Here is a 101,913-nt window from a genome sequence, read left to right on the forward strand (position 1 = left end):
CCCCCCAACTGCCCCGACCCCCGCCGCTCTGTGCCGTCTCCCCTCACCCCCCAGGTGCCCCGACCCCCGCCGCTCTGTGCCGTCTCCCCTCACCCCCCAGCTCCCCCTCCCCTCACCCCCCAGGTGCCCCGACCCCCGCTGCTCTGTGCCGTCTCCCCTCACCCCCCAGCTCCCCCTCCCCTCACCCCCCAGGTGCCCCGACCGCCGCTGCTCTGTGCCGTCTCCCCTCACCCCACAGCTCCCCCGACCCCCCGCTGCTCGGTGCTGTCAACCCTCACTCCACAGCTTCCCCAACCCCCAGCTCCGCGCCGTCAGCCCTCACCCCACAGCTCTCCTGAGCCCCCTGCCTTCAGCTCCATACCTGTCACCGTGAACCCTCAGCTCCATGCCTCTCACCCCCTTACCACAGCTCCCCAGCACCCTCTGGCCCCTCACTGTAGTTCCTTGGACCCCAAAACATACTTGCACACTCTCCACAGCCCAATGCCTACCAGCCCCCTTGCCACATCCTCCTGGTACTCAGCATCCATCAGCCCCCTCGCTGCATCCTCTGGTGCCCAGCACCCAGCACCCACCACCACCCCACCACATCCCTGTGGTGCCCAATGCTCACCAGCGCTTTCACCGCATCCCACGGGCACCCAATGTCCACCAGCCCATTCACGGCATCCAATGGGTGCCCAATGCTGACCAGCCCCTTCATTGCAACCCGCTGGTGCCCAACACCCAGCAGCCTCTGCTGCATTCCCTTGGTGACCAACGCCCAACAGCCCCTTCACCACATCTCCCTGGTGACCAACACCCACGAGCCCCTTCACCTCATCCCATGGGTGCCCAACACTCACTAGCCCAGCGCTGCGTCCCCCTGGTGCTCAGCACCAGCAACCCCCTTGCCAAATCCCTGGGGAGTTCAGAGCCCACCTCCTCATTTATATCAGCTCCTTGAAGCCAACTAGCTACCTTGCTGCAGCTCCTGGAGCCCCTCATTCCCAAGTGTAATCATTATGCAGTGGAAGTGCCTCTCTCCATGGCCCCTACAGCCCTTGCCAGCCAGTTCCCTTGCTGCAGCCCATGGGGCTCAACACTCACCAGCGCCCTCCCTGCAGTCTACAAACCAAGGACTGTTTGCACAATGATTTTGAATAGTGAATAAAATTTGAACAATGTGGTGAATTCTCCATCACTTGAAGTTTTTATAGCAAGACTGGCTACATTTCTAATAGAGATGCTATAGCTCTGACAGAAGTTATGGCTTGATGCAGAAATTATTGGGTGAGGTTCTTTGTGTAATGCAGGTCAGATTAGATAATGATATCTTTTGACTTTAAAAATCTATGAATATCTTAATCTTAACTATAGCAGAGCTGGTATTCTACTATAATGGGAAATGACTGCCTAGGGAGGAGTACTGCAGAAAGGGATCTGGGTGTCATAGTGGATCACAAGCTAAATATGACAGGTTTCAGGGTAGTCTGTATCCGCAAAAAGAAAAGGAGCACTTGTGGCACCTTAGAGACTAACAAATTTATTTGAGCATAAGCTTTCGTGAGCTACAGCTCACTTCATCGGATGCATGCAGTAGAAAATACAGTGGGGAGATTTATATATACAGAGAACATGAAACAATGGGTGTTACCATACACACTGTAACAAGAGTGATCAGGTAAGGTGAGCTATTACCAGCAGGAGAGGGGGGGTGGCGGGAACCTTTTGTAGTGATAATCAAGATGGGCCATTTGAGTCAACAGTAAGCAAGACATGGGAAGTTTCAGAGTAGCAGCCATGTTAGTCTGTATTTGCAAAAAGAAAAGGAGTACTTGTGGCACCTTAGAGACTAACAAAGTAATTCTTCTGCTCTACTCCATGCTGATTAGGCCTCAACTGGAGTTCTGTGTCAAGTTCTGGGTACCCCATTTCAGGGAAGAGGTGGAAAAATTGGAGAAAGCCCAAAGGAGAGCAACAAAAATGATTGGAAGGGAAGTTGACAAAATTGGGTTTGTTTAGTCTGGAGAAGAGAAGACTGAGGGGGGACATGATAACAAAAGTTTTCAAGTACATAAAAGGTTGTTATAAGGAGGATGGAGAAAAATTGTTCTCTTTAACCTCTGAGGATAGGACAAGAAGCAATGGGCTTAAATTGCAGCAAGGGAGGTTTAGGTTGGACATTAGGAAAAACTTCCTAACTGTCAGGGTGGTTAAGCACTGGAATAAATTGCCTAGGGAGATTGTGCGATCTCCATCATAGAGATTTTAAAGAGCAGGTTAGACAAACACCTGTCAGGGATGGTCTGCCACAGACCCTGCCCCCACTCCACTCCTTCCTGCTCCCTCCTCTGAGCCTGCCATGCCCTCACCCCTCCCGGTCAGAGCCTCCTGCACACCACGAAACAGCTGATGGGGAAGGAAAGAGAGGTGCTGATTGGCGGGGCTGCTGGTGGGTGGGAGGTGCTTTGAGCAGGCAGGTTGGGGGAAGCTGATGGAGGGTTTCTGACATATTACTGTGGCTCTTTGGCAATGTATATTGGTAAATTCTGGCTCCTTCTCAGGCTCAGGTTGGCCACCCCTGCTCTAGATAATACTTAGTCCTGCCAGGAGTACAGGGGACTGAATTAAAAGACCTCTTGAGATCCCTCCACTACAGTCCTATGATTCTATGATTATATAAATATGGAGCAAGGAGCAATCTTTGTTACTGCTGTATGCTGTAAACAGGAACCTGGTATTATTCATTTCTTGGGGTTAACTTTGTAATGGAAGAATCAGAGCCAATCAAGGATTAAAGGAAGGGAGAAGAGAGAGTAAATATGTCTCTTCTGACTCCCTCTTAGGGTGACCAGAAGAAATGGACAAAATATCGGGACACATGGGGGAAGCAAAAAAAAAGCGTCCAGAGCCGAGTTGCCAAAGCAAAACAAAAAACAAAAAAACGCCGGAGTGGCCAAAGCTGCAACATCGGGACAAATGGCATCCCAACCATGCATCAGTCAGGACACGGGACAAAAAACTAAAAATCGGAACAGTCTCGATTTTATTAGGACATCTGGTCACCCTACTCCCTCTTCTGCTAATAACAGAGGGGAGCTCCCACTTCTCCTGGGCTGACATGGTGAGCCCTGCCCTTCCTCTTGCAATTAGCTTTAGCCTCTGGAGATAGTGTTCATGAACTACACCAGTCACACTGGTTCTCTTGTGCGAATAATTGAGCATCTTCCCCAGTGGCAGCTTGGAGCACATTCACCCCAGTGGCCAGCCTGTACTCCGCTCTGATTTCATGGCCTGCTGGAGAGTTGGTGGCTCCTCCATAGGGACATGAGCCCAAGTATGTACCTGGTGCAGTTCACAAACTCCCCTGACACCTGTCCTTTGTGCAGCAAGAGGGAGACCTTAGTGCACATTTATGTATGGCACATCAGATTGCAGCCCTTCTTCCAGCTTCTCCAGAACCTCTTACTGAGATTCTAGCTCCACTTTTCCCTACACCTTCTCATTTATGCACATCCCATCCATGGGCCCACAAAGTTGTGAGACCTCCTCCTTGTCACCTTTATCCTGGCGCTGGCCAAGATGGCCATCCATCACACCAAAAGGAGGAAGCTGGATGGTGGGGTGCTGTGCAACTGTGAGGCTTATTTCTGATCCCTTGTTATGTTACGCCTGCGAGCAGAGGTCTTCTGGGTAGCATCCATTGACTCCTTAGATACCTTTAAGGAGCAGTGGGTGCTTTTGGGAGTTCTCTGCTCAGACTGCCCTTCCAGTTCCCTGATTTTTAACCTTTAACCGTAACTCCTGTCCCCCTTTTTTCATTTGTTGTCCCCACAATTTACTTGGGTTCAATGGCCCTTCTCCACTGGTTAAGGGCCATTAACTTTGGGCAAGCTAAGGTCCTCTGTCGCCCAATAACCATAATAGGTTGGTGCACATTCAGGAGAAGGTTGACTGGATGGGAAAGCAGAGGGATAGGAAACAGGGCTGCTGGGCTCTACTTCCAGCTCCCAGAGCAGAGCCTGAAGGGATGGGGGTGGTTCCTAGGGCAGAGACAAAAGGGCTTCAGCGTCCATACTCCCGAGTTCTGGGCCTCAAAGTGACTGCCTCATGCAATCAGGATGATACTCATCCGATTGGATATTTAAATATATGTAAACTGGTATGCAAAATAGGTGGAGGCGCTGGGGCTGCTGGGAAATTGTTGCTCCAGCCCTTAATGCACGGCCCTGTTCCGGTGGCTGACTCTGAGGCAGCCCGCAGCGATGAACAAGAGAACTGCCCGCACCGCCTCTTGAGTGGGGAGGGGCGGAGCCAGTGGAGGGACCACGCCCCTGCGGCCGCGGGAGGCGGGAGGGGCAGCGGTTTCTATAAGACCATGTGACGATAACCCCGCCCCTTGTTTCCGGTGTGTGGAGAGGAGGCGGAAGTGAAGCGGAAGTGTCTTTGGAAAAGCGCCGGGAGAGAGCGGCTGGAGTCATGGAAGAATGAGCGCGCCCCCTGCCCTGCTGCTCTAGGGCGCCATGGAGACCGTGCAGCTGCGCAATCCGCGCCGGTGAGGGGCTTGGGCTGTGGGTGTCGGGACTAGGGGTTGGGTCATGGGAGGTTGGGGGATGAGGGGAGGTGTGGGTCGGTCTGTGGAGGGATGAGGGGAGGTGTGGGTCGGTCTGTGTGAGGTTGAGGGTTGCCGGGGGGGGGTCGGTCTGTGGGAGGCGGGGGGGATGAGGGGAGGTGGGGGTCGGTCTGTGGGAGGTGGGGGAGGGAGATGAGGTGGGTGGCGCTGTGGGAAATGTAAATAAAAAACCTGCCCACTGAAAGGTTAAATCCTCTAAAATCAGCTCAGGTTCATAAGTGACTCATCCCTTAGATATACCAGGTTTTCCCAGAGAGAGCAGGGAGCCGTGGGATGGGTGACATAGCAACCAGCGTCACAGGACTCTTGTCCGCAGGCTAAAAATTCCCTCAGGCAGCATGTATCACTACAGCTTCACTAATATTGGTGCATGGACCCTATTGCAGTGGGAGTGTTAGATTTATCCAGGTAATTGTTATACTTGGGCTCCGTACATATTACATTTATTTTCCTTCAGTTGTTTATCATCCCTTGATGAATTTCTAACACTCCCACAAGTCATAGAAAGCTAAGAATAGGATTCAGAGTAGCAGCTGTGTTAGTCTGTGTTAGTAAAAAGAAAAGGAGTACTTGTGGCACCTTAGAGACTAACAAATTTATTAGAGCATGAGCTTTCGTGAGCTACAGCTCACTTCATTGGATTCATACAGTGGAAAATATAGTGGGGAGATTTTATATACACAGAGAACATGAAACAATGGGTGTTACCATACAGACTGTAACAAGAGTGATCAGGAAAGGTGAACTATTACCAGCAAGAGGGGGGGGGGAACAGGACTTTTGTAGTGATAATCAAGGTGGGCCATTTCCAGCACTTTACAAGAACAGTAGGAGGGGAAATAAATAAGGGGAAATAGTTTTACTTCGTGTAATAACACATTCACTCCCAGTCTTTATTCAAGCCTAAGTTAATTGTAAGAGACTTCAAGACTTTTCCGTAGGTTAAATATTACACAAGAAAGATGTAACCTGGAGTAATTGCAAACTACTTAATGTAAATGTGGTAAGCAGAACATAAAAATAGCCATTCTGGATCCATCTAGCCCAGTATCCTGTCTTCCGACAGTGGCCAATGCCAGGTGCTTCAGAGGGAATGAACAGAACAGGTAATCATCAAGTGATCCATCTCCTGTTGCCCATTCCCAGCTTCTGTCAAATAGGGGTTAGGGACACCAAACCTTGAAAACAAAAGCCACATATCTTTCAGCAAAGATACCTCTATATAAGGCATCTGTCTTATGACCATCAAACAGGTATGTTAAAATTGTGACACTGTTCAGGATGGTAGAAGATTCAGAAGATAGTCGTCTTTCCCTGAGGCATTTACAGTCTAAACAGACAACCAAACACACAGTGGGAGACCCAAAGAAATGTTTTATAACCCTCTTTTAAGAATATTTTTTTTTGCAGTTTTAAGGAAACAAAAAAAAAATCAAAATATCTCTGATATACAAGGTACCAAGAAAAATAATTTTTTTAAAAAAAGCTGGCTACAATTATAGAAAGAAGCAAAGAAAAACTGGTCTCATCTTATCGTACCTCTTTACTGTAATCCAGTAGGGAAGACTACACTGGCTGGGATACTGATGTATCTACAATTTTTCTTTTGTATGAAACATCAGTTAATTAGGAGAGTATGGTGCTTGGAGTTGTTGCTAAATTATTTTGTTGAGGGAAACAAACCTGTGGACTTTCCTGTTGGTGGTAAATTCTGTGCTACGCAATGAAATAACTGGCTATGTCTGTTTAATTGATTAGTCACAAATAAATTTCAGTCTACATTTCTGTGCATCCAGAAACTGAATATTTCTGGACCTTGATATACTAAGTCTGTCAAGTGGTGATGATGATTTAGAGACTCTCTTCTCCTTAAGGGAGTACCTAAGGGTTTTATTTTATTGTTATACACGTGCACACACATGAACTCCATCATACCTTTCATAATTGCCATGTCTTATCTGACATTTGGGAAAATTGGCTTCCCAACAAATGAGCACTTAGAGATCAAGGAGGTATGCACTTTAAAAATACCTTAGAAACAATTCTGCCACACTTGTGGTGGCCGTTGCAGGTGATTGTGGTAATTTTCTGTTTCCATTAATGTACATCTCTTGTGACATTACACACAGTGTTATCTTTTAGGTTAGATCTGCTTGGTCCACATGTTCTTAGAATTTTTCAGTTTTCTTATGTCCATTTGTAAGATTGAGGAACTTGAACAAAAGAGGGGGAGAGATGGAGACTAGCTGTAGAACACCATAACCAATGGCAACACTTTGAATGAATGAGGGGCATCAAATTGCTTTAAAGAGAACCCCAGGGGGGTAGAAGCCTGGAATATTAAAACATTAATTGGTTTTTGTTTTTTTGCCACTAGATTAGTTTAATAGTGGGATCAGGCTTGCAGAGATGGGAATTTGTGAAAACAATGTTAGCATAATTGGGCCTCCACCCTTTGAGGAAACCCTGTCAAGTTGTGGAAAAACAAATGACTCAAACCTTTTCTATTGAAAAATGGAAGCATAAGTCTTGCATTCAAAAAACAAAAACCCCTCACCTTTTGTATTAAGAGATGTCAAGTCTGCTGTCAGGTTCTTTTTGAATTGGTTTTGGGGGGGGGAATCAGGCATAATTAGTCAATAATGAATTAGATGTTTAATTGCAGATGTCTCTCCTTAATAATAAGTTATACATCAGTAAAGGTCACTATTGCATGTATATTTGGCAAAAAGTGAAATTATGTTAGTTCTTTGCACTCTTGGCTATTCCATTAAATGGTCAAAATGTTTAGTTGTAGTGCAAACTAATTAGCATGATGACAAGATGTTTGTTCTTTACAGTTATGCACAGAACCTTGTATACTGTTACTTATGTCCCTCAGTGTTCTTTATCTTATTTGTGTCAGCTACAGCAGTATCTGTTGGATGTGAAGACCAGTTATATCTTGGGATTTCAGTGAAACCTTTGAATAAAGCTGTTACCTTCCTATCATTTCACTGCAGGCTGTACTTGAGCAACCCGAGATAGGGGATATTTTAGAGGCATCTCAGCAATTGAATGAAGTTTCAGTTTGTCAAAATACTATCTGTAGCTTGCAGCTGCTTCTAACGGTATATTTGAATGATGAAGTGAAGAGGCAGCTTCCTTTGTTCTGTGGTGTAGATAGCAGTTGTTTTCTTTAAATGATGGAGTAACATTTCTACTAGTAGAAATGTGCATTTATTATATAACTGTTTATGCAAACATTTAACTATACTTGACCCAGATGGAGTGGGTGTCCATACAGTGTTGGAGTGTTCGTGTCCATACAGTAATGCTGGTTTTATAGTTTCAACCCTCTCTAAAAATGTACACTGTAAAATATAGGATATTCTAAATGAATTGGCTCACTCATCATTGATTCAGAACTTTTTAGTAATGATGAAATAAAACTTGAATTTCTGAGTTCAGAATCTGAGTATTCTGGTGGTGTCTGTAGAAACAGAAGTTAAGATGCATCCTATGAAGTGAGCTGTAGATCATGAAAGCTTATGCTCAGATAAATTTGGTTAGTCTCTAAGGTGCCACAAGTACTCCTTTTCTTTTTGCGAATACAGACTAACACAGCTGCCACTCTGAAACCAGAAGTTAAGTTGGCTTCTAATGAACTTATGTAGTGCCTGGATTTTCTAAAATTCTAGCTTGATACTTAATGGTTGGGTCTCATTCTAGATGCTTTTTTTAGTATAGTATCTGTCCTTTAGATTTCCACATTTCACACTGCTTGGAAATGGTGACTTATATGGTGACTATTTACTGATTTTTTTTCTTTCAAACAAGTAACGTACTGTTGGTTTAATGCCTATCTTTGCAGAGAAGCTAGTGACTACTTTCAGTATTTCGCCATTTCCTGAGTCTGCTTGTTTGTAATATTTTCTTCGTTTCAGGAAGCCATTGTATATAACGCATGGGTGTACTGCTTCTGCTATATTGCTTTTGTATATAAACATAATAGAAAATGAGCACAGCATGGCTTCTATTCCTGGTTTTCAAAAACTTCATCAAAGCTTTTTACATTTTGTACTAGCGTCTGATGAGCCACCTTAGTATCACAAATACAAAAACTGTATTTGCTGTCTTGATGTGTAGTAACTCCAGCTCATAGAAGCCATCAGATGTTTATTTGTAAGTTATAGGCTTACACACATACTTCATCCTAAACATGGTTTAAGTGTGGGAATCAAAATTGGCTGATAACGGGGTTGTGCTTGACTTTTGGATCCACAACTGGGCTGTTTTGGGTTTAAATGGAGACAATGTATCTTTTCCTGTGGCTATTATATGTCACTTAGTGGATTCTAAAGGATTGGTTTTAAGAACTTATGGCCTTATGGAATATTCGGAACCTTGTAGTGATTGTATGTAGCGTATGTTAAAAGTAACCTGCAAAGACCAGCTTTGTGCTTTTCTTGCTGTTTTGTGATGATTGAGAAGGTTTATTTTAAAAATGAAAGAGCATAGGAATCTTTAACTCAGGCATCTTTGCTCCTAAGTGTTTCAACTATAGGAAACTTAAGCAGTTTGACTAAAAATCACTTTCTATCTCAGTTAATGAGATTTCCGTTTCATTAATTTTTTTTTTTTTTTGGTCATTATCCTACCAGTTCTCCAGTCATTCATAGTCTTCCAAGATGTACAAAATCTGAATTTAAAATGTGAAAAATAAGCAAGGAAAAGACCTCCCCCAACAAACCTTTTCTTTGTGCATCACAAAGCACCCCCCCCCCAAAGGCATGAAAATAAATTTAATGTTTGTGTGGGCTCTTGGTACAAGCTTTGTGTAGACATCATGATGTTCAAATGGTGTGGAAATGATCCTGAATATATTCTGATACTACATAGAATATCAGAGTTGGAAGGGACCTCAGGAGGTCATCTAGTCCAACCCCCTGCTCAGAGCAGGACCAGTCCCCAATGTTTGCCCCAGATCTCTTAATGGCCCCCTCAAGGATTGAACTCACAACCCTGGGTTTAGCAGGCCAGTGCTCAAACCCCTGAGCTATCCCTCCCCCCATTGAACTACTTACTGTTTCCTGCCACTGAGAGGAAATGTAGATCTTTGTGCTTGATAAAACGCTGCCCCCCTGTACTACCTTTTGTAGTAATAAGAAATAGCACTACCTGGTGTTCTGATTGTGCTAAATGCGGTTTACTTCACACTACATCTAACCACTGTATTTTATTCCTCAAGCAGACTAAATTTTATATTGTAAGATAAAATGTATTTTTGTCAAATTATCAGAGTTGCATGGTTTAAAATGAGTTTTACTTAAAGTTCTGTTCTCAGAAATAACCAAATTACAGAATCTTAAACTCTTTGATTTCTACATCTTTATATGTATACAGGCAGCTGAAGAAATTAGATGAAGATAGTTTGACAAAGCAACCAGAAGAAGTATTTGATGTACTGGAGAAGCTGGGAGAAGGGTGAGTGTCTGAGACAATGTGGAGAATGTAAACCTGTCCAAGAACATATACACGTAATGGCCAACTATTTGTGAAGACCTGTTGTGTTTTTTTTGTTTTTAACAGAGAAATTTTTTTTGAGGCCGGTGGCATTTTGAATATATTTCTTGCAATTGAAGCACCTACATCTAAGCTCTGAGTTGTGTAAACACCAATTTTAAACTGGGGAACTGTTAAAAATGCTTGAAGGGACACTCAGGAAATAAAATCTATATTTTTTTTGATAGAGCCCTAATATAAACAAACTTTTTACTAGATAAAACAATAAAGACAGTATCAAAACTCTTTTATAGACATATGTACTGCTAGTTCAGTATTTCAAGTCAGTGAATGGGAGTGTTGGCTTTGGAGCTGCATTTTTAATGATACCTTTTAGCAGTGACCTCAATTTGAATCAAAGTAGACAAAGAATCAGCATTCCTAGTGGAAAGTATTGGGAATCAGAAAACATAAGTAGTTGTAAATTGTCTAACATTTTTTGTTATCAACTCTTAATTCAAATATTAAAATGTAGAACATAAATTAAGTAAAAAGAAAAGGAGTACTTGTGGCACCTTAGAGACTAACCAATTTATTTGAGCATGAGCTTTCGTGAGCTACAGCTCACTTCATCGGATGCATACTGTGGAAACTGCAGCAGACTTTATTTATACACAGAGAATATGAAAAAATACCTCCTCCCACCCCACTGTCCTGCCGGTAATAGCTTATCTAAAGTGATCATCAGGTGGGCCATTTCCAGCACAAATCCAGGTTTTCTCACCCTCCACCCCCCCACACAAATTCACTCTCCTGCTGGTGATAGCCCATCCAAAGTGACAACTCTTTACACAATGTGCATGATAATTAAGTTGGGCCATTTCCTGCACAAATCCAGGTTCTCTCACCCCCTCACCCCCCTCCCAAAAACCACACACACAAACTCACTATCCTGCTGGTAATAGCTCATCCAAAGTGACCATTCTCCCTACAATGTGCATAATTAAGGTGGGCCATTTCCAGCACAAATCCAGGTTTTCTCACATCCCCCCCACCCCCATACACACACAAACTCACTCTCCTGCTGGTAATAGCTCATCCAAACTGACCACTCTCCAAGTTTAAATCCAAGTTAAACCAGAACATCTGGGGGGAGGGGGGGTAGGAAAAAACAAGAGGAAATAAGCTACCTTGCATAATGACTTAGCCACTCCCAGTCTCTATTTCAGCCTAAATTAATAGTATCCAATTTGCAAATGAATTCCAATTCAGCAGTTTCTCGCTGGAGTCTGGATTTGAAGTTTTTTGTTTTAAGATAGCGACCTTCATGTCTGTGATTGCATGACCAGAGAGATTGAAGTGTTCTCCGACTGGTTTATGAATGTTATAATTCTTGACATCTGATTTGTGTCCATTTATTCTTTTACGTAGAGACTGTCCAGTTTGACCAATGTACATGGCAGAGGGGCATTGCTGGCACATGATGGCATATATCACATTGGTGGATGTGCAGGTATACGAGCCTCTGATAGTGTGGCTGATGTTATTAGGCCCTGTGATGGTGTCCCCTGAATAGATATGTGGGCACAATTGGCAACGGGCTTTGTTGCAAGGATAACCTGGTGGCTGAACTTTGTGACTTTGTGCTTACCCATAACTATTTCACATTTGGGGACAATGTATACCTTCAGATCAGCGGCACTGCTATGGGTACCCGTATGGCCCCACAGTATGCCAACATTTTTATGGCTGATTTAGAACAACGCTTCCTCAGCTCTCGTCCCCTAAAGCCCCTACTCTACTTGCGCTATATTGATGACATCTTCATCATCTGGACCCATGGAAAAGAAGCCCTTGAGGAATTCCACCATGATTTCAACAATTTCCATCCCACCACCAACCTCAGCCTGGTCCAGTCCCCACAAGAGATCCACTTCCTGGACACTACAGTGCTAATAAACAATGGTCACATAAACACCACCCTATACCGGAAACCTACTGACCGCTATTCCTACCTGCATGCCTCCAGCTTTCACCCTGACCACACCACACGATCCATCGTCTACAGCCAAGCTCTGCGATACACCGCATTTGCTCCAACCCCTCAGACAGAGACAAACACCTACAAGATCTCTGTCAAGCTTTCTTACAACTACAATACCCACCTGCTGAAGTAAAGAAACAGATTGATAGAGCCAGAAGAGTTCCCAGAAGTTACCTACTACAGGACAGCCTAACAAAGAAAATAACAGAACGCCACTAGCCGTCACCTTCAGCCCCCAACTAAAACCCCTCCAACGCATTATTAAGGATCTACAACCTATCCTAAAGGATGACCCAACACTCTCACAAATCTTGGGAGACAGGCCAGTCCTTGCCTACAGACAGCCCCGCAACCTGAAGCAAATACTCACCAACAACCACATACCACACAACAGAACCACTAACCCAGGAACTTATCCTTGCAACAAAGCCCGTTGCCAATTGTGCCCACATATCTATTCAGGGGACACCATCACAGGGCCTAATAACATCAGCCACACTATCAGAGGCTCGTATACCTGCACATCCACCAATGTGATATATGCCATCATGTGCCAGCAATGCCCCTCTGCCATGTACATTGGTCAAACTGGACAGTCTCTACGTAAAAGAATAAATGGACACAAATCAGATGTCAAGAATTATAACATTCATAAACCAGTCGGAGAACACTTCAATCTCTCTGGTCACGCAATCACAGACATGAAGGTCGCTATCTTAAAACAAAAAAACTTCAAATCCAGACTCCAGCGAGAAACTGCTGAATTGGAATTCATTTGCAAATTGGATACTATTAATTTAGGCTGAAATAGAGACTGGGAGTGGCTAAGTCATTATGCAAGGTAGCCTATTTCCTCTTGTTTTTTCCTACCCCCCCTCCCCCCAGATGTTCTGGTTTAACTTGGATTTAAACTTGGAGAGTGGTCAGTTTGGATGAGCTATTACCAGCAGGAGAGTGAGTTTGTGTGTGTATGGGGGTGGGGGGGATGTGAGAGAACCTGGATTTGTGCTGGAAATGGCCCACCTTAATTATGCACATTGTAGGGAGAATGGTCACTTTGGATGAGCTATTACCAGCAGGATAGTGAGTTTGTGTGTGTGGTTTTTGGGAGGGGGGTGAGGGGGTGAGAGAACCTGGATTTGTGCAGGAAATGGCCCAACTTAATTATCATGCACATTGTGTAAAGAGTTGTCACTTTGGATGGGCTATCACCAGCAGGAGAGTGAATTTGTGTGGGGGGGTGGAGGGTGAGAAAACCTGGATTTGTGCTGGAAATGGCCCACCTGATGATCACTTTAGATAAGCTATTACCGGCAGGACAGTGGGGTGGGAGGAGGTATTTTTTCATATTCTCTGTGTATAAATAAAGTCTGCTGCAGTTTCCACGGCATGCATCCGATGAAGTGAGCTGTAGCTCACGAAAGCTCATGCTCAAATAAATTGGTTAGTCTCTAAGGTGCCACAAGTACTCCTTTTCTTTTTGCGAATACAGACTAACACGGCTGTTACTCTGAAACCCATAAATTAAGTAAGAGAAGAATTAAATTGTTGAGAATAAAAATGACCATTTCAATTGTTGGGCGTTACACACAGTAGCCCTTTTGTTTTTCTGGTTTTTAATGTACAGGTTATAGCTAGAAAACATCACCTCGTTACTGAAGTATAAAAACCAGAAATTAATTGTAAACCAAGACACAGAGGCAAGCAAAAAATACATAACACTAGAATAGCAAGAGTGGGAGGCATATTTCCCCACAAAGTGTAGGAGGGGAAAAAAAATACTTCCCTACTCCTAAGTGGAGAACCTGAAGAGTTGTATTAATGCTGAACATTGAAAACTGAAACTTAAAACGTTTTCCTTTTCATCTTAAAACCCCTTGTTGGAAGTTCAGTGGAGTCTAGGGGGAAGATGCTAACTAGAAGAAACATAAAAGTTAAGGTTAGCTTGCATTCTGATGCTCCGGCTCTTCTTTTTAATCCTATACTGTGACTGAATAAGATATGTTGAACAAATCATGAGAGACAACTTCTGTAAACTTAGTAGTCTATTTCAAGATGAACCCATGAAACTGACACTACACTAGTGCCCTGTAATAATATCTAGTTCTGGCAAAATGGGTGGACTGTAAATTCTTACTAACTGGCATCCAGTTAAACAGTTAAGTGCTGTGTGAAATTCTAAAACCGCAATAACTGAATACAGTGTTGAAGTCTAAACCTCTCTCAGTGTACAAACTAATGCTGGAAAAGTTTTTCTTCATCAAGATAGCTGGAACATATTTGGTCTATTTGAATTACAGTATATCAGTGGAGACAGACAACTGTGTTTGAGACAAGATTTAGGAATAGTTATAGTAGAGACTAATGTTGGAGGAGAGGTTGGTAATAAAAAACGGAGAGCCTCAGAAAAGTAAATTCTTATGTTAATTCTTTTGTATTTATTTATAGTTTTATAAGAAATTATAACTTATTTATTCCAAGCCCTGCTGTCTCAAAGGAAATTTCTTATTCAGATCCTCTTGTTCATTGAAGCAATAACTTGATTTAATTTTTGGGGTGAGAGGGTTATCCAAATACCTTGATTTTGTAGAAAAACGTAATATTGGAGTGTAGGGGCAAACCCATCTTATTTCTTTGTCTTTCTAATTTGCTTATCTCGGAACATCTTATACAATGTTTACTGTGTGGTGCTGTGAAATAGAGACTTTCTTGGCTACGTCTCCATCAAGCCCTGAAGATTTCTCTATATTGTGGTCAGAGCCGTGTCTTGTGAGAATCCATGCTGCATTAATTCATCTAGGAACAAAGTCCCTGTGTTATCCTATTTTTTCCTGCATCTTTGAAACTATTGCAGTGCTTTACTTCCGTCTGAGATAATCTGGACACCATCCCTGTACCTCATGAATTAGATGGATATAAGTGACAGTTGGGTTTACTTCCCTGTTGCCTGCAAATTTATTGCCATGACATCCACTCATTTCTCAAGAGTTGTTCTGTATGCATTATAGGAAATTGTTGCTGTACCTTATTTGGAAATGGATGAAAACATAATTTTAAACATGCAAAATATGAAACTCCTATACCATGTGCCTATATATAAAAGTATGTAGCATTCCTCAAGATGGCCTAAAGCTCTGGGATGAGGACTGTGATTGACAGCTTCACTCCTCTGGCACAATGGAACTCAATAATAAGAATAAAGTTTGTTATGTGGGAGACGGAACTTTCTCGGGGCTGGTCCAAGACACTGGAATGAACTTGATCAGACACTAAGGACCATCGTAAACCTCACCACCTTCCGTTCCAAGTTCAAAGCTCACTTTTTTCACTTTGCCTTCTCTAATATAAACATATATCAACAGATATATCTTGTATTCAAACAGACAGAAAAAGCTACCAGAAGAAGACACTCCAGTGCACATGTTTCTCCCTCTGGGGAGAGGATGAGAGAACCAACAAGTGACAGATGTATAGTCATGTTGTTCAGTTACTATGGTGATGAGCATGATATAAAAACCTGTATAGACCAGTTTTTTACTGCACCTCAGTTAAATCTATATTGAAAATAGTTTAGACAAATGAGTTTGCTGGAGTTTGGGTAAAAAGGTGTATTTAAGGTTATTGGGAATGGTGATTAGCATCTTTCCTAGGTATTTCTCATTGTTACTATAGCACCAGGAGCTTGTAGATTAACTGAAGTTTTGCAAATACTCCTGTTTTATTATGTCCAAGTTGGATGCGGTGTTCAAAAAATCAATTATTAAGATATTCTTAGTAGGAGAGGTCATTAAACAATGTTCCCTTTTTTCCAGATTATGATGCACCTCTAAGTGTAAACCAGAAAGTGTGCCAGTTTTTAACCTGTTGTATTGCTTGTATTTAGTATTTCACATTTTGATTGTTACAGATCCTATGGGAGTGTATTCAAAGCTATTCATAAAGAAACAGGTCAAGTTGTTGCAATTAAACAGGTTCCTGTTGAGTCTGACCTGCAGGAGATCATAAAAGAAATATCCATAATGCAGCAATGTGACAGGTAAGTGCATGCAATTAATCCCATCTGCAACCCCTTAAGAAAAGTATTGCATGTGATCTGCTTAGCAGTTGAATCTAGGAAACACTGTGTTGTATTAAACACTTCTCAGAAGTGAGACCAGCTGTTGGACTGAGGTGGACTAGTCAACATTTATCAGAGACATGATTTACATTACGTTTTTTTAAAAATATTCTTATGCTGGCTTCTCCTCAGTCTAGTTTAATAGACTATCTACATTTGTTTACAATAAGTGCCATTTGGAAAACTGAAAGAGCAGGCGATGTATGCATGTTTTTTTTTGTTTGTTTTTTTCTTTCTCTTTCTCCCCCTCCCTTCCCCCCACCACCTCAGTATGCCTCCACCTGAGTTCCACTTATGTGTTTCACTTTACATATGTACAGGCTAGTGTGCTGTCTGCAAAGGTGACAGAATTCTCATTTGCAGAGCCATCACTAGCGTGTGCAGATTTTTGTGCATTAAAATATGTGACTAAGTTGGAGGACACTCAAAATTCCTCTTGCACAAGTAGGGTGGTTGTATTATGAAAGACCAGGCCCTGTGTATCTCCCACTGATTTCACTCATTTCCTTTGAAAAAACTGTCTGAGCAGAAAAGCTTATGAAGAGATCATATACACAACTGCCCTCCTGCTACAAAAGTGTTTCCCTTGGTTAAATATTTAAAAGCCACATACCATTTCTAAGTCCTTACTTAGTCTAGTGTTAAGCCTCCAGTCTGAGGAACTTTATTTTTTAAACTGCAAGCAAGCAACAAAGCTTAATATGAATAAGATTTGCAGTACTAAAACATGGACACAATGATTTATAATTCTGCTGAGTACACTTCTACAGCTGTTCCCTCTTCCTTCTGGTAATCGTTGTCTGACTCAATAAAATGTAACTTTTTTAGAACCAGTTCATAAAGTATTCTGTGAATTAATTTACAAAATTCATTAGGCTTCTTTGAGTGTTTTCTTTTTAAAAGAGAGAGTAGAAGGCCTAAAATGGGACCTTTCATTTTGCCCAACTGCTCGACACTTGTGAGCAGTAGGGATAGTGAATCATGGAATAGCTCTGTTCTCTGCACAAACATTCTGGGGAGACTCCTACATGGTGACTAACTCTTCTGATATCAACATTTAAATTCTTATATGAGAGAGTGTCATTCATAGAGCAGAGTAAGTTTATTTTTGGTCCATTTATAACTGTTCCATTTTTGACAGCTTTTGGCTTCTTTCTAAAGGACAGAGGGTCATTCTCATGATTTGATATGTTAATATAGAGTAGCTTATTGCTTCTTGGGCAGCCAGGTAGTAGCTGTAGATAAGATAAACTGATCTAGTGTACTGTAAAGACCTAACTCTTATTAGATTAGTAAAATGCATCATGTCTCGGAACTAAATTGCAGAACTGGGAGGAATGGTTGTTATGGTATTTAAGAGGAAATCCCCAAATGCAGGATATGAGCATTTCCTGCACTCTTATATCAGCCTGAAGTCTGGGATCCCAAGTCTGACCCTGAACTCTTAGCGTCTTTTTTTGGCTGTGCTTTATATTGTGCTCCTATTTATAAAATTGCTTTAATCAATAATATCTGACTCTCTCTCTAATTTTTCATAGTCCCCACGTAGTCAAGTATTATGGCAGCTATTTTAAGAACACGGACCTGTGGATAGTCATGGAGTATTGTGGAGCTGGATCTGTGTCTGATATAATTCGATTACGAAATAAAACAGTATGTCCTTTCCCCTTACAATCCATATTTATACAATGCCGTGTTTTAAGTATCCATTCTAAATATTACATATTATAGTAAGTAGCTTTGTAGTAGTCTATGTGTAGTTCTTTGGCCTGATTTTTCCCGAGCATCCTGAGCTCTCATTAGCTGTCCTGTGAACTGCAAGTGCCCAGCACTCCTAAAAACCAGGATGTTTAGCTAGGTAGCTAACTTCATCCTTCAAGTTTAATGTAATGTTTTCTGATTAAAATGATCTGTATGTCTGAAAAAATAGAATACTGATTTTTTTCAGTGCTGGGATTTTTATAGCTGACCTTGTCTAGTCACATTGGTCATGTAATAGCAAGTTACCTGTGAAAGGGCCATGCACACGAAATACATGAAGGGAGACCAAGTAAACCAGTTGTACTGTGTATAGATAATACTATATCTTGGTAACTGGAACTGCCTAGAATTTTCTGCTAGTTGGTATGGGAATCTAGTATTTGTATTTCAAGGAAATGTCTGTCTTCAGCATGAGATACCAATCTAACTGCTTTTTTTTTTTCCCTTTAGTTGACAGAAGAGGAAATAGCTACAATAGTACAAGCAACCCTCAAAGGACTAGAATATCTGCATTTTATGAGGAAAATACACAGAGATATCAAAGCTGGAAATATATTATTAAATACAGAAGGACATGCTAAACTTGCAGATTTTGGGGTAGCAGGCCAACTTACAGTGAGTAAAATTGTTACTTGGGTTGTGTATGTAGAAATGTCTCATTCAGCCTACAGGTACAAGTGAAACACTTACTGGAGAGATTATGCTAAATTCAATTGTTTAGCACTACATGAATGCATTGCACATGCACTGCAGTGGGGCCCAGAGGAGGGACAGGCGGGCTGACACTCTGGCTTTCTTGTTCAGAGAACTAAAGCACCAAAACAGTTGTGTGTAGTAGCACATACTGTAGTAACATCTACTGTTTTCTACTGAGTCCCCACACAGCTCTGCCAGTGCATCTAAATCCTGATGTGCAAAATTCCTTATTTCAGTCTTAACTGAATCATTTTTGTGTATAATCTTTAGGGAGAGTGTTATTAATGAATAGCTAGCAAAGTTGTTCCTTCTGCTTGCCAAATTGTCTGTTCTTCTGCTCTCTTCTCCCCCCCCCCCTTCCATTTTAGGATACCATGGCAAAACGGAACACAGTTATAGGAACCCCATTTTGGATGGCTCCAGAAGTGATCCAAGAAATAGGGTATAACTGTGTAGCAGATATCTGGTCACTGGGAATCACTTCAATAGAAATGGCTGAAGGAAAACCACCATATGCAGATATTCATCCAATGAGGGTAAGGACTGAGGCCTCTTCAAATATAGCTCTCTTGCAGAATGCAGGTAGCCTCTGTTGGCAGTTAGCTGAATAAACATTTTATAAGATGCTATCTAGCTTTTAACCTAGAGAAAATGAGCAAGCTCTTTTTTTAACCTGTGCTTTTTAATATTTAGTAAAATAGGGAAAAAAAATATTCAAAGGAGAATCTGTCAACTCGATTCTTTTGTGTCAAGGCATGCGAAATTACCAGATTTGTTCAGAATATGCATGCGTGGAAATGGGTAGTCTTGAGTTTGATCCAAAGTGAATCTTTTCGTCACAACCACCAGTAAACACAATTTTTCAGGTCATCATCATAGCTTATTGGTCCAAAATCTCAGCCAAGATCTGGTGTTATCACTTATCTCGAATAGTTCCTTGGGAGTACAGCATGTTGCTAGAGGACAATGTGTCAGTCAGTGCTCCAGTCTTTGCTTAGGGTCTCCACATTTGCCTGTGGGGTCCATTCCTCCGCTTCCACTTGGTCATATTGTTTCCAATCTTTGCCATCCTAATTCTCACTAGATTTAGTGTACACCAGTGTTTTTGTTCGAGGTCAGTTCCTGTAAGGAGATGTTCTGAAGGAACAAGATCATTGGTAATTCCCACCATTTTGTTACTCCATTGCTTTCCACCGTGGTATTTTTGGGTAAGGGACTTTTCAGAGGCAAACCTCTTTTGGGAGTTCCATCCCTTGAGTGGTGGAATGTGTCCATGCAGTGGGTATCCTGTATTACGCACCTGTTTTTCTCTTTCATTTTTAGTAAAGGACTTTTAGTGGTTTAAAATAGCAGATGTCACCCTCTATGCAAAATAGTGGCTTTGCCATAGGAGGAAACGTGCGGAGTACAAATCCCTTGCTCTCTTCGGAGGGGAATATACATAGCATTGGCATAAAGACTTGAGAAGCCACAGAGGGTTTTGGTACATGAATAACTTTGCAAGGGTCTGTCTCTATGCTCTGATCTATGTCTGTTCTGTGTTTTTTATCTTAAAGATTTCCAAAATCAGTTAACTCTAGAACAATACTTATTTTATTTTTATTATCAGGCAATTTTTATGATTCCTACAAATCCTCCTCCAACATTCCGGAAGCCAGAACTCTGGTCAGACAACTTTACGGACTTTGTAAAACAGTGTCTTGTGAAAAGTCCTGAACAAAGAGCAACTGCTACACAGCTTCTCCAGGTTTGCTGTTTGTTACCTGGGGTGCTTTCAGAGGGTATCGGAGGGAGTTCTTAACTAAACAAACCGCAGTGCAGGCAATGAGTATTTGTGCAATTTGAGATGTTGGTTTCCCTTCGTGCTTCCCCTGTACAACTTGTACAGTGTAAGATCAAGTTGCGTGAGGTTTTTAAACCTTTAGTTTCTTCCCTAGAAATTAGACCGTCTCCTACTTTCTGTTCCCATACTCGTACACACATCTTTGTGCCCCCAGGCTTTTGTCAGTGTTTCAAGATTTTGAGAAAGAGAAATCCTGGCACTTACTATTAAGCCATACAGTTTATCCCTTAACTGACCCTATGCTTAGAAAAGAGCCATATCTGATTATGTTATGTCAAAGTCCTCCATTTCCTAGCTATCCCAATTTGCCTCTAGTTGTTCTGTGACCTCAGAGCAGGGGTGGGCAAACTTTTTGGCCGCCACATCAGGGTTCCAAAACTGTATGGAGGACTGGGTAGGGAAGGCTGTGCTTCACCAAACAGCCTGGCTCCCATCCCCTATCCGTCCCCTGACCCATCCAAGCCCCCCTGCTCCTTGTCCCCTGACCGCCTGAGGCCCTGCCCCCATCCACACCCCTGCCCCCGACAGGCCGCCTTCTTATCCCACGCTTATCCAACCGCCCCCCATGTTCCCCGTCCTCTGATCCCACCCCCCGTGAACCTCTGCCCCATCCAACCCCCTAGCCCCCTTACCATGCAGCTCAGAGCAGCATGTCTGGCAGCCGCACTGCCCGGCTGGAGCTAGACACACTGCTGAGCTGCCCTCCATGAGCATGCAGCTCCGCTGTCCAGAGCACTGTCTGCGCGGGGGCGTGGCTGCAGGGGAGAGGAGACAGCGGGGGAGGGGCTGGGGCCTAGCCTTCCCGGCCAGGAACTCAGGGGCTGAGCAGGATGGTCCCGCAGGCCGTAGTTTGCCCACCTCTGCCTCAGAGGCTACTACATACAGAGATCCAAGCAAAGCTAATCAATTTCTAAAGCACTCTCTGCGTTTTAATAACTAACCTTCCTTTTGCTGTCTTTGAGCTGATGGAGGTTACCTGCCCTCTGCACCATGTTAGAGGAGCCCCAGTTTTTTCCTCTAAAGTACCTCTTCCTTTCCATGACAGAGGTGCATCTTGGTTCCTGAAGCATTATCAAGGGATTATCTCTATGGCTTTTCAGTTGATCCTTAGAATGTCAGAAGCAGAAGGCAAATAACGAAGGCAGACTGTTGGCCTCTTATTGGAAAGCGATAGCCATAGTGTTATCTTGGGTGTCATGAATTTATCTCATTTCTAGATATGACAGTTCAGAAATAAAGTATGAATGCAGGGTCATACAGGAATGCCCTTTTAGCGTGACTCAGTATGGGTCTCTCATTCTCTATCACTAAAAGGGTAAATTATGAAATAAAAGTTTATTATAGAGTTTTTACTTGGTTGTGTACACCAACTGTAATTCAGCAGGGATAGGCATAGCTCTGGGTAACAGCGTTTTACTGCTTTGTCTTCATATTTGCTGCTTATAAAATATATCTACTTTTTTAGCATCCATTTGTTAAAAGCGCAAAAGGAGCGTCAATCCTGCGGGACTTGATTAATGAGGCAATGGACGTTAAACTGAAACGTCAGGAAGCACAACAGCGTGAATTGGATCAAGATGATGAAGAAAACTCAGTGAGTGTTTAATGGACACAATAACTTTAAAATATTGATGCTGATATATGTGCGAGTAGGTGCCTTTCCCAAACTGCTCTAAAGTAGTCCACATATGTGGTAGAGTCTAAAATTCCAGCTGATGTCATTGTTTGTATTATCATAACACCTAGGAGCCCTAGTCTTGGATTAGGACCCCACTGGCTGCTTTAACACAGAAATTAATAATAATACTACATAGTGTTCAGCTCAGTCACTGATTCCAGCGTTGATTTTTTCCTGGGTTTTTTAGCTTAGGACTGCTCAACTCATGTCCTGTAGCTGCTCTCTATTAGCCCACTCCCACCTCCTTTATATTCAACCGTATTGAGCTACTTGCCTTAGTGAGTCAGCAGAACGTAGACACAACACCTACCACAGGACAGTTACTAGCCCAAGAAAATACTTTTAAAGATATGTAATAAATTTGTAGAAGACTTCAAATATATTTTCCCGTCTGGATTGAGTTTTTCCTATAGTAGAGAGGCCTTTTGTTTGTAGTCTTTGATGTGTTCTATTTTGCCATATAACACAAGTATGTTGTTTTCTTCATACCATCTTCCTGATTTAGAAACCCCTTTATAGAAACTTCATACTTACAATAAGAAACAGACACAAATTTAAGGAGAGGGGATGTGTGCTTAGACTTCTTTTGATGGTGCAGTGCTGTGAGCTTGAGTTCTGTGCTTTTTTTCAGTCCAGAGTTGCAGACTAAGTAATTGCTTGTTCAGATGCTACGTTTTGACTTTTGAATAAGTGTTGTAGTGTGAGTGGTGGTTTTTCAAAAGCCAACTTGAAGCATGCTCCGTCAGTTTCAACCTGACTGAATAAAATGGACAACAGACGGTTATTCTATAGAGCAAGCCTCTTCTGAAACTAGATTTGAATAGCATGCTTTGCAATGAAATATAGGTTTGTTAAATGCAGTGTTTCCTCACTGTGAAGTTAGGGCTGCATTGTGCTTTGGGATGGAAGTAATCTTTACTCACAGTGTCAACATGATATTGACTTTAAGGTTATGTGCAGCTGCTTATGTGTCTGAATTGTGATTGCATCACTGACAGCTGATGCCAGATAGTTGGAGGTGGAAGGATTCCTCTAGTGTAAATGTTTTCCTGTGGCCTCTCTGCCCTGCCACATTACCGCTGCTAGAAGGGAAGAGTTACCAAGAGCTTCCGTGGCACTGTAGGTTTTCTGCTGCAGCGTCTCACAATGCTGGAGGGGGAGTTTATTGCCCACCTGCAGTAAAACTTCATCCCCTCCCCCCCCCATTAACTTTTGAAGTTCATCCTTTTCCCAGTCTTCTCGGTTTGGTGTTCAAGAGGTTCGGCTGTGAACTACCAGCACCCTTAGTGGGACAGAGGCCTCAGACATGGAGGCACTGGAGGAGGGCAGGGTGGGACACCATGTTGACAGTGGTGAGACCTTGTATTGTAGCTCTGTGAGACGTGTGCGCGTTAGCCCTGTGACACTAGCTTGGATCACAAAGGCCACAATCACATATACACAGCAACTGGGGGCTTACCACTTATAACAAGTGGCCTTGTGAACATCATGGATGATTTTTTTTATGAAATTCACGGCAGTGTCAAGTATTGATATCCCTCCCCCCAACCCCGAATATGCATGGCCGCTGAGTCCTACCCTCCCCCACCAAACTGCTGCGATTTTTTCAACAGCAGGGAGGTAGAAGTGGGCATCTGTGTGCACTTGTCTCTTGCTTAGTGCAGCTCATAGCACCCGGCAGGCCTTGTGTTGGAGCTATAGTTTGGGGGCGGACTGGATTTGGTGACCAGTTTTATGCAAGGCACAGTAGTCAGCACCACAACTGCTTGGAACATGTGCTACGAACCACACCGAGCACAAGATCGTACATGCTCACTTCTGCTTCCTTGCTGTTGGGAAAACTGAAGCAATTTGTCCTTGTCCTGCTCCCTTCTGACCTTTAAAGCTGTACAGCTCCTGGGCTTTTACTGTGCTATACCCAGCAAGCCAGCCTGCCTAAAGGCCAGTGCCTGAGTGTTGCTTTCTCTCTAAAGACTGTGAACAGCATATTGCCAGCAGTTACAAATTACCACACTGCTCTTTCTAAGCAACCACCTTTATTCTTAAGGTAAACGCATTACAGAGAAAACAGAAGTTTCTATATGCATGCTTAAAGCTTACCAGAGGTCACCCCTCAGTCTTTCTATCTTAGCAGGGCCCCAGGTCTTTGCAGACTTTCCACAAGGGTTGGGATCCCCTTTGCTCAGAAGGTCCTGTCCATTTGCTGGATCAGAGAGAAGGGTCAAGAGTCAGTTTAAATGCAGCGTTTTTATACCAAAAGCTCTTTCTTTGTCTGTTAGCCTCTGGAATACCAACTTTGAACTAGTATGTGCAAGCCTCCCTGGGGTTGGTACCTCTTTAGTTTTTACAATCTGAGTGTTTCACCTTAATCACTGCGCACTATTTTTAGTTCGTGGTGAAGCTGTGCAACCCTCCTCCCTCTGGAGTTTTGTGCAGTCCCTGGCCCACAATGTTACACAACCCAATCATAACTATCATACAGTATGTTCTCCCGAAGATGCTGCGTGGGATTGCAATATCTGTCACAATGTTAATGTGTGGTAACAAATGGAAAAAAATATTCTCTGAAAAAAATGACTGGGTTTGATTTTAATGTACAGTTCTTTTTCTTTTCTTTTTTTAAAGGCTTGCAAATTCAGTTTATTTCAATTCCTTAAGAGTTTATTACTAGTGATGAACTATTTTAAATCTCAGCTTCTAAAGTTTGGCATTATCTCTTCAGCATGCACACACACACTATAGACTAGACTGAATACTGCTGCCATCTAATAACTGTTCAGTGATCTCTAGATCATTTCAGAATGGAATTTTAGGTCAACTGTATCTGGCAATCTTTGGGCTTGTCTACACATCTATGCTGCAGGGATCGATCCACCGGGGGTCGATTTAGTGGGTCTAGTGAAGACCTGCTAAGGCGACCGCTGATTGCTCCCCCATCAACTCCGGTACTCCACCGGAATGAGAAGTATAAAGTAAGTCGCCGGGAGAGTTTCTCCCATCGACCCAGCATGGTGTAGACACCACAATAAGTCAACCTAAGTTCACGTAGCTGGAGTTGCGTAACTTAAGTCGACTTAACCCCATAGTGTAGACCTGCCCTTAGAGACAGTAAGGGCTGAATGAGTATTGCGACTTAATTACTCCTAGTGATAGGCCATTGGGTCAGGGCTCAGATGCCAGCTGGCTGTGTTGGGACGCTTGTACTGCTAATATTGCTCTTATGTAGTTAAGTGGAAGACTTCAGTCTGCAAAGTGGTCATCCCAGCATATTTCTAACAATAGATAAAGCTAGAGGAAAAGGAATGGAGAAGATCTTTCATTACCCATTTGGGAATAGGAAGGAGAGAACAAAAGGCATAATTCGTTACATCTTGCTGACCTTACAAAAATTTTGTAAAACTCTGATACCAAAGAAATATTGGAAGTTGGTACCAGTTCCCTTTGAATGTTGCCAGTCTTTTTTATTTAATAAAAAAAAAAAAAAGAAGATAACTCTGATCAGTAAATGCATGTCTTGCATCCTCCTACAGGAAGAAGATGAAACAGATTCGGGTACCATGGTGCGGACAAGTGGAGATGAGACTGGTACTATAAGAGCTGCCAGTACAATGAGTGATGGAGCCAATACCATGATAGAACATGATGGAACCCTGGAATCCCAGCTGGGTACAATGGTAATAAACACGGAAGAAGAGGAAGAAGAGGGGACCATGAAGAGTAAGAACTCCTTATTTTTAATGATTATATAGTCCCTAATTCACACACAGATGAAAATGCAAAGGTTGAAGTGGGGAAAAACACATGAATGTCTGTGGTCAAAAAGTACAGTGAGGCCATAGTAGGATAAAATGTCAGCAGAAGGGAGAAAGCTAAATGTAACGGAAAGTTAAGATTATTACAATAAATGTCTTCTGTATGGCAGCTAAGGATGTTTTAATTACAGTGAGTAATAGCTTTCAGCAAGCTGCTCTGCCAATGGGACATATTAGTTTTATGGTAATTTTATGTACTTTCACTATGCTATTTATTGTAGATACTCTTAATGTTGCTCTAACTTCCCTTGACAAAAAATACTAAATAATTATAAATTACTAGTTAAACTCCATCCTGGGTTTTCTAACTTTGAATTCAGTTAATGGTTTTTCTATTATGGCATGTCAGCCTCACTTCCTGTTTCTAAGGAGATGTGCTGTCTGAAGTTACTAGGTGCTCTCTGTTGTCCTGGTTCCACTCAGTAGATGCAAGCATTTTATTAGAGAGATTTTACTTCTAAAAAGTCAAGTAGTATTGGTTATTTGTATTGTGAGTGTGCCTTGGGTTCCCAGTCATGAATCAGGGCCCATTGTGCCAACACTTAACAAAAAAGATGATGCCTGCCCTGAAGAGCTTGCAATCTGAATATAAAATGAGACAACCGGTGAATATAACATACAGGGAGAACGCAAGGTGGTAACAAAACAAAAGTGGACAATGTGACAAGTAGCAGTCACAGCACACCAGCTGTCTAGCACTATCTGGGAGGGTATGGGTGTGGGGGTGAGATGGTGTTTTTTGTAGGCATCGTGGCAGAGGAGAGCTTTAAGGAGGACAATGCAATGGCTTTGCAGATGTTTACAGGGAGTTCCTCCCAGGCATTGAGGTGACATGGGAGAAAGTGCAACAGTACTACTTTTTTAAAATATAAAAAAGAAGCACTGGTGATCTGAGTTTAAGTTCTCAGTTACTGAACTCCCATGGAAACAATCAATACAAAGATTTGTGACTTTAGTAGGGGGTGCATTGGCCCCTTCCGGGAGCGGCATGGGGCCGGGGCAGGCAGGGAGCCTGCCTTAGCCTCGCTGCGACGCTGCCTGAGGTAAGTACTGGCAGGAGGCTGCACGCTAGCCTTGAACCTCCTCCTGCACCCAAGCCCCATCCCAGAGCCAGCACCCCAAACCCCCTCCTGCACCCCAACCCCCTGCCCCAGGCTCAGCCCGGAGCCTGCTCCCACACTGTGAACCCCTCGGTCCCAGCCCAGAGCCTGCACCTACTCCCAAACCCCTGCCCCAGCCTGGTGAAAGTGAGTGAGGGTGGGGGAGAAAGGGGGGGATGGAGTGAGCAGGGTGGGGCTTTGGGGAAGGGGCGGGGTAGATACTGGATTGCCCTTAAATTCAAAAAGTGATTTTGGGAGTAAAAAGGTTGGAGACCACTGGATTAGACCAGCTAAGAATAATTGGGTATAAACATTATACAAATCACTAAAGAAGAAGAAGTACTTTTCCCAGGAATTCCTTAGTTTTCTGTCAAATGGAAACTCTTTTCCACTTGTTGGCTCTTTAGACTCACCATCTTCTCTCGGTGAAGACAGTTTTTTCTAACAGAAGAGGGAGCACATAGTAATATGCTTACAAATCGATACAGAGCTCTGCAAACTCTGGCTTTTCTGCTGAAATTTCAAACTTTGGCAAATATTGATTAGCCATAAGTAACAGGGGAAGTCTGCTTTTATAACAATGGGAAGAAAGGAAACGGAGTTATCAAAGCTGACTTGCATTTCAGTGTTAGCATGACTGAAACGGGATAATAGTCTGTGACAAGGAGAGAGATGGAAAATCAGGCATCTATGTACAGTAGTTTACTGTAATTTAAATGATTGCCCAAGAAGATGTGGCAAGGGCTGTTTAAGGTGAGAATACCAGTTGTTCAGAAACAGAAAACATACTGAGTTTTTTCCTTTTAAAGAATCTGAGTAATATGGCTTTTCAAGTTTTCAAGGGAGCAGAAATCTAAAGGGTGTTTTGTTTTCTGTTCTAAGAAAAAAGCCTATGATCAGTCTTCCACTTTTGAGTATTTCCCCACACCTCTGCTATCACTTGTTAACTATTCACTAACTTCACACTAAGGGAAGAATGCTACCAAAATTCTGTTTAAACTTGGATGGAAGAGGGAATTGCTCTTTGATGTGAATTAATGTATCAATTACAAAGTTGAACAATGCTAAACCCCTTCATTTTTGGCCTATTTCAGTTCACTTACCATCACTTACATTCACCTTCACCTCAAAAGTTTGTGGTCCTTACAAACTGAAAATAAATAGTTCTGTCCTCCAATTACTCTCTCTATAGAGGATGTATGTGGTTATTTTACTTTCACAGATGAAACACCCAACTTTAAAACCAGCATTTATTTTGTGGTTAGGGACATCCTACAATGGCTACTGCAGTTGTTGGATATGTCTTAGCATCTAACCAGAAGAGGGAGCTCCAGAACAGGCTGCTGGCAGCTGCTGCTTGAATTGGAAGATGAGCTTCTAAACATTTGGAAGTGTCAGAGGACTTCCTCAGTCTGAGGAATGAATGTGAGGTTCCTGGTGCAAGCGGCAACGTCACTTTTGTGCACACTACTTTCATGTACATGTACATTTAATGCCATAATTTCAAGAGGATCCAGAGCAGCTTGGTTTCATTCAGCATTTTTGCTCTTGCTGTCAAAGGAGTACCTACATTTAAAAAAATATATATATATCTTCAATGCAGTTGGTTTGTTGATTTCATCATTTGGAAAATTACCATATCAGGTTAAAATTTAGCTTACACTCCTTTTTTTTTCTTTCCACCCCCTCCAATAGAATAATATTGAATTTCTAAGTGCAGCCCAGTGCACTGTCCATATTAATATTCCTTTGAATAACTGTTTCTTGGGGAGATGGCTAGGCAATAATCTCTTAGGAGTTTGCAAATGCTTTTCCTGTGAATTGCCTCGAATGCTCCATTTTTTCAACTTATTTCCATGTTAATGTTCTCCTGAAGTTCAGTTAAATTGATTGAGCTATAAAAAGTCATCAAACCAGCAGCAGAACTCTTTTGAGGAAGGATTTTTCAAAATCTTAAGTGGGTGAAATAATGGTAATTTTAATGCATTGGAATTGGAGAATTTTCATTAATTCATGTATTAAGTGATCTGTCTTTCAAATAACTGGTCTAGCAAATCATGGTAAAGAGTGTTCAGGTGAATACAGTATAAAGATCTAAATTCTTTTACATAGCAGCAGTGGTAGAGTAGAATCTTTCCAGGAGCCTGAAACTCCTGCGTGCCTAAAACTGGTTCTCGTACCATTTAAAAGAAACAAAACAAAAAACCTGCCTTTTAAATGAAAAAGGGTCTGAGAGACATTGAAATGTCATATTTAATACTAGGCTTTCTATGGAAGTTCTGGGAAACCGTTTCCTCTAGCAACTCATACTATGTGTGATGAAACTTTGAGAGTCATACCTTCTGTTCTTAGATGAAATTTTTTTAAAGGATTTGATCATGTAAATATACTAGATTTTAAATGTACTTGTTGTGTATAGGGTTGAATACAGAAGTACCAAAATCCATCATGTACTAATTTTGGCTTGTTAAATATTTTACAATTGTTTGGTTGTTTTTCCAAAGAGATACTCAAAACAAAATATTCAAACGTTTGCAAAAAAACAACCCCCTTCCCCCCCAGAAGCCCCCCAAAACAAGAATATCACTAGATATTCTTGTCTTTTCTGCACTAACCCTTGTCTTTGATTTTTCTGAGAACTGCAACTATTTAAACTGCACTGCTACACATCTTCTTTTTGTTGTTGTAAATCCATTGTTAAGAGCTTACTTGATATGAGTTTAACTGCTTTGGAGCAACCTTTAATTTTAACATTTAAAAGCTAGCCTTCTGAAGCACTAAGGAAGGGCACTCATTTGTAATATAAGGAACTCTTGTTCTGCTCAGAGACCAGAATAATTATTTCAATATAGCCACAACAGATCTTTTTATTGTCTTTTCTTATTAAAACATCTACTAAACTACACTTCAGCCAGCCATGAGCTCAAATTGCTAGTGGGGGAAAAAAGTTGTCATTTCCTCTTTAATGATAAATTTCACTAATATTCATGCAATTGTTAAGTGTATTTAATTTATTAAAATTTCTTCTCTTATCTCCCAGGCTATTTATGTGTGTATGTTTGTCAGTAGACACATTTCCTGCCATTTGCTAGTATTCATAGTGCTGGTAGACACTACTGAAAATCTTGTCTCATCCACATCTTGCTTGCATTACTTGCCCATAAAATGGGTAGGACTTGAGATGAGGAAAACTGGTACCTTGGAGCTTTTTAGGTCTAAAGAGTAGAAGCATACCTGATGTGGAAGGTAAGATAACTATACTGCCTTCTTGGGCTGTAATCATAAGTGATCTCAAGTGAGGCTCTTTATTGTAGCATACAAATGCAGCAGTGTGGCATTAGCAGCTCTAATAGCGCTATGCCCTTTGTCATTTGGATATGATGTAAAATATGTCTCCGTTTGTGATTGTTAAAGATCCTCTAGCACTCCTCACTGCGAAGGTGTATTAGCCTCAGTGTTTTAGCTAGATTCCAAATCCAATGATTACATGAATTCACCTGGAATTTCCAATTACACTTGAAATCTCTTCCTGTGTCCTAAGCTGGCAAATGATTGTGCTCTGTTACGAAGCCACCCTCTATTCTAGAGATGGCAGCATTTCATTAATGAGTGAAAGTGGTGTGTGTGTGCGTGCGCTCTGCAATTTTTTTAGGTGAGAAGAGCCATCTGAACTTGTTATAGTCTTGGTAGTCTTGTGTTAAATGTACAAGATATTGATATTTTAACTTAGCTAAAGTGAAATATTTAAGTGCCAACATTCAATAGGCCTTTCACTAGTTAGAAGTCTAATTTTTCATGTAAAGCAATTAATTTTCTATGTAAAAACTGTAATTTAAAATGCACAGCATAATTAAATGTGGGTGGCTTAGAAGGCATCCACTAGGTGTTACACTCAGTTATTGTTGCAAATGAATAAAGCGTTATTTATCTATACTTATGAGGCAGCTCTAGGTGGTTTAATGACAGTCAGTGTCTGAAATTGTTTAGTTGCCTGGTATTGAAATGGATGATGTGGTTATTGCAGAAGTATGTCATTGGCATTTTTCTGCTATTCTTCAGAAGATGATTTTCCATAACACTACTTCCGGTTCATGTATTAGGTTGAGTTTTCAGTGGTATAGCTTTATATCTAAAATGAATTGGACCATTTAAAAGTAATTGGGACATAAAGCATTATTAGCAATATGTCCTCAGATATTGCGATGAGCATTGTATAAATACCTAAATTGACTAAACACTTCCTTCCCCCCTGCTATACTGTTGCTGCATGGTGAATATAAATGTCCAAAAATGAGAACTTTCTTTCAGTACTGGGCATATTTCCCTGTGGTAGTTATAGTCTGTATTGCTTTTCACCTTCACACACCAGAAGTACTTCTGGTGAAGATGACTGCTCTTTGTTTGTTTTACTTCCCATCTGTGCAACAGGAATATCATGTCATGTAGCTGTGAGTGCAGTCATGTAGACTAGCAGTGGGAGTACATATACAGCCATTATGGTGTTGTCAAGAAAGTGGTGTGTTTTTTAACAGTAGAGTAATGTCTTCTAAAACACATTGAGAATCTGAAGGCATTACCCAACAGATTGTGTTTTAAAATGGGTTACAATTGGAGTCTGAGCTACACACTTGTCCACTTTCAGTTCTTTGCATGCTGAATATTGTACATGGCCTCACCATTAATAAAGCTCATAATATATGAACATAAATTCCATCCAGCATTCTGAAATTGGAAACAGACATATAAGTGTTTAATGTAGCAATCTTGGAAGTATACAGCTGAGTGCCTTTATTGCTTTTACAGTACTGTGTATCTATGAATGCCAGTGATAGAAACTAGAAGAAGTTTTTCGGACACGGGCAATGACTTGATCAAGATGGAGATCATGAGTAATGGAGTACTGAGTAGTATACAGTGGGCCATATACCACAACAGTATCTTGAAAGATGTAGAGGAAAGAGGTGAATTATTTATGATTAAATTTACTATTTTGGGATAAAGTTGTGTCTAATCTGCAGGCTAGCTCTGACCTACCTGTCTCCTCTAAGAATAATTAGGAGTTTATTTCCTGTGAGGACCAGAATGAACTGTGGAGGAAATGTCCTCCTCCTGGGAACAAATAGTTTCTCAAATAAAATCTTAAAGTACTTTGATCAAAGAGAGTGCCACTTCTAAATTGGAATTCCTCTTACTAGCCATTACTTATGCTATTGAGGATTTTTCTCCCAGAAGAACAGCAACAAATGTGGTGTATGAATATTAGCTTCTGTCTTAAGCATTGGTAAGTTTTATGGCCACAAATGTTAAAAAAGGAGTTGCTGACATGTCTGTATTCTCATTCAGCTGTATACCAATCAAAATCCTTAGATTGTTGTGTGCGAGACCCTGGATATAAAAGATTGCAACACATCCAAGTAAAGTTGCTGCTGGGTAAGATTATGATATGGGCTAGGAATGAGTTATCCAATCAGAACTTGTCACTGTTTCCCCTTTTTCAGCTTTTCTCTCCAGTGCCTTCATGTATTTAGTCCAATGACTAAAGCAAACAAGCTGAGAGAGAAGAATTCCCTGTGAGAAAATCCTGTGGTGATGTATGGGGAGGAAAGCAGCCTCTGTCCCTTCATTTGCTTGTGGGCTAGTATAATATTGTCATAGTTCTTAATAAAACATACTAAAGAAAGATGTCAAAAAGGGTGGTCTTCAGTTTAACTAGCTTTCTTGCATCACAGAATATGCACAGAACCTTTTATCATTTTATAGAAAGATTCCTCTATCACCTGTACCATAGACTTTTCTGTGTCATTACGAACAAATATTCTTTCTTGAATGAATATAAGATACTTTATAGTTTACAAAATAAATTAGTTTGGATGCTTTGAATTAATTGTAATGGTTCTCTGTTGCTTTGCAGTGGTATCAGGACCCACTAGGCATGGTTTAGATTTCATTTGGGACTGAGAATTTTTCTCATAGTCATGGGAAGACTTATCAGTGTAAATTTAAGGAGTTGTGAAATGCTGCATGCCTTGCACTTCATGTGGGTGAATTGCAGTTCATGTTACTAAAGGGTACAAAATTAATTAATGGTGGAATACTTTTTGCTGTAGTTGAATACATTTGCCTCTTTCTGCTATGCTGAATGAAATGATGCAGTTCTGTTAATCTTTCTTAGTTTCTGTACAAATTATCCCAAGTGGCTTTTAAACTTCCATTGTAGTTCTCTTGAGGAAAAGCTTGATGCAAACAGAACTACAATTTCCATTTAAAATTTGCATATTAGGCATTTATTGTATGTAATCATTGGGCGCTATTATTGTTAAATGCTTAGCTTAGACCTTTGAGTTAAACTATAAAAGACAGCAATGGCTTTTCTGATTTTTAAAGTTAAAACTAACAAGATACATCCTCACAAAGTTTGATCAGGAGCTTTTCTATACAGGGACTCTGTATTCCTGGATGTGGCGCACCATGATCCTTATTTTGGGTCTCTTCATGCTACCACAAAACAAATAACTTACTATTTCCAAAGTCCTTGGTGTACATGCTCCTGCCACCCTATAGCCCATTATCACAAATCACGCACTCTCTGGAACTTAATTGTAGTCCTCTAGTAACTTGTCTAGATGCTGCAGCTTACTAGGATCATGAGCAAACTAAAGTCTGTCTAACAAAGTCAGTCAAGTTCTTTCCTAGTACTCTAGTATGTAATTCCAGAAAGTATGCCCAACTACTCAGATTTTGTCAAACTTTTTCTCATTCTCAGTGGATAGGCATATCAAATAGTTCGATACAACAAGTCTAAGCCATGATGAAAGACAGAGTACAAGACAAATACTTTGTATTTACAATCTTTTATATCCAAGAATTTCAAAGCACTAGTGCAATGTTTGTGCATTTGGGCTTTCAGCACTTCATGGTAATGTTTAAAAAGAAATAGCTTGTTTTTATCCTCAACATTTTTAATTAAAAACCTTTCTATTAAGTTTAGAGGAAAGAATCAAATTTTTGTTTTGATAATCTTTAGTCTTCCTATCAGGAAAATATACACATGCTCAATATCTAACTTCTCTAATATAATATTACGAACCCCATAAGCAAACATTTTATGGTTTTAGATAGAATTATAGTTCTGTACATGAACATGTCCATTAGCAAACTGGCAGGGCTGCAGGTTAAACATTTAATTTTAAAATCTTAATGTACTTGCAGTGCAGTTTCCCCAGCTCTGATTTGGAATGCAGAAAATCTACATGCTTCAGGCACAGGTCTCTTTAAAACAGAACAGGGATTTAAAGAACACACAAGAGGTTATAGAGTACAGGTTTCAGAGTAGCAGCCACGTTAGTCTGTATTCGCAAAAAGAAAAGGAGTACTTGTGGCACCTTAGAGACTAACCAATTTATTTGAGCATAAGCTTTCGTGAGCTACAGCTCTTGAAGGAATAGGTATACTTCTATCATAGCCAGTAACAGCTCCGGAACGTGCTTTCGGTGATGAGGCGGGAATCACTATAAAGAGGGAAAAATAGTAAAATAAGGATTTTTTTCCTATTGCATTGGTTTCTATTTCCCATTTATTTTAGTAGGAGAGAAACATTCTTGTAACGTTCATAGTTTTACTACTCAGCAAGCTTACTTGAATAATAGGGTGGAATTTTCAAAAGCATTCTTCCTTGGCCTATTTCTACTCCTATTGAAGTCTTTTGGTTTTGGAAAATTCCGTCCAAATGCCATTAGAGTTTATTGGGCAACACTAATGAAGATTCAAAGCAGTGGCTATTTACCAGATACAAGGCTATGTTTAACAGTAATTTTGAAATTTAATGTTAATATGGAGTACTTCGTATAGCACTGATTTAAAATTCTCACCTTTGGGTGTGTGGGGGGGGGACTTGCCATACATGATTTGCGATCTTCCCTTCACCTGAGCAGCCATGGCAGTGACATTTCACTGCTGTTCTTTTTTTAACATCTGTCCCAAAATAGATTTTAAACATTAATATTTCTCAATTTTCAAAGAAATTATACCAACAGCACAGTTGAGTGTTCTCTTTGTTCATAGTTCGTTTTTGGGTAGGGATTCTGATCTTTATTCTTCGTTTGGCAAACTTTACAATAACGTGGTATGAGCACTGAAGGTGCTAAATAAATATCCTAAACATGTAATAGACTGGAAAGGCTCCAACAGAGCTGTTGTGTTCCATTTTGTAATTAATATGGCTCCTAAAATGATGACTACATATTTAAATGATGAAACATTAACAGCTCCAGAGGAGCTATATTGATTCATCTCCATAAGAGGCTTTTTTTTTTAAGGTCCTAAGTATGTGCTTACATAAAGAAGTTATTCCAGTCTGACATGCATAATGCCCACAGTATAACCAGTAGCGATTCTCTATCTCTCTCTGTGCACTTTCACTTCTGTTAAACATTAATATTTTGATATCACCCTGTAATACTAGGAAATGTCCCATCTAGTCTGGTGTCTTCCTCCAGCAGTGGCCAATATCTGATACCCTTCTTTACAGAACCAGACTTAGTTTTTAGTTTCTTCTTTGGTTTCTATGAAAACCTTAAACAGAATTAAACAGGTGAACTTTGTATTGAATTAATAGCAGATGACCTTTCTGCAAAGCTGGCATTGATATAAGTCAGGATTACAAAAATAAATCTACCATGCCAGAATGACATTGACTTGGTGTATTGTCTTTCCTTCTCAAGGAGCGTTTCTGTCAATCTCTCTAAATAAGCAACCTGACTCTGAAATTATAGTAGCAATTAAAGTTTATAAAAATCCCCAGAGCTGTGCTAGATTTGTCATTTTACAGTCTTTTTCCATTCATCATTTCCTCGTCAATTAGTAAACCTGCATCTTAATCAGTTTAATAAATTATTCCAGTAAATCAATATTTAAGGTTAAAAATATGTCCCGTACAAATGTACTTAATTGGTAGCTATTAAAGACTGAAGGTTATTGTATCTCTCAAAGGACAAAGCTGACTTCATGGTTAGCGGTGGATGAGAAGTACAGTACATGCTTTCTTTTAACTATTGTAGAGTTATCAAAATCTAACCCAGAAGCTGCTTGTCGTCATTTGCCTTTTATTTGTATCCTTATGTTGTTGTTCTGTGTGGAAACAGAAATTTAGTTGACTAAACATCAGAAATGTGTAATTTGGTTTCACTGAAGTTACCAAAGGAACCTTCCATGACTGAAGTAACTAGTGATGTGATTGACTGCACCTACCCCTGGATGTTACTGTGAGCAACAGTTAGTTGGTGCAGAATAAAATTTTACTGTTCTGGGAAGAGGGGGAAATTTTTTTAAAATTTGATTAAAGGTTACTTTCTGAATTAATTCCTGCAGTACAGCAACTACATCTAAGCAAAATGATCTTTCTGTAAGAATATAAGCTCATGAAAATCAAGTAGTACTCTGTGAAGGAGTATTTAAAAATGACTTTTTCAAACCACTAATTTGACTGTTCATTCTAATATAGATTTTTAAAAAAGAACTCCAGACCATTATAGAGTGAGTGTGTGTGTGTGTTTACACAGATGAGTTCATGCTGCTGCCTCCTCGTTCTTGACACTTTGCTTATTTGGGGTTGGCGACTCTTGTATCCTTCTTCTCTGCTGTCATGCAGATTGGTCTCTCTGGAGTCCACTGATATCCGGTCTGTGTACAGAGTCTTTGGTCTCCCCATTAGCCATCTTTCGTCAAGAGCCATCCCACTGATATAACTCTTGGGTCTCCGTTGGATATGCCCGTACCAGTGTAGCCCAGCCTCCTTCAACTTGTCCTCAATTGGAGCTACTCACATTAGGCCCCTTAAACCTCATTTTGATTGTACTGTCCAACATGAGTTCATGCCTATTCTACAAAATTCCACCACATAAAACGTTGCTTTGTATTCATTGACTTTAACATTTATAATGTGCATCTTGCTTCTAACAGTATCTTGCAGTTGCATAGAATGGGTATGCATAGAGTATCTTCACTCTCTAAATAAATGTTTTGTCACCGCAGTGGGTAATTAGAGTTCTATACTACTTCAGTAATTATCCCCAATAGCACAATATTTCTCTACTTTGCAAACACGTTTCCAGACTCTGACCTTTGATGCAGTCTGTCTGAAGGTGGCTTTGTTGATCTGATTCTGTACAATGAGGCTTTTTAAAAAAGGAAACTATTGCCAGTGGTAGAATAAAATAATTTGTCTTAACGTCTGTTATGATGCAGATGTGTAAGCATTTATTTTCATCTTTCAGCTGTTTGCTGGCTCAGGAAAGACTACAAGATATTTGCAGCTTAAAGAGTTGTAATGATATTTTCATATTATTTGTACAGCCACCCCTTTGTCTCTTTCAGTATCTGAAGCCAAGGATCATGCTAAAATATCTTATTGCTTTATGGAAGTTCACTTTACTCTATATTTAACACTTCTGTAAACACACAAGATGTCCTTAAAATATCAAGTTGGTACAAGAATTCAAACCATTATATCTATTAATAATCAAATAAAATCTGGAAATGAAGTTCTACAATATAATATGTCAGTTTTACTTTAAAGAATTACTTCTGTGACTAAACATGTATGGATTTCCAGATACCAAAAATAAAGCACCAGTTAATAGCATACAGTCTCTTGGAAAATTTAGATCTTTGACAGGCTTATGTCTGCATATCTCCAAAATGTGAAACTCTTTGCCAAAGATTGTCTTATGGACATCTGGCAAATCACTTAAGAGACTATTTTATGTATTTTATGTATTTTAAGCCCCATTTTTTATTAGTTTTGGCAATTATACTTAATTCACTTGTGTGGCACTTGATGGTGTAATCTTAACTACCCAGTCTAGACCTGGCTTATGTTTGGCTAATTTTGGTGCCATTTATACTAGCACTTGACCTGGGGTAACTGTTGTGGGAAGCTGAATTTATGAGTTGCCTGGCTTTTATGGACATGTGAGACTTGACTTCTGTAATGCTTAATGTATTTAGACATGATAGATTTCTTGCATTGTGTAGCAAACTGTGTTTTTTTATTACAATGAAATAACATTCCCTTTTGAAAACAGGGTCTTCAAAATAGGTTAGTTGACTTGCTCTTCCAGAACTAACTCATATGTAATGTGCACAAAAACCATATGCAGCAATTTATCATAAATGAAAGCAATTTTGCGTTTAGCTATGAATAATCTTTGTAAATACAGTTTCAGTTTTCATGATCCTAAGGTGTAGCTTGCTGCAATAGTATATCTTCTGTACAAGCATATTTTTATTCTTATGCTGAGACTCTGTACAAAGTATTATCTGCTTTAAATCTTGTTTGTCAGCTGGACATAAATTTGAATACATATTAAACAACATCTGAAACTGCACCAGTTGCACTAGCAGGTAAGTCTTAAGTTTGACAGTCCTATCCTTTTATACTGTCAAGAAGCCACACTGAAACTTTCAATATTTTGTTACTTCTAACAGTTCTTATATTGTCTAATTCCCCACCCCCCCCCCCCGCCCCGGTGCTTTGAGGCTACAGTCTGTTCACTTTTTGTCTCTTTTCCCCTGACCAATAACCCCATAAGGCATCCTAATGATCCTTCAACTGAGGAAGGCTGGGCTTCTCCTAGATCCCATCTCATCTATACCTCAAATCTCGTCTGTTTCAAACGGCGTCAGTGTCCTAACTGAATGTATGGCCATACACTTCCACTTTTGACATAAGATGAGCAGGGGTGACAGTGTGCTAGAGGGGATCGGTTGGGTGAATTCATGCTTAAATGTCCACGGCTCCAGGGGTGCTGTAACAATATTTATAGTGGGGGTGCTGCTGATGGAAACCATGTATTTGGTGTTAAAACTTCAAGCCAAGGGGTGCGGCTGCACCTCCAGCACCTCTAGTTCCAGCACCACTGCACAGATCACATTAAACCACAATCCAAATGTAAATGTGGCTGAAGGAAGGCAGGGCATGTTACCATCCTTATTTCTAATCCAATCTAACTTGTGTGACCCAGTAGGAGAACCTGTATTTGACTAAGGGAAATATCCTAGCAAAAGAATCTGCTAGAATAAGTGTTGATTTTAAAATCTATTTCTCCCCGACCCCATGCATACCTTAAAAAATTAATAGTCCCTTCCCACGCCTTCAGGAAAGGATAGGGTATGTAACCGTTATACAAAGGAACTTACAGGGGCTTTCTTGGAGTGTGGTGGCAGCTGGCCTTCTGTCCTGTTCCAGTCAAATGGAAAATGTAGCATGTTCTCACTTGTAAAACAAATTTTGGTTCTGATCTCATTCATTGTTGAACTTTAATTTATATCCTTTTTTTCATATTTTATAAGGCACACAACCTAGTTGGTAATAAATAAGCTGGCATCCAGCTGGCTGAAGTCTGTATGCAGCTTGTAGTGCATGTCTTAGCAGTCACTAAGCAGTTTGTTCTGATGGACTCAGCACAGGTCTAACCATCAGAACCTCTGGACTTCTAATCCTGGCTCTGATGCAACTGGCTCTGTGGTCTCTTAACCTCTTACAGATGGAGAAACCGAGGCAAATGGGGATAATACTTCTCTCACAGTAATGGCGTGAAGATTAGCTATTTGTCTAGAGCTTTCCACATAGATAGTACTTTGTCAGCTTTGCCAAATATTATTAGTGAACTAATTGCTTGAGACAGATTCTGTTTGCTGAAATATCAAATGCTCTAGTTTCTGATTTTTACAGAAGTGACCATTGTTTTACTATTTTTTTAAATATTTCCAGGGAGCGATGAAACAATGCAGCCAGCCAAACCATCATTCTTGGAATATTTTGAACAAAAAGAAAAGGAGAATCAGCTCAATAGCTTTGGGAAGAATGCATCTGGCCCGACAAAAAATTCCTCTGATTGGAAAGTACCACAGGATGGAGACTACGAATGTGTAAGTATATACTTTGAAATGTAATACGGCCATCTTAAAGGTTTTCTGTTAATCTTACTGTAACAAGTTTCTTATTTGGAGAAGGTACAGTAGAACCTCAAAGGTACAAACACCAGAGTTACAGACATACCGGTCAACCGGCCACCCTGTGGAACAGGAAGTAATCCTGCAGCAGTGGGGGGAGACGAAGACCCACACCCACATCCACCCACACACACACACCCTTCATTGCCTCAGGCCTTTAGCTCAGGGGTTTGGGCAGGGGTTGGGGCTGCAGCTGCAGGGTGAGGGGGGTCAGGGCTCCAGGCAGGGAGTGGTGGTCAGGGCTTCTGATCCTTGGAAGTACTGGGGCTTGGGGCTTCAGCCCTGCGGCTCCTTTCCTGGTTTCAGACCTGCAGGGGGCATAGCGGCTTGGGGCTTAACTATGAGGGGAGCGCCGGTTTCAGCCCCATCGTGCACCCTTCTTCTCTCTCTCTCTCCCCCCCTCTCCCCCCCCCCCCCCCGGCTGAAACCAGGAGCAGAGCTGCAGGGCTGAAGCCCTGAGTCCTGGCACTCCCCCAAGATCTAAATCCCTGAGTTTTAGTGCTCCCGAAGGGCAGAAGCTCTCACCCACCCCCAACCTGGAGCTCTGATTACCCTGCACACCACCCTGCGGCAGCAGCCCCAACCCCCCCCCCCCCCGCATCCCACCCCCTCCAAGCAGGAAAATATTAATCCTTAATGTGTCATGTGTGAATCAGTGTTGCCAAATCTCATGATGATTGGTATGTGTTATCTTAAAGCTTTACCTCTAGGAGTCACGTTATTTGCAAATCTCAGCCTTCATATTTTTTAAAACAAAACCTGTTTCTAGCCTTCATAGATAGTAATGGAGAAAAGCTGGAAAATGCAAACCTCAATGTCACAAAACCAGAATGCAAAACAGGACCTTAAATTTATTTTATTTAAAATCTCATGATGACTCTTAAGCCAATCTCACTTTTTGGGGGATCAGACTTAAGATTTTTGAATGATTTCTGGAGTTAGCAGTACTGCAAGATGGATAATCCATCTTACTGTGGTGTTTTTCAGCTGTCTCTTTCAGTGATATTTCAGTGCAAGTTCTTTCTGTGTTAGCTGCTTTTGTTTTATTGTACTCTGTTTTAACTTACCTTGAATCTTGTGTAATATGAAGGAATCAGATTGAAATAATTAATGTTGAAATTTACTCCAGCATCATAAAGCCATGCAGGAAGCAAAATCTACCTCCTGGTCATGACACAGTGCTTCAGAGGAGGCCTTGCAGCCAAGGCTGGTATAGTATCTGCAGTTCTTCTGTGCCTCTTGCACTGATTCATAGGGCCGCTGGAGCCAGGGTAGCACAGATCGTGCAGTCTCTCCACTTTAGCCTAAATAGGACCGGCATGGAGACTCCACTAGAGGACCCACCGCACATTTCTCCTGTAGCCCTTTGTAACACGCAAGCCCTGTTTTGCCCCTGCGCACCACTGTTAATGTTCAGAATCGCTTCAGAAACACATTTTACAAAAATAGTATATAAGCAGCAGGCTAATTTACCAGCCTATGCACCAAAGAGCACTCCAGCCACAGGATTCCAGTCCCTTTTCTTCAAGGACTTCAGAATAACAGAAAATATATCAAACATGTCCTTTTCCACTTGACCTAGGGTTATCTTCAGGAGCCTATCTACTCTCTACAGGATTACACTCTGTAGGCCATCTGCCTGGGAATCAGGGCGAGCCTCTCTGTTTCCTTTTCCTTCCTAGCCTGTTCCTTGCAGATTATGCACTGCAGGCCATCTGCCTGAGAGTTTTATATAAACTGGCCTCTTCCCCTGACCTGGGGACTACTGCAGGAGCCTTCCTACCCCTGCAGCTCTCCAGCTAACCTGAGTTACTTATTACCTGTTGGTTTTTATGAGGACCAGGTGATCTTCAAGCTGTCACCTGAATCCTGGCCTCACAGCCTCAGCTGGGCGGTGGCTCATTAGTCACAGGTAGGGTTAGGCCCAACTCCTTTTAAAAGGGTCAGCCACCCTCTGACATAATATAATTCTCTCCCTCTTTTACTTTAAGGGGTGCTGCATATTTTTCCTTCTCCATGTGTGCACGCTGTCATTGAATGGGTGTTCGTATTGGTCAACAATGTGAAGCTAGACACTTTAGCGTAGGAAAGGATACACATTCCTCTTGAAAAGAGTTGTGGAGGAAAAATTGATTTCTTCTGTTTTAATTCTAATAGGTTGATACCAAAATCCATCTAAAAATTGTTCATATAAACATTCTGGGACTTTCTTGAAAACTGTGAAGACCCCAATTTATTACCATAGAATGGGGTGTCCTCTTATGGATCAGTGCACATCTAGTTCACTGGGAGTGTGCACACAGTGAGGGATGTGTGTAGTGTAGAAGGCACAAGGTAAAGAGGAAAGTTCTGTGACATAAGAATGACCATACTGGGTCAGACCAATGGTCCAGCTAGCCCAGTATCCTGTCTTCTGACAGTGGCCAATGCCAGGTGCTTCAGAGGGAATGAACAGAACAGGTAATCATCACCTGCTGTTGCCCATTCCTGGCTTCTTGCAAACAGAGGCTCAGAACATTGTAACAGAGAAGAAATATTTTTAGACCTGTGATGAGTAGCTGTTTTGACTCAGTTATATGCCCTTGGTTACTGCCTTCTGTTATTACTGAAGTATTGCTGTTTACATAGATTACCAGTTTGGTGATAACACAAAAAGGAAGCATTTTGAAAGCAATAAATCAAACATTATTTAAAAGTGCTTGGGTCCCCCTCATACATTAATTTGTAAAAATCTCACTTCTAAGCAGCGTACACTTCCTTAGTTCAGTTTTCCCTCCATGCATGAATATGCCACAGTCTTGCATTTTAATTCTATAATTGAGCTGACTCTCCAGTTAGTTTTTCTTTTATGTAGGATAAGTACTTGAAAGCAACAAACATTAATGTTTAATATACACAAGGGTGTTTCCTGCAGCCCTTAAATGAGGGTTACTAACAGTAACATGTTATGTAATCCAATCAAAGACCTAAAGCTGAATACCTCTCCTGTTTAGTTAAAAAAATTGAATAGAGTAACCTAATGTTGGGCTTTAGGCAAAACTCATCTGTTAAACTGCTTAGTAATTGAATGCCCCAATATCATAAACTGCTTGAAGTGAGAGTACTTTCACTAGTAATATCAAGCACATTCAACCTAGACTGAACCCAGCACTGGACTAATTCTGCTTTGTCAGAGGGGGTGGACAGGAGCATGCTTTTTATCTTAACCTCTATGGTTCCAAGCAGAGACCAGATCAGTCAGCTTGGAGATAAATATTGGTTTCTCTGAGCCTCAGGAAATGTGATTTGAAATACTGTTTGGTTTGTTAGCACAGTCTGGTTAACATTTCTCTCCCCTTAAGTCCTATATGGTTTCTCCCTCCTAGCTTCTATAAACGGGAGACTCCTGGTTTACAAGCAAGCAACATTTAATTACAAAAGATATTTTTACCCTTTCCCTTGTGGAAAAACATTTGACCTTTTCCTGGTTAGAACTGTTTCTCTGAAGCAGGCAAATGTGAAGTTATTTATACACCACAGCAATGTCCTCTTGGATTAGGGTTCCATTATTTTCATCCAGACTTCCTGTTACTTGTTAAGTGCTGATAATGTGCAAGGCACTGAATATTTGTTCCTTGGGTAGGTATTTATAGACTGTAATCAAGTCACCCTATAACCTTCTTTTTGTTAAGCTAAATAGATCGAGTTCCTATAAGGCATGCTTTCTGATCCTTTAATCATTCTCGTGTCTCTTCTCTGAACCCTCTCCAGTTTATCAACTTCCTTTTTGAATTGTTGGCACAGAACTGGACACAGTATTCCAGCAGTGCTTGCACCCGTGCCAAGTATGAGTTAAAGTAAACTCTCTACTCTTAATCGAGATTCCCCTGTTCGTGCGTCCTCGGGTTGCATTAGCTCTTTTAGCCACAGTATCTCACACTGGGAGCTCATGTTCAGCTGATAATCCTCCATGACCACCAAATCTTTTTCAGTCTCTGCTTCCCAGGATGGAGTACCCCATTCTGTAAGAATTTCCTGTATGCTTTGTTCCTAGCCATATTAAAATGCATATCGCTTGCTTGCTCCTAGTTTATCAGGTGATCCAGATCCAGCTGAATCAATGACCTGTCCTCTTCGTTATTTACCACTCCTGTAGTTTTTGAGTCAAACATTCACTGATGATTTTAAGTTTTCTTTCAGGTCATTGATAAAAATATTAAATAGCGTAGGACTAAGAACCAATCCCTGCAGGACCCCACAGGAAACAAACCCACTTGATAACAATTCCCTGTTCATAGTTACATTTTTGAGACTGATTTAGTTAGCCAGTTTTTAATCTCTTTAACGTGTACCATATTAATTTGATATCTTTTTAATTTTTAATCAAAAGTCACAGGGTACCAAGTCAAATGCCTTACAGACGTCTAAGTATATTACATGAACATTATTACCTTTATCATCCAAACTTGTAATCATAAAAAAAAAAATCAGGTTAGTTTGACAGGATCTATTTGTTGATTCGCATTTATTACATTATCCTCCTTTAGTTCTTTATTAATTGAGTCCTGTATTAGCTGCTTCATTGTCTTGTCCAGTATTCGTGTCAGGCTGACAGGCCAGTAATTACCCAGGTCATCCTTTTGTCCCTTTTTTTAAAAATTGGGACAACATTAGCTTTCTTCCAGTCTTCTGGAACTTCCCCAGTGCTCTAAGACTTACTGAAAATCTACATTAACAGTCCAAGAACTCCTCAGCCAGCTCTTTTAAAACTCTTGGATGCAAGTTATCTGGACCTGCTGACTTAAAATAATCTAACTTTTTAAATCACAGAAAACTTGTCTTTTTATGTTAACACAATAATAAATTCCTGCTCCATGCTTTCTTGGCATCATTATGATACTGAAAGCTGTGCCAGATTCCAGGGGAAAATGGTGAGAATAAGATGAGAATAACTTCCCCCTACTTTTTTTAGTTAATCTGCATCCTTTTGCTGTAATGTGATTTTTTTTCTGTCTAATTCTAAATGGCTCTATATAGCAATGCTGAGCTTTTGCTTAAGATAATATATTACTACTTTTGTCTCACTAATCAAAAGGTTGGCTACAAATTCTAGGTTATTCCTTGGAAGTGAGTCAAATTTAACCAATACTTAGTGTTGGACACCATTGCAAGAGCATTTGGATATCATCTTGTGTTTCCCTATGGGCACCTGTAGCTATGTCACTTCTACTGCAAAAAGTTAGGATTGAAGCAGAATCTTCGATTCTATCTCTCCAAATGTATTTATTAGCACTAGGGTCAACCCCTGATGCCTTAGTCTCAAATGAGCATTTTGGGTTTGTTTGTTTGAAGTCACCTGCACAATATCTGTGCTTTTGAAGGCCTGTTAGGGGTGCTTCTCTTAAGAGTTATGTTAATAGCCCAGCTGTATTTAGCCATTTATCCTACTTCTAGCTTCCAGAACTGCTAGTGAATACCTGGTAGAAATCCAGTTGATGAAAATGGGTATGCTTTTTTGTTCAAGGGATCCCAGGAAAGCTTTACTCATTGCCTGTTAGCTCTCATTAAAATCCTCTAAATTCTCTTAAACTATCAGGAATTCCTGTACTGGCAAGTTTTAGCTCTGTGGCTGGGCAAGGAGATAGCCGTTCAGAAACAAAATTCATGGCTCTTCCCTTCAAATAACCCACCTTCTTTGGGAACAATCTGATTTGGTTCATGCCTAGGTATTGGTGAATAAGCTCTTTCCCATCCCTGCAATTACTGAAAGCCAGTGTCTGCCTGTCATCTTCCATGACCCAGCCCTTAAGCCTAATGATGAATGTCTTCCTTGATGATCTCCAAGTTTTCCTGTAAACTGTGTGTATGTGTGTGTTTCATTCCTTTCATAAACCAAGTCCGTTATAAAACTGCTGTAAATCACTGGAGCATAAATGCATGGTGCGAGGCAGCAGAGATGACTTTTGATGATTCCCCTTTGGCCTTCTGTGGAGACGTTTGTGCAAGGACTGTGAGAAGCCGCTACTGTACACAGCATTTGCTTACATTAGGGATGTAAAAGGTTAACGGGTAAGCATTAGGCTTACCGGTTAACCAAAGTCAACTGTTAACCCTGGTGGCCTCAGCTCCAACCAGGCCGGAGCAACCCTAGCCCCAGCTGCGCCAACAAGGCCCTGGCTACTCCGCATCGGCCGGCCAGACCCCGGCCATGCTGTGCCTAGCTGGGCAGCAGGACCCTAACCTCAGCCGCACCACACTAAGGGCATAGCTACACTTGCAGATGTAGAGTGCTTTGAGTTAAACCAGCCTTCATAGAGCGCAGTAGGGAAAGCGCTGCAATCTGTCCACATTGACAACTACAAGCACACTGGCGTGGCCACATTAGCAGCTCTTGCAACGGCCACAGAGAGCAGTGCATTGTGGTAGCTATCCCAGGATGCAAGTGGCTGCAACATGCTTTTCAAATGGCGGGGGCGGGGGTGGGGGTGGAGTGTGACAGGGAGTGTGTTTTGTGTGTATGTGGGGGGAGAGAGGGTGGGTTTTTGCGGGGGCTGAGAGCATGTCAGCATGCTGTTGTAAGTTCAGACAGCAGCAGACCCCCCTCCCGACCCCCGCCTCTCTCTCTCACACACAGCATTCCACAGTAATGGTTGCTTTGTCTCGGAGCAAATAAGCATGCCGGCTGTCAGAAATGGAGCTTTCAAAGGGGATATCCACATTCCTACAGCGAGTTCAAAACAATGGGACGAGTGACCACTTGACTTCAGGGGATTATGGGACGTTTCCGGAGGCTGATCAGAGCGCAGTAACACAACGTCTCATTCACACTGACGCCCAGGCGTTTCAGCCAAGACTCAGCAAGCGTTAATCTTCTCACCGAGGTGGAGTACCAGGAGCGCTCTAGCCGTGGAATCAGAGCGCTCTACGTGCCTTGCCAGCGTGGATGGGTAGTGAGCTATGGCGCCCGGGGCTGCTTTAATGCTCTCTAACTCGCAAGTGTAGCCGAACCCTAAGTCAAGCAGCCAGCCGCGCCCCAACCCTGGCTGCGCCAGCCAGACCCTAGCCCTGGCCACGCCGGCTGGACCCCAGCGACCTCAGTTAACGGTTAACCTGTTAAATGAAATAATTTTAATCGTTTAACTGGTTAACTTTTTAAACTGATATTTACATCCCTAGCTCAAACAACAAGGAGTCCTTGTCGCCCCTTATGGACTAACAAATTTATTTGGGCATAAGGTTTTGTGGGCTAGAACCCACTTCATCGGATGCATGGAGTGGAAATACAGGAGCAGGTATAAATACATGAAAGGATGGGGGGTTGCTTTACCAAGTGTGAGGTCAGTCTAACGAGATAAATCAATTAACAGCAGGATACCAAGGGAGGAAAAATAACTTGTGAAGTGGTAAGAGAGTGGCCCATTACAGACAGTTGACAAGAAGGTGTGAGTAACAGTAGGGAGAAATTAGTATTGGGGAAGTTAAGTTTAGGTTTTGTAATGACCCAACCACTCCCAGTCTCTATTCAGGCCTAATTTGATGGTATCCAGTTTGTAAATTAATTCCAGTTCTGCAGCTTCACGTTGGAGTCTGGTTTTGAAGTTTTTTTGTTGAAGAAATGCCACTTTTAAGTCTGTAATTGAGTGACCAGAGAGATTGAAGTGTTCTCCTACCAGTTTTTGAATGTTATGATTCCTGATGTCAGATTTGTGTCCATTTAGTCTTTTGCGTAGAGACTGTCCGGGTTGGCCAATGTACATGGCAGAGGGGCATTGCTGGCACATGATGGCATATATCACATTGGTACATGTGCAGGTGAATGAGCCCTTGATGGTGTGGCTGATGTGGTTAGGTCCTGTAATAGTGTCCCTTGGATAGATATGTGGACTGAGTTGGCACTTGGGTTTGTAGCAAGGTTTGGTTCCTGGGTTGGTGTTTTTGTTGTGTGGTGGGCAGTTGCTGGTGAGTATTTGCTTCAGGTTGGGGGGCTGTCTGTAAGCGAGGACTGGCCTGTCTCCCAAGGTCTGTGAGAGTGAGGGATTGTCCTTCAGGATAGGTTGTAGATCCTTGATGATGCACTGGAGAGGTTTTAGTGGGGGCTGTAGGTGACAGCTAGTGGCATTCTGTTACTTTCTTTGTTGGGCCTGTCTTGTAGTAGGTGACTTCTCGGTACCCTTCTGGCTCTGTCAGTCTGTTTCCTCACTTCACCAGGTGGGTATTGCAGTTTTAAGAACACTTGATAGAGATTCTGTAGGTGTTTGTCTCTGTCTGAAGGATCAGCGCAGGTACAGTTGTATCTTAGAGCTTGTCTGTAGACAATGGATCGTGTGATGTGGTTTGGATGAAAGCGGGAGGCATGTAGGTAAGTATAGCGGTCAGTAGGTTTCCCGTATAGGGTGGTGGTTATGTCACCATTGCCTATTAGCACTGTAGTGTCGAGGAAGTGGACCTCTTATGTGGACTGGTCCACGCTGAGGTTGATGGTAGGGTGGAAATCGTTGAAATCTTGGTAGAATTCCTTGAGGGCCTCTCCAGCGCATCAAGGATCTACAACCTATCCTGAAGGACGATCCCTCACTGTCTCACAGATTTTCATTTGTTCAGATAATGCACAAAGTGATGAAGGGAAATCTCTCAAACAATTGAAGGAAAAATTACTTGTAAAATGTATTTGCTTTAACTAATTTAACAAATGTACCCCCATCTGTTGTGTCTCTTAAAAACTCCCTGCAATGCATTGGGAATGCAGTTGGTATCAGAACTGTAATTAACAGATGTATCCTGAAAGCAATTAATGGTGCCATCTCAGTTTTCTCAATTAAATTACTTTAAAGGGTGCATATTTAGACAAGACTATTTCCACAGGGCAATATTAACTATCTTCTGTTAGTTTTAGAAGCAGTCATCTCCATTTATGTGTACATGATAGAAGTTGTTGTAATTGTGTACATGTCTGTAAGCTAGTTCTGGTCCGGAGCTTTTAATTGATATTGTCCAGGTCAGTTCCCTTCTGCAATATAATGTAACCCAAAGTGAGCCCTTTCTCATACTTGAATAGGAATGTAACACTTTTTTTTTCTGAGCTCTTATACTGAGAACATCTCAACATGTTTTAAAAACAAAGCATTTTCCCCCCTCTTGCTGTGTCAGTATCCCTTTGTGGCAGTGTAGTCTTGGATCTGTTGTATTTAGTATCTCGCTAATTTCTGGGATCTTTAAGTCAAAACAAACATAAAAGAACAGTTGTAATTTTACTAGCAGGGAAGAGAAGGAAAAGTATTTTAGAGATTAGTAGTAGCTTCCTCCTGCAGAATTGTTGATGAAGTGCCATTGTGGATTCCCCTCCCCTTTGTCTAGACATATTAATTTTGATTCTATGATTTTATATATATATATAAATAGGCATAGTTAATCCACTTCCCTGAGAGTGAGTAGCTGTGTTGATAGGAAAAGCTTTCCTGTTGACATGGCGCTGTTTATATGGGAGGTTAGGTTGGTATAACTACATCACTTGGGGATTTTTCACACTCCTGAGCAATGGAGTTATACCGATCTAGGTCTGTAGTGTAGACCTGGCCTAGGAGGAGATCTGAAGAGCCATCTCAAATAGTGAAAAACCACACCAAGGATTCATTTGTAGAGCTGGTTGTACAGACAAGGTTTTTTAATTACATTGTTAAATGGAGTTTTTGCTATACCAATCTAGGGACACACCCTGACCTTGTGTGAGATGTTTTTGAGCTTGTTTACCACTTAACTTTTCTGCCTCTGATATGTCCCTCTGAGTTTAATTCACTTGTATTTATGAAATTGCTTGGAAAACAGAAGTCAAAGTTCCAGAGACAGAAAAATGCAGAGTATCAGAGGGGTAGCTGTGTTAGTCTGTATCCACAAAAACAACGAGGAGTCTGGTGGCACCTTAAAGACTAACAGATTTATTTGGCCATAAGCTTTCATGGGTAAAAAACTCCACTTCTTCAGATGCACCATGCATCTGAAGAAGTGGGGTTTTTTTATCCATGAAAGCTTATGGCCAAATCTGTTAGTCTAGAAAAATACATAAGATCCCAAAGAAGTCTTATTTTGTTGGTTCTACCCTATCACGTGGCTTGAATGGATATTGTAGGCTGACGTATCAAAATCCAATTTGGTGGTAGTGGGGAAAAAAATCCCTACTAGAACAAAAAATCCATCTTGCACATTTACAGGTCTTTTATATGACTTTTAGTATTCTTAAATTAAATCATTGTGAAAAGCATGTGTTTTAAAATAACATTCACTCTGATTTTTTAAATGTACTTTTTCTGACCCAGAGCCTTATGCAATGAATTAAGGTTGTTTGTATCAAGAATTCACTTGAATGTCTACAGTTATTGAGTACGCGAAAAAGGAGGTTTCCATTAAAACATTACTTTCTTCAACTGCACTGAATGTTTCATGACTAGACCAAATGCTTTCAGTGAATCTTGAGGGATTTCTCTGTCCAAAAGTTTCTCTTCTCCATCTATCATATACTCCCCTTTCCCACTGGCAGTGGCTGGAATAGAAAATACTGCTTAGGCACTAGCTTTTAAAATAATCATACTTTGATCATAAAGTGAATTTATTTGGCAAGGTATTCATAATTTTAACTAGTCATGTCTGGAAACAGTGATGGATATTTCTGTCTACATTATGCTGTACTTCGTCCCTATTCATAGCTGGAAAAAATAGACATAGATTATACTGTATTGAATCCATAATGCAAAAGCTGCTTTTGGTGGGAAAACACTCATGCTACACCCTACTTAGAAGGAGAGGATTTTAAGTTAAAAAAAATTTTAAAAAGCTTGTTTCTTAAGACTGTAGAGGCTGAAAGGAACTGTTATGAATTCCCAAGATTGAAATTATACCCCTCTGATGGGTCCCTGCTAATTGAAGGAGACCTTTCAGTAAAGCATACTATCTAGATCAGGGGTTCTCAAACTTATTGCACTGCGACCCCCTTCTGACAACAAAAAACTATATACGACCCCAGGAGAGGGGACTGAAGCCTGAGTCTGTCTGAGTCCTACTGCCCTGGGTGGCGGGGGCCAAAGCCCAAGAGATTCATCCTCTAGCAGGAGTCCTATAACCTGAGCCCTGCCACCCAGGGCTTCAGTCCCAGCAAGTCTAATCCCTGCCCTGCCGATCTCATTAAAACGGAGTTGCGACCTACTTTGGAGTCCTGACCCACAGTTTGATAACCGCTGATCTAGATATAATCTTCACTGTGAAAGTTTGATTATAAGATGAGACATCTTTCTATTGAGGCACTGTTTTATTCGTTGGTTTTAAATGTCACGTCTTGACTTGTAAAATTATCCCTTTCCATTTACCTGCCCAGCCCTCCTTATCCAGCAATCCCTGCTCATTGCATACGATTCTTTTAAGCAAGTGCTGCTGCTACCTTTCTAGCATGTTTGTCACATCCTTTCCAGCAGTAATTTTAATCAGTGATGCTTTTATTAAAAGTTGAATATCTTGTAATCTCTTAATCAAATGCTCTCCTATTAGAAATGAGCTTTGGTGTAAGAACATAAAAATGGCCATACTGGGTCAAACCAGTGGTCCATCTAGCCCAGTATCCTGTCTTTTGACAGTGGCCAATGCCAAATACTTCAGAGGCAATGAACAGAACTGGGCAAATATCATGTGATCCGTTACCTGTTACCCTGACTGCCAGAAGCTGGGACTGGACATGTCTACACTGCAATTAGACATCTACAGCTAGGGGCTTGGCCTAAGAGCTGTTTAATTGCTGTGTAGATAACCAGACTCTGGCTGCAGCCTGAGCTCTGGGATCCTCCTACCTCACTGGGTCCTAGAGTCCAGACTCCAGCCTGAGCCCAAGCATCTACACTGCAATTAAACAGCTCCTTAGACTGAGCCCCAGGAGCCAGAGTCAGCTAGCATGGGTCAGCTGTGGGATTTTAACTGCACTGTAGACATACCCTCAGAGGCTTAGGGATACGCAGAGCATGGGGTTACCAACTGATGCTTTCATATGGGCAATAATGACCAATACAAAGTGCTGTACATGTGAACAGTTCTGAATCTCCATCACAAATCCATCAGTTAGTTAAAAATATGTGAAAACTCTGTAGTGTTACCAGATTGATTCTGCAATAGTTTGCATCTACTGTCTACACTAATTCAGTCCTATGTTGATATCTTCTGCTCCTGCCTGTTCAAAAGATTTCTACGTCCATTATTGCTTATAATCAATCTCTTGTTTGTTTGCTAAATGTGACCAAAGTTTCAAGGTCATTTGTACTGGGAAGGTGATCTTGAACCTGCATTGCAAACCACATAAACGAATTCATGGTTGCTCCAAATTGCTGATCTGATTTATAGCTAGCTTCTTGTGTGTAGGTTTTATAAAAAAAAACAAAACTGAGAGTTCTGAATTCCATTTTAACACAAAATAGGGACACATCACATTTTGGATTGAAAACCTTGTGGCAATATTTGAAATGGAAAAAGTCAAGTAGTTCAGTGGCTTGAATATTTTTTTAAATATCTGCCATGGAAGATAATCATTTTTTGCTCTCTCCCCACCCCACCCCCACCCCCATTGGGAGGAAAACATCTTGTAAAATAGGAGTCATCATTCATTCATGCTGTTTCACTTTGGCACAAACTGACATTGATTTGATTGCAGAGCACTCACTGTTATAACTTATTCTTGCTGCCAAAGTTACATTTTTGTTGCTGTATCCTATATAGCAGTCTGTGCTTGATATATAGCTTAATTTAAAAAGTATCCTTTGGGTGAATTAAAAAATGCATGTAAAATATATAAGCCGCTGTTATGGTTTGCAATGAAGTCTTTTTAGATTATGGCTGTACTGTAGCCTATCAGCCCTCTTAAATGGAAGTATTATGAACCTAACACCGTCCTATAATGTTTACAGGACTAAACCTACAAAGCTATAAATGGATTGGCTCCTGGTTACCTTAGAGATACCTCTTTCCTATGTGACATTACCACCTCAGCTGATCAGCTGTTACAAAGTTGAAAATTCCTTAGATCAACCATAAGAGGCTGGGCTAGGGTATTTTCAGGGAGGGGTCCGTTAGTGCAGAATTTGTTTCCTCAGAGCCCAGACTTACTGACCTTAAGATTATACAAGGTCCACTTGTTCTCTTGGGCCATTGTGAGTCATGAGGGATAAGTAGTTAGGTGGGAGTTGTGAAGACTGGAAACATCTTTGGTTTTGGGACGCTTGGCCCTATTTGTGAATTTTCTATGAAGAAGGTAGTTGGCACAAGTGCTTTTTAAATTTATTTTGATTTAAGTGCTAAAACCGTGCTTGGTGGTGTACAAACCAAAGGAAGAGACAGTCACTGCCTAAGGAGCTTAGTCTAAAAATATTTATAAAACATTTCTTGGCTACAGTCTATAAGTAGTACATGGTTTAGTTTGGACAAATATCTGAATTTCTGTGTTAGGCTGGTCAAAACATACTTGAATCTCATTTCCATGCCTCTCTTCTTCCTTTTGTGTTTGACTCCGCATGATATGTTTTTTATTTCTTTGTTCAGTTTTGACACATGCATAGAAAAGTCTAACTTGTGCTCATTCTAATGGTGTACTAGGTGTGTAATTACTCAGTAGTCTTCCCTGTTTATCTCTCTAAAGCCCCTTTGCTAAGGTTTTATGCTGTTATCTGTAGTAGGTATCCTTCAGTCCTGAGAGACCACTGGGATGTGCCCCTGAGAGGTAAAGAATTTACTCAGTTGGTTTTATGGCAGCAATGGTTGTGGCTGAAAAAACCCACTCAAGAGACAATCTCTGCCGCATCTGTCGCATTTAAAGGTGATGATTTGACCCTTTGGGCTCTGCCTTCTGCGAGCTCTCTTCTCCTCTGCTAAGTTAGACAGCTTCCTCTCAGAACTCTGGAGACCTTTAAGTTCTTGTTTCCAAAGGCTGCGGTCCTGAATGTGATCTTCCCAGTTGTCCGCATCCATTTCTTTGAGGTCTTGCACACATCCTTGAAACGCAATTTTGGGCATCCCTTGGGTCTTTTTTCAGATACCAATTCAACATAGAGAATGTCCTTCGGGATGCGCCCATCATCCATTTGGCACACATGCCCAAGCCAGCAGAGGCGTCTTTGAGGAGTGTTCGCATGATGAGTATACTGGACCGCTTGAACACCTCAGTGTTGGTGACTCTGTCCCGCCAAGAGATTCCAAAGATTTGACGAAGGCAAGACTAGGAGAGCTTATGATCCCCTTTTCCTGATAAGACTATAAGGTCCATCAGGGTGGATTTGATTTAAATCACTAGTCAGGAAGACTCAATTTAATCATGGATTTCTACACAAGTGCATTCTTGTTGGTTGTTATAACCTTAATACATATTCTTCACAACTCAGAGATAGAAATGTAGGTTTCATTTTTAGAAGGTACACACTATACATTTTTAAAGTGATTTATTTTGAAAACTTTTTTCAGATTAGTTTTACAGCTATATCAGAAAATGAATGACTGTTTGGTTATTTCATTTACCAAAGGTAATTGAAGTAGATAGTTCACCTCCCAATGACTTCATAAATATCTCCAATTCAACAAGTTAATCATTAATATTTGGAGGATTTTCTTGCTGTATCAGGAGGAGAACATCACCAGACACATTTAAATTGTTTTATTTAACTAAAACAACATTATGTATTCTGGATTTTTTCTTCAACAGCAAACATGTAATATTTTAACAAAACAAGTATATGAATTTTTGAATTTAGTTAAGCATTCAATTTTTATTTAAATCAGGTTTGTTTTTGTTAAAATTGTTTAACTAAAATAGTTAAATGAAATATTAAAAAAAAATTAAATTGACTGTCAGCCAGGTCAACATGAGAAACTTAAAATATTGGCTTCTGTAGCTAACTCAGACGTCTTCACCTTCATTTTCCTGTTTGTTCATAATCTGGAAAAGAAAAACAGGCTTTCCTGCTTTTTCAGGTCCCAAACGATTTCTCTATTTGGAATGAGTTAGTCCAAAGGAAGAGAATAGGCTTTCTACAGAAGAAGCTACTGCTGTTAAAAGTGAGATTATCACTTCAATAGTCTCTGAATCCAAGTGCTTAAGTGACTTCCAATTCACTGGTGTGACTTTCTTTAAAACATCAGCAAACATATTTCTTGAATGGTTCACCCTTAGCTCTGAAGTTTATTATAGTTGGCATTATGGAGGGAGGATTGCTGGATGTCCATGTTCATAGCCAGTTCCTCCTCCTCTTCATCAGTTAAGGTTTGACCCTCATACCGAGTATTGAGAATATTTGCAAGAAAATGAGCTGGTGATAGTGCTTGTCCCATTTGTTTTTTTAATGCTTGTAATTTTAACTGTCATTGCATATTTCTCTTTTTAAGATCTCACTCAGTGCCTTCCAAATTTCAACAGCGTCAGCAATAAAACAGCGATTTCCCTGCATTTTGTTCAAGGCTACGGAAATAGGCTTCAGGGTACTCAGCATGTGTTCAACGTTTCTCTTAAGCCCAGTGTTGAGAACTTTGGCTGTGACAGCGCCATCTATTTTTTCATGATTTTGTTCACAAACTGTCATCAGATGAGGCCAGTTCTTGATACAGTGCTCGAAACAGTTCACTCCTGAGTTCCATCACACCTCTTGTGGGAGAGTTCGCTTGAGTCCTCCCACTTTTTTCAGAGCAGCTGCTGCAAAGTGGTTGTTACAGAAATATTTTGCAATTTCAACAACATTAGCCTTTATTTCTGGAACACTGAAATCTTTGGTGAGGACTTGCATCAAATGAGTACTGCAACCATATGTTGTTAGGTTGGGACTCTCTTGGATACATTTGCAGCATTGTCTGTGACCAAGCTGCATACTAGACATTTGAATTTTTTTTTCAGTTTTGTTATAGCTTTTACTGCAATTTCTTGTAAGTATTCTGCTGTGTGGGCATTTCCTGATTGTATCAATTGTTTCTGTAAGGAAGACATTCCCTCCTCCTGTTGTCACACAAGCACATACAACAGGAGCATTGTGGACATTGCTCCAACCATCAAGACTCAGGTTAACAATTTTACCCTCTAGACCTTTTGCACGCTGATCAATTTCTTTTTCATACACTTCATCCAGCAATTTGCCTGCGACATCTGCTCTGTTGAGTGGACTGTATCCTGGTCTTAATGACTGAACCATGTTAATGAAGCGTGGGTTCTCTATCATATGGAAAGGAGAGTTTGTTGCATAAACAAACTGGGCAATTTTTTCATCAATTACCTCTTTTTTGTAATCTGCTGGTTCTTATCACAAATTTATTTATGGCTATTTCTGGATGATGGAGATTTTTGCTACAGGTGATATACTGTGACATACATGATGTGACTGAAACACTATCATTGGCAGATAACTCTGAAACTATAGAAAATGATAGTGATCTTGAAGGTGGATAGTCTTCAGAATCCTGTATGTTGAGGATGGATTCTCCTAAACAAAATAAGTCAATGCAGTTATTTACCAGTAATTACCACCACCATGCTGCTCATTTAATATTACTCATTGCATTCACTGACCCTTAGTACTACTTTAAAGGTGAAATTGTAAAAGGAAGATCTGCCTATTTCAGCTGTTTATTTTTTTATCACAACTGCATCTAAAATGGTTGTACCATAGAGTAACAACTATATTTTTTGCTCAAACATGAGAATTCACGAATAGTCCAGAAGGAAGACAGGCAGTCCTTAAGAAAGAAGAATGAAATAAAAAAAGTTTACCAAGATCCTGCATGTTCAGACATGTTCCTTTCATCATCTTCAACTCAGCTTTCTCCTGAGAGGGAACATTTCTCATGATGTTGTTTCATTCGGCCAACCAGGCCTTGCATTTCTTTCTTGCACTGTTTGCATTTTGCACGCATGCCTGTCTTATCCACAGGTAGAGGAACTTGATTAAAATATCCCCAAACTGGGTCTCTCTTATGGCCTGTTGCCTTTATAGGTTTTCCCTTCTAGTGAGAGAATGGTCTGATAGATCTCAAATCAATGAAGGCTACACTCAGGCCTCAAGAATGCTGGAATATGCTGCTCAAACAGTTTCACTTTTGTTTCTACTGCCTGTCCCTCCCTTCTCACATTTATCTCCAGACTTCTTCTTCTTGTCCAGATCTATTCCGCCCCCAACAATCTTCTATTCATTGAATTTTTTGAAACTTTGCACTTTTAGAAAGAGGTAAGGGATTGACTCTGTGTACACAAATTTGCAGAGGGACAATAGGGTTGAGGTCAGTTGTTTCTCACATTTATTTATTTTATTTATTTTTTATTTAAAAACATTTTTGCTCTTAACAAGGATGTTATCTCTGGAGACACAAATCCAGTTTGAGAACTGCAAAACTAAGCATCTCTGACGATATCTTCTAGACTGAACACTGAGTCCCATTGGGTAGATAAAAAGATTAACGTAAATAATCTATATAGAAGTTCCTGGAACCCCATAAGATTGGGTCCCTAATCCATGAAATACTGGAACTCGTTTATAAAACTTTTAAACATTACATGAATATATTGTCTCCTACTATAGAATTAGAATGTATAATCCCTATTCCATGATGAGAGGTTTTTTCCTCAAAAATAATTTTATCAAAAATCCATTTTAAATAAAAAAAATCCTATTTTTAAATTTTTTTTTTTACATCATTGATTTTTATATCCACCCTGCTCACGTACAAAAGTGTGCTGATAGCACATACAAAATACACATCAATCTTTGTGTGTTCTGTCAGTTTGTTTTGCCATACCCTCTGGCTCAGTCTAGACATTGTTGTGGTGGCTTTTCCAGTGCGGATGTTGAGTTGTTTCAAGTGAGAGGTTGACTGCGATAGGGGACCCGAGGTATGTAAACTCGTTCACCACTTCAAGTTCATAGTTGTTGATCTTGATGGAGGCTGCTTCAACTACTTGGCACATTAGGTTCATCTTTTTTAGGCTTATGGAAAGCCTGAAGTCTTGGCAGGCTTTGGAAAAACTGTCCATGAGGTTTTGGAGATGGGCTCTTAGCGGGTTGCCACTGCTGTGTCATCAGCGAAGAGGAGGTGGATGAGGGCCTCCCGAGTCTTGGTTTTAGATCTGAGTCTTGAAAGATTGAACAGCTTTCCATCAGATTTTTTTAGGATATTACTTATGGAGGAGTTAATGCAGCTGAATATTTCCAATTAGCTGTGGTGGAATAAAACAACTAATGGGCTCCTTAGAAGGCTTGCCCTGTCATATTTCATACTGAACTCCATGGACAGCAGTTTTAAAAAATTCAGATTTATAATGCCATTAGAGTAGAAAAAAAGATGTAGATCCACATAGAACCTATTGAGGTAAAAACCTGTTGGAAATACTTAAAGTCCCTGAAAACTAACAGTCCTATTGAAACAAATAGTGTTTGCAAGTGACTAGTCTAGTTTCTTCGTGTTTTGTGTATAGCTGCAGCGCCATAATAAATAGTTAGACGGACGACTACTAGGAATCAAAAATAAAATTTATGAAAATCTGGCATGAGAAAATAGTCATTAACTAGACAGGGGACCGCATATGGTGATGTTGCTCTGAAAGGTCATCTGAATCTTTGGTTGAAATCTCAAAGATTTGGTCCCTGTTTCAACGACAAGCACCATCTCCCACGTTCCTGCAAGCTCAAGCTGTTCCTTTTAAAATACCCTATAAACTGTTCATTTTCAGTGCTTTTTCACAGGATTTTCAAGCAACTCTCATCCCTTTCGCACTCAGTTGAAGTGATTTTAGTACCTTAAATTGACTGAATGTTGTAGTGGATAGAGGAATCAGACTGGCATTTCCGGCTGTACTCTAGAATTGCCTCTCTACTCCAAAATGGCCCCATGGGTACAATCCTTCCTCTATAGCACTCTGGGCCTTGGGAGCAAAGATATAAATTGCAATGATTGTTTCTAATCTATTACTGGTACTTAAGAGTAAGCTTGGAAAAACCACAAGCAGATCCAACTCAGGGCCTTCTCTAATAGACATTAAGCTGCTTTGTTTAACTCAATTATCAGTCTTTATGAGAAAAAAAAAAGCTGTGGAAATTGCAGTGTACTGTAGCTTTAAAATGTATCAGGTCTTTGGACAAATTACCATAATTCATTGAAGTTATCCCTTGGGCCTTATGCCTTTTACTAACTAGAATTGATTCTAAGCCTATCAGAAGCTCAGCACAATTAGAGTGGGTCAGAGAATTGCAGAATCTGTCAGTCCATTGGGAGTGGACTGTAGCTGGTGAAGTGGTTCAATTCTTGTAGTTCTTGTTTGTGAACTTCTGTTCTCTCCTTTTTTCCTTTAACTAGCTAGGCATTGAGCTTTTGAACAAATTTTCCAAAGTTGCATGTCTTCCAGTAGCATTTTCACAGCAGGGTATAATAAAAATGGAAGCTGTGTGTAAATCTCTGCATTCTGCAAACAGTTTCATTACCACTTAATTATAACACTTCTTCGGTAGTAAAAGCTTGCTGAGTACTTTTCTCAAGCAGTGTTGTGTGGAAGGCATGACATGAACTTTACTCCATGTTTAATTTTACTGCTAGCAGAAGCTACTGTAATTTATTGTGATGTGTAAAAAGACTTTGAGAATTCTATTTAAGGAAATCAGACAAATCATAATCACTTGGCAGGGGGAACACATCTGAAATTGCAAGAGAAAACTATCATTGTGTAAGGACCTTTTCTTAGTGCTGTTTCCAGAAAATAAATCTTGTGGATAAGCAAGAGAGGCTGAGCTCTCCTGTTGGTCCAGACAAGATGACCTTAGCTTGGGTTCTAATTCAGTTACTGAAAAAATAGTGAGAACTTATCTTTGTGGTTTTTAGGATTAGTCAGCTACTTTCTAGGTCCCTGAAGGAGCTTAGATTTTAAAATGTTTGAAGTTCAGTGCTACAGAACAAAACTATTGAGTTTGTCACTTTCTTTGTTTAGATGAAGTGGTCTGGCGTGTGTTTTCAGATATGACACAGGTTACTTGCGCTGATACTTGCTCAACTGAAAAAGGAAATGGTCTTGGATCTCTTATGATTAAAATGTACTGATCAAATCTGTGTTTAAAAAAATCTTTTTGATAATTCATAGCAGAGAATGGAGTTTTGGAGCCAATTTCCCCTGTAATGTAACTCCTGTACATTACTGATAGTAGTAACAATATGGAGCAGCTGTATGAAAGCACTGATGGAGGAACCTCTCCTTTCTCAACCGTTTCAGGCATTATTATAATCAATACTGAAATGGAATTCAGCTAATACGAGCTAGTCAGTGATGGTCTAGTTATTGATGCGACGCTGCATGGTGCTTCCTCAGTTATACAGTTCCCTACAATCTGGAAGTGGGTGTCTGATTTGCATAATCAATGTACAGTCACTTCACAATAACTGTGTAGTGAATGTACAGATCTTTACTACTGGCCACTATGATCCGTCTGTAATTGCTTCCTGTATTTGGAATTTTCTGACTGTTTGCCAGCAACAAAGATGCCATTTTAGCTTCTCATTCCCCTCAGAGGAAATAGAACAACTTCCAAATGGTGAAAAGCAAAGAAAATAAATCTGTCAAAAAGGTGAAAGGAGAATTTGTGTTTATAAAGCTACAAATGCTTGTGACTTTTGATCCTCTCATTTTTCTCCCTACTAGCATCCCTGCCAGCTGGCAGGGTCTCTGTATTATTAAACTGAATGGCAGGGAGGGGCTGGAATATTCCCACAATGACTGAAAATAATCCAAGAGAGAAGGGCCTTGCTGACCTGTAAGGAGAGAATGGATGTGTATAAATAGGAGGGACAATAGAATTGTGGTGAGCACTAAAGTTATTTGCTGTCCTTGATACAGAAAACATGGTCTGAACATAAACTGGCATATAACAGTAATCCTTTCAGATAACAAGGGGTCAGAAGGTCAGATATGTAAGTGGTGAAATTGTAGTGAATATCAAGGAAGATTGAGGTCACTTGGTTGTGGTGTATGAGTACCTTCACAAGGGGCAAATAGCTTGTACCTAACGGCTCTTTGATTCTTGTTATGCCTTTCTTAGCTAGATTAATGGCTGAAAGTAAAACCAGAGAAATTCAAGTTAGAAATATAAAGCTTTTTTCTTTTTAAGCAGTGGAAGGTGATTGTTCTAACTGTTCAAATTACCAAGGGAGGTCATAGGATCTCCATCTTTTGGTGTCTTCAGATCAAGACTGGATGCCTTTCTGGAAGATGTGCTTTGAGGCATGTATTCACTGCAGTTAACCCAACAAGAAAATGGTTTTCAGTTCTAAGCACCTGGTTAGCCTAGCCTGAATGTGAGCAGCCACACTGCAAAGTTGTGCTGGCTAGAAAACAAGAATTCAGTTTTGTGAAAAAAGTTCAAGGTTTTAAGGGCTCCTCCCCCCTTCCATTCCCTTGTGAAACAAAAAACGAGACCTTTCCAATTTTTTTGTAAAACAGGAAGACACAGAGACTGGAGAGTGGATATCATAGGTAAGCTGACTCTACAGTGTGTGTCTACAGTGCAAAGAAAAACCTGTGGCACTCGGTCTCAGAGCTCAGGTCAATTGACTCCAGCTCATGGGGCTGTGGGACTAAAAATAGCAATGTAGATGTTACCGCTTGGTCTGGAGCCTGGGCTCTGAGACTCGATACCATGAGTTTTCTTTGCAGTGTAGACGTGTTGCAGGTGGGGCTGCAACCCAGCTCATTTAAGCATCTGTTTCCACTGAGGTTGTGAGGGAAAGGATCAGGTGATAGCTTGAAGATCACGTGATCCTCTTAAAGCCAGCAAGTAGCTCAGTTGAGCTGGAGACATGCAGGGAGTTGGTAGACTCCTGCAGGAGACCATGGAGCAGGGGAAAGAGCCCAAATTACATAGGATTATCAGGCAGATGGCTTGCAAAATGTAATCTACAGGGAGCAGGCTAGGAAGAAGGAAGAAGAGATGTTTGTCTAGACTCCCAGGCAGATGGCCTGTGGATTGTCTACCAGTATGGAGTAGATAGACCCCTGCAGAAGACCCTGGGAGGTGAAAGGACATGATTGTGTTGAACGTGTGTTAAATAGCTTTAATTGGAAGAAATAGTACTGAATCCTGGAAGAAAAGGGACTGGAATCCCTGGAGAGTGTTCTTTGGTTTCTGAACCAGTGATGAAGCCCACTGGCTTACAGTGGAGAGGTAGAAAATTTTAGATGATTCCACAATCCCCAGGTTTCATGATGGATTTGGGCCCTGGAAGAAAGGGAGTGGGAAGAAGGATGCTTTGTTGTGTAACCCTGAGACAGTGAGCTGATTCAGCTGCAGTGGCAAAAAGCCCATATTCATGAACAGTGGAGTGGAACTGACATAAATGTACAAGTCCCAACTGTCCTGGATCTGTTGTAACATAACCAATCTGTCTTAAATACCATCACTTGATTCAGCTGGGAGTAGGATTCCAAGTATGCTGAACTATGTCTTTTCTTTCCTTCATAGCCAGTAAGGTTTGGTCTACACTCAGGTTTTTGGGTGAGGTGGGTTTTTTTGTTTTTGTTTTGGGGCGGGAGGCGGACACATCTAACTATTTCAGTTAGAGGTGTCATTTTTATACCAATATAATTAAACTGGTATGACTCCTAGTGTGGACACAGTTATGCTGGTGTGAAAGTGCTTATTTCCGTGATGGGAAATCAGTTTCTAAACCACTATAGTTAAAGCAATACAAAAACTCTGTGTAGAGAGGTCTATGCCTACTGTTTAGTATCAGCCCTCTTCCTCTTGGAAATTCTAGCATAAGTGATAGTATGAATCACACCACATGCTACAGCCTACAGTGTATGTAGCCAGAACACTACCTAAATAATTGAGTTACATTAAAAGCAGAAGCTTGTGCTGTTCAGATTTTTATTTTTCAAATCCTTTGAAAAATTAATATCTGTATTTTAATCTTACAAGAAATCCCACAGTGTTTGCATTCACCCATTCTCAATGATGTGAAGGCAAACTTCACTGACATTTTAAGGCTTAAAAAAAAAAAATCGAGATTAGTAGTATTAGCAGAGCACTGTGGTTTGTGCTTATTAACTGTAATATCTTTTCATGACTTAATTTAGCATGTTTAAAATAATATACATAAAATCAAGCCCTGTGGTATTTAAGGCAAGATGAGTAAGATTGACTGCAGATGTTTGACCATGTTTATAATTAAATCTATTAGTGGTCCCAGTTTTGTGATTTTCTAAAACAATTTCTTGCATTGGGCAACTTGTTCTAGAGTGATAAAATATTTAATGTCTGTTTCCATGGGTATTGATGTAGATGAGAATGAGACCTTAATTTTTATGTTAGTGTTTAATATATGCAGGTAATGTTGAGCCAGCATTTCAAGGGAAAGTGCTAGAGAGGAAAAATACTTGTTTTTAACAAAGCCAAAATCTTGCCAGTTTCAAGATCTGAATTCTGTACCACTGCTCAGCATATGAAATGCCTCTCTGCATTTACCTTATTTTTGCCAGAAGAATTACAAACTTTTTGCTGGTTGATTGGGACCTCAGAAAACAAGCTGGTAGCATTGTTCAATAATTGCTGTACTCAAGGACTCTTATTTTAAAAAGTGCATATATTTGGCATGATGCTTAACCATTGTTTCAGGGTGCAAAAGGCTTGTACCAAGAATGGCCTAAGCTCTTACATCTATCACAGCTCTTATACTCGAAAATTTGAGACTTTACATACTTTCTGTCTTAGTGTCTAATGTAACACACTGAAGTTTGGATTCTCGATACGGTTTGTTGGGTTGCAAATAAATTGGGTATGAATAACGTCAAATCAGCAATTGTGGCCCAGGAATAAAATTCATGGTTTACAAATGGAGAATGAAAAGTACAAAAATGTAGGTGGATAAGCATCAAAAACAGACTAGTAGGAGGCTGAATAATAAATTTCTAGGTATTGACCTAGGTTTTATTAAAGGGAAAACATCCTGATAGTATTGATGATATAGTTCTTTGAGCCAAGGTCATTGAAACACAAGTGCACGTAGTCTCTTGCATGAAATGCCTTCCATCCCAAAGGATCTCTAAGCACTTAACACACTATTTATAGGAATCCCTTCACCCGCCACTGAAATGTAGCCACTTCTGGGGTTAAATGTGGCAACTCCATGCAGCTTGATCTGTATTGTTATGTACAAGAGGCTCAGATATTTTGTGAGATTTACTTATTTTATGGTATTCCAAATTGTTGCAAAATATCCAGTTCATGAAGACCTGAAATTTGAAGCAAATAGTTTGGTAACAATTAAAATGTATGCCAAATTTTATTTTGAATGAGTTCATATACCTGTCCATCTACATTTAAGGTTCTTTATCTGTGTGCCATAAAGTGAACCGAGATATGTTGTGACTTCTATATAACATACAAGCATGCTATTTATAACCTGCACCCTATGACCCCTCCTGCCTCTCCATCTACTGTCACATCTCTCTTCACATACAAGCTCCCTGAGCATGCTGTCTGCTCCTAATACTTCAACTTCCTCTCCTTTCTTGGGCTATTCTGCAATCAAACTTTTGCCCATCCGCTGAGTCTCGCTAATGTCACTTAAGGTCAATAGCACTTGGCCTTGTACAAGTATCTCTTCTCAGTTCTCACCCTGCTCAGTCTGTCCACTGTCTTCAAAACAATCAATCACTCTTTCCTCCTTAGGGTTTCAGAGTTTTGTGCCCAATTTGTTTCCCTTCAATAATTAATGCAGCATCACCCTTTGCGGATGGTGACCCTTAACACCATCCTTATTTGCTTCTTCCTTTCTGCACCCTACATTTGGGTAACCTCTTTATAGTGTAACACTCCTTTGGCAAGGTTTTTTCAAAAGTGACTAATGATTTTGGATGCCTCAATTTTTGGGTGTCCATTCCAATGATCAGTACCTTAAAGGGGTTTGATTTGTAGCAGATGTACTCGCAGAACTTTTCTGAAAATCAGGAACCCTTTAATGTGTGTGTCAGCTCAGGCACCCAAAAATAGGAGCAGCCAAAATCACTAATGGGTCTCAAATATTCGCTTCCTACTCTAATTTATAGCATGCCATTTTTTGTGTAATTGTGTTAGATTTTAATGGAATAAATATAGGAAACAATACTTAATCTGAAAATCCATATCAGTCCTAAAACATGTTATAATAACATTTTCAAGATAAAAGCGGAAAAGAGTCCTGTGGCACCTTATGGACTAACAGACCTATTGGAGCATAAGCTATCGTAGGTGAATACCCACTTCGCTGGATGCATGTGATTTTCAAGATACTGGATCTCTAGTAGCAGATCACATTTTGGCATAGCTTGAGTAACTTTTTTCCCCCAAGTCATATCTAAATTTCTCCTGTCTAATACTCACAAGCAAATACTCAGTTTAGTACCCTGCTGACATAAAAATCTAAGCTGTTTTGAATTTCCTTGGGGCATTTTAGATGTTTGATAGGCGTTCAAAGGTTGTTAAATTTTGGTGTGTGAAACTGAGCATAAATGGAAAATACATTTAATAAAAGTTTAAAAAATGTCATTTTGTTAGCTTTACTTGTCTGGCTCAGATGTATTTCAACCATCAGGAGGTTCTTTCCCCATGAAGCTTCAGCTTTATTCCTCTTGTATTTTAATCTTGGAAACTTCCAAACCTCCTGATGAAATTATTTGGCAAAACCTATTTTCTATAGACAACAGAAATGGAGGTTTGACACTGAGACTCAGGCACAGTAAAAGCCAGTCAGAATATGTGAGCAAAAGGTGGTAGGTGAGAACCAGGCATATGAGAGAAAATCAGTTGAAAACCATTGAAAAGTGTGTATGGAAAGTTGGAAGAGTAACTGGGGAAGGAAAGGGGACTCCCCTCTGTGCACTAGGTACAAGTACCTTTTCACTGAAGTCCTTCTAAAAACCCTGTGTTTTTCTTGCTAACAACATTTAGGTTTTGTTGTATTTTCCTGAAAAAAATGAATCTTACTAGCAACTAAGTTCTAGCTGTGGCTACTGAGGTTGGCTTTGGAAATGCTATTGCGAACATCCTGTTCCCTTACCTCTTGATACTAGCATGAGATTTTAATAGTGCCCTGTTTCTGGCAAAAGGTTTTGCATGGCTGCCAGCCTTTTAGGATTTGTTACTTAAATCTTACCTGCCACCTTCCTCCTGCAGCAACTTTGGGATGTGTTTTGAGCACAGGTTCACTGCTAAAATTAGGTTTAAGTTGCTTGATGATCAGATGGAGAAACTGTAAATCTGCCCCTCTGATCCCTAAGAATAATGGTCAGGTTAACAAGAGTGGAAGGCGGCTGGGTGTTTAATAAAACTGCAAAATCCTTGCAATTTCTAACCAATCTTTCTGTGGCTTCATAGTGTCTTGACTTTAGGAATTTAATTTATCTTTTTGAAGAGCACTTTGTTTATTTATGGCCTCCTGTTCTTTCATAAAGCTTTCTGTTCTATCATTTGTGTACATTCATCTTTGTGTTTGGCTGACATGCACTGTATGTAGGATGCACTTCAGAGGTGAATAACACCTTATTTTGAAAACTCAACAGTTGAGTCAATAGAGACAAAGCACAGAGCTACATAATCAAATGAGAACTCTCTAACCAATTGTGAAAGGAATTAAACTACGTCCTTTCTGCTAGAAATAAAGCATTCGTGTATTAATCACTTGTAGCCAGGATGAAAGACAGTTGGTTATGATGTAACTGGTTCAAACTATATCATGTTCCATTCATTTGTGAAAGGCTGTCTGGAAAGTTTATTTTCTAAAATGAATTTTACAGCTTAGTTAAGAATTTGACACTGTAGTTTAGAGGTTAATATAGTTAATAAAATGTGCAATTGTTTTGCTACTAAGACTAAGCATTTTTTATTTTGTGCTATAAAACTGCTTATTCAGCCATTGTCAGTTACTGAAAGTGTGTGTGGGGAGTGTGGAATGATTGTTTTTTAGCCTCAGTAGTTTGCTTTTGTAGCAAAAATCAGTACTTGGTGGTGAATTTGCACTGTGGTGCTGAAAGAACCACGTGCCCTTATTGGCAATGGAGTAGGGGCTGTGCTCTTGTGGAGCAAATGCAACACCGGCCTGTGTCAGGATTTGTAGGACTTGAACCTGGGTCTGTGGGGCTCCAGGTGAGCAGCGCTTCCACCAGGCAACTGTGGCAGAGGCACTGTCAACACACTATACATCCTGGGAAACCAGTCACTGCAAGAAGTGCTGCCCACGGTAGAGGTGACTGGCAGCTCCTCCCATGACCTCTGATTGGCCCAGACCTACTATTTAAGCCTGGAAAGAGCGCCAGGAAGTCATCCATGTAAAAAGGTAGATCCCTGACCTGTTGCTGGGAGAAACCCCCACCTTGTTTCTGGTTCCTACCACCTCACCTGGCCCCCCAGTTCCTAGCTATTGACTCTGGTTCAGTTTGCCTACAGGTCTAACCACTGGATCTGACTGCCCATACCTGAGTTCCTGACAGCCTGCTGGCTTTAGAGAGTCTATTTAAAAAAAAAAAAAATCTTAAACGGCATGAGCCGTGGCAAAGATGCTAAGAAAGGGCTTTGTGCTAATTGAGGGGTGAGGTTCAATGTCAGCAGATAACGAGAATTGCAAGAAGAATTGGGATTCAAAGGTTTTAGCTGCCCTCAGAGACCATTCTGTGGCTTGTGTGCAGTTTGGTCCGAATCTGATTTCATACACTGGAGCCAGAGAACTGGCTTGTAGAAATACTAGCCTGTAGGGGAAATATATGAAAGCTGCTGGTAAATTGCAGTTGCATCTTTTCTATTCCTAACTTTTATTTATATATATATATAATTAGTCACAAGCTATGGAGCCTTTTTACATCTGTCACTAGTTCAGATCTGGTCCAGATCAGTAGTGACTTCACGTTGCTAACGGGCTGTTGGCAAAGAGCATGCAAAATAAAATTGGTTTCAGACTAGCTCCTAGTGGGCAATGTCAGCACAACTCAGTTGACACCATCAGTGGCATTTTTGTCACAAATGAGACATGACTCTTTCCCCTTGCTCCTGAAGACCAGGATTAAGGTCACTTGCCAGGGAAAGCTTACACTATCACTGCTGTACCTGTTCTCTGGATAATAAAAGGACTTCACTATGCTATTTAATAGAACCCCTGCTTGCTTGCTTCTCTCTTTGGATTTTGAATCATTTATATTGGAATACTTGCACTCTAGTGTCTCCTGTTTTTACTTGTTTAGAGCAGTGGGGAAGGGTGGTAATTTTCCATCCTTAGTTTGTGTTTTTAAGCTAAATCTTTTGTGCAATTTAAATCTGGCATAGTCTGGCTAGAAATACTGTAGCTGTTATAAGACTGTCTCTGGAGCTGGCAGAATTGTAGAGGTATAAATTACAGAGCACTGTGCCCTTGGATATATAACCGGTGGCTGTGTCTAACATGTCTGCTTAGATCCATTATTTATTCATTTTTTTTTCTGCTTAGGATCTTTTACATTCAATAAAATTAAACATCGCAGTGACATCTCACTTGACTAATTAAATGTGTTAATCTTTTTCCTATTTTTTAAGGATTGAAATGAAAAAACAAACTCAGAGAAGCAGATTGATCGTTTAAACATTACATGACATCAGGTAGAAAGTTATCTATAAGTCTTCCTGATCTGACTGCAAAGGGATGTCATGGATACCTTGAGTCTTTTCTCAGCAAGTTGGGGCGTGGGTATAATTGTCTATCTCTAAGGTGTCCATCACCTTATCTAATATAGAGATGTAGGGATATTGAAAAGCAATTTAGTCCCCTTTTTTCTGCAGTTTGGATTATGTATGGGAGTTTGCCAGAATAGAAGCGTGATTCCCGTACTCTTTACAAACGATGTACAAAATTTGAAGGACAAATGTATAAATTTACAGTTGGTTGGGTTGGTGAGACTTCCTCATGAGCAGCTGCATCACTGATCAGATAGTTTGTCTCCTGTTGTGTATCAGTGTGATGTAAGGGAGGTCATTTGAAATATCTGCAGGAAAAATAAAGCTGTTAATTTTGAGTAGTTCTAAACAAGATCAGAGAACTGGTAGGTAAGCTCCCACGGGAAGAAAATATAAGGGAAAAAAGGAGTTCAGGAGAGCTGGTTGTTTTTCAGAGACACAATATTAAAGGCAAAACAGCAAACTATCCTGAAGTGAAGGAAAGATAGGAAGAATAGTAAGAGGCCAATATGGCTCGATCTGGAGCTCTTTAATGACCTAAAAATCAAAAAGAACTCCTACAAAAAATGGAAACATGGACAAATTACTAAGGATGAGTATAAAAGACTAGAACAAGTATGTAAGGACAAAATAGGAAAGGCTACAGCACAAGTGAGGTGCACCTAGTAAGGGATGTAAAAGGCAAGGTAGTTTCCTAAATACGTTAGGAGTAAGAGAGAGACACAGTGTAGGTCTACTACGTAACAGGAAGAAGATGACATCAAGAAAACCGAGGTGTTTAAAATCTGTTTTACTTCTGCCTTCAGTAAAATGATAATGGAGACCAGGTACTCAATATAATTAATATTAACAACAAAGGGGGAGGGTAACACAAGCCAGAATAGAGAGAGAACAGGTTAAAGAATATTTAGATAAATTATTCAAGTCAGCAGGGCCTGATGAAATTAATCTGAGGGTACTTAAGGAACTAGTTGAAGGAATCTCAGAACCTTTAGTAATTGTCTTTGAGAACTTATAGAGGACAGATGAGCTCTCAAAGAACTGGAGAAAGCTAGTATATTTGCCTATCTTTAAAAAGGGGTGGGGGAAACAGACCTGGGGAATTTATAGACCAGTCAGCCTAACTTCAATACTGGGACAAATTATTAAACAGTTTGTAGGCACTTAGAGGATAGTAGGGATATAAGGAATAGCCAGCATGGATTTGTCAAGAAGAAATCATGCCAGACCAATCTAATTTCCTCCTTTGACAGGGTCAATGTCTTAGGGGAGAGGAGAAGCTGTAGATGTGATATGTCTTGAGTTTTAGTAATGCTTTTGACACAGTCCCACATGACATTCTCATAGGAAAACCAGGGAAATGTTGTCTATATGAAATTACTATCAAGTGTGTACACAAGTTGTTGGAAGACCGTACTCAGATTAGTTATCAATGGGTTGCTGTTAAACTTGGAGGATGCATATAGTGGGGCCCTAGTCAATATTTGTACGAATGACTTGGATAATGGAGTAGAGAGCATGTTTATAAAATGGGTAGATGACCCCAAGCTGGGAGGGGGTTGCAAGCACATTGGAGGACAGGATTAAAATTCAAAATGACCTTGATTGATTGGAGAATTGATCTGAAATCAACAAGATGTAATTCACTAAAGACAAGTGTAAAGTACTATACATAAGAAGGGAAAAATCAAATGCACCATTCAAAATGGGGATTAATTAGATAGGTAGTAGTACTGCTGAAATATATCTGGAGTTATAGTGGCTCACAAATTGAATATGAGCCAACAATGTGATGCAATTGTGAGAAAGCCTAATATAATTCTGCTGTGTATTAATAAGAGTGTCATATGTAAGGTAATTGTTCCGCTCTGCTCAGTGCTGGTGAGGCCTCAGCTGGAGCACTGTGTCCAGTTCTGGGCACCACACTTTTAGGAAAGATTGTGGACAAACTGGAGAGAGTACAGAGGAGAGCACCAAAAATGATAAAAGGTTTATAAAACCTGGCCTATGAATAAAGGTTTAAAAAAAAACCTAAAAAACCTAGGACATGTTTAATCTTGAGAAAAGAAGACTGAGGGGGGACCTGATAAGCCTTCAAATATTTTAAGGGTTGTTATAAAAAATGTTTCAGAGTAGCAGCCGTATTAGTCTGTATCCGCAAAAAGAACAGGAGGACTTGTGGCACCTTAGAGACTAACAAATTTATTTGAGCATAAGCTTTTGTGGGCTACAGCCCACTTCATCGGATGCATAGAATAAAAAAAGACAGTGATCAATTGTTCTCCATGTCCAGTGAAGGTAGGACAAGAAGCAATCAGCTTAGTCTGCAGCAAGGGAGATTTAAGTTAGAAATTAGAAAGTTTTTCTAACTATAAGGATAGTGAAGTACTAGAATAGGCTTCCAAAGGAAGCTGTAGAATCCCTGTTGTTGAGGGTTTTTAAGAGCAGGTTAGACAAACACCTGTCATGGATGGTCAATATATATGTGGTCTGCCTCAGCACAGGGGACTGGACGAGACTACCTCTACCCCCAAATATCTGTGCAGCATGAGACAATTTTTCCTTTCTTTCCTATCATTTTGCTTCTGGCATTTTTTCCTAAAAAAAATAAATTCCAGTCAGCATAAATTCATGGGATACTGAAGTTTGTGACACTGCTCCACGACAGATATGTGTAAGGTAAAAATGTAATAGATTGTAGAAAATAATGGTCTGTATGGTTTGTATTGGGGCCCCAATTACCCAAACAGAATGGGGGCCATGACATTTTTTAGGCAAAAGAGGAGTTTATTTTGGTAGTGATACACAGTGTGGGTAGGGAACAACCTTAATAAAATGACCTTTCAGATTAGTGGATTCAGATTGTAGTGGATTTGAAATCCATTACAATTACAATTGTGATTACTGACATATGAAAAGGGTTTACACTAACTGCATAAAGAAAACAGTACTTGTGGCACCTTAGAGACTAACAAATTTATTTGAGCATAAGCTTTCGTGAGCTACAGCTCACTTCATCGGATGCATTCGATGAAGTGAGCTGTAGCTCACGAAAGCTTATGCTCAAATAAATTTGTTAGTCTCTAAGGTGCCACAAGTACTCCTTTTCTTTTTGTGAATACAGACTAACATGGCTGCTACTCTGAAAACTAACTACATAGGGTTTCAGCAAAGATATGTGGCTTATATTGATAACCCCATATAATTTTATTATAGATTAAAGTGAAGGACTCATAGCCCTAGCTTTGGGTAGGTGTGATTTTTGTTTCCTTCCCACCACTCCACCAATGCGTCTCTCAACATTGATCCACAACACCTTTGCTGTTCCAATTTTTCACCTCTTTTCAGGTTCTTGTACCCTACCCATCAGCATGGTGTCTGAGCATCTTTCAGAGATGCATTAAGCAATATGTGCTGTATATGGTACCTTCTCCATATCTCTCCTCTCACCAAGGGGAGAAATAGTCTATGGATTTTATTTTGTTATGAAGTGCTATGTGCTTTTATTTGTGAAAGCCAAGTCAAAAGCACACCCTGCACTTGGACGGAGGCTGGTGAGGTGTGATCTTGGTTTCTGAAAGTGAGAGTTCTGGTCCCAGAATGGCTCCAGCACAAACAAGTATTAGGCTTGCAGTAGATAGTTGCTTTGGGCATAGTTGACAATTGTGGTCTTCATTCCAGATTGAGGTTACTTAAGTGTCCCTGGCCTGTGTCAGTAAGAGCCTTGAAGATGAGGTCTGAGACTTCACATGTACTGTGATGTTGGGAACATAAAAAGTGCCATTCTGAATCAACTCCTGTGGTCCACCTGTTTCAGCATCCTGTCTCAGGCAGTGGCCAGCATCAGCTGCTTCAAAGAAGGTGCAAGAAACCCTGCAATAGGCAGAGAGAGAATACTCTCCCCAGGGAAACCTCCTAATATCTAGTAGTTAGTTTGGCATAAACTCTGAAGCATGAGGTGTCATGTCATTTCTAAAACTTTAGTTTTGTCGTATTAATGCTGGCTGTTCTGTGGGGAATGATAGCCATTTCAAGGTTTAAGATGATGTAGCCATTTAATCTACATATTCGGCATTGAATTAATGTTTTCCTCTTGTCTGACTTTACTTGACTATGTTATATTCCCCAGATTTCTAAGGGGGAGAATATTGAATAGTTATCTTCTCTAAAACAGATTGTTAAATCAGTACGAAAAGATAACAGGTGCCATACATCAGCTCTAGACTGCTGTCTAATAAAGTTGTATTAACGTGTTTAAAGTATATATATCTGATGGCGAACACCTCGTCTTTCTAGTGAACAATTTTTATACTAGATAGGCAAAATCACTCTGTATCCTTGCTAAAAAGCTTTCTTGTGCTAGGATTGTTATAATGTATGTATTAATAATTATCTTAAAGTAGTTGCTGGTGGGAAATGTCTTATCTTGCATAAAAACACTAATGAAATTCCAAAAACTGAGTCATGCTGGATCTACTAACAAATAACCTTGTGACTTCCAAGAATTATCACTCTACAGTCTAAGAAAAGTCTAGGAAAGGAGTAACTAATTTGCTGTGCACTTAATTAACTAGCTGGATTTCTCTTAACATTTTAGTACATTGAGGACTCTGAAATTACAGCAATTGTCATTAGAAGTATAAGGCAAATTATTATTTAATAGGAAATAATTGTGTTAACTGTGTGGTATTGGTTGGTAAATGACTAAACAACCACTATAGCTGCATAATTAAAAATTAAACATTTAGAGGAGTGCCATTTGCATTTAACAGAAGTAAAGAGAAATAATTAAAATGTTAGTTAACCTCTAAAAATATATTTTGTTCACATAAAACCACAAATTCTATTGCATATTTTATTTGTCCTTCCCATGCTTTCCTGCAAGAAGTTCTGCAGAAAATATTGTCCAGAGTTGTGCAAATATTTATAGAAGTAATTGCACACAAGTGTGTGACTGTTTTGGGGAGATGGGAGTTGGTAAGTATTTTCTGAGTAATCCGCAGGCTGAAATGACCACCAAAACCATTTGTTTAACAGATTTAAATAATAAATACAAGTTTGTGTGTAACTTATGAACAGTTTGCAACACGTTAGACCAGTGTTGGGGCACAGCAGCTATACCAAGGAACAATGCAAAAGGAACAAAAGAAATCACCAAGATTTCTTATTGCATTCATAGTGGTAGCCGTGTTAGTCTGTATCAGCAAAAAAAAACCCGAGGAATACTTGTGGCACCTGAGAGACTAACAAATTTATTTGGGCATAAGCTTTCGTGGGCTAAAACTCACTTCATCAGATGCATGCAGTGGAAAATACAGTAGGAAGATCTACACACACACACACACACACACCATGAAAAAATGGGTGTTGCCATACCAACTGCAACGAGACCAATTAAGGTGGGCTATTATCAGCAGGAGAAAAAAAAACCTTTTGTAGTGATAATCAGAATGGCCCATTTCAAACAGTTGACAAGAAGGTGTGAGTAACAGTAGGGGAGAAAAAAATTAGCATGGGGAAATAGTTTTTACTTTGTGTAATGACCCAATTCACTCCCAGGCTTTATTCAAGCCTAAGTTTCTCATTGGAAAACAGCAGAATTGGAGTTAATTTGCAAACTGGACACCATTAATTTAGGCTTGAATAAAGCCTGGGAGTAGATGGGTCATTACACAAAGTAAAAACTATTTCCCCATGCTAGGTTTTTTTCACCCCTACTGTTACTCACACCTTCTTGTCAACTGTTTGAAATGGGCCATTCTGATTATCACTACAAAAGGTTTTTTTTTCTCCTGCTGATAATAGCCCACCTTAATTGGTCTTGTTGCAGTTGGTATGGCAACACACATACACACACATGAAAAAATGGATCTTCGTACTGTATTTTCCACTGCATGCATCTGATGAAGTGGGTTTTAGCCCACGAAAGCTTATGCCCAAATAAATTTTAGTCTCGAAGGTGCCATAGTACTTTTTTTATATTCAGTTACCATAATCAGTTTTCAATTCTTTAGTACCTCAAATACATTTTTCATGTTTCCAGTACTCCAAGGATTAAAAGCATGTACTAGTCTTCAGATAAACGTTTAAGAGTGTGATCCCCGATAGTTGAATGCTTTGATGTGAAAGGGACAAACTTACAATATCAAAAGTAATTGCTTAAAGTTATTTCTTACGTCACTTTTTGGCTAGTTTGTTTGGCCTTACAAAGGGGAACATGCACATAACATTACTTACTTAAAAACCAAAATATGGTTACTTGAGGTCTCACTCAACAATGTGGACTCAAGACAACTTTCAGTTATTTATACAGAATTATTCTGTTCTTTACGTTCTGAAACAAACTCTCACCACTTCTTAGCCCTGTGTAATCTTGGAGGAGGGGAGAGCTGTTCATAAGGCAGGTCCAAGTCTTGTCTGAATTCTGAAGCTTGCTTGTGGATCCATTTAACTCTGCTTCATCCTGTAACCCTGGAGGAAGGGAGAGGCTGGCTGTGGAGTTTCAGCAAACTTTGCAGTCCATGCGTTGGCATGAAGTTTATATACCCTGTTTCCAGGTTCTTGGAGGAGTACCGTTCTCACTTTCTATTGGGCACTGGTCACCTGGGCACTCAAGTTGCAGGTCTAAGTTTCTCTCTTGCTTCTGCTAGTATCCAGTAGATGGCGGCAGTGTACAACAAATTTCTTCAATGCTTCTCTTGGACGGAGGGTTTTTGTTTGATTTGCTTCATGGATTGTATTTCAATATTAGCCCAAACCAATGGGAAGTTCCCCATTTTATGAAATTTCTTCTAATATTTCAAAGTTTAAACCCTGGTTAGGTGCTTATCTTTTCCCTTCTTATGCTATACAATTCCTATCATTTTACAAAGAAAAACATCCCTTTGGTCCTCTAAATCCAGTGGACACATGGTCCATACATACTTTTTCATTTCACATCTTTCAGGGCTTATCAAATACATGAGATGCTACACTAGAGGAACAAGACACATTATTCAGATATAGCGAGATGTATATCCGATAACTTTCCATTCCACTAGTAAAATCATCACTGAGAAAGTTTACAGATGACAAAAATTGTAGGAGTAATAAATAGGGATGCCACCCAGCTGGATTTTACCCGGACAGTCTGGTTTTTGACTTCGGTGTCCAGGTGCCATGTAGGGTTGCCAGGTGCCTGGTTTTTTAGTGTAAAGTCTGGTCAAAAAGGGGACCTGGCAGTCTCCGGTCAGATATACTGACTGGACACCAAAAGCCTGGTTACCGCGGAGTAGGGGAAGGTGCTGGGTCATTAACTCTCACCAGCCCCTGCTCAGCTGAGGTTGCCTCCTATCTGAACACAAGCTCCTTGTCAGGCTGCAGCAGCTCCTGTCCCAGCCCCGAAGCAGAGGGAGCCCAGCTAGGACAGGTGGAGATGATCTTGGCACAGGTTGAGGAGCGAATGACTGAAGTGGGGAAGAGGCAGAGAAGGAAGCAAGGCCTTGTGGGGGGAGAGGTGGGGCAGGGCCTTGGGGGTCCAGTTACTAGCCATTACAAAGATGGCAACCCTAGTGGTAAATAAGGAAGCAAACAGGTCATTGATACAGATTATCTAGATCTCTTGTAAGGGACCAAGCAAACAATGTGTCTTAACACAGCTATATGTGTACATCTAGGAATAAAGAATGTAGACCATACTGCTTCTCAGGATGGAGTCCTCCATCCTGTGACTTTGAAAAAGATGTATATGGGGATAATCAGTTGAACATGAGCTCCCAATGTGACTCTGTTTTCAAAAGGGCCTATGCAGTCCTTGGATGCATAAACGGGAACCTCGAATAGGAGAAGAGAGGGTATTTTACTTCTGTAATTGGCACAAGTGCTGGAATACGCTGTCCAGTTCTGGTGCCCACAGTTCAAGAAGGATGTTTGATAAATTGGAGAGAGTTCAGAGAAGAGCCACAAGAATTATGATAAAACCACACCCTATAGCCATAGACTCGAGGAGCTCAGTCTATTTAGCTTAACAAAGAGAAAGTTAAAGGATGATTTGATTAGTCTAAGTACCTACATGGGGAACAAACATTTAATAATGGGCTCTAGAATCTAGCAGACAATGGTATAACACAATCCAATGACTGGAAGCGGAAGCTAGATTAATTCAGACTGGAACTAGGGCATACCTTTTTAACAATGATAGTAATTAACCATTGGAACAATTTACCAAGGGTTGTGGTGGCTTCTCCATTACTGGCAATTTTTAAATCAAGACTGGATGTTTTTCTAAAAGCTCTGCTCTAGGAATTATCATGGGGAAGTTCTATGGCCTGTGTTATACAGAAGACCAGACAAGATTATCACAATGGTCCCTCCTGGCCTTGGAATCTGACTTGATTCATAAGAAAGATGAATGTACTATTTTTACTTCGCGATTTGGGATGAAAGATATATTTTGGACATCGTAGGGTATCAGTAAGTTTGACCTCTGGGACTTCTGGCTTTTTGGGTCTCACAGCAAGCTATTCCTAGCTGGTTATAATTTACATTTTCTACACTCCTCTCTGGTTCTTAATTCCTTGTAGCTAGACAGTGAGTGGGAATTCTTGCCACATACACATAATGAGAGGTTCCTTTTTAAGGGTTTTATAATAGCTTGAAGCCTAGGCACTGACTCTTTGCTTTCCTGGGAATTGGCCCACCTGTTGTGATGTGTATTTGATCCCACTCTCTTGCTTTAAGAAGCAGCTTAATTTTGGAACGTGCATGGGGATGATTGGCAGTAATCCTGGTTTTGAAGAGAAAAGGGTGCTTGCTTCCGGATTATGTAAATCGAAAGGGCTATAGTAACCCATATTTGACACACATACATTTTACAAGCATGTCACTTACTTGTCCTTTTGTTTCTCAATTACCCCTTCTTGCTTTTTCCTTGGTTAGTTCAGAACCATTTTTCTGCCTACTGTTCGGATGCTGTGTGAATGTTTATAATCTGTCAGAGCAGAATTCCCTGCAGAAATGTTGATCTTTTCTGTCCAGTATTTGCACAGGCTCTGATGTTGGTATGCATTCTGTTTCCTCTCTGCTAGTTAAAGAGCTGGGGCGTAGAGGAACTTCAGAGGAGACTCTCTGCCCTCGATCCCATGATGGAACAGGAAATTGAAGAGATCCGCCAGAAGTATCAGTCTAAACGGCAGCCAATCCTTGATGCCATCGAAGCCAAGAAACGTCGGCAGCAGAACTTTTGAAAGCGCCACTGGTAGAATAAATGTCCACCCTCTGAAACAATCAGAACCTTGCTTTTATGACTACTACACAGATTGATTTCTACTGAAATGTGTAAGCAAAGTAGGGAGCAAAACTTCTGCTCACTTATTTTTCCATAGCACCTTTCTGAACTCAGGAATGCCATTAAGTGGGACATCCTGATGGATGGATAATGGTATGTTTTAATGTTGGATATATTTAAAATAGAAAGTGTATTATTTCAGAGGAGTTATGTTACTGTTTTTAGATTAAACTTGTTTTAAATCAGGGGAACAGATACAAATAAGACTAACGTTGGTTCATTTTCTTGACGTAACTTTCAGTAGTCTATTTTCTTCCCTTTTAATATGTACTGTGGTGGTTAAAAGCTGCATCTTTCTTTTTTTTTTGTACGGGCTCAGTTTCAAACATTTTAACGATCTTATTACTGTTAAGGTACCATGGAAAGTGTTAGCAAATTGAAGAGGTCACTGAAAAGAGTAGACAAGAAGATGCAGAAACTATTCCCACCTTTGGAAAGGAACAAATCTTACTTTTGAAAAGCCTGTAATAAGCCCCATGCCTTACCCGGTGCGCTTTAAGCAAATGTTTTTTGAGTTCGTAGTTTTGTCTTGTGAGAACTGTATAAATTAATAGTGGTAGATTAAGCATGTAGCTCTATTTCCATCAAATGCTATTCTGCAGTTTAAAAGTCTCTCACTTAAACCAAGCAGAGTTCCAATGTAAAATGCAGCAAATGTCCCTTCACCTGCATCCTGGGAAATATCTTCATTTAGTTCCTACTAGCATTAGAGAGCTAAAAAGTTCTGTGTGAACACTCACTTGGGAAATCAGATATTTTTTGCTCCATGAAGGAGAGGATTTAAACATTTCACTAATTATGGTGATTTACAGGGCTTTACAATTTCAAGCCTCCATCTCTAGATGAAAAATTGCATAATGTTTTACTTAGAGGTCAAGTATGGCAGAAAAGCTAAGCTGAAAATAAAGTTAGGTTACCCAAAAGTTTAAACAACAATATATTGATGCCAGAGGAGCTGGGTGACTGAAGTTCCAACTTAACCTGTTCTGCATTTAATATGGCTACGATCAATCTCTCCTCCAGTTTTTCTGGATACTGGTAAACAGTGTGTTTTCTATCTGGGATAACTATGGAAAAGTCTGCCTTTTTCATGGTATTAACGAGTTGTGGAAAATCACCAGATTGTACACTTACCATCAGTGTGAGTCAGGTTACCTTAAAATGGTTTAATAACTTACACTGACATGATGAAGAGCAAAACAGAAAACGTAATCCAGGTATCTCCAGTCATAGACGCAGAGACTTCACAGTGGGTGTGCTGTGCTTTGGCAGTGGTAGAGCAAAGCTAATGTTGGATTTAATTTTAGGATCCACTTGTAGTTGTATCTAGTTATTCCACATAAAATGAAATGTTTGTAAAGAGCGAGTATTTCAAGTATTTTCTCTCTGACGGAGGGCCTACTTTTCAAGTCATCCTTCTGAACCAGACCTTGGTACGACACACACAATTAAATATCAGTTTCCTGAAATCAAACGCTTCTAGTAACAAGAAGGGTTCCAGTCATAGCTGGTGGAAGCATTATAGTTTTACACCTTGTTTCTTGGGATTGTACCCTCAGCTGCTGTAAATCAGTGAGCTCAGTTGGCATAGGAGTCATGCCAGTTTACACCCCTGAGGATCTGGCTTTTAATATCTTCAGTTTATTCTTCAGCTGCAAATAGACAGAGCTAATATAACTGACTCCAAGAGCTCAGCAGCCTAGTCAGGCAGACTCTGGAAGGAAAGAGGCGTAGGCAATGGCTTCTGGCATGAGCTGGGAACAGTACATTTCATGCATACCCACATTAACAAGCTGTTGGGAAGTTATGATTTTTGATAGCCTCTAATATTGCAAAAGTTTCTAGGATGAAGATCTTGAAAGAAATCAAGTAAACTGAGTTAATCACTTTCACAGCACAAGCTAAATAATTTAAACCTCTGTTTGTGTTAGATGACAATCTCTTAGCAATAAGAATCTGGCAATTTAAATGAACCATGCAGGCTAGTAAGTGCCTGTGTTGACAATACAGCACACTAATAATGCTGGACATACACACACCATCTGCAGTACTTATTAAAAATTCATCCAATGTGTGTGTTTGCTCACTCAAAAATATTTATTAAAGATGCTGAAATGTGGGTTGGGTTTTTTTAGGGCTAATGTTCATTACATTCCCTTGGTTAAATGAAGCTTCCAGTGACAAGATGCAATTTTTTCATTTTAAATACTGGCTCATGGCTTAGTTACTTCTAGTACATATACATTTTGCCTCTGGCATGATGCACATGTACAATATGAGTGACTTGGTAGCAAGCTATGTGCATTGCTTACATGTCAAGTAGACCATTCTGTTAGGAATGGTTTCCTTTGTACTATATTTACCACTGATAGACCAAACTTCTTTCATCAACAGGAAGACATTGAGAAGCCCATGTTTTACTTAAAACACCAAAGTTGGGTGCTTGACTTCAGTTTTCACTTTACTGAGTACATAACTTGATTGCTATAATTAGTGCTTATGACTAAAGACGTGTTAGTGAAATAACTTTCACTGAAATGGTTGCTGATGAAAAAATCCCAGTAAAATAACCCAAATATGTGAAAGTAAGTGGTCCAATGGTTTAATTTTCTCTTAAATCTGCCTTTAATCCCCATAAGAGTTGAGGCTTACAACTAGATTTGCTACTCTTGGAGTTTGAACAAATATGGGAATTTTTTCACCTTCAGGAATTGGTCATTTTAACTAGAGAAAACATTTCCTGTTTCAGATCCCCTGCAGGAGCCTCATATATGCTCACTCCTTAAATTCCTCCAACCTGTGACAACTGAGGCTTATATCCTGAGGAAAGGCAATTCAGGCAACATTTTTAAGCAATATGTTCATTTCATTGTGAAATTATATTCACATGCTTTATGGGTCCATATTCATTGCTGAAAAGTGTTTTGGACAAACTGTCATCTTCACTTTCCAACCTGCAAAGATGCTGATGCTGTCAGTTACGTGAGACTTAATAATGTGAAATTTGTAGCTTTAACTTTTTGTAACAAATTAGTGATACCGGCATAAAGTGCTGACTTGAAATGCTATTTTGTAAGATCTGACTGTTTGTATATATTAGTATTGTCATTAGTTTGTATATGTATGAAATAGTGACTTATTGCATTTCCTTTGAGTTTGATACAGGAGATTTTGTTTGAATAATCTTGCTCAAATATCTTGCCTTAGTTGTTCAAAATGACAAATAAACTGCCCTAACTGAAAGTCATAATGCCTTGACTTTATGTGGAATTTAAAAAATTCTTAATAGTACAGTATTTGCTTGCTTGAGTCAGCACCAGAAACACTGAAAGATCCTCAGATCTTTCAGAGCATTTTTCTTGAGGATAGGTTGGTTCAGAAATTGGTAACAAGATGTGGAACCCGTTGCCATGAGAGAACTGGTTCCAGTCTATTCCTGTTCAGCAGTGGGCCCATAAATTAACCAGGGGATGACTCTTCAATGACCTAGAAGTTGAGTCCAGTTTCTATTGGACATTTTCCACAGAAATCAGTTAGCACCTTTTGTTAGTCTCTACAGCAGTCAAGTGCATATGGAGACAGAACTCATTCCCTCTGAGGGGTATCTTACACTGCCTCAGCTGCTTGCTGTACCTGCTCTGTGCCTAGGACTTCACTCTCCAAGGGTGAAAAGGGAAAGTGGACATGTTACGTTGGGGACTTAAGTGCTTGAAGCTGAGATTTTCAGTGCTACAAAACCCTGGCTCATCTGGCACCTAAACACTCTCCACCTGCGTTTTTGCTGTACAAGTTCCATAGGCACCTGAGTTTCTGCCTCTGGGCATACAAACTACTGCCTCCTCCAAGTCATCTGGGCACCTCTCTCACACTGTAGCTCCAGCGTGATCCTCAAACCAGGTGAAGATGAGCACTCACCTAGGCTATGGAAGAAGCAGGGGAATGCCTTAGCCCCTAAATTAAAGTTATAAAGGAAGCAGGATGGGGACCACCGGTGCCTCAAATGCCTTAGATGTCTAAACTGCCTGACTCCAGGAGAAGGATTCATGGCTATGGTTTGCAAGCAGAGCTAGGTGCCTCCCTCCAGCCTAGACTTAGATGCTTAACTCCTTGAGGGGGGCAGGGTTCAGGATACACCTCATTAGCATCTCCCACTGGTTAGTTTAGGCAGCTCCCTGCTGAGTATGTTGGGTTTCTCAGACACTGCTCTCCAATGAAGAGGGGGTAGGGGGAGAACAGGGCACCTAGACACAAATGCAGCTTTTGGGCTTTGTAAATCAATGGAATCCTCAAAGCCTAAGTATGGCCATGCTCAGCATCCCTGTGCTTGTTCTTTTGTGGTTCTGGGCCATAAGGCATTGGTGAGCAAGGGAAGAGTTTCTTTATCCAGCTTTATACTTTGTCCCCTGCAGAAGACCTAGGTCTGCCCTCGTTAGTTTAGTTTTACAGTTTCTGGGGATGGAAGATGGACATGTTAGATATACAGAATTTATAACCTACACATTAACCTAATGGTTCCTCTAGCTCTGTAGAGCAGAATGAAATAATTGTTTAGGGGTTGAGGGGTGTATCTGACCATTGGGTCATTTAAAAACATGGGAGCTAACTCACAATTCCTGAGAGCTTGAAATTTGAGTTAGCAGTAAATTAAAGAAACTGTGCTGTCCTTCTCTTCCAGTGCACTCTGTATTATACACCATTTCCTTGAACTGCTGCTGCAGCTGGAAAAATCTCTAATAGAGAAGGATGACAAAGTGAAGCAGAAGAAATTGAATTGATGCTGGCTGCAGAGTCATCATCTTTGGTTAGCCATGCTGGAAGAAGTTAAATTAGGCCAGAGCATTTAAACACAATTCCTGAATTAAAGAGTGGGGGACACTGTAGGTATTACAGCAAAATGCCTAATGCCTGAAGATGGGGTATAGCATGGGCCTATTCAGAACACAGGTTACTGGCACATTTTGGAAGGGCAGAATGAAGATAGGAGTTGTCCATGCTACAGCAGAAGTTGCACATCACCTTCAAACTGTTGTCTCAAATACTGACTAGTTCACGAGCATAGGATTAATCTAGGAGCATCATTCACACTGCCATCCATAGCTATTTTTGCAAAGTATATAGCTAGCAAAGGTTCAAGAATGCAGAAGCAGCTTCATGAGCCAGGAGCTGGTACTTAGACCATATGCCCCTGAGCTTTGTCCCATGTAAATGGGAAATATCTGGCAAGATTGGTAGTTATAACACGGGCAGGAGGGCCCTCTCTCCCCTCCTTCTGTGCATCTAAAACAAATAGCACAACCAGCAGGTTAGAGAGACTTGAAGGAGGTATAAATTAAATGTAAACTCCCAGAACTATTAATGTTGCCCTAACAGGAAACCCTCATCTCCTTTAACCTTTTGATAAGTTTCTAGGGTCACATTCTAATAGTGAGCTGGGAAGTCTTACACATGAGCTCTGTGAAGGGAGGAGAGCCCAGGTCTCCTGGTTCAAATACTGACCTGGGTAGTTCAGCATTTTATCGGGTGCCACAAGAGGAAAGGGCCACAGGATGCTCCTATTCCCAGCCATCCCTCCAGTGGCCTATATTCTCCCTTTGTGCTGGTAAACAAGAGCGCAAGGGATGAAGGCTAGAATCAGGCTATAGAAACAATGTTTGATAACTCTTCCATCTTGCTCTTGGATCCAGCTATTTTTGTGCCAGAAGGAGAACAAAACCTGCCTCTGCTCTGATGAACAAACACAAAAAGCATGATCAGCAGAAATATCCTCAGTCTCCCAAAATGCCAGTCAGCTACTTCTAAGCACAAATTGATTTAAATCCCTGTTAAGTGGCTAAAGTCCCAGCAGACAGCCAGTTTTTGTTTAAAATATGAATAGAATTTGGCTCCCTCTGCACTCCCAGCGCATGCCACTTCACCACTCTCCCCCTAAAATAAGTATGCTAGAGCTGCATGAAGAAAAGGAAGACTTGTGACACCTTAGAGACTAACCAATTTATTTGAGCATAAGCTTTCGGGAGCAACAGATCACTTCATCGAATGCATACACACTGTAACAAAAGTGATCAGGTAAGGTGAGCTATTACCAGCAGGAGAGCGGGGTTGGGGGTGGACCTTTTGTAGTAATAATCAAGGTGGGCCATTTCCAGCTGTTGACAAGAATGTGTGAGGAACAGAATGGGGGGAAATAAGCATGGGGAAGTAGTTTTACTTTGTGTAATGACACATCCACTCCCAGTTTTTATTCAAGCCTAATTTAATGGTGTCCAGTTTGCAAATTAATTCCAATTCAGCAGTCTCTCATTGGAGTCTGTTTTTGAAGTTTTTTTGTTGAAGAATTGCCACTTTTAGGTCTAATCAAGTGACCAGAGAGATTGAAGTGTTCTCCGACTGGTTTTTGAATGTTATAATTCTTGACATCTGATTTGTGTCCATTTATTCTTTTACGTAGAGACTGTCCAGTTTGGCCAATGTACACAGCAGAGGGGCATTGCTGGCACATGATGGCATATATCATGTTGGTAGATGTGCAGGTGAATGAGGCCCTGATAGTGTCCCCGATGTGATTAGGCCCTATGACGGTGTCCCCTGAATAGATATGTGGACACAGTTGGCAATGGGCTTTGTTGCAAGGATAGGTTCCTGGGTTACAGAGTAACAGCCGTGTTAGTCTGTATTCGCAAAAAGAAAAGGAGTACTTGTGGCACCTTAGAGACTAACCAATTTAGTCTCTAAGGTTTCTGGGTTAGTGTCTTTGTTGTGTGGTTGCTGGTGAGTATTTGCTTCAGGTTGGGGGGCTGTCTGTAAGCGAGGATTGGCCTGTCTCCCAAGATCTGTGAGAGTGATGAGTCATCCTTCAGGATAGAAAAGGAGTACTTGTGGCACCTTAGAGACTAACCAATTTATTAGAGCATAAGCTTTCGTGAGCTACAGCTCACTTCCTCAGATGCATATCGTGGAAACTGCAGCAGACTTTATATATACACAGAGAATATGAAACAATACCTACTCCCACCCCACTGTCCTGCTGGTAATAGCTTATCTAAAGTGATCATCAGGTGGGCCATTTCCAGCACAAATCCAGGTTTTCTCACCCTCCACCCCCCCCCACAAATTCACTCTCCTGCTGGTGATAGCCCATCCAAAGTGACAACTCTTTACACAATGTGCATGACAATCAAGTTGGGCTATTTCCTGCACAAATCCAGGTTCTCACATCCCCCCCACCCCCATACACACACAAACTCACTCTCCTGCTGGTAATAGCTCATCCAAACTGACCACTCTTCAAGTTTAAATCCAAGTTAAACCAGAACATCTGGGGGGGGGGGGTAGGAAAAAACAAGAGGAAACAGGCTACCTTGCATAATGACTTAGCCACTCCCAGTCTCTATTTAAGCCTAAATTAATAGTATCCAATTTGCAAATGAATTCCAATTCAGCAGTTTCTCGCTGGAGTCTGGATTTGAAGTTTTTTTGTTTTAAGATAGCGACCTTCATGTCTGTGATTGCGTGACCAGAGAGATTGAAGTGTTCTCCGACTGGTTTATGAATGTTATAATTCTTGACATCTGGATTTGTGCTGGAAATGGCCCACCTGATGATCACTTTAGATAAGCTATTACCAGCAGGACAGTGGGGTGGGAATAGGTATTGTTTCATATTCTCTGTGTATATATAAAGCCTGCTGCAGTTTCCACGATATGCATCTGAGGAAGTGAGCTGTAGCTCACGAAAGCTTATGCTCTAATAAATTGGTTAGTCTAAGGTGCCACAAGTACTCCTTTTCTTTTTGCGAATACAGACTAACACGGCTGTTACTCTGAAACCTTCAGGATAGGTGGTGGATCCTTGATGATGTGTTGGAGAGGTTTTAGTTGGGGGCTGAAGGTGATGGCTAGTGGCGTTCTGTTATTTACTTTGTTGGGCCTGTTCTGTAGTAGGTGACTTCTGGATACTCTTCTGGCTCTGTCAATCTGTTTCTTTACTTCAGCAGGTGGGTAGTGTAGTTGTAAGAATGCTTGATGGAGATCTTGTAGGTGTTTGTCTCTGTCTGAGGGGTTGGAGCAAATGTGGTTGTATCGTAGAGCTTGGCTGTAGACAATGGATTGTGTGGTGTGGTCTGGCTGAAAGCTGGAGGCATGTAGGTAGGAATAGCAGTCAGTAGGTTTCCGGTATAGGGTGGTGTTTATGTGACCATAGCTTATTAGCACCGTAGTGTCCAGGAAGTGGATCTCTTGTGTGGACTGGTCCAGGCTGAGGTTGATGGTGGGATGGAAATTGTTGAAATCATGGTGGAATTCCTCAAGGGCTTCTTTTCCATGGGTCCAGATGATGAAGATGTCATCAATGTAGTGCAAGTAGAGTAGGGGCATTAGGGGACGAGAGCTGAGGAAGCGTTGTTCTAAGTCTGCCATAAAAATGTTGGCATACTGTGCGGCCATGTGGGTACCCATAGCAGTGCCGCTGATTTGAAGGTATACATTGTCCCCAAATGTGACATAGTTATGGGTGAGGACAAAGTCACAAAGTTCAGCCAGCAGGTTTGCAGTGACTGTTCCTGATGGCTTGTTGTCCATCTTTGTGTGGAATGTTGGTGTAGAGGGCTTCTACATCCATAGTGGCTAGGATGGTGTTTGCAGCCCAACACCGTCCTTTATTGCAGCATCCTTTGCCAGCTACTTGGTTGGTCAATGCAGCTGAATGGCATCCCAAGCCTCCTTCCTTTTAATAAGTGGTTTGTTAAAATGGGGGATGTCCTGACCATTAAAAAAGTTGAACTATAAGAATGATCTATGCTAAACCGCTGCAGTCACTTAGCTACCATTCACAGGATATAGGAATGATCCTGCTACAAATATGCCAAAGACTTACCAAGTTTCCCTTTTATTAATAAGTAAAAGGTTGTTACAAGGAGGAGGAAGAAAATTTGTTTTTCTTAACCTAAGGGTAGGACAAGAAGCAATGGGCTTAAATTGCAGCAAGGGCGGTTTAGGTTGGACATTAGGAAAAAACTTCGTAACTGTCACGGTGGTTGAGTACTGGAATAAGTTGCTTTGGAAGGTTGTGGAATCTCCATCATTGGAGATTTTTAAGAGCAGAAAAATACCTGGCAGGAATTGTCTAGATAATTAGTCCTGCCATGAGTGTAGGGGACTGGACTAGATGACCTCTCTAGGTCCCTTCCAGTTCTGGGATTTGGAGCTGTCTAACATCTTGATGGACTCATGATTTGGTTGCATGCATGTTTGTTGGAACGCAGTATCCTGCTCTGTCTGCTCCCTTGTTTGTATTATTGTCGTCATACTTTTTTCTCTCTGTTGAATGTTTACACACAATAGTTCAAAATTCTTCCTAGCCAGCTTCCTGAGTAGCTTAAACCTATGGTCTATCCAACAACCTCAAAGAGATAGTTAAAGGGAGAACTTGAAATTTAGTCAAAAATTTTTAGAGTGGTTTTAATTAAATTTGTTACCGATGCTTAAAATGCCATTACTCATGTCATGGATATAGAACTGGACACATGCAACCATGCACATGGGAGGACTCCCTTAACACTAGAAAAATGAGTGAATATTTGTATGACAACTATATCGCAATAAATGCAAAATGTAAAGTATAACATTGTTTCTCGACTGATTGCTATTGGACTCCAGAAGGCCCCCACTGGAAATAAAACACAGGCAACAGACTGATTTCATATCTATACCATGGAATTGTGTAAGACTGCAGAAATACTGGGAAAATACGCAAACAGCAAATGAACCGTGGGAGAACTGAACATTTTTCCACTGCATCCAAAGATGTTCTCTTGGAGACCCTGCCTGAAGATTGCTGTTTCTCAAAGAAATATTTATATTCTCATGCAATCTTATGTATTGCACAGCAATAGAAACCAAAAAAAATCCCAGTGTTATAGGCATGGATTTCAGCAGTCTCCAGCACACCACCACTGAGCATTGGCCTGCTAAACCCAGGGTTGTGAGTTCAGTCCTCAAGGGGGCCATTTAGGGATCTGGGGCAAACATTGGGGACTGGTCCTGCTTTGAGCAGGGGGTTGGACTAGATGATCTCCTGAGGTCCCTTCCAACCTTGATATTCTATGAACAGCTAGTTCAGAAACGGAGATACAACTCTGGGAAAATTAAGGAGCCCTGAGCTAGGGACAATGGTATAAAATGGACTCTTCCATGCATTGTGCATGCAGAGAACTCAGCTACAGAACACACTCATCTGCAAAGAGCTATTTGTTTATCTGCATGATCTCTACCAGAAGCGCTAGGATATTCCTTTATATGCACCTTGCAAAAACAAGCTGTAAAGACCACTTCACCCACCCGTGTCCTCCCTACCATCTGTTGTGGTTTTACAGTAAAATTTTCCTATTTATTTTATGTTCACACTCCCCCCTTGCTGTGTGAAAGGCACACAAAAACAAGAGAAATCTGACAGACTACACACGGAATGCTATCAAATGCATAAAGCAAATAAACTGCAAAAATATTTTCCTTTAGCAGAATTTTCTATATTAGTGTCGCTAATTCATAATTTTATTAGGAGGCTGGAGAGATCTGATGTTTTGCTTAAAACCCCAGCACTTGGAGAGACATGACTAAGAGAATCTCAGCTTTCATATTAAAAAAGGAGTTTCTAGCCCTCATTGCTGTAGAGAAAAGTCTGATGCTGTCACCCACCTGCAACAATTTAAAGGCTCAAAAACCAGAAAGCAAATAACCCCAAATGTGTGAGATTTGCTTGTTTTTAATCTCATGAGTTTTTGTGGGGCCTGACTCATAGTTTTTCAGCTTTTGAGGTAGGTAATAGTGATAAAAGGTAATTAAATTAACTCTCCTTTTAATCTTAGTTTTATAACCTTTAGCTAGAAGAAAACACTTATCAGATTACCTTTTCATCATCATCTCAAGGCAAATCAATCAATATCAATCAATCAATCATTTTTTCCTCAGCCTGGAGAGCAGCTTTTGTAGTAACAACTTGATAAAGTGTTTAATTGATTTACCTACTGTACCACATGAAAATACAATCAGTCTTATGAAAAGTGATTAGGGAATTTGATTAGCAAGATTATGAAGACGGCACCATCATGACAATGTTCACTTAAGGGGCCCCATGAAAGCGAGCGAGTCTGGTACTGTTCTTACAAATTATGCTTGCAGCCCTTTTTTGCACTTGGATTCATGCAGTGAAGCATGAAAGCAACACAATGGGTAACACAATGGGCTATAATCAAAAAAATAAGTGATTGAGTCACACAGTCCAGCCTTCATGCTCTGACTTCTTTCTAGCTCTGACAAACTCTAGCATCGCACATTTTAGCTCGTATGCTAGCCATTAGGGTTTCCCAATAGGCTTCCAATCCTGATATAATTACTTAGTAATACAACTCTTTGCATCCTCACAAAGAGCTGGAGAGGCTCAAATCATCCTAATCCTTCAATCTCATTCTGTGGTTCTCAACTGAGCAAAGTGCCCTTTGAAGACAATGGTGGTTTTGCTCAATTGAGGGCTGCAGAATTTGCCCCAGGTGTTATTGGTTTTGCTCTAGCACTAGGGTTCAGACAGGTTTTCCATTTGAAACTCTGGTAAAGATAGGGTAGCACTGTCATTTCATAGAGCACAGTGGGCTAGAATTTAAACAAGGTGTTTTTATATATAATTTTTTTCTAGCTGTAAAGTAGGTGAAAATTAAATCCCAGTTTCTTGCTAATCTTTTGGTCAATTCTAGCTAAAAAGACAGCTTGATAACTCTTTAAACAGTAGAGGCCTACACTTCCCTCCCTATACATTGCAATTCCTTCCCTGGGGACAGGTGCTTTAGAAGCCAGAAAGGTGGTTTCCAAGTCCTGTAGAAGTCAGAGTACCAGGAACCACTCCAGCTCTTCTGAGTTTGTCATTTGAGCTGTCTGCCTGCAACATTAAGGACAAAGAGTCAATATCAATGCAGAGAGTCTCCTAGGAGAAGAGTGTGGGTTTTGGTTTTTGGAAAGCAGCAAGGGCTACTTCAGAGATACAGCTGATTGATTCTGCCAACTGTACAACGCCAGCAGCAAAAAGGTATGCTGGGGAAAAGTTACTATAAAAGAGGGCAAGCGTGTGCTGTAGAGCATGAGTAGGAGACCGACACAAAAGGAGGGTATTCCTGGTGGATTGTTATATCACAATTACAAAGTGGGGCTGCTAATAGTTAACCCTCACAGGTCATTGTATGGTGTAACTATTTGATGCTTGTGCAGTTCTCTGAGGGTATACAGCACTATCTCAGTGCTTGGTCATTATTCCAGACTATCAGTTTATCTGGGGGGAGGCACTTCCAGACCTATGAGCAAGATGGACCACACAGGGTTTTCTGACTATTGTTAAAAGCAGGGGTGACCACAGCCTGGGCGTTACACAGCTTGGCTTTGATATGGTGATGCGAGCCAGGCCCTGGAGCCTCCATGCCAGCAAGGCTCAACATGCACCCAGCAGACTGTCTGGCACCTGGGATTTTTCATGAGCTACACCTTCATAGAAAAGAAGGTGGCTGCCCTTCTGCTCCATTGTGCGACCGATCCTGCGCCCCTGCCTCCCGTGAGCAATGCTGTTGACGTCCATAGAATTGCCTGTCTGAGTACAGGTTGCAGGAGGAACCCCCAGGCGGCCAAAGTTTGGAGCCCTAGGAGACATATTTCAAATAAGGCAGCAGTGTATTAGCTACTTGATCTCTAGTACAAGTTTAAGTTACTCCGCATTTCATTATCCGCAAGGACCCCCACATCAGCTGGGTTTAATATCTAATGAGCTGAGGGGAAGCAAAGAAGTCCAGAAGTAAGATACGAGTATCTCAATCTAGATGCTTTTCTGTCCCCTAGATAGTTAGAGAGTTGGTGTTCTCATCGCCCCTCTAGAGGAAGAATATAGCAAAAGCATTCACTGAACTTCGGGTCAGGTCTGTATTGTAATTCCGGGAGCCTGCCAGGAGTCCGTTTTCAATAGGCAAAAAGTAGTAGATGCCCACAGAGATTTTCATTTGGTTTCACTTTCGTGACAGGGGCCGAGGTGATGCGGAGCATAAGGTGCAGGGAGTGCAGAGCAAAGTACCTTGCTTGTAAAGGTGAGTGACTGTCAGGGTGTTCTACGTTATCCTGGGCACCCTACAGAATCCCCTTCACCCTTAGGTCCTGGGTGCTGCTGGCTGGGAAGTTACTGGTTAATGCTACACTTACCTATAGCTCAGCTGGGTTAGTCAGCCACCTCACTGTCAAGTGGCAGACATAATGCCTTATCTAGCTATCTGTTGAAGAGTCCAAGATCTATGACTGCTGTTTCCTTCGGTCTCTCTGAGGTACTTACATCGCTGCCCGCAGCACTGCAATGTCTGAGCATCTCAGACTCAGCTGTATTTACCCTTGTAACACCCTGTCAGGTAGGCAGTGCTGCCATCCCCATGACAGACTGGGAACATCACAGAGAGGCTTAGGCCCAGATCCACAAAGAGAACTCAGCATTGCAAGGCTGAGAATCACGGTGCTCAATTCATAATTGCCCGGGGAAAAAAAAGTCCCAGGAACACCGCTGCAATGCACAATGCCTGAGAGACAGCCAGGCTGTACAGTGCCCAGGGAAAGAGGTGCCTTACAATGCTATCCACAAAAACCAGCATGCTAGCTGGAGAGCCACCAAAATGAACCAAGGGGAGAGGCCACTGTGAGCAGGTGGCCTAAGCCCCACGCTTCTCTCAGAAATAGGCATGCAAGTCCAGGCTGCAGGCAGGTGCTTCTTCTGGGAATGAGTCAGGTGCCTGCTTTGTGCTACTCCAAGTGGCTAGAGAAGGAAGAGGATATATAACTTTCCACCCAATAGTTGCAGCCCTCACCTGGGATGTGGAGACCCAGGGTTAGTTCCCCTAGAAGGAGGAAAGGAACTGAACCCAGGGGAGAGCTCTAACCCCTGAACTAAACGCCGCACGTACGGTGGGCAGCAGCACTGCCTGTTCAGGCCAGGTTTTGAACGGGAACAGCTACAACAGGTGCGCTCAGAGGATGCCTACTCACAGGAAACTTAGGTGGCTGAACACCTGTCTCCCCCCATTTGTGGATTGCTCTGGGGCTTAGGTGGGAGATGGGCATCTGGCTGCCTGGAGGGAGGCAGCAGTGCATGCGCCCAATGGCCGAAACAAAGGCACCAAGGGAACTTTTCCACTGAAGACATAGGTGCTGAGTGAGTGGAGAGACTCACGGGGTTTGACAGAAGTTTGGATCACAGTGGAGTCAAGACTGGGACTTTAGTGCCTACGTCTCTTTATGGATCTGGGCCTAAGTGGCTTGCCCAAGGTCTCACAGGACGGCTGGCAGACCTGGGTTCAGGTACAACAAATTGCAGGCTAGCTCTAACCAGTGGGATCTCCTTCCTCTCACTGGATAATCCTTCCTCTGTTTAACTATTATCACCAAAAATCCAAGGCCTTCTCACAAGCCTACGTACTGCAGGAGAATGTCAATGTGTGTTATTTTCGCCGTTTCCTATCATCTTGTGATTCTCCCTAGGTCAGTAAGAGGTGCAAGAAAGGCAGCAGGTATTTTTCCTGCCGTGGACATCAGGCAAACCTTAGCCTGACTGGCACATGGCTCAAAGGAACAACAGTTTTTCCTTTATGTTGGTACGGTTCAGGAGCAGGGGGACCAGTTCCTTAATTGGTCTGAATACAGAGGGCCTGAGAGCTCTTGCCTCCTTGCTGCTAAATTGTAGCTATGCCATTAGTGGTTAATCTGCTAGCTTCACACATAAGCACATCGCAGAGAGAAATAGTTGGGAACAGAGCAGTGGTTCTCAGCCAGGGGTACACACAACCCTGAGGGTATTCAGAGATCTTCTGGGGGGTACATCAACTCATCTAGATATTTGCATAGTTTTACAACAGGCTCCATAAAAAGCCCTAGAACAGTCAGTACAAACTAAAATTTCCTACAGGCAATGACTTGTTTTGTACTGCTCTATAAACTATAAAGTGAAATGTAAGTAAAATATTTATATTCTAGTTGATTTTATAATTATACAGTAAAAAGGAGAAAGTCAGCCATTCGTCAGTAATAGTAGGCTGTGACACTTTTGTATGTTTAAGTCTGATTTTTGTAAGCAAGTAGTTTAAGAAAAGTGAAACTTGAGGCATGCAAGAAAGACAAATCAGACTCCTGAAAGGGATACTGTAGTCTGTAAAGGTTGAGAGCCACTGGCTTCTATAAAACCCACTAGTCTTTTACTGCAAAGATGCCTTTAAAGAGGTTGCTAATGTTGATAAATGCAAAGTAATGCACATTGGAAAACATAATCCCAACTATACATATAAAAGGATGGGGACTAAATTAACTGTTACCCCTCAAGAAAGATCTTGGAGTCATTGTGGATAGTTTTCTGAAAACATCCACTCAATGTGCAGCGGTGGTCAAAAATGTTAACAGAATGTTAGGAATCATTAAGAAAGGAAAAGAGGCAATATATTTTCTGTCTTATCTATATAAATCCATGGTATGCCCACATCTTGAATACTGTGTGCAGATGTGGTCACCCATCTAAAAAAAAAAAATTAAAAAATATTGGAATTGGAAAAGTTCAGAAAAGGGCAACAAAAATTATTAGGGGTATGGAACGGCTGCCATATGAGGAGAGATTAATAAGACTGGACTTTTCAGCTTGGGAAAAAAAGACTACTAAGGGGGAATATGATAGAGGTCTATAAAATCATGACTGGTGTGGAGAAAGTAAATAAAGTGTTATTTACTCTCTCATAACACAAGAACTAGGGGTCACCAAATGAAATAAATAGGCAGCAGGTTTAAAAAACAAAAAACCCAAACAAACGGAAGTAATTTTTTTTCCACACAATGCACAATCAACCTGTGGAACTCCTTGCCAGAGGATGTTGTGAAGGCCAAGATTATAACAGGGTTCAAAAAAGATCTAGATAAATTCATGGAGGATAGGTCCATCAATGGTTATTAGCCAGTATGGGCGGGATGGTGTCCCTCACCTCTGTTTGTCAGAAGCTGGGAATGGGCGACTGGGGATGGATCACTTGATAATTACCTGTTCTGTTCATTCCCTCTGGGGCACCTGGCATTGGCCACTGCTGGAAGACAGGCTACTGGGCTAGATGGACCCAGTATGGATGTTCTTATGTTTAAGTAGCTGAAACAGAGGTTATGACAACAATGTCTGTTTTTAAATTTAGCCCTTTCTATTTTTAGAAGGTTCCCACCAGACTTAGGTTAAAGGTTGATTTTAAAGCAGGGCAGGTTACTAAGAGAAACAGCTACACTCAGCTGCAGCCTTCTGGAACCACATTTACCAGATGGAGAAGGGGGAAGCCACCACTCAGTTTAAAGCCTTCCATTCCTGATAGTTTACAGAGCCCCAGGAGTGCACAGCCTCTTAAAACACAACCCGGCAAATTGCTTCTTTGTTTCGAACAGCATCTGATAGGCCTGTGAAGTCAGAACAGCCTTTTCATGGGATGAGGGAGCCAGAGTTCAAATGGGGCTTGCTTTATACCTAGGAAATGCAACATTAGTTTTTAATGTTAAGGATCCTTTCCATGCATGTCTCACACCCAGGTGCCTGGCACACTTTCACTCCTATTCACAAGGCTTTGGAACTACTAGTCCATGATTTCACACCCTGCAGATACGACACAGACAGTTTAATGAACTAAGTGTAAATTACTGGTGGGGTGGCTGATCCTAAATTTACCAGGAGGTAAAATCCAAGTATCTCAGCAATGTGTAAGGTCCCTTAGCCTGCCTTCTAGGGGAAAGGCAGTGGGAGAGACACAGTTACTTCAGGTTTCAGAGTAGCAGCCGTGTTAGTCTGTATTTGCAAAAAGAACAGGAGGATTTGTGGCACTTTAGAGACTAACAAATTTATTTGAGCATAAGCTCACGAAAGCTTATGCTCAAATAAATTTGTTAGTCTCTAAGTCTCCTTTTCTTTTTACAGTTAATTCAGTTGCCCTAGGAGAGCTCTCAGGATGTTTTAACTCCACTTTACAGGTATCCATGCTATGGAACTAGACGTGTTTAGCCCAAACAGCTTGGGGTGTATGGTGTGTCTGTGTAGAGAGGGGGCATAGCAAGAAGACAAGAAGGACAAAAAAAAGAAAAGAAAAAGATGAATTAACCCAGTCAGGACTAGGGCCCAGATTCTCCAAGCTATTTAGCTGTCAGCAACAGACACCTCACTCTGTTCCAGCTCACTGACATTCCCTTGTAAATACTCACAAATGTCCAAGGCTGCTTTTAAAGGAGCTTGTCATGGGCACCCCCCTTCTATGACTCTCTCTCTGCAAATCAGGAATCAGACCCGTGTACCACGTGGTACACAACAGGGCATTGCCATGAATATGCTGGTTTGCTGTATCCATCACGTCATTCTGGAAATAGGAAGTTTGCCCCCAGCTATTGAAGTTTCAGCCAACCTAACGGTCCCAGCCCAAACAAGCCAATTTAATTTTGCATAACATTAAAGCTCTGAGCTGCCCCAGAAAGAGAACCAGGCTGCAGAGTGGGTCACTTAGATCTTTAATAAAATATACAGTTTGCATTCCATGCATAGATATAAAATTACTTTACATGCTTTTTAATTTGCATAATTCTTTCAGTTAACACAGTTTTCACATTTAAATACATTTTGTTACTGGAATATTTAAGGAGAGAAGGGAAACCCCTTCTTTTATTGTGTAGTAGGAGCTGGTAGACTCCCAGAGCAGAAGGGTAATTCCTCAGTGATCACTTCTCACTGAGAGAATGAGTGAGGCTTGGATCACAGCGATGTTGATTTCTTCATACTGGAAGACTCTGATGAATAATCTCAGTCTAGCTGCCTTTCATCGCTCAATGTCTCTCTTGGAACCAGTTTACAATGCACTGTTGTCCTTCCTGCAGTGGATTTGAAAGGACTAAACAGCTGTTTCTCATCGTCTAACTCTTCCCTCTGAGCAGCTGCTCCTATGCTGCCATGTTGCTGAGAGCTGCCATCCTTACAGCTGAATGAAAATCGGCAGGGGTTGTTGGCAGGGGTTTTAGGCCCAGATTTTCACACATGCACATTTGATCCCTTTGAATCACTTAGCAGCTGTGTGCCCGTGTGCACTACCCTAGCTGCCTGCACAGATGGCCAGTTGGGACATCTCATTGCAGAAACTTCACACCTTGGTTCTTCATCTGCACAGATACGACAACCAGGGCTTCATTGGATTGGTGACCATATTATGTTCTGAGACCTTTAAATGATGGAGCATCCACATTGTCCTCCAAAAACTTGACTTTTTTTAAAAAAAAATACATTTCACTATTCAAGCATATACTCAAACTATAGAGCGTGGGATAAGAAAAATATCTGTGTGATTAACACTGAGCCAGGAGCTCTTCTATCAGCAACCCTAATAGGAAACCCCTGTGTGTGAGTGTGTCTATTTGATCCCTCTGTCTGCAGCCTTTACTGTATTTCCTGTCCGGTCAGTAATCTGCAACATCCTAGCACCCAAAGTGATTCTAGGCTTGAACTCATGGCAGCTCCCTGTACTGGTGAACTCAAAACATAACAGGCCAAGTCCTCAGTTCCCTTCCCTGGTAGTTGGGGTCCCCTAACAGAAGGGAATTCTGGCATGGCATAAAGCTGGCTCTATGGCATCTACTCCCAGCTCCCACCTCTCTACCAGTGTAAGGAGCTGGAAGGGATGAGACACTCCAGCAGTCTCTAGCTGGCAGAGTGGTCCCTGCTGGACCAGTCCCCAGCCCACCCTGGCATCAGAGGAACAAAGAGGTGGCTCAGAATCAATTTTACCAGCTCCTCACATCCCACACTGAGCCCAGCTCAGCCAGACCCAAAGATACAGCTTGATATTTACAGCCTTTGTTTCTGCAGCAAGAAAGCTGCTTATTAAAACCCAGCATCCTTGGCCTCTACATGAAGAGTCCCCTCTCTACAGGGCTCTGCTTGGTTTCCAGGGAAACACCCTCTCCCCAGCATCAAGGTGCACAGATACTATAGTGATCAGGGACCATAAAATGGAAAGCAGATTCCCCAGTCAAGGAGTCCCTGTAGCAATGGTTCATTCACAAGTAGATGGTGAGAGCTCAGATAGCAATTGGTCCCAGGCTTTAGGAGCAGGCTTGGCAGGGAGCCCAGGACCATGCACCATGGATGGCAATAAATTATAATCAGAACATCTCAGCTTAAAACAACAACCACTTATTAATTCTAATGCATCCTGAGGTCTAGTCTTGTCGCTTTCCCCTTTAGTTCTAACCTGCTTTTCCTGATCTTGGTGGCTGCAGAGTGATTAAATCATCCCTAGAAGTCAATATTGAAGGTAAATGTAATGTAATTTTTTTTGGCTGAGGCCATGGAAACAAATTGGCTGTGGCAACAAGAAATTTTTTAGAGCTTTGACCTTCCCAATGCCCCTTCCCTTGATCCCCCCGGCCATACTGGCTCAGAAAATGATGCTTGTTGGTATGTTCCAGTGGAGGGCATGCAATCAAAGTATTTCTATTTGCATATAAATTCATTTATAACATTAAGGGCAGATTTTCAAGGCCTATAGCTAAGCAATTGCAGGCCTGATTGGCGCAGGCATTTCCTGCAACTCAGGTCACTGCAAACACAAATGGCTGGCTCTGGTCACCTGCACATTGACCCAATATGCATAGGTGTGTTAACAGTGCACGGAGATACAGTTACACCATCCGCCCCCATCTTCGTACACTCAGTGTGGAGTAGCACAGAAGTCTCATTCCATCCTGACCCACCCCCACCTTCTAAGCTTTGCACAATGCTCGTGGCCTTTGGACACAAACAGAACAACTAATCTAGCAGTTGAGCAATGCGGAGCTGGGGTTTATGTGATAAAGCCTCCTGCTTTGCTGCAATACAAGGCAAGGAATGCCCTAAATCAGGTTGTGGGTTTTTTTTTTGTTTTTTTAAATCTTTTAGAGGTTTCCCAAATTCCTCCCATCTCTGTAGGCACCGGGGCTGCCTAGAAGCTACTTTTGCACTTGAGAAAGATGATTGTCTCCATGTCCAGTGCAGATATGATACCGTTGCAAAGCATTAGAAGGGAGCAAATCCCATTCATTTAAAGGGAGTTAGATTAGCATTTCGCTGTGGTTACAGGAGGGCAGGGAAGCTCTAGAATAGCTATTTTCTGCACTTAACTACAATGGGATAGAGCCTCAGTTGATGTAAAGCAGTGTCATTGCTCTGAACTCAGGGGAGCCATGTCAAATTGATGCCCACTGGCGGTCTGTCCCTGGGTCTCATGGAACAAGAGGCTCTCAAGGGAAATCTTTGCTAACCTTTATAAAGCAAACTGAACCAAGTTAGCTTGTTGCCCCAGGTTACAGATCCCTAAATGTTACAAAGGGGGCCTGGCTTCTACAAAGCAAGAATGAACCTTTACCCAGGCCATGAACGAGAAATGTTGGTGCCTTTCCAGAGCTGCCAGCCCTGCTGTTTGTTAATGGCTCGGTTTGGGACAGGTTGTGCCAGTTGGGTGGGAGGAGGGGTGGAGGGAGAGACACTCACATAATTGTATTTTCTGCTCTTGATGCTGAAGACCCTAATAGCTAAGTGCGTGGTACAGTGCACCCCTATGCTGGCTCCAGCCTTACGTTGAACGGGACATAAGGAATTGCTTTCAAAGACTAGGTTCTCCAGGAAGGGACAGTGCAGGGAGTACCTGCCACCTCTGGTTTCTGGGGGATTACAGCTGCGGAGGGTCTGTTCCTACTTGGACTTTTCTGGCTAGATTTACTCTAGAAGCTTCCAGAAAGCATGGCCAGTGGGGCTGGGTTAAAGCTGAGTGCCTCTGGCGGAGGCCTCTGCAGTGCATGGTGCCCAGAAGAACACTGATCTGCCCAGATCCCAGACAGCATGCCGTCTACTCCAATGCAGCAAAGGCCAGGCCCAGCCCCGCTCACTTTAGCCTCACAAGGAGGGCTTGGCCTATTGCTTGGCTTTGCAGCAGCCCACGGAGGGCGACAGCATCCCTTTCACCGCCATCACCCACACAGCAGCCTTTCCCTCACCAACCAGCTGCTTCATGCCAGCCTGGGTTCCTTTGCCATGTGCAGTCTCCAAGGGGGCAGCTTCTAAGCAGCTATGACCCATACAGTCCAAATGGACCCCACACCCCTTCTCCTACCGCTGGGCCCAGAGGAGCCCCGTTCTGTCTTGCCTACCCTGCCCTTAAGGCCCCTGAGCAGGGGCGGTGGAGCATTCCCGCTTCTGGCTGCCTGCAGCGAGCCCCAGCCCCTGAACTCTGCTGGCTTCGTTTAGCACAATTTCACATGAGCAGCACTTGCCTTTGTGAGCAAACTAATCTCTATCTGCTGGCTGTAAGGTTCTTTGTTAGGGGTAACACCACTGAATTCATTACAGTCACTCAGGGGTCCTGCTCTGGAGCCTGCTGAAGCCAATGGAGAGACTCCCCTCAACTGCAGTGGGTTTTTGGGTCAGGCCTCGAACAGGGACAGAGATTAGCACTGCGTTTTCAGAAACCCCTGGGCCAGCCTGGCTGTCTCAGACCCTCCATCACGCTGGGAGGCCTGTCAGTCTGAGTGGCTGTTTTCCCAACCGCTCCCAGCAGGAAGCCCAGTCTGATGATGCTGTTGGAGAGCAGAAGAGGCAGCTCAGCATCTGACACCGTGACCAGCGCAGGGGACTCGAACGTGGCTTGAGGGGAGTGCTTTTATTTTTAGAAAGACAAATTGGTTATTTTTTCCCCTTTGATGACGTTACCAAGAAACATGACCTAGAAACCCAAAAGCCACCCTGGAAACAAGGCAGATCTGTAGAGAGCCCAGCTATGTCAGTATCCTGGAGGTACACTCACCGCAGAGATGCCTCCTTGAGTCTCATCCGGGGATTAGCTCTCATCCAGTCTGATGCCCCCTCCTTCAGCTGCTCACCCCATAGGCTTGGACTCTGGACTCAGGTTACTCCCTCTTCGTGACTCAGCCCTCCAGGCAGGTCACTATAGTCCTCCCCTTCAGGGACAACAGAGTCCCTCCGGACCAGCTGGCAAGGTGATATCTCCCACAATCCTGTGCCACTTCCCAGCAGCTGGTAGGGAACCCAGGCCCAGTTGCTACTCTAGGTTCTAGTCCAGGGACCCTATAATCTACAGCCAAGGTCTGCACAATTCTTCACCTTGATTCTCCTTCCCTGGGCTCCATCCTACTACACCTCCCACAGGCTTTCTTCTCCATGCTTCTGGGTAAACCCTACCCTCAGGGCCAGGATCCTAGGGCTTCTCTCTCTAGGTTTCTTCCTTTTCCCTCCTTAACCCATAGGTTAACTACCACCTTCCACACTACAGCCCCTTTCTACTACAAACTTCCTAGCTGTATACCTTAGTCACCCCTCCCCATCAGCCATTAGTCATTTTCAATCAAGCCTGACTCTCCACCAGGTGTGGCCTGCAGGGTTAATTTGACCTATCTGTGCCATTTTAATCCCTTAGGGTTGGTGTGAGGTGAACACCCCATTACAGGTAGTTAGCACTGATATACCATCAGTTGACATGAGTTTATATTATTTCTGCTCCTGATTTCCCCCTATGCAGAAGACACCTAGCTAGTCAAACTCAAACAGTTAGGCCCCCAGTCCCACCCATGCTTAACTCTATGCACTGCAAATTACCCCAAGGAAATCAATGGAGCAACTCACAGCCTGCAAAGGTAAGCAAGTGCATAAATCCTGGCTGGGACATTACACTTAAAACAACAAACCAAAGTAGTGGAAGTTTCAAAGGCACTGAGAACTCACCAGGGGTCAGATTAAAATGAGCCCCCTCACACAGCTCTGATTTTTCATTTATTTCTGAGAGCTAATAGTGGGCTTGTTTGGTTTATGCAGGGAACTTCCCTTACCAGTTTGTAACTGGCTGGTTTCCCATTTGGTCCAATGGCGAGCTGCATTTTCTGTGTCTTGACCTATGTCATCAGATGTGTCAGAACTGTATCTCTTGTTGGAGAGTCATTAATCCTTTTTTGGAAATTCTGTTTAAGATGTTTTATCAATAATTTCTTTTGCCTTATAGTTGGTGGGAGTGAATGGAAAATCTTTTACATGAGACAACAGGCCAAATCCCAGCCTGGTGTGACTCTGCTGAAGTCAGTAGAGTTACACCAAGGATCAATGTGTGTCCCTGAGTGTTTTTAATTGCTTCTGTCTGTGTTTATTCCTGTTTGCTGCTGTCTGGCAGGGCAGAGATCAGTGATGAGTAAGGCTACGATTTAGTCACGGAGGTCACAGCAGTCATGGATTCCGTGACTTTACCGGGCCTCCATGACTTCTACGGCTTCAGGAGGCAGAGCTGGGACTGTGCGCCCCTGCCCTAAAACTGGGGCTGGCTGGAACCAGGACCCTGCAGCTCTAGCCCTGCGGCTTCTGCTGAGGGCTGCAGCTGGGTCGCACACCCCTGTCCCGCAGTTGTGACCAGCTCTGGAGCCGGGGCTGTGCCCCCGCCATGGCAGGGGGCTTGGTCTGTCAGTCCCCCACTATGGGATTCCATTCCTCCCCCGTACCTAGCCCTGCCCCCCTCGCCCCCCGATTATTTTTAGTAAAGTCACGGACAGGTCACGGGCAATAAAATATCACAGCCCGTGACCTGTCCATGACTTTTACTAAAAGTACCCGAGACAAAATCTTAGCCTTAGTGATGAGTTTTCAGGAGATACTAGAGAACTG

At 41.3% G+C, this 101,913-nt stretch overlaps 1 protein-coding gene across 2 annotated transcripts; it reads left to right on the forward strand.

Moving 5' to 3' along the window:
- The first annotated feature begins 4,374 nt into the window (after positions 1–4,374).
- Positions 4,375–81,418, forward strand: STK4 (serine/threonine kinase 4). Of its 2 annotated transcripts, XM_073309684.2 has the most exons (11): positions 4,375–4,537; positions 10,001–10,081; positions 16,051–16,179; positions 17,799–17,913; positions 18,472–18,636; positions 19,086–19,253; positions 20,327–20,464; positions 22,026–22,154; positions 25,769–25,955; positions 39,920–40,077; positions 77,909–81,418. In XM_073309684.2, exons 1-11 carry the CDS (start codon positions 4,506–4,508, stop codon positions 78,065–78,067), a joined length of 1,461 nt encoding a protein of 486 aa, XP_073165785.1. In that variant the 5' UTR covers positions 4,375–4,505; the 3' UTR covers positions 78,068–81,418. The 2 variants fall into 2 exon arrangements, with proteins under 2 accessions (XP_073165785.1, XP_073165786.1); XM_073309685.2 differs by lacking the exon at positions 77,909–81,418 and having other exon boundaries at positions 31,954–40,015.
- Positions 81,419–101,913: the final 20,495 nt, after the last annotated feature.

Source organism: Lepidochelys kempii, chromosome 13 (genome assembly GCF_965140285.1).
Source record: "Lepidochelys kempii isolate rLepKem1 chromosome 13, rLepKem1.hap1, whole genome shotgun sequence".
Taxonomy (NCBI): Eukaryota; Metazoa; Chordata; order Testudines; family Cheloniidae; genus Lepidochelys; species Lepidochelys kempii.

Coding starts and splice junctions, on each gene's coding strand:
- STK4 (XM_073309684.2), top strand. CDS start 4,506: ATGGAGACCGTGCAGCTGCGCAATCCGCGCCG. Junction 4,538..10,000: donor CAGCTGCGCAATCCGCGCCG/GTGAGGGGCTTG, acceptor ATATGTATACAG/GCAGCTGAAGAAATTAGATG. Junction 10,082..16,050: donor CTGGAGAAGCTGGGAGAAGG/GTGAGTGTCTGA, acceptor TGATTGTTACAG/ATCCTATGGGAGTGTATTCA.